Consider the following 144,179-nt stretch of genomic DNA (forward strand, 5'->3'; position numbering starts at 1 on the left):
TATTTTCTAATGGTCCGATTGAAAAAAAATTGTATAATGGTTCTCAAAAATTTGGTTGTTTACTCATCTCATCACTTGATAAAATTAATGGAAGAGCTTTTCGTTGATAGTTTTGAAGATTTTACAAAGACAAGTTTCAAAACTCAGCAGATACCACGATTGTTTGAGCTAGAGCCTTCATTACTTCGCAAATTCTACATTTTGAAAAGTCACTGTCGTCCGCTTTCCTATGTTTTAGGATAGAGCTTAGTAGGTTTTCGAGGACACCAGTAAAAGCAACGGAAACTAGTTCAAATTTGTTCACATTGTCACAAATGTAGTCACATGGAATTTGTCACAAATGTCCACGATTGTGGATTTTGATGGCGCGCGAGAAAAAGGACAGATTTTTGTTACTATTACCCCAAAAAATGTCACTAATATCTGTCCCAAAGTATCTGCTTTCCGCGGTTTAATCGTCACTAATTTCCGCAGTTTTTGATGTTTTGTCATTATTATACGTTTCGCTATTATCCGCAACTTTAAATTCACTATTATTCGCGGTTTATAGTTAGAAATTAGCTTAATAGTTTTAACTGCTTTCAATTGCTTCAATTTTTTTCAGAATGAGGGGAAACTATCATCACTAAAGAGTCGGGAAGATTCCATATGCAAAAACTGATAAATGAGTGAACACTAACAGAGGAATAACTACAAACAACTGATTAACAGAGAAAAAACTACTACAAATGACTGATGAACAAGGTCTGAAGAAAAATGACTGATGAACTATATGACAGATTATCATATAAATTCCCTCAAAATATTTTTTGTTGAAACACTACCAACTGTAATTTATAATATCAACATGTTTCAATTTCTGTCAGCTGGATCTGAGAAAAGCCATCTGAGAAATCAGACTACATAAAGAAACATGTTAGTCATGGTGAATTTTTTTATCTACAGGTTTTAATCATATTAATCAATTTAGATGCTTCGTCAATGTAGAGAAAACTTCGGAAACCTATTTTATCTATAAAATGAAAGAGTACTGAGGGATTTTTATCAAAATAATCATAAGACCAATTTTATTCATAAAGAAAAACAAAACACAGCGGGGTTTTGTTAACATAATCAAAAAACCATTTTAATAACGATAAAGCATTGAATGATCCGTATTAAAATATTCTGACGCTAACTATATAAAGTCTTGTTTTGCTTCAATTAGTGTTTGACGCCATTAAAATGATTGACACTATGTCCAATTCACTGTCATATTATCTAGAATAAATGGCGGTGTGTTAATTGCAGCTTATTTTTTGTACTCTTTAATCTTAGTTGTGGACAAAGCTGACAAATTTCCGTCATTGAAATGGTAATTTGCAAATTAATTGCAGCATAATTACTTTATAAAATAGAGCTAAGCATAAAATTGAAATTAAATAAATAATCATGCTCAATATTGCGGATATGGATGACGATTTCCCCACTCACACATTGCAGACATGTGACATAACAACGTGAACTTTCAAGATCAGTGATGGAAATTTGTAACAATTGTCCGCAGTTTTTCTTGTCATCATTGCCTAGATTATAACTAATTTTATACCAGGTGAAAGGGAATGACAAGAAATACCACTCGTGTTCGCAAACGTGGACTCCACTGGATTTGCCGGATTGGCGGCGTAATGGTCGGTAATAAAATTTAGAGGCAAACGAACGTATCCAATGAGAAATAAAATGAGAATAACAGCTCAATGTATCAATCGGATTGGTTAAACAATCTGACGGATTCAAAAAAACTAATAGCTGGTTAGATAACTTGATCATCGCTCTATTTTCTATGATGCGGGGTCGGGTTGAGATCTTCTCGGCCTCTCTATGGCTGCATCCCAGTAGCAACTAAGGGGGGAGGGGCAGTTGACAGCGCGGACAGCCCTCTCTTTTGTAGCTCATAAAAATTTCAGTTAAAACTCTGAATTATTTTAAATTCCATGAACTGATACACAAATCATACTAAACTTTAATTAAATTTTTTGAAGTTACAATCACCCGATGAGACATTGTCGAGATATAAAGGAATAAATATAAAATAAAATATGGATTAAAATTCGTAGTGTAAACTTGAGCCTTCATTTTTAATACTCAAGGGAGGATTTGCTGAGTTTTAAAAGTGCACTAGCATCAAAGAAAAAAGTAATAATCTAACTATTGACAAGGGTTTGAGGGCCTCTGCTTGAGAAGAGCTATATGCTTTGCTCCGATGTACTGAGTGAACTGCTCAACTGCTATTAAAGAGGCATTTGAGAAACAAAAACGATTATCCGTAAATAAAGTGATTGTTTTAAAAAAGTGGTTTAAAAATTATAATCAAGAGGTTGATGCCGAGGTGCTCCACAGAATGATGGAAGAGTCTATGCCACCCGTAGAGACCAGGTTCTTCCCGTCTGGAGGCAGGAAGCGAACTCTGGACACGTGGGATCCATGTCCGAAGCCACATCTGAATTGAGCCTGAATGGAAAAGTATGATATACATGATTAATTCCTCCTGTACAATCAATGAAAACCTGAAAAATCTCGGCCTGGACTCCATCCGAGGAGTGGAAATAATACGGAAGCAACGTAGAGAGACTCGCAGACCACAAATAGTTTTCAATCAAATTTTGCTCGGACCGGGAATTAGCGTGGAATTAACTCATCTAAAAATGCTCTCTTCATTTAAATAGGAAATGCTGTACGCCTGGGCAATACAACGAGAATAAACTACATTACTTCTCTTCCGATGCAAAAAAAATCGGGGAGGGTTTTTTGGTGCATGGAATTTTTTAAAGGACTTGTTTTAATTACAATTAGTTGAAAGGAATATATATTTTAAGTTTATGAGGAATACTTTATCTTAAAGAAGTGAGGCTAACTTAAGGATATCAATGAAGTGTACCTAAAGCTTATTAAAATTCGAAGACATCTGCCCAGCTATTTATTGCTCATAATCAGTTCAATTCATTTCGATCAACAAAAAGTTTCATCACTCAATTGAGCAAAAAAACATTAGAGAACAAAAACAGATTGTTCCGTCTAAACCCAACCTACAAAGTCTAATGAAATTAACGCCAATTTGTAAGTGTTTTTTTGAATTAAATATTAATTTCAACAGCGAAAAACTCTGCTTTCTTAGAAAATAAAAATCCATACCCAGAGTGTAAGGAATTCTCATTGTTTTAGAAGCCATCGACTATATTATTGTCTATTCTACTGCTTTGAGCAAGGAATCAAAGACGCCGAAGAATGATAAACTGAAAACCAATTTTTCAAAACAGAGATCAAAATAATAGTTTGCCGGACTACTTATTGCAATTAAATTAATTGTACAAAAAGGCTAGAACAAATTTTAAAAAGAGCATGAAATCTAAAGTAGAAAGTGAAATAAATCAAAAGAGAACGCAAACATTAGCATTTAGCCTCCATTTTGTCAGTCAAGCACTAGTTGATTGACTCGAGAGAAAAACAAATATGTAAATTCAGTTATGAATTATTTATATAACAAGCATGCGGTGTTAATTAGCTTTGAGTCTACTTAAACAAATTAATATACAACCAAAGATTAAAGTCCTGACTTACGTTGCCGCTATATTCAAGGTTTTTTCCCTTTTTTGAAAGATTATTTTCCACCAGTACGTTCACTACAGTTTCCCCGCACAACGAACTTGATGCCGTATCTGACCTTCGTGCAGGCGAATTCAATGGTGACAGCCACGCCCTGTCTGTTGTTTGTGACTGCCGAATTGGCGGCAAATTATTTTTGTGATCTTCCTGTTCCAGTCCGTTGAGAAGGCGGAAGATTGAATAGTAGACGTTGATTAAAGAGGTTGCCTCGGTGCTCGCAGGGGTTTCAAGATTTCCAGAACTGGAGTTTAATGACGGTAAACTATAAGCGTTTCGAGGCGCCGTCGTCAAAAAAAATACGTCAGTTGAAAATTAGATCAGCACCAAAGAAATGAGATTGTTGATAATGTTGGTCGGGAAAAAAGAGAGCTGCAAAGCAGAGCGAAAGCAGCATGGAACAACATAGCCCAACTGTTTTAAATGAAATACCAGTTTTCTACCAGTCATGTAAAGAAAAACATATGCAATGTCATTAATTTGCTGTAATCATGGGGGTATGTGGTTCCGGACAAACTTCAACTGCATCAACAAAACACGAAAAGATTCTGGAGAGAGGGCAGGTAATTGGAACTTCATGCTCCGTGCGGTACGTGCAACAAACGAAAACAAGCAAGGTTCCAATTTCAGTTCCTTTGATTGGCTAAAATTAAGGCACACAGAGAAGTAGGATAAAATGAGTACTCTGAATAATTCAATATTACAATTTGTGTATTTTCTCTGCGGATGGCAACCCATTGCTGAAGAAAGAAGGAACCCAGTAAAATCTGCTAGCTGCACTTCTTCTTTTCTCTAAGAGTATCGATAGCTGAAATGAGGTTGCCCGCTTGCAACAGAGATATCAGGGAGCACGATAAAAGAGTCTAGGAGCAATTCAGAGGCCTGACAGGAATCGGATTCATTTTCGGGATGGTGTTTCAGCACGGAATAAGCCATTTTTATATAGTAAAAAGAATATGTGCCAAATTTTTTGTTGAGAAATTCGTACGTATGGTTTTCTTTGAGCTCAACTCGTTTTCGAGCTTTTTATCTCAAGTTTTTTCTTAAGCTTCTGAAAACATTGCCAGAATATAACTGTAAAATTTAAAAATTCAAAAATTGAATTGGGCATTATAAAAAATTATGATTATTTTTCTGAAAAAGCAGCCAATTTGTAACAGAGTTTATTCAACAAAGAATAATGCAGTTTCAGGAATAATTTTTTTTCTTTTAAAACCTCAAATGATTAGTGCAATATGTTTCAAGAGCCTCAATAGTACTGAAAAAATAATCACCTTGCTTTGCTTCGTTATTCTAGGATGGTGACACAATTTGGGACAAGTGAATTTAAATGTAAGGAAAAACAAAATTATTCATTAGATTTATGTTTATTACTGATTTGGCAGAGTGCAACTGACCATATTTTAGATATTGTAATTTTATTTTTCTAGAGAGATTAGTTGTTTGTTTTTCAACCTCTGATTCTACGAAATTTTTCATCTCTTCTTAATATAAAATCTTGTGCGCATGATTTGCTAAGTTTTGGAGATCAACTTCTTATTGTCTCAATTGTGGATTTTGGCTAGCCATAAATGTAGACTTAAGTCGCCATATAATTTGTGATAAATAAAATTTGATTTCAGAATCGCTCATATGTTCGCCGTCTTAGTTTACTAAATAAAATTTTTTTAATTTTACCAATGGTAACGTCTTCTCAACAAATAGACAAATTTAAAAAAAATTGCTTTGTTTTTTTTTCGGCTTAATGAGTGTATTTTGAGTGTTTTTTTATATCAACAGCCACATCTGACAGAATAGATAGACCTTTACGCTGCGTTTTTCAATTATGATTGGCCAGCAAAAAGTTTTCATTATTTGGGTAACCATCCATTTTAATAGGTCATTTGGCAATGTTTGATGCATTTGGTTTTAGTTATTAACAGACTTCGGTTTCCAATTTTCACTCATTTCGTATTCTCTAAAATTATGTAGAAAAAACAGATGCCACACAGTTCTTCACAGGCGAATAATTGGGCGGAGTTGAACTTGTCGCTAAATGAGTGTACACAAAAAAACCAATTGAACTCCAATAAAGATGTAGCAAAAAAACTACATATTAAAGTAGATCAGCTCTACACACAATGCAATAATGCATGTTGTCATATGACGTAAATAGTTGCAATAGCAAGCTGTACTTACTTTTGGGAGGAAAGAGGGGTAGTTGAATATCTTGACAAGGTGTGAGTCATCCCCTGTTGCCACCAGGTTCTGGTCACATGACACATCTGTACTGTTGATCTCGCTACCCTCGTATCCCTCTGGCCAAATTCCTGGAATTTGAAATTCCATATCAAATATCACTGCTCACAATCTTAAAAACATTCTGATCATATGTTTTTACAAAACAAGGACTATTATACAAGGAATGAGGTGAGATGAACACGTTTGGCTGGAAAAGTAAGTTATGTTTGCCTGTAATTCTTTTCTGCTTTTGACTGCAAATCCAGATTATAAATTTTTGCACTGAATTTTTTTTTACAAAAACAAATTTCAGAGGGAACTAGAAACTGAAGCGTATACTAATTGCGCAAAAGATTAAGTTCATGAGACAAAGATTGAACAGATGACCAAATTGAGCAGAAATTGTTTACATGATTTCTCTCTGCTTAAAATTTCACTTTGAAAATGCAATATTATGTAGGGTTGTAAATAAAAACAAACAAAGAGTCACTACAGAGAGCAGAATCTGCCCAGCTAAACAACACATTGTCGTAAAGACTCAAACCCGGCACGAGATTGTCATCCAAAAATAACAGGGTGAGTGGGCGAAAGAGTTTAAAAAACGCCATTTAATTTTACGCCATCTAAAAGTAAACTCGAAACTGCAACTTTAAAAAATTACCGTCAGTGTTTAAACACTTCGAAGTGGCACATCCGAATTTATCAAATCTTTTCAGAGCTCCGATTTTTGAATTTGAAACAAAAGACTAAGAAAGGACTTTAAAATGAGTGAATGACTGACCTATTGTGGTGAAATCGAGAGTACATGTGGATGATGCCCACTCTGTGTTGGCTGTCACATCACTGTTCACCAGCTGCTTACAATAGTTCACACTCCCTAAAGCAATACTTGGGTGCAGGATTCAGATGGAAGAAACATGTGCCGAGATAAATTTGCGTTTTTCCCAATATAGCCCCCCTGATGGGGGAGCTATAATTTCGTGGTGGGGGCTATATTGGTAAAAACACAAAGTATTACAGCAAAAGGAGGAGAGCTTTTGGTAGCAATTGCGAAATTGTTATTAGCCGCATTCAACGCAATTTATTAATGTTGCGTTTTTTTCTTTTTCTGGTAATTATATAGCCATAGAGAACGTGAATAGGGTATAGGGCATTTAGCCAAATAAGGAGAAAGATGGGTGGCTAAATCAGCTCCACAAACAAAAAAATCGGGTTACGAGGGTAATATAAAGCGAGCGCTGCATTTAAATAGTATCATAGAATGTGATATAACGGTGATGCAATGTGGTGTGTCGTCTTTAGATACTAACAGTAGAGTAGCTCGTGGTTGCCAGAGTTTGATCTCAACACCTGACTATCCACACTCCAGTCCAAGTGAGTGACGTAAGAGGTGTGACCCTAAGCAAAAATAGAAACCCCACGTTATACGCTCTTCGTCTACTTATGAAATGACCATTATTGACCGAAAAGACTTCGCTGGACCCATGAGAAGAGTTTTTGCTCGATTTAGAAGATGCTCGTCCCTCTATTGCAGTCAATATTGCCCCCAATAGACTTTCAAAGTCTCTTCATAAGTCAAGTCTAATCGTGGGTCAAATTATTTGTAGTTCTCATTGGCCACAAAATCACAGCCATAGCCTATTTTGGCAACCATATCAAAGACGGACTTTCGTGGATCCACCGATGTCATGATTACGCAAGGAACTCGGGTATCTCTTATAAAGAACGTAAAGAACGCAATATGCATATTGGATATGGTTGATAGGCAGCTGACGTCATAACTCACAATGCATTTGCCCATTTTGGAAAAGCGAATGGCTCCGTTGTCTTGCTCATCTAGTCTGTAGATGTAGATACCACTGTCTTGTGCGCCGATTGCCAATCTCTTTCCGTCTAAAGCATCAACATGCAAAACAAAACGTCTGTTGCACTTTGAAATTGTTAAACTGTGTTGCCTTACTGTCAAATTGAGACAACTCAATACTCAAATTCTGCAGAAACCTAGAGAATTAAATTTTCCGCTCTGAGAACCATTAAGAGCGTCTACCGGTACAACAGAAACTAGTTACAAAGAATGTGGCTGGCACTTCCACAAGGCCATTAAAAATACCAAAATGGAAAATGCTTCCAAAGAAATATGATTACAGTTACGTTTGATGGCAAGGGCGTTTCACAAAATTTTAATCCTTTAACGATTTAACCCTTTAAGATTATTAGAATGAGGGATTTACTGCAATTAACCTGCTGCACAATTTATGTTTCTCTTGTTTGTGGAATGCACTGAAGCAAAAATTATTTTGTGGCGGAAAGTATATTCAACTTTTCAACTTCCAGTGACTGAAATTTGCATATAGCGCACCGCTTTTTTATCCTAACACTTTGTAAGTACGTTTCACACGTACAATGTATTAAGATAGGAAAAGTTAAATGTGGTTACAAAGCGAGTAAATACACTCGCAAAATTTGGTACCGTATCGCAATGACCACGTGACAGCATTCAAATTTGTGAGGTAACGCTGAACCCTCAATGAAAGGTGTATCTTACAGTTTTCAACCTACAGTTTTGACCTACAGTCAGGATACGCAAAGTTCATCAACAAAAACAAGAATTATCCGTAAATTATTAAATAAAACATACTGAACTTACTTAAAAGCATTGAACAAAAAATGGCGAATGTTTTGAATATCTGGTGTTGCGGTAAACAACCTTTTGACCTTCATATTTCGAGAGCTTCAAAACTTCAATTCTAGGTGACTTCTTCAACAAATGCATCAATAAATTACCACGTGATTTGAACTAAGAAATCATAATTTCATCTGATTTTATCACAAACACTTGTTTCCTTTTGAGCTTGAGTTCTTCTTAAGCATGAAGCATTTAAGTCGTTAAAGCGTTTAAAGCAAGTCTAATTAACAAAAATAAGTGTTGCGACGCAACATCTGGGTTCAAAGCAAAAGAAAGACTCAAATTAAAATTCTTGTGTAGCCGCAATTCATTTTATAATTTACCATCCAGATCAAAATGATCACAAGTTGAGAAGCTTTACGACAAACCTCGTAACTTGAGAATCAGGAAAGACGAATCATAATTTTTCTATATTAAATTTTTTCGCCAATTAAAGCATTCATCACAACGCGGTTACTTAAAACAACTAATAACATTTTTTTTAACAAGCGCTAAATGTCGAAATGTGTTTTCGAAAATTGAATTTCTCATTTTCATCTCGAGGCAATTTAATGTTTTTGGGAGGATTCAAAAAATGAATGCAACAGAAATTTATTGTCTATTCCGTTGCATTGTCGCATTGATAATCTGATATTAAGGCGAGAAAATTTTAGTTCCAGCAAAATTTTAACTATTATTTTTCCATCTCCATGAACGCAAAAATGAAATACCGATGAGAATGAGATAAAAATTTAGGTAACCAAAATAAACAGGTGTCTGACAAAGAGTATTTGTTAATGAAATCAAATTGTTAGAAACAACTTAGAACAGTTCATGCCGAGTTCGAATCTTACTCTAATCATTTTGAAACTATATTGCCAATAAATATAAAAAGCATTGTTAAATGAATAAATGAAAGCTTATATTTCTATAAAAATGCAATTTATACAAAAGCAATTTATACAAAAGTTTTTGAATTTTATGATCTTTAAAATTTTTTAATTATTATGTAGTTAGAATTAAAAGATTTGACGAAACTTTAAGACCATTGGGAAAAAATTTGAATTTTATCCGCGATTTTTGAAAATATACCAATACCAAAGCATCCATGGTCAATTGAAATTATAGCACGGTCAAGAGAAGGCTTAATTTTATCCAGAAGTTGCCAAATGTCATGCTTTCATCATTTTCTAAGCATAATTAAGAATAAAGGAGCTGATAGCGCATTTGAAATAAATATGCTGAATAAATTTAGATGCGCCCAATGAGCTGAAATCTTGAAAAACGAACTTTCGCGTTTTCTTGAAATAAATCAGGGGTCACAGATAAAGATTTTAGCCGAACATTTGAAGTGCCCATCCTTTTGAGGTGCTTTTTGTTTGTTATTGTACTAATTGCCGATCTCTTTATATTACGCACTACACATAAGACCCTTTTTGTCACAAATTTTTTATCTAAGAATTGTTGGGAAAAAGAGATTAACAATTATTACTTTCTGAAACGGACCTGAAATAATTTTTAATGGTTGTTCCAACACTGAAAAAAATATAAAGTTCAAGGGCTGAGTACTAAAGCTGCTATATTCCCCTAAAAAACAGCGAGAGGTAGATTAATGCAAACTTGACAAAAAACAATCACCTCTATTTAATTGCGACCCTGCTTGTACACTTAAATTTAAATTTCAACACTTCCGATTATCGAAGGAAAATAGCAACACTAATTGAAGTAAGTTGATTGTGAGTTAAATGTGAATAAATTTACATATAAACAAACTGAGTTGTCTTTTTTCGGTTGACAGTGATTTTTCACAATCGCTAAATTTAAAATTTAATATCATTGCATTTCCTATTCTTTTTCAATAGATTAAAAAAATCATTATAATATATTCAAAAAATCCTTGTTCAAACAGAATAATGAAAACCAAAGTTTTTTTTCAAAGAGTAAAAAAAGAACGAACAATAGGGAGATAGGGAAAGAAAACACACATATACACCCACAAACCCACAAACACACACGTAAACACACACAAACACATACGCACACATACGGCTTACGAATAAAGATTTCAGCTGATCATTACATTTTGCAGTGCTTTTCTAGCGTAACTGTACTAATTGCCGATAGCGGTAGGTTAAAGGCCAAATAGTCGTGATTTGAATAATTTTAAATCAGAAATCTCTGCATAACGCAATACGCGCTTGACCCCTTGTTCTTTGGCGCCAATTTTTAATCTAATGATCATTGAGAAAAACCACTACTTTCTGAGAGGGACCAAAAAAATTGAAGACGGTTCCAACATTAAAAAACTTAAGTTTCAAAAGGCTGAATAAGAAATCTGTTATATTTCATTGAAAACTCAAAAAGAGGGAATTTATTGCAAACTTGACATAAATAAGTAATCAATTGCACCTGTAATTGCACTGAGACCCTCGTTGTACATTTTTTTAAAAATTTCAACAGTTTTGTTTATTGAAGTAAATAGCAGCAAAAATTGAAGTAAAATGATTGTGAATTATATGTTAATTAATTTGCATATAAATAGACTGAGTTGTTTTTTTTTCAGTTGAGAGTGAAATTGAATGTCATTGCATTGGCTGATATTTTTCAAATAGGTTATTCACATCATAAAGATATTTTGCAGCATCATTGTTGAGAAAGAATATTGAATAGAAAAACTTTTCTTTTATGCAAGAGGTAAAAGGAGAGGAAACGATAGAGGCAGAGAGAAACAGAATTACACACACACATAGAGAGAGAGAGAGAGAAAAACACACACACATACACACAAAAAAACACCCACAAACCAATACACACACTTTCTCGAGAGAGAGAGAGAGAGAGAGAGAGAGAGAGAGAGAGAGAGAGAAGCCAAGGAGAAGAGAGAGAGAGAGAGAGAGAGAGAGAGAGAGAGAAGCCAGAGAGAAGAGAGATGAGAGAGAGAGAAGAGAGAGACGGAGAGAGAGAGAGAGAGAGAGAGATAGAGAGAGAGAGAGAGAGAGAGAGAGACTCAATTACAAATTAACAATAATTGTAAAATGCAAAGCTGTTCATTTTACAATTAGTAAGATTATTTAAAAAATTATTATCGAATGAAAAAGATGGGGCAAGAAGAAAAGTCGGGTGATTGAGGTACAGTTTCAAAAAAATTAACAGTCAAACTGGTGATCACGCCATTTTTGATGTTAATGTTATCTGAATTTACATATCATTATATTGATTTCATGTTTTTTGAAAGAAATAGGAGCGAGTTCCACTTTTTTTTAATGATGATTACAATTAGAGCAAAAAACAAAAGTAAACGGAATGAACACAATATTTTTGTTAGATCTATTGTTTAACCTAAAATTTGTTGATGAAAGGTCGTATAACGTTGACAGAAAACTCAAAATTTTTCCCGATATACTTACTGATGAGAATAAGCGTTTAAATTCAATTAACTGTTTAATTTCTACGCAGTGTGTTTTAGCCCGTCTCTCATTTGATCGAAAATGATTCAGGAGGAAGAAAATTGTCGTTGATTGCCACGCTGATCATTTACAAACCACTTTATCATAAAAATTTTAAAGATACAAAACGCTCGAATATTATAAAATAATTAATGATTAAAACTCTAAAGTCTCAACTGACTTGGTGAGAAAGTCATGCAGTTGAACTGGTCCTTGCTGTCTGCGTGCATGGTGATGATGTCTCTGGTTGAGGTGTTGAGGGCAAACCACCTGCCTGCATCTGTGCCCACTGCCAGCAAAGAGTAGATTGGGTGGAAAGCTGCACTCACGCACCCATAATCAACCTAGCCAGCAAAAAGAATGGATCGACAAATAACAAAACTGAACTGAGGGTCTAAGGCATCACAAATTTTTAAGGTACCAACTATTATGGAGAACAACGATGGCAGAAAAATTAACTTTTTGTATTTGTTCAAAATCGGTTATCAGTTGAAATCCAACATTACAAACAAAGCGAATAATTAATAAAGTGCATTATTTCTTCCACTACAAATTGACAACAATCTGTTTACGACTTCCAGAATATAATTTTTGGTGACAAAAAACTTGGTTAGAGAACTCATGGTTGAAATTAGTTCTAAGTTTAGTTGATTTTCAGAAAGTTTTATTACGATCGGGTTTGTACCCACAAATCACCATGGTACCCACGCGATTGATTCTTTGCTTTTTGTTTGTTCCCATGAACCCACACAATCGGGTCTTCAAAATATCGTCCTCACCAACCCACAGAATCAATGCTGCTACATTTTTAGAGCAATATAATGTTGAGCTCTTTTGTTATTTTTCATATACTAATATGCCCATTTTCTGTTTTGCAATAGGGGTGGGTGGGACACATTATTGCACTCCATTGTCAAAAATATGAAGACCACTATTAATATATAAACATTTAATTGAGAAGATGAACGAGTTCCTTGAATTGCCATGCGAGCCAAAAAACGAGGAAACATGAAAATGCCATTAATATAAAAACTTGGGCTGTGTGCCTCATTTTTGTTGTAATTTTTTATTTTGTGGACACTATTTTCTGAAAAAAAAAAAAATGGTTTTCATCCTTCAAAATCCACATTCTACCAAAGTCCAAATAACCCAACGTATACGTAATATAGTAAAAGGAGACTCTGACCTCTTTGTACCATTCTGCTTGTCTTTTGTTCCAATAGATGAGAAGCCTGTCACTGCCACACGTGAGGAACTTTTCCCTCTCCCCATCCACACACAAACCCCACAGCTCACGGGAGTGACCCTAGAACACACACAATCAAGTGTACTTACCCCAATGGTAACATTTTGAAATAATATTGAATGACTTTTTGTTCCGACCCCTCTTGAGGGGGGGAGGAACTATATACTCAAATGGGTTTTTTTTGTTCAGTCAATTTTGGCCGATCGATATATTCATCGTAGAGAGTTGAAACTGGTATCATTAGAAAGCTTGTCCAGCGTAGAATATGGAATTAAAAAATTTTTTTAATTTTCGTTTTTGACAGGGAGATATCGAGGTTTAAACTTTCGAGAAAATAGAGTGAATTCCGTTGATTTCATTCATATTTTATCGGAATTTTTGACTAAAATTTCGCCAATTTTGATAAAATTAAAAAAAAATTTTCAAGAAAATGTTGTTGACTTTACGTTTAAAGACAAAATAAACTGTCCGCTATTTTCATTGAATTTTTTGCGTCACAAATTCCGGCTAAATATTTCACAAAATTCAGAATTTTTCATCAAAAACAGCAAGAAATAAGTTTCTTTAGTCTACTCTGATTAAATTTGAAGAAAATGCACACCCAAACACCACTAACACAATCTTTAGAGACTGAAACGTGGTCTAATTCCACTTCAACTGCCGTTGCGAGTGCTCAGTAAATAAAATTTGCCGTTTTTTGCTAACTTTATTCGTTGATTATCAAAAACGCAGCATTTATTTTTGATTTTTTAACTAACAAAATATCTATATCAATGACATTCAAATAATTAAATATGCCTAATGGACAATAAGCATTAGTGGGACTAGTTCTGTACCAATCTTGGACCGTTACAATCCAAAAACAATTCGGATTGTCGTCAGTCGTTTTTCTATAAAAAAAATCGATCTTTTTTATATTAATTAAATAACAGAACATTTCAATTCAAAGCTCACTAGTGATAGGTCCTTTTGGCTTCCTAATTACCTCGAAACTAATTTATCTAGTTGATTGCTTGAAAGCTTATGGTCGTTTTGACTTTTAAAATATTTGATTTTTAAAAAAAATGGCTTATTGAACTTTGCCTCCATTTTTCTCTTAATTTGGTCAACTTGTAGCTTAGTGTCAGCAATCAAAGAGTGCTCCTTCTTTCTGCTGAATTCAAATTTAGTATATATTGCGGTGTTACGCTTTAAGTTATGGTGTTCTGGCGTTGATATTACTAGACTTCACAATTTTTTTTTACTTTTTAGGTATTTGCCCCTTTTTCATGTTTTCTAGTTTTGTCAAAGTATCACGTTATTGTCAGTTCATATACCCCATTTTTCGTGTTCAAAATAACGCACAACACAATTGATAATAAATGAATTCTTAAAGATATAGATTGTCGTTCATTATCGCTTCGACAGTACTTTCTCGAAGAATTTAATTGAATTTTTTAATTTTGTATTTAACTGTCGTATTTACTTTGCTTTTAGTCGTATTTAATTTCCTGTACATTGACCCCGTTTGATTGGCTTTCCCTGGAAGAGTAGATGAGCCGATGTTCTGATATTAGACGATAGGTAATGGCTTTCATGACTTCGAAAACAATTGTTTTCCAAAATGAAAAAAAAAATATTTCAACTTCGCAATTTTGTTTCTTTTATTGTCTGTTTGTTACCTGATCTCGTTAATTAAAGGTTAAAGATGACATTATTTTTGTCAAGGGAAGGTGTCAAAAGGGATTGGTGTCACAAAATCTAATGTTTTTAAAGAATTCGTTGTGACTTTACTGGCTTCGACACGAGTTTTTCACAAAAAAAGTAAATTAATTTATAATTTTTGTCATATTTGACGTTCTTTTTGTAGACGTAAGACTTGCACGCCTCGAGGGCTTCCTTTGCAAGAATAAGCGAACCTATTCAATATTTTCATTTTGTAATTAATGGCTTTCATGTCTTTGGAAATAAATTTTTTTCGATGAAAACAAGTATTATATTATCTTGCTTTTTTCTTTATAGTCTAATTGTTACCTAGTTTCATTAATGAGAGATCACATAATACATTTTAAGGGAAAGTGTCAAAAGGGGATTGGTGTCACAAAATCTAATGTTTTAAGAGAATTCGTTATGACTTTACTGGCTTCCACACGGGTTTTTCACAAAAAAAAGTAAATGAATTTTTGATTTTTGTCATACTTGACGTTCTTTTTGTAGACGTAAGACATATTCTGGATAATTGCAGTTCTCAAGGGCTTCCTTTGGATGAATGGATGAACCTATTCAAATTTTTCATTTTGTAATTAATGGCTTTTATGTCTTTGGAAATAAATTTTTTTCGAAAAAAAACAGGTATTACATAATTTTGCATTTTTTTCTTTTTTGTCGAATTGTTGCTTATTGTCAATAATGAGCAGTCACGTAATACATTGATGCTTATTTTCAATAATGAGCGGCCACGTAACACGTTAATTCCTTACCATAGAAGCATTGGTAATTGTAAACCTATGGGATATTTTAGTTGATTCCTAATGGTTTTCATTAATTTGAAAACCATTAGGAATCAACTGAAGTTTTTCTTCAGCGAAATTTCTAACTTTAAAGTTTCTGTTCATTTTTGTCTAATTATTATCAAGTTTCATTATGAACTGGTGAATAACCTTTTTTTCCTGGTGAATTACAAGTTATTTTATTTGTTTTCAGTTTTATCTGACACTATTTTGACTTTGTTATTAAGTTTTGTTTTTCAAAACGGACAAAAATTTTTTCATGTAATTAATGTTTGTTGTTGTTTGATTTTAACGTTCGTCTTTGCTCGCTCTCTTAATATCGGCATATCTCATCAATCTAATGCATCATTTTTTACTCCACTGAGTTATTTGCTTTGGAGGCTATCTTTTCGTTCATACACCAGTTTTTTTTTTCGAAAAATACTTGAATTTTTGGTGTTGTTCCATTTTGTTCCTGATTTGGTAGACAATTATGCCAAAATTGTGGATGAGCGGGGTCGGAACCTTATGTGCGATGGCACATTACCGAGCCGCCTTGTCTAATCTAGACTGATAGATTAAAATTTGTGAAATTTTCTTCCCAAACAGTTTCAATTTCCGAGTAGAAGTAACGTTGTTGCTTCAGGGAGGAAACTCATGTCATGAGTATGGCTGCCAGAGGAGATATTGGATCGTCATTGCGACAAAAACTTAGTCTTATTCCAAAAGGTCATTTTAAAAAATTGTCAGAATCACCGATAAAACTTTGGGAGTCAAAGAATTAACAAACAAGACGTAAGAAAACTTTTTGAAACACAGCTAGAGCTATTTTTGTACATCTTTAACATTCTATTAGGTAAAAAAAATGATTTGCTAATCAACTAATCAAACTTCAAATGGCCAAAACTTTTCGGAACGTAGTGAATATACAGATACAAAAGCTCAATCAAGTTTCTCAAAAATGTTCCAACTATACTAAAATCATGGAAAAAAGAAAATTCCAATCTTAAAATGTTGTTGACGCTAAGATATAATTTAAGCCAGCGTGGGTTCTCTCAAATTCCGTTTCAATGCCCTACAGGCCTTTAAAGAAGAAGAAACTGCTGCAAACAAAGAAAACTTTTTTGAAACAAAAACCAACTCACTTGTAGGAAATCAAAAACGCAAATAATTGCAAGAAAGAAATCTTTGCAAAAAAAGTATCACCTTCATTCAGATCAGTCAAATTTATAGTCACCATATGAATATATTAATTAACTTTAGATTCCAAGTTTTCACTAATGAATTATAATGGACTGCCAAGAGGCAGTGCTGAATATTTACCATAGAAGCGAACGTGAAGTTGGTATGATCCTTCTCGCTAGTTAGGATACAGTTCTTGGTGGTGCCAATGTAGATATTGCCAGCAGGGTCAAAAGCCATCGTTCGAATACCACCAACCACGTCTACTATCTGAACAATACAAAAATAGCCGACTAACATCACAATGGCTGCCCTCCAGAACAGCTCATTAGTGAATTGCCGCCAATTGAGTTCAACTACTCAAAATAGTCTAGATCAGTATATATCGTAACAATTCAGGAAATTCCAAAATTCGCTGAATATCGGTCATTTTTAAAATCGGTCATAAGAAAAATCTTCAGTCTATAATATACTGTCAGCAGTACTATAATATAATAAACATCAAAAATAAATTTAGCGCAATCTATAGTTTTATGGAATAAAAATTCAATGCTCAACAAAAATACAACCCTTTTAGTCAAAAAGCTTGTAAAAACTTTTTATAAACCGCTGCTCTTTGTGTATTTTTGACATAAAACGCAACGCTAACTTGCCTGATACTCTAATCTTAAAGGGACGACGAAATCAATGGAATCTTAATTATAAAAAGAAAGTTGTTACAGAATATGAGAGCGTAGCTGTGGTAAACGTAGCAATGGTAGCAGTTGGAGTTTCTAAAAACGCTTCTAAAATTTGGTGTAATTTTCTTTATCGGGTATAGAACTTTTACTTCGTAAACTATAGAGGGTGCTAATTTACTTTTGATGTTCAGTGTAATTGCAACAAACTTCTCTGAGAGCAGTTATTTGAGACAATGAGAGCATGAGGCGTTTTGTGATCTGACAAAACATATCTATAATGAAAGCACATAAGAAAGATGTTTTTTGATAGGCACTGTATTGAGTAACACTAAAATAGTTATGTTCTTCAAACCAGCAGTTCCTGAAATATCAATTTTGGAATAAATATAGTCCGAAAAACTTGCACCAGTCCACTTTCGAACCTCTAACTATCTCTAGTTTACACAAGACAGCAATCTAAACGATAATCACGGCTGCTTTTTTTAAAAAAAAAAGTTCTTTTATATACCATGCACACAAAGAAGGCATTCCATTATTTGGCTTTCTGCTCTTCAATTATTCTTCAAATGTCGTGATGTCTTACAGATTAACTGACTCTAATTAGATCACTGCAAGTTCACTCTAATTAAGTCACTCTACTTAAGTTACCTGACTCTAACTAAGCCCAGCATTCATCGAGAATCGGGTAGCGGTTCAAGGTGTTGGCCAGATTTTCGAAGTGACATCTGCAGAATCACGTAACCATTTGAAAACATGCAATGGCACGCGGTAAATACATCTCTTAATTGGGTAATATATTTTGGTACTAACCCCGTTGTTGCTGCTGACTCGTGTGAAAGTGTTAGGGTCCATTTGGAGGAGGAGGGGAGAGTGGACTCCTCCTATGAAGAGAGTGTCTGTGAGTGTGTTGTACACTATGGAACTCACTGGTCCATCAAGGGCAGCCTTGCACACTCTCAATATACGGCAGCTATCTTCAAACAAAACACACCACTTTATCAAAAAATATATCCATTACGACGCAGAGGTATACCCAAATCGTCACGGGCAGATATGCCCGATGCGTGTATCTCGTGTTCGTTTTTACTATGTTAATACATTGAAAGTGGAACAATATTGCGGAAAATAGCTACTTTAGCAGAAACCAGCATAATGGAAGGGAAATTAGAATCCCGTGTCCGCAAAAGTGTCCTAATCCTAGCCGCTAAATACAAGTACAAACTTTATAACCTATATTTCGCACGGCTTGTATCACGCATCTGCTCCATTTATGTATATATTTTTCGCAATGTAGCTCGATTTCGCATATAATCCGCAATTAGGCTTCACATTAATTACTACTTATTTAATTAAGCCTAACTTATTACTACTAGTAGTACTTTATTACTACTTTATTACTACTTATAGTGCTTTATTACTACTTATTACTATTTATTAGTTCTATTTATAAACACTCATAAAAATTGGCCAGTCCCACATTGATATACAAAGTTTTTGATGTGTGAGGGATTTTTTTAAAAAAAATCAGTTTTAGTGGTTGCACGTATTTAAAGCACTTTAAAGCTTTGAAAGCTTCAATTAAATCTTTATTAAAGTGCTTATTGCATGCTTAAAATGCGCGCGAATAATAGATACCTAATATGAGCTGAAACGTGCTACAAGATTTGTTACCTATTCTTCGCACCGAATGTTCTTTTATTTCGCAAAATTGGTGGAACACCTTTTGCGTAAAGTAAGATACAAAGGATCTCTCCTAATTTCGTTCATTGTATGTATCTAATTTTTGAGATAATTTTACTCAGCTGGAAATTTTGGGGTATACCTCTGCGTCGTAATGTCCACCTTTTTGTTTTTTGAGCATTTCATTTTTTTGGTTTTGAACAGTGAATTTCAAAAAAAATGAAAAAGTTATTTTATCAGTGTAAGGAAAATTTTTGCATTGATATTCTTAAAGGCTTATATTTCGCTAAAAGAAATCAGTATATGACCATAACAACGAACACAATGAATTTTATCCCTTGCTTTATTTTCGGTCAATTAAAATCTTCCTTACTTCATGCAAGTAATTCACACATAACTAAGACAAAAAAATTTTAAGAAGAAATTTCGAGGAAAAAATGTATCCTCGTCAAATTGGATATGAAAATCTGCTAAAAAACACATATTGCAAAGTCAACAATCAAGTAAATATTCTGCTTTAGAATTACATCAAACTTTTTTAACGTTCTATCATTCATATTTGTAATATTTGCGGTTTGATAGCCGTGATAAAAAGACCGAGCTAAAAAAATTTCTTCGAAGAGACTTAATTTCAAATTATGATAATTGCATCGTAACATTTACCAAAGAAATATTATTCATTCTCATTCAATCACTACAAGTTTAACGGTCTACAAGTTGTTGCAACAACACGATCAATAAAATGTTCTCCGGCCAGAAAAAAATAAAAAAGAAAAACATATTGCATAACCGTAAATTTCCGCCTTGGTAAAAATCGCGCAAAAAATAGATACATAAAACGAACGAAATTAAGAGACAATCTTATTTTAAAGGGGTTACTCCGGTTTTGCGAAACCGAGATACTTTAAATTTGTAAAATAGGTGACAAGTCTTGTAGCACGTTTCCGCTCATTTTAGTTATCTATTTTTCACAATATGTTTGTCTCTAGTTCGCAATAGTACAGAATTAAAAAAGCGCTTATGAGCATGCATAAACCTGTAAAAAGGCGCATAAAACAGCAAATTTTCAGAAAAAAATGGACATCCAGAACAGAAGCAGAATTGAGGAATTTTTCAGAAAAATTGCTAGACACCTTTAAATCAGTGAACAGACACAATAATAATGAACAAATTCAACAAACAATTTATTTGCTGAACTCAAATGCAAATCACCCTTTAAATCAAAGTTTGCAAAAAAAAGGAATCAATTCACATAAGGATTTTAACCGAAAATTCTCTCTGTCCAGTCTTATCTTGTTTTGGACAAATAAGAGGAGTTAATTAATGGTACAGGACAAACCATTGTTTTACAGATAGAAAAATTTACCTTCAGGCTAGTTTCTTGATGACATAACTAACTTAGCCATAGAGCATTAAAAATGAAGCATTTGAAACTGAAAAATTTTCAGAAATTAATTTATTTGTCAAATTTTCTGAAAAATCTCTCAGAAAGGCTTTGGATATAAGCCAATTCCATTTCCTTACCTACAGATCTCTTCAAAGAAAAACATTGTGATAAATTTGAGCCCTATATGCTATTTTAATAACCTGTAAACCACATTTAATCACTTATGTCCTGTCAATTAACAAACGCGCAATAAATTCTGTTTAGTTTCGGATTAGAGATACATTGAGTGCAAAATTGATTTGCCTTGCGTGCGAAAAAGAGTTACATAAATCCAACAGAGTTTTCATACGTAGCTCACGAAAAATAGAATACACTGCTTGTATCTCAAATTTGCGTTTAAAAATTGTACACTTTTGCGAACACGGGTTGGGCAAATCCCTTAATTTTTGCCTGTTTTTTCTAAAGTATCTATTTTTTGCCAGGTTGTTGCATTTCCAATGTATTAACATAAGAAAAACGAACAAAATATACGCAGATTTGGCAAGTTTACCTGTGACCGTTTGGGTATACTTATGCGCTGTAATATGGTACAATAGAGTGTATTAACAAAAAAAACTCGGAAAATTGAAAAATTTTCAAATTTGATATGCTTTTTCTTGAAAAGCAAGAAACCATCACAGATTCACAATACCATTTGGCTGATTTTCTAGGAAAATTTTAAATTGCCAATTTTGGAGTTATCGAAATCTTTACTGAATAAACTTTGTACTTTATAACTTCTGATTATTAGAAATTTTTTTACTATTTTTCACCACAAATTAACATAAAAAATTGTCTCCGATTTTTTAGTATCATTGTAAAATGAGAGAGGAAACGCGACTATTCTTAAAAACGACTTGCATTTGGCAAAATAAATTTCTAGTATTTAATTGGTCTTAAGGCGTGAAAAGCAAGTGGGAAAAATTAAAAGAATTTTGGGCTGCGCTTTCTCTGGAAATCAAAAGTGAAACTATGATGGGTCAAGAATTGATAGATTTCATTACACCGCAGAGGTATACCCAATTTGTCACGGGCAAATATGCCCGATGTGTGTATCTCGAGTTCGTTTTTGCAATGTTAATACATTGAAAATGCAACAATGATGCGGAAAAAACCTACTTTAGCAGAAACCGGCAAAATGGAAGGTAAAATAGCAACCCGTGTTCGCAAAACTGTCCTAATTGTAGCCACAACATCAAAGTACAAGCTATGTAACCTATTTTACAATGACTTTGTATTACACAACTGCTCTATTTATATATCGCTTTTTCGCACGCAACGTAATTCTTTTTCGCACTATAATCCGCAATTAAGGTTAATTTAATGCGCGTTTCTGAGCACAAAGGTGATTATTAAAGCTTTATTACCACTACTAGTATTATTACTACTTTATTACTACCTATCAAAGGTTTGCTAGCCAGTTCATTGAGTCTACACCAGTCTCACATTGACAAACAAGGCTTTTTTTGAGCAAGGGATTTTTCGACAACAATCAGTTTTTGAGGCACTGGGACGTACCTCATTTATTTCACAAAATAGATTCAAACAGTGAAAATATATTGGGCCAAAAAAATTAGATTTGGCCAGTGAAAATAGATTCGGCCAGTCCCACATTGACAGACAAAGCCATTTTTGAGCGAGGGATTTTTCGGAAAAAAAAATCAGTTTTTGTTGCACTGGGACGTACATCATATAATGTACCAAGTATTGACTCCAAGGCAAAAATTTTGGTTTAAAGCAATTCATTAAGGGGATACTACAAATAAAGTTAGAGCAACACTATACAACTCCTTGACCCACAGAGTCACATAATTTTTTTCAAATAAGAGACGAATTTTTAGAAACATTGGAAGAATTTGCAAAACTTGGTTCTATATAACACTCAGCTTAAATTTCTTTACATCATAGACAAATTTCGCCTGACACACGTTTCGCTAATCACTTTGAACTGCCTAGACCCGTTAGTTGAGAATTAAGAAGGCATTTTACTTAAAAAAAGAACAGACGAATTTTTTGCGTTTCCAAATTTACTTTTCTAATGTAACAATTTGTTAAGTATTGATCCCAAAGCAAAATTTTTTGGTTTAATACATTTCATATCAATAGTAGATACTACGGAAATTGTATGAGCAACATTCAAAAACTCTTTGTCCCATGGGGTTACATCATAATTTTGAAATACGAAACGACATAAGAGAAAACTTTGACAAAATTGCAAAACTTGACTTTAAATAACACATATCATAAATTTCTTTACATCATAGCCACAAAATTGGTTTGACACACGTTTCTCATATCACTTTGAGCCCCCTAGACCAAATAGTCGAGAAATAGGAAGGCATTTTACATAAAAACCAAACGATTTTTTTGCGTTTCCGAACATCTGCTCTATTCGAGAAATACTTAGTCGAGAAATAGGAAGGCATTTTACATAAAAACCAAACGATTTTTTTGCGTTTCCGAACATCTGCTCTATTTATCGCTTTTTCGCACGCAACGTAATTCTATTTCGCACTATAATCCGCAATCAAGGCTAAATTAATGCGCGTTTCTGAGCACAAAGGTGATTATTAAAGCTTTATTATCACTACTAGTACTTATTACTACTTTATTACTACCTATCAAAGGTTTGCTAGCCGGTTCATTGAGTTTACACCAGTCTCACATTGACAAACAAAGCTTTTTTTGAGCAAGGGATTTTTCGACAACAATCAGTTTTTGTGGCAATGGGACGTACCTCATATATTTCACAAAATAGATTCAAACATTGAAAATATATTTGGCCGAAAAATTAGATTTGGCCAGTGAAAATAGATTCGGCCAGTCCCACATTGCCGGACAAAGCCATTTTTGAGCAAGGGATTTTTTGAAAAAAAAAATCAGTTTTGGTTGCACTGGGACGTACATCATATAAGGTACCAAGAATTTACCCCAAGGCAAAATTTTTTGGTTTAAAACAATTCATTTGATAAGGGGACACTACAAATAAATTAGAGCAACATTCTACAACTCCTTGACCCCTAGAGTCACATCATTTTTTTTTCAAATAGACGAATTTTGAGAGACATTGGAAGAAATTGCAAAACCTGGTTTTATATAACACTCAGCTTAAATTTCCTTACATCATAGCCAAATTTCGCCTGACACATGTTTCGCTAATCACTTTGAACTACCTAGACCCGTTAGTTGAGAAATAAGAAGGAATTTTACTTAAATAAAGAACCGACGATTTTTTTGCGTTTCCAAATTTACTTTTCTAATGTAACAATTTGTTAAGTATTGATCCCAAAGCAAAATTTTTTGGTTTACTACAATTCATATCAATAGTAGATACTACGGAAGTTGTATGAGCAATATTCAAAACCTCTTTGACCCATGGGGTTACATCATAATTTTGAAAGACGAAACGACATACGAGAAACAATTGACGAAATTGCAAAACTTGACTTTATATAACACTTAACATAAATTTCTTGACATCATAGCCAAAGTTTGACACACGTTTCTCTTATCACTTTGGACCCCCTAGACCAAACAGTCGAGAAATAGGAAGGCATTTTACATAAAAACCAAACGATTTTTCGCGTTTCCGAACTTTAATTTTTTAATGTACCAATTTTTCAAGTCTTGACCCCGAAGCAAAATTTTTGGTTGAAAAACTATCCATATCAATAGCACACATTACGAAAACCGTTTGAGCCAAATTCAACAACTCTTTGACCCATAGGGTTACATCATGTTTTTGAAATACGAAACGAGTTTAGAGAAACATTTGACGAAATTGCAAAAAATGACTCTATATAACACTTAACTTATATTTCTTCATATCATAGCCAAATTTAGCCAAAAAAACTTTCTCTTATCTTTTTGAACCACCTACACCCAAATATCGAGAAATAGAAAAGCATTTTACATTAAAAAATCAGATGAATTTTTGGCGTTTACAAATTTTACTTTTCTGATGTACCAATTTTTTAAGTATAGACCTCAAAAGCACAAAATTTTGGCTTAATGCAGCTCATATGAAACGGAGATACTACAAAAGTAGTATGAGCAACATTCAACAACTCTTTGACCGATGGGAAAACATCATTATTTTGAAATACGAAACGCCTTTAGAGAAACATTTGACGAAATTGCAAAACTTGACTATATAAAACACTAATGCTAAAACTCTTTACATCATAGCCAATGTAGGCCTGACACACGTTATTCTTATCACTGCGAAAGATTTTGGTTTAAAGCAATTCATTAAGGGGATACAACAAATAAAGTTAGAGCAACACTATACAACTCCTTGACCCACAGAGTCACATAAATTTTTTCAAATAAGAGACGAATTTTGAGAAACATTGGAAGAATTTGCAAAACTTGGTTTTATATAAAACTCAGCTTAAATTTCTTTACATCATAGACAAATTTCGCCTGACACACGTTTCGCTAATCACTTTGAACTGCCTAGACCCGTTAGTTGAGAATTAAGAAGGCATTTTACTTAAAAAAAGAACAGACGAATTTTTTGCGTTTCCAAATTTACTTTTCTAATGTAACAATTTGTTAAGTATTGATCCCAAAGCAAAATTTTTTGGTTTAATACATTTCATATCAATAGTAGATACTACGGAAATTGTATGAGCAACATTCAAAAACTCTTTGTCCCATGGGGTTACATCATAATTTTGAAATACGAAACGACATAAGAGAAAACTTTGACAAAATTGCAAAACTTGACTTTAAATAACACATATCATAAATTTCTTTACATCATAGCCACAAAATTGGTTTGACACACGTTTCTCATATCACTTTGAGCCCCCTAGACCCAATAATCGAGAAACAAGAAGGCATTTTACATAATAAAAATCAGACGATTTATTTTTTGTTTCCCAACTTTATTTTCTAATGTACCAATTACAAAGTATTGACCCCAAAGAAAATGTTTTTGGATTAAAAAATCCATTTAAAGAGGAGATACTACGTAAACAGTATGAGCAACATTCTGCAACTCCTTGACCCAAAGAGTTACATCATATTTTTCAAAAAAGAGACGAATTTTGAGAAACATTGGAAGAATTTGCAAAACTTGGTTCTATATAACACTCAGCTTAAATTTCTTCACATCATAGCCAAATTTCGCCTGACGCACTTTTCCCTTATCAATTTGAACTACTTAGACCCTTTATTTGAGAAATAAGAAGGCATTTTGCTTAAAAAGAACAGACGAATTTTTTGCGTTTCCAAATTTAATTTTCTAATGTAACAATTTGTTAAGTATTGATACCAAAGCAAAAATTTTTGGTTTAATACAATTTATATCAATAGCAGATACTACGGAAATTGTATGAGCAACATTCAAAAACTCTTTGACCCATGGTTTAAGAAATACGAAACGAGTTTAGAGAAACGTCTGACGAAATTGCAAAACATGACTTTATATAACACGTAACTAATGTTTCTTTACATCGTAGCCAAATTTATTTCCCGAAAAGTAGCCAAAAAACGTTTCTCTTATCACTTTGAAACACCTAGACCCAAAATTCGGGAAATAAAAAAGCAATATACATAAAAAAAATCAGATGAGTTTTTGGCGTTTACGAATTTCACATTTCTAATTACCAAATTTTCAAGTATAGACCCCAAAAGCACAACTTTTTGGTTTAAAAAAACTCATAAGAAACAAAAATACTACAAAAGTAGCATGAGCAACATTCAACAACTCTTTGACCGATGGGAAAACATCATAATTTTGAAATACGAAACGACATAAGAGAAAACTTTGACAAAATTGCAAAACTTGACTTTAAATAACACATATCATAAATTTCTTTACATCATAGCCACAAAATTGGTTTGACACACGTTTCTCATATCACTTTGAGCCCCCTAGACCCAATAATCGAGAAACAAGAAGGCATTTTACATAATAAAAATCAGACGATTTATTTTTTGTTTCCCAACTTTATTTTCTAATGTACCAATTACAAAGTATTGACCCCAAAGAAAATGTTTTTGGATTAAAAAATCCATTTAAAGAGGAGATACTACGTAAACAGTATGAGCAACATTCTGCAACTCCTTGACCCAAAGAGTTACATCATATTTTTCAAAAAAGAGACGAATTTTGAGAAACATTGGAAGAATTTGCAAAACTTGGTTCTATATAACACTCAGCTTAAATTTCTTCACATCATAGCCAAATTTCGCCTGACGCACTTTTCCCTTATCAATTTGAACTACTTAGACCCTTTATTTGAGAAATAAGAAGGCATTTTGCTTAAAAAGAACAGACGAATTTTTTGCGTTTCCAAATTTAATTTTCTAATGTAACAATTTGTTAAGTATTGATACCAAAGCAAAAATTTTTGGTTTAATACAATTTATATCAATAGCAGATACTACGGAAATTGTATGAGCAACATTCAAAAACTCTTTGACCCATGGTTTAAGAAATACGAAACGAGTTTAGAGAAACGTCTGACGAAATTGCAAAACATGACTTTATATAACACGTAACTAATGTTTCTTTACATCGTAGCCAAATTTATTTCCCGAAAAGTAGCCAAAAAACGTTTCTCTTATCACTTTGAAACACCTAGACCCAAAATTCGGGAAATAAAAAAGCAATATACATAAAAAAAAATCAGATGAGTTTTTGGCGTTTACGAATTTCACATTTCTAATTACCAAATTTTCAAGTATAGACCCCAAAAGCACAACTTTTTGGTTTAAAAAAACTCATAAGAAACAAAAATACTACAAAAGTAGCATGAGCAACATTCAACAACTCTTTGACCGATGGGAAAACATCATAATTTTGAAATACGAAACGACATAAGAGAAAACTTTGACAAAATTGCAAAACTTGACTTTAAATAACACATATCATAAATTTCTTTACATCATAGCCACAAAATTGGTTTGACACACGTTTCTCATATCACTTTGAGCCCCCTAGACCCAATAATCGAGAAACAAGAAGGCATTTTACATAATAAAAATCAGACGATTTATTTTTTGTTTCCCAACTTTATTTTCTAATGTACCAATTACAAAGTATTGACCCCAAAGAAAATGTTTTTGGATTAAAAAATCCATTTAAAGAGGAGATACTACGTAAACAGTATGAGCAACATTCTGCAACTCCTTGACCCAAAGAGTTACATCATATTTTTCAAAAAAGAGACGAATTTTGAGAAACATTGGAAGAATTTGCAAAACTTGGTTCTATATAACACTCAGCTTAAATTTCTTCACATCATAGCCAAATTTCGCCTGACGCACTTTTCCCTTATCAATTTGAACTACTTAGACCCTTTATTTGAGAAATAAGAAGGCATTTTGCTTAAAAAGAACAGACGAATTTTTTGCGTTTCCAAATTTAATTTTCTAATGTAACAATTTGTTAAGTATTGATACCAAAGCAAAAATTTTTGGTTTAATACAATTTATATCAATAGCAGATACTACGGAAATTGTATGAGCAACATTCAAAAACTCTTTGACCCATGGTTTAAGAAATACGAAACGAGTTTAGAGAAACGTCTGACGAAATTGCAAAACATGACTTTATATAACACGTAACTAATGTTTCTTTACATCGTAGCCAAATTTATTTCCCGAAAAGTAGCCAAAAAACGTTTCTCTTATCACTTTGAAACACCTAGACCCAAAATTCGGGAAATAAAAAAGCAATATACATAAAAAAAATCAGATGAGTTTTTGGCGTTTACGAATTTCACATTTCTAATTACCAAATTTTCAAGTATAGACCCCAAAAGCACAACTTTTTGGTTTAAAAAAACTCATAAGAAACAAAAATACTACAAAAGTAGCATGAGCAACATTCAACAACTCTTTGACCGATGGGAAAACATCATAATTTTGAAATACGAAACGACATAAGAGAAAACTTTGACAAAATTGCAAAACTTGACTTTAAATAACACATATCATAAATTTCTTTACATCATAGCCACAAAATTGGTTTGACACACGTTTCTCATATCACTTTGAGCCCCCTAGACCCAATAATCGAGAAACAAGAAGGCATTTTACATAATAAAAATCAGACGATTTATTTTTTGTTTCCCAACTTTATTTTCTAATGTACCAATTACAAAGTATTGACCCCAAAGAAAATGTTTTTGGATTAAAAAATCCATTTAAAGAGGAGATACTACGTAAACAGTATGAGCAACATTCTGCAACTCCTTGACCCAAAGAGTTACATCATATTTTTCAAAAAAGAGACGAATTTTGAGAAACATTGGAAGAATTTGCAAAACTTGGTTCTATATAACACTCAGCTTAAATTTCTTCACATCATAGCCAAATTTCGCCTGACGCACTTTTCCCTTATCAATTTGAACTACTTAGACCCTTTATTTGAGAAATAAGAAGGCATTTTGCTTAAAAAGAACAGACGAATTTTTTGCGTTTCCAAATTTAATTTTCTAATGTAACAATTTGTTAAGTATTGATACCAAAGCAAAAATTTTTGGTTTAATACAATTTATATCAATAGCAGATACTACGGAAATTGTATGAGCAACATTCAAAAACTCTTTGACCCATGGTTTAAGAAATACGAAACGAGTTTAGAGAAACGTCTGACGAAATTGCAAAACATGACTTTATATAACACGTAACTAATGTTTCTTTACATCGTAGCCAAATTTATTTCCCGAAAAGTAGCCAAAAAACGTTTCTCTTATCACTTTGAAACACCTAGACCCAAAATTCGGGAAATAAAAAAGCAATATACATAAAAAAAATCAGATGAGTTTTTGGCGTTTACGAATTTCACATTTCTAATTACCAAATTTTCAAGTATAGACCCCAAAAGCACAACTTTTTGGTTTAAAAAAACTCATAAGAAACAAAAATACTACAAAAGTAGCATGAGCAACATTCAACAACTCTTTGACCGATGGGAAAACATCATAATTTTGAAATACGAAACGACATAAGAGAAAACTTTGACAAAATTGCAAAACTTGACTTTAAATAACACATATCATAAATTTCTTTACATCATAGCCACAAAATTGGTTTGACACACGTTTCTCATATCACTTTGAGCCCCCTAGACCCAATAATCGAGAAACAAGAAGGCATTTTACATAATAAAAATCAGACGATTTATTTTTTGTTTCCCAACTTTATTTTCTAATGTACCAATTACAAAGTATTGACCCCAAAGAAAATGTTTTTGGATTAAAAAATCCATTTAAAGAGGAGATACTACGTAAACAGTATGAGCAACATTCTGCAACTCCTTGACCCAAAGAGTTACATCATATTTTTCAAAAAAGAGACGAATTTTGAGAAACATTGGAAGAATTTGCAAAACTTGGTTCTATATAACACTCAGCTTAAATTTCTTCACATCATAGCCAAATTTCGCCTGACGCACTTTTCCCTTATCAATTTGAACTACTTAGACCCTTTATTTGAGAAATAAGAAGGCATTTTGCTTAAAAAGAACAGACGAATTTTTTGCGTTTCCAAATTTAATTTTCTAATGTAACAATTTGTTAAGTATTGATACCAAAGCAAAAATTTTTGGTTTAATACAATTTATATCAATAGCAGATACTACGGAAATTGTATGAGCAACATTCAAAAACTCTTTGACCCATGGTTTAAGAAATACGAAACGAGTTTAGAGAAACGTCTGACGAAATTGCAAAACATGACTTTATATAACACGTAACTAATGTTTCTTTACATCGTAGCCAAATTTATTTCCCGAAAAGTAGCCAAAAAACGTTTCTCTTATCACTTTGAAACACCTAGACCCAAAATTCGGGAAATAAAAAAGCAATATACATAAAAAAAATCAGATGAGTTTTTGGCGTTTACGAATTTCACATTTCTAATTACCAAATTTTCAAGTATAGACCCCAAAAGCACAAATTTTGGTTTAAAAAAACTCATAAGAAACAAAAATACTACAAAAGTAGCATGAGCAACATTCAACAACTCTTTGACCCATGGGAATACATCATTATTTTGAAATACGAAACGCCTTTAGAGAAACATTTGACGAAATTGCAAAACTTGACTTCATGAAACACTAATGCTAAAATTCTTCACAGCATAATCAATGTTAGCCTGACACACGTTTCTCTTATCACTGCGAACCACCTAGACCCAATAGTCGAGAAATAAGAAGGCATTTTACATAAAAAACAGACGAATTTTTTTGTTTCCCTACTTTAATTTCTAATGTACCAATTTCTTAAGTACTGACCCCAAAGCAAAAGTTTTTGGATTCAAAAATCCATTTGAATAGGAGATACTATGAAAACAGTATGAGCAACATTCTTCAACTCCTTGACCCATAGAGTCACATCATTTTTTCAAATAAGAGACGAATATTGAGAAACATGTGAGGAATTTGCAAAACTTGGTTCTATATAACACTCAGCTTAAATTTCTTCACATCATAGCCAAATTTCGCCTGACGCACGTTTCCCTTATCAATTTGAACTACTTAGACCCTTTATTTGAGAAATAAGAAGGCATTTTGCTTAAAAAAAACAGACGAATTTTTTGGGTTTCCAAAATTACTTTTCTAATGTAACAATTGGTTAAGTAATGATCCCGACGCAAAAATTTTAATACAATCTCTATTAATAGTAGGTTATACGAAAATAGTATGAGCAATATTCTACGATTCCTTGAACCATAGGGTCACATCAAATTTTATAAACAAAGAGAAGAATTTTGAGAAGCATTGGACGAAATTGCAAAACTTGACTTTGTATAACACTAATGCTAAAATCATAGCCAACGTTAGCCTGACACAGGTTTCTTTTATCACTACGGACCACCTAGATCCAATAGTCGAGAAATAAGAAGGCATTTTACATAAAAAACAGACGAATTTTTTGCGTTTCCAAATTTACTTTTCTAATGTAACAATCTGTTAAATATTGATCCCGAAGCAAAAATTTTTGGTTCAATACATTTCATATTCATACCAGATACTATGTAAATTGTATGAGCAACATTCAAAAACTCTTTGACCCATGGGGTTACATCAAATTTTTGAAATACGAAAGGAGTTTAGAGAAACATCTGACGAAATTGCAAAACATGACTTTATATAACACGTAACTAATGTTTCTTTACATCATAGCCACATTTAGCCAAAAAAAACGTTTCTATTATCTTTTTGAACCACCTACATCCAAATATCGGGAAAAAGAAATGCATTTTACATTAAAAAAAAACAGATGAATTTTTGGCGTTTACCAATTTTACATTTCTAATGTACCAATTTTTCAAGTATAAACCCCAAAAGCAACAATTTTTGGTTTAAAACTATCCATGTGAATAGGATATAGTACAAAAAAGTATGAGCCAAATTCAACAACTTTTTGAATCATAGGGTTACATCATGTTTTTGAAATACGAAACCAGTTTAGAGAAACATTTGACGAAATTGCAAAACATGACTTTATACAACACTTAACTAATGTTGCTTTATATCATAGCCAAATTTTGCCAAAAAACGTTTCTTATCACTTTGAACCACCTAGACCCAAAAATTGGGAAAAAAGGCATTATACATAAAAAAACTGATGAATTTTTGGCGTTTACAAATTTTACATTTCTAATGTACCAATTTTTCAAGTATAGACCACAAAAGCACAACTTTTTGGTTTAAAACAACTCAAAAGAAACAAAAATACTACAAAAGTAGCAAGAGCAACATTCAACAACTCTTTGACCCATGGGAATACATCATTATTTTGAAATACGAAACGCCTTTAGAGAAACATTTGACGAAATTGCAAAACTTGACTTCATGAAACACTAATGCTAAAATTCTTTACATCATAGCCAATGTTAGCCTGACACAGGTTTCCTTTATCACTAGGAACCACCTAGACCCAATAGTCGAGAAATAAGAAGCCATTTTACATAAAAAACAGACGAATTTTTTTGTTTCCCAACTTTATTTTCTAAAGCACCAATTTCTCAAATATTGACCCTAAAGCAAAAGTTTTCGAAATAAAAAATCCATTTGAATAGGAGATACTACGAAAAAAGTATGAGCAACATTCTACAACTCCTTGACCCATAGAGTCACATCATTTTTTTCAAATAAGAGACGAATTTTGAGAAACATTGGACGAAATCGCAAAACTTGACTTTATAAAATACTAATGCTAAAATTCTCTAGATCATAGCCTATGTAAGCCTGACACAGGTTTCTTTTTTTGCTACGAACCACTTAGACCCAATAGTCGAGAAATAAGAAGGCGTTTTACATAAAAAACAGACGAATTTTTTTTTCCCAACTTTATTTTCTAATGTACCAATTTCTCAAGTATTGACCCCAAAGCAAAAGTTTTTGGATTACAAAATCCATTTCAATAGGAGATACTACGAAAACAGTACGAGCAACATTCAACAAATCCTTGACCCTTAGAGTCACATCATTTTTTTCAAATAAGAGACGAATTTTGAGAAACATTGGACGAAATTGCAAAACTTGACTTTAAACAACACTAAACTCAAATTTCTTTACACCAGAGCCAAAGTTAGCCTATGACACATTTTTCTTATCACTTTGGACCCCTAGACTAATTAGTCGAGAAATAGTAAGGCATTTTACATAAAAACCAAACGCCTTTTTTGCGTTTGCGAACTTTGCTTTTCTAATGTACCAATTTTTCAAGTCTTGACCCCGAAGCAAAAATTTTGGTTTAAAACTATCCATATGAATAGGACATTTTACGAAAAAAAGTATGAGCCATATTCAACAACTCTTTGACCCATAGGATTACATCATGTTTTTGAAATACGAAACGAGTTTAGAGAAGCATTTGACGAAATTGCAAAACATGACTTTATATAACACTTAACTAATGTTTCTTTATATCATAGCCAAATTTAGCCAAAAAACCTTTCTCTTATCTTTTTGAACAACCTAAACCCAAATATCGGGAAATAGAAAGGAATTTTACATTTAAAAAAAGATGAATTTTTGGCGTTTACGAATTTTACATTTCTAATGTCCCAATTTTTCAAGTAAAGACCCCAAAAGCAAAAAATTTGGGTTTAATACAACTCATATGAAACGAAGATACTACAAAAGTAGTATGAGCAACAGTCAAAAACTCATTTTTTTGAAATACGAAACGCATTTAGAGAAACATCTGACGAAATTGCAAAACTTAACTTTATGAAACACTAATGCTAAAATTCTTTACATCATAGCCAATGTTAGCCTGACACAGGTTTCTTTTATCACTAGGAACCACCTAGACCCAATAGTCGAGAAATAAGAAGGCATTTTACATAAAAAACAGACGAATTTTTTTTGTTTCCCAACTTTATTTTCTAATGCACCAATTTCTCAAATATTGACCCTAAAGCAAAAGTTTTCGAAATAAAAAATCCATTTGAATAGGAGATACTACGAAAAAAGTATGAGCAACATTCTACAACTCCTTGACCCATAGAGTCACATCATTTTTTTCAAATAAGAGACGAATTTTGAGAAACATTGGACGAAATTGCAAAACTTGACTTTGTATAACACTAATGCTAAAATTCTTTACATCATAGCCAACGTTAGCCTGACACAGGTTTATTTTATCACTACGAACCAACTAGACCCAATAGTCGAGAAAAAAGAAGGCATTTTACATTAAAAAACAGACGAATTCTTTGCGTTTCCGAGCTCTACTTTTCTAATGCAACAATTGGTTAAGTAATGATCCCGACGCAAAAATTTTAATACAATCTCTATTAATAGTAGATTATACACAAACAGATTGAGCAATATTCTACGATTCCTTGAACCATAGGGTCACATCTTATTTTTTAACAAAGAGAAGAATTTTGAGAAGCATTGGACGAAATTGCGAAAATTGACTTTGGTTTTCCGAATTAAAGACATGTAATTCGCTCACTTAATTGTCACCGTACAAATTTTGTAATTAGACTGCAACATTATTTTCTTTGTTCAGTGAATTATGAACAGAAAAAAAATTGACCTTTTTCTGAAAAACCCCACAACAGTATTTGATGATAATTGTCTAATTTTTGAGTAGATTTTCCCTTCTTGGTTAACAAAAACCACTTGGTTTCTACATCAGTGCCCCTACTTATAGTGCCCCTGAGTTTACCATTCCAACATTGATTTACACGCGCTATTTCGAGCGAGGGATTTTTCGGAAAAAAACCAATTACAAGGCTTTTTGACATTGTCTTTAAAGTTGTTTATATTTAAATCTCTTTAAAGCTTTACAAAGTTCATTTAAATCTGTAATAAGGTGCTTATTACAAAGTATTGAATCACTTTGCATGCTCAAAAACCGCGCTTTTAATTAGGCTCAATTGCGGATTAGCGATACCTTTAAGGCGAATAATAGATACCTAAAATGAGCGGAAACGTGTTACAAGAGTTGTAACCTATTTTACGATTTGAAAGTTCTTTAATTTATCAAAATTGGCAAAACCCCTTTTCTGAAAAGTAAGATACAAAAGATGTCTCCTAAATTCGTTCATTTTATGTATCTAATTTTTGAGCGAATTTTACTAAAGCCGAAATATTGGGGTATACTTCTGCTGTGTGCATAGGTATACATCTTCTGTCTGCTGCAGCATATGAAGACACCAAGGAAAAAACTTCCCTTTTTTAAAATTTATTTTGAATTTTCTTCAGCATTTGTTTCTTCAACCTTCAACTTTTTTAAAGGCTTTTACACGTTATTAAATAAATACCAAATTGGTCCTGCTTAACTTGGACTTTATCATAGAGTGATAGTTTGACTTACATGGTGTTTTTATAGTGTTGTTCTATAGTTCATCTGTTACATCTGTTTATCAGTTGGCTTTTAGCTTAAAAAAACATTTTTTTTCATTATATAATTTTCTAATTAAAATAATTTGAAAATGAGTTCGGGTAGAATTTCTATAATATTTGGATAATTTTATAAACCAAATTTCCTGAGTACTGTAACAAGATTTTGCGGCTGTATATGTTTTTTGTCTGCAAATTTTTTTGCCAGAAAAGTAGAATTTTCTAACAAACAAAGTTGATTGTTTTCTTTAAGTTTTTGGCACATTTTTTTCCTCAAACTTTTTGAATTTTATATCTCAAATTATATGCATTTCTTGATGTTTGGGCAATTTTTAAACCATTTCATTACACTTAATCTCGATTAAACATAAAGCATTCTAAATATTTAAAGTATCAAAGCAAGTTTTTATTGTATTTGAATGATGTAAGGCATGTAGAGTGAAAAATTGTAAACCAAGTTAATTCTCCGGAAAACCAAAACATTTTTTAAAATGTCTCATCAACATTTGATTCAATTTTTAAGGCTTTTACAATTTTTGTATCTCTTCACAAAAGATTGGCTGAACAAAAAAAATACGGCTGGTATAAAGTTCCCATCTCCCAAATAAATTCAGATAGCTCGAACAATTACTTTTCTATATCTGAGCGGGTAATCGAATTGCGACGACCTCGCCGCAAATGTTTGATTGACGGAATACGTGAGCAAATATAGAGAATGCGGTGTGAACTAACAGAGGTCCCACATTATTAGGTTTCCATTTGAGTCTCCACTGACAAGAGACGAGTCAGGCAGGAACACCACACTTGTCACCTGTTTCGGCTTCTCCACCAGCTGAACATAATTTACATTAAATAGTGCGGTTTGGAAGAGATCAAAAAGTATGCTTGGCTGCGGAAAACACACGGCTATTCCACTTTGAAAACATTTTCTTACAAATTTCACATTTGATTAAGAAGTTTTTCTTAATTTCACAAAAATTATCAATACACGCACAAAAACATGAAACTCAACTTTGAATTCGGAAAACGACACAAAGGATGCATTTACAATTGTCATTTAGGCGCTTGGAAATGAATCAGATATGTTCATCAGCTTCCTGGTCTGATGTATTTGTACTTTGTAGACCTCTAAAAAGTACTGTTTCTCGACTCTACGAGCAATTTAATATTATTATATATTTTCATGGTTGCTCAAAAAACATATTAATGCTTGCCCCGTTTCATTATTCATTGAATTCTTCGAAGAAAGCGTTCAAACGCATCATACTTTTTTCTCGAAGCATAATTAGGAACTTAATTTTGGTACTTAACATACATCAAAAGTAGCAGATCTTTTAAAGAGTCGTAATTTGTGGAAAGTGCTGCCTTCTTGGTTCATCAGTTTCACACCATCATCATAGCTGTCAGATGGGTTGCGTCTGCTGTTGTGTTCGGATGTCTGTTCCTCGATGTTCCAGAAGGTGAGGTTCTCTTTACTGCATGTGACCACCATGTTTGCACTTGGGTGGTATTCCAGGGCCACTACAGACTCCAGATACGTCTGTAATCACTTGATCATAACATACCTGAGTCTTTCTGGATCATTGCAATCAGTCTGGGTTTATTTGATTATTCTGTCATTTTATTAAGATAGATGAAATGCTTTCTGAGTAGTTCTGATACCGCAATTCATCTTGTACTGAATAAGATGTTTGTGATTGGGCAACTACTGTCAGCTGCCCAAATAATTGCCTGTGAGGCGCTGATATAATTTAATTCAAATGAACGTTTCAACTCCGAGGATTAAACTAAGCTCTCAGTTTAATAGATCATTGATCAATGTCGCTATCGTTTAAAGACCAGGTTTAAATATTTTATAATGAGAAACATAAATTAAAACAACGTTAGGTTTTTGAAAACATACGTGTTGTTGTGCAAGTGGGATGATGGGATCCTGTTTCCAGTCCCAAATTGTGATAAGATGCTCTGCTGATTCGTCAATTGCACACAGATGATAACCACCGTCCTGAATAAATTGAGGATATTGAGCTTTGTCATAATTAGTTGCAGCAACTTTATTCATTGTCTGTGGCTACCGAAGAACAAAATAAAAACATACCAAAAAACAAAATGCAAAATTCCCAGCGTGCCTCCTCTAGTTGGGACCCAAAAGTTGTCCTGCAAGTTTCTTCCAAATAGAGTATCGTGCAGCATCGTTTATTAAAAATAGAAATTCATCTCGCAAGGTTTTGAAAGGGATTTGAAAACAAGATTTTGCCAGAAGCTTGCATAAATCTGGCAATTTTTGGCTCGATGATTAAAAAAATAATTGAAAATCGTACGTATCTGCTGTATGACGCATGCTATAATTTTTATTAATTTTTGGGGTCTTTCCCATTATAGCCCACCTCCATGAAATTATAGCCCCCCCCCCCATATTTACCATGATTGGGGCGTATAGGTTATCTGTCCACTAGGCTGGTGAGCTATAATGGAAAAACACAATTTTTGTTTATTGATGTGTAGTTATAGGCCTTGCTTATTTTTTAATCATCTCAAATTCAATCAACATTTCAATTGAGTACCATTTTTGAGAAGCAGACGTTGTTGATGCTTTTGGTGAAGAGATCCTCCCCAATGACAGCGAGAGTCTCCAGATTGATACTGTTCCACACTCTTATATGGGGCTAAAAATTCACAACACCATTATTGTCAAAGTAGAAAAAATCTCAAAGGGAACCATTCTTAAGCTGAGACATTAGCAATAAAGCACGCTGAGTATATCCCGATTTTGTTCAAGTCTTTAATCAATCATCTGCTACACCTAGCCACTCTTACAAGTTGAACGTTTCACCACCAATTTTTGTTCAAAATGAAGAGCGATTGACGACGCACAATGCCGCTAATTGTAAATTATTTTTCACATATTCCATGCGCTCAATCGAAATCAATCCAACTCCTGAAAAAAAACTCAAAATAACCAACCCCCCTTTTTGTTCACTTTGTTCAACTTAAGATTCAATATGTGCTACCTTAATTCCAACCAAACTTGAACTAAAACCATGCTTGCCAATATCATGAACCAAATGAAAACAAAGTCTGCATATAAATTTTTCCTGATAACTTTATGCCTCGAAGTACCAATCTTAAACAAAAACTTAATTTAAGTTGAGAGATGATAACAAAACAAATAGATTAAATTTAAATTTCAAGACTTAGCAGAAATGCAGAACTGACGGCTGCATTAGAGAGAAATCAATTTTAACGGAAAGAAAATCTTAGCAAAGCTCTCAGTATGAGCAAACTCTGTTATTTTCTGTCTAAAATTTTATTTTCTCTGTAAAAATGTCTGTTGTTTCAAAATAATCGCAAAAGTTCAATTTAAAATAAAACAATTTAAAAAATCTTTATGTAAAATTTATTTTTTTAACCAATCAGTTTCTAACTTCTGATCACGCATAGTAAAAAATGAGTGACTTCGTTTAGAGCAGCCCAGACTGCTGCTGTCTTCCATATGCAAAATATCTACCAAAGTTGAAAATTTTAAAGAGAAAGGGAGCCGTCGTGTGTGTGTGCTTATGTGTGTTTATGTGTGCCTTTGTCACTGTTTTTCTGTGTTTCTTTGTAAGTTTTCAGTGTCTGGGTAAGTTTGTAGAAGAGGAAGCTAGATTAGAAGCCACTATGAGCTGTTTTTGGCTCTTTTTAATTGCGATGGCCAAATCTTTTGATATCAATTGCTAAAAATAAAATCATTAAAAAAGTTTGGCAGTTTCAAAAGAAAATCTATACAGAAACCATGGCCGAAAAGAAAAAATACATCAATAACGCTTATATATACCGCAGTTCAATTGACACGCTTTCAAGCTAAAGCATGTTTGCATGGAAGTTTTTAGTTTCTTGTGGTTACCATTCAAAAATTTCAAACAACAGTAACAAGGAGGTTCAGTAATGTGTAATCAATTGTTACCCAAACTACTAAACGAGTTTTATAAATTTTATAATAACATGCCGCATTAGAGATCCCATGATATCTGCCAATAACAAAACTACCAGACAATACAAATGGCAAATTATACAAAAACAACAACACATTTATGGGAGAACTCAATAGCTACTCTTAAAAGCATATAGTGACAAAAATGAAATACGATCAGATAAAACCTCAACTATACAAATTCACTCGTCGTCAACTACAAAGGAGATGAGATTAGATAAAAAATCTTTAAAACCAAGAAAAAAGGCGAACTTTAAAAAACCATCGAATATTTTTGAAACCAAATAAAATGAAAAGTAACAAAAACTATTTGTATTTGACTGAAAATTCTCAAGAGTTTTACTTACATTTCCTCAAAGGATATGTCTTTGGTAAGTCTAAGTCATAGGATGGGAATAAAAAATAAATACCAAGTAAGGCATTCAGCAAAAATTTTTAGATGATTAATTCAGTTTCGTTTCAACACTATTGAATTTCTCAGTATTGCGATAGAAAGAATGAAAAAAACAGAAAAATTGATCTGATTTAATAGGATCTCTAAATTTTAAGGACAAAACGTAGAGTCAGAGCTATTAAAACCAATGTATTTCGACGGCAATCACTAAGACGTTAATTTATACCTGGAAACCAATTGTTGGAAGCGAATTAGATCATTTTTTAATTATAGAGAATCTAGTGACTACAGAAAGGACAATATATTAGGTAGAATTCAAAATTTCAACAGAAAACTTTTAAAGGAAATTGTCGAAGCCTTCAAAATAATAAGCTGTTCTCTTTAGTCTTTTCAATGCCAAGGAGAACTTTCAATGCTCTTGTAAGTCGGCAGGACTAAAAAAGGACAACAATTATAAACATATGTCAATAAATCACAAAATGTTAAAAAAACTCTCAGGATCAAAGCCGTAAATTTAGAAGATAATAAAGCTAACTAGACTACCTTTTGCTCCACATTCAGCAAAATGGGCCTGTGATTAGTGAGACAGACCTAAAATTTCACAGAATTGAGCTTAAAAACGCTTAACGCTTAAAAGAAAAATTTTTCAAAGTCTAAGCAACGATTGGGTATGCCTTCGATGCATTAGGTAGGTTCACTTAATCCCATTTGGAAAATTAATAACGTTTTCAATTAACGAGGCCAAAAAAGATGTATAAAAAATGCAGGCGCGATAAAAAAAATCATTAAAAATTACGAAAACACAGTGTCGAAATCAGAACAACCATTATTTGCACTATTATTTAATATAGAACTGCAAAAAAATTATTTTTGTCATGAGTGTGCAGTAACTTACAAGGTAGTTGTCCATAAGAGAATTGTCCATGATACCCATGCCCTGGCCAGTTGCTAAGGTGATTTTGTCAGGATGCAGAGCCATGCTGAAATTTCAACTCCATTAACGCTATTTTATGACTGCTTAAAAATCGAGGAGATCCACCATTAAAAAAATGCGAGAAGAAGAGACGGCACTCAAGTCAAAATCGCTTATAACAATGAGTTAACGTTGATGAATATCAAAAAACATCGGAAACATTATCAGAAACAATATCAGTAACAATAGTATTCCCGGGTTCACAATTTCACTGGAGACGGCCCTGGTTTGCACATGGAGCATTAGTTTGACCCAAATTATGTGGTTTGTATAAAGCATACTTTCGCAAAAAACACAAAATTCTGGATAGTTATCGCAATATGGTATAATCAGTGATCCTTTTGGTCTGGCACGGTTATATCAGAGGCCAAATTCTGCAGAAACTCACCTTGTGTTCGATTCCCAATTTGGTAGAATCAACTTACCTTTTAATTTCTGCTGAATGCTCGACATAATGTCTCTGTGTGAGTTCTGTGGTATTGTATAAAACAGCAATGGCGGCCGTGAAGTAACACACCTCTCCTGTGCTGACAACGTGCAGATTATTGCGACAATCTTTGCCCCGGTAGCCGAACACCCACTCGACCGATAGTTCCTCCTCGGGCAGCTCTCCTATCTGGTGGATTCGACCTTTTATGAACTCATTAGGGCCCTGAAGGTTTATTGAACGTCCGCGAAGATATAACCGAGCCAAGTTTTCACCTGAAAACGTTTTGAAATGATCCATACTCTTAATTCTTTAGATTTGATGGAAATCTTTGGGACAATAAATACCTCACTGATCAAATTGTGAATTGATCAGAAAAAAAAGACTTTTTTCTCAAGATTTTGCAACCTCAAAAATGCCATGAAAACATTTAACCAAACTAATCTGCTTTTATACTGACTCCAGATATAAAGGGTAACGCAAACCAAAACGTGAAATGTACCCTATATCAATTTCACGTACCCTATATCAATGTACCCTATACATTTCATGTTTTCATTTGCGTTACCGTTTATTTCTGGAGTCAGTATAAAAGCAGACTAGTTTGGTTAAATGTTTCCATGGCATTTTTGAGGTTGCAAAGTCTTGAGGTCGAAATCAAAGCATCTTGAGCCCTCATGGTCATCAAAAACGTAGAGGAAGATTTTAGCATCCGGATGTTGGTGCAGGTGGAAAACTGTGAGACTTTGCACGCATATACTTATTTCTTAATTCGACCGAGTGTGGCAGCCTAGCAACGTGTAATTCAGGACTCAATTAGTACCCAGTGAAGCAAAAATTGATCTAGATTGATGAGAAACTTTTTAAAATATTACATCAATATTTCTCATGAGAACTTTTTGTAACCACATTTTGCGTCAGCTTACTTATTTAGTTGGGCTCGATAAGCTAACTTTCCACTCCAATCAATGCCTTCATTTCATAATGAAGATATCAAAAAACTGGTTTCTGGATACAGTTTTGTACTTTGCCACTTTTTTCAATAAAAGAGTTTGAGGAAAACTGGGAATATTGATAGCAAGCGGCAGCTAGAAAACAGTGAACAATAAGAACAAATGGCTGAATTATAGTTAAATTAACTCTCTGACTTACCTTTGGCTCCCCTCCACCGTTTGAACAGTCTCTCCCGCGGAGGCTTAGTATAGAACCCTAAACCCATAAACATGCACTCCACTGACACATACACAAATTAACAGAACTGGGGATGAAACATTGGCAGGTACAAATATAAAAAAAAACAAAAGAAGTTCCCCAAAAAGCAGTTTTTCTGCAATATCAAACCTTTTTGGCAAATTAGATTCGTTGGGAGAGAGGGGATGGAGATGGGGGAGGGAGGGGGTGGTTGTCTAAACTTCGCAAAAAAATTCCCCACACCTTAGGATAATGACATGCACTTTGGTCTCCTCAACAAACTCGGTGAACCTTTTACTAAGAGTGTACTAAACGCCAAGAGCTAAACCGGGACTTAGTGCTCTCCGGATTAACAAGAAAAAACGATTTTAAAAATGCAAAAAGAAATTTGACAATTAAGCGATCAAAGAGCTGCAAACAAATGACGAACAAGCCAAAAATATTTGCGGCAAATTATTTTTGAGAGCAATAAAAAATTCTTTTGGATCATTAGAAGTTTAGTTTCAGCATACTCAAGTTGTTCTGAACGTTGAAAAATATATATTTTCTACACAAAATGAGCGCAACGATACTTTCGGATGATTGAGCTGTTAAATGATTTACCAAATTAGTCGAAATGACAACTTTTGGGAAGAATCATTTTTACAGGCATATTCTGTTACTTGCAAGGATCGTAAATTATCAGCAATAGTTTATGGGAAACATTTCCCAATCATTCAAAAAAGTATTAGGGGTCAGAGCAGGGGCAACTAATGCAAAAATGGACCAGCACTGGATTCGAACCATCAATATCTTATTTTCAAGCCTAGTGCGCTAACTATTACACCAATAGGTCTTAAGCTCTCAAAACTGGGCATTTGTATCTCATTCTCATGTTCTGTCTTGCTTCTCATTGTTTCGTTTCTCTAGCTAAATATACGTTGAACCAGTACAACTTCTTGTTAAGCTATGTCAAGCTTACGTTATGCAAAATTTACAATTAGGCTGTTCTCTCTAAACCTTCTAACATCCCCCCTGAAGTGCGCATTATCTCTTTCGGTTGAATTGCATTGTTCTCCTTCAACCATCTAACAACTCAAATCCCCTTGAATTGCACATTATCTCTTTCACAGTTTCTAACTATATTGTCTCTCTTTTGGGGTTAAGCTCGGAGACTAGCGTCTGTGCCCATAACTTGTTGCGGCTATAAGCAGGCGCAACTAATGTGAAAATGAACCAGTACTGATATCGAACCAGCATCTCTTTTTTGGTCTTACCAAGCACTTACCAAATACTCTTGCTTGGCGCACCAACTGGTCGTAAGTTGTCAAACTTGTGCAACTGGTCTTAAGTTGTCAAACTTGGGCAACTGGTCTTAAGTTGTCGAACTTAAGTTGTCGAAAATGTTCGTTCTTGTTCCTCGAGGTTTTCGTTCTCTAACGAAGCATGCGTTGAACAAGTACAGCTTGTTGTCCAGCTATGTCAAGCTTATCCTATGCACAAATTATATTTGGGTGTTCTCTTTCAACCATCTAACAACTCTAATCCCCCTTGAATTACGCCTTATCTCTTTCACAGTTTCTAACTATATTGTCTCTCTTTTGCGGTTAAGCTCGGAGACTAGCGTCTGTGCCCACAACTTGTTGCGGCTATAACTTGCAGAGCTTGTTGTCCAGCTATGTCAAGCTTATCCTATGCAAAAATTATATTTGGTTGTTCTCGTTCAACCATGTAACAACTTTCAAAATTTTCTGGTTAAATTTTATCAGATTTTTTGATAGATTAAGTTTTTCAATTTTCAGTTATACTTGATTTGCAAACGATTTTTGTAAATTTTGTAAATGAATAAAACATTTCTGGAACAAAGCGGAATATACAAAATTGTGTTTATTAGATAAAGTGGTAATGGTAATGGTTGACTTTTTTCTGGAAAGTTTTGTCTACTGTTTGTAAACAATACCTTTGGTTTTACATTGGTTCAGTGGGTCTGGAAAATTTTTCAGTAACGTTGATTTTTTGTAACGAGGCTTTTTCTTTTTCAAAAGTATATAAAGTATACAACTAACACAATCTATAGAATTTGATTATACCAAGTGGGAGAGAAAAAACTTATATAACAAATCGTAACCGACTAATATCGGAATAATTGCTTGCACATAACTGACATGGGGCTTGTTTGTAGATTTATAATGATAGGAAGGCTAGCGTCAGTGAGTTAAAGGGGATGGGGAAAAAGAGGGGGAGGGGAAGCTGGGTAAGGCTAAAAAGGATGCGTGGTTCTAAGCGTAACAAATATGCTTTTTACGAAGCAACTATATGCCTTCTCGACAGCTATGCTTATGCTTTTTCCGGAAAGAGTTCTGACGATGTTCATACTGTTCATATTGAAAACAAATGGAAGTCTTTATGCATGTCGCATATTTTTCATGTTAAACCGTGCTCAGCTTTGTATATTTAAAAGATCTTTGAGTTTGGGTTTATTTTAATACATTTAAATAGCAGACAAGAAAGTGTAAACAGGTGAAAGGTAAGAAAGATGAGGCGAAACATACCAAAGAAACATGCTCAATTAACAGTTAGTTCATGCTGAGAAAATGAACAGAATAAACAAATGTTTGTCGTACTTGGAGAGGTTTTCCATCGCATGGCAGCTGAAACAGGAAAAAAGTGTTATGAACTGATTGAGGTGACTGAGTAACTAACTATGAAAATTAATGTTGGTTAAAACTAAATTGCTTTAAAAAATCGATTCATTAAACAGTTGATCTGTTTTATTGATAACCATAGTTATGTTAACCAAGTTAATTGTCAATTTAAGTTTTAAATAACTTAAAAAATTATAGAAAATAACACCAACGCAATTTCAATTAGCATAGCTCTGTGGTCTGTTTTGAGGAAAATTGGTAATTCTTGGGGCGTTTTCTTGTTGGCAGGGTAAGTTGATGCACCCCTTTTTTAAATTTTCCATTAGTTCGATCACCATTAGTTTTATAAATGATAAATTTTTCTGAAAAAATATTTTTGACTGCTTACCGCTTTCGGCCAATGGGTCTCTTTTTCTGAAACAAAACCCAGCAAAGATAATGGCTAATTAACAGGCTGATTCAAAATGATAGTAGATGACAGCGTAATGTATGTTTCATGAGAGGCGAGTTAAAAGGGTAGCAAATAATTATGAAAATAGCTGAGAGAAACTACATACTCACCCTATTAGTTTTCTTCGGATGGATCCTCGGATCATGTTGCTGAAACATCGAAACAAATCAATATCGTTATTTTTAATTATTAATACAACAACCACTTGAGAGCTCTTTTACACATGATCCCACATACATAAGCCTTCCTCATTTGTTTCATTATATTTCATTAAATTGACAATAAAGTTGCAGTTATCACAGATTGTATTTGCCATTTTGGAACGCAAAATTCATAATAGTTGCATATAATTGTTGTGCCAATCAATTACACGTCAACAAAAATAGTTTAAAAACTTCTAATAGATGAAAACTTTATTGCTTCTTCAACATCTTGATTCTTTTTTCCTTCTCAACCTCTGCATTTTTGTTCTCCACTTTTAATAGAACAATCAAAATTTTATAACCTCAAAAAAACAATTATAAAACGGTTAAAATGATATAAATTTTTCAACAAGCCACAAAAAATTAATAAATTTAGATAACACATTTAAAAACCAAATCATATTCAACGGTTAATTTGTAAGTTTGTAAGATCTTACAAACAATTAGTGCCCTACAAATTTGTATTCAAAAAATTGAAACCTAACCTATTCACGGCAAACTTCTTAACGAGATGTTTGACTCATAAAGGAGAGCAATGCTAATTAGTTATATTTGCCACAAAAAATAATACAAAAAATTAAATTTCAAACAATTGAATTAAAAAATGAGGCTCGGTAATTTACGTTTGCACATAAGGTTCTCATTCCGCTCATTTGACTAGTTGAATTAACTGTCTACCAAATGAAAAAAGATAACTCACTTTAAAAAGTTCAAAACTTCAAAGAAAATTGATCTAAGCAAAAAATTCCATTCAAACTTAAAGCAATAAAAACATTTTACAAATTGCATTAGAGCGCCAATTAAATCTGTATTGAATGAGACTACAAAACAAGATGAGCAAAAGGCAACCAAGAAAAACATCAATTAAAGATACAACTCAAAATCACTTTCAAAAAAACTAAGTCAAAATATCATCAGTTAGCTTGTCCTGCACAAGAACTAAACAAGCTAACTTGTCCTGTACAAGAAAGGAGTGGAAAATTATTTTCAGTGAGATTATATCAAAATTGAAAAGAAAAAACAAAAAGTGGTTAAGTTTAAAATACAATTCGGTTCCTTAAAATCACACAATTTCAAAACCCAAAAAAATCCACTTTGTTTTTACAAAACACGTATATACAATGATCTTTATAGGAAACCACGTGATTTTCAATTATTAAGACTAAGTCATAAAACTAAAACAACTGTAAAAAAGATAGGCCAAACTCAAAAACTCACAAAATTTTAATTTTAAATACACAACGTTAAAATCACTCAAACCAAAAGCTATTTAGTGAACAGATTACAATTGACCACAAGTAACACATTAGAACATCGACTCGACCTAAATTGGAAAAGACTATGTCAAAAACAACAAAAATGCAAAAATTAAGATATTATCTTAAACTGAAGAAAGATTTTATAAAAAAAACATGGTAACAAAAGTAACAAATCACCGGTTAAACTATAAAACGTCTGGAAACATTGATAATGAATTCAAATAAATTGACAAGAACTTGTCACCTGTGAGTTTAAGTTTCAAGTTGACAAAAAAAGAACAGCAACGCAAAGTTAATTTCACAAACGAAGATCCATCTATTAGATAGATTTAATTATACCACCATAGCACGCCAGTCAGACCTGTCTTTGTTCAAAATAGGTCAAACACGAAGAAAAATAACTACAAACAAAAACAAATACCGAAATTCAAAGAGAAATCAGCGTAAAAAATTGCCGAAGCCATCGAAACCATTATATATTAATTGGCAACATTATTTAGGACCGTTTTGGGCTCTATTTAGCAACCATTTGATCTGTCAAAACTGCAATAATGAGATAAGACATCGAAAAAAAAGCAATTATGTGGAATTAATGGAACTCACTTAACAGACTATTTTGATCGCTAAAAAGAAGATGAGATCTGTTTGTAATGGGACGAAGCTATTGCTGACTAAAATCAGATTAAAAGAGGGCCATAGTCCAATCATTCTCTCACACTTTTGAAAATTAAACACATCCAAATTAATAAGAGCCATCATGTATCAACTGAAAGTACTAAAGTACTGGATAGACTCACTTATACATCGTTAAGAAGCCGATTGGACCTTCGATTAATGGGATTAAGTCATGAAGATACACAAAGGAACAGCAAATGCAGGCTAATCGTTAAAAGTTCACCAAAGGACATCGTCAAAGTCATGAAATTTAAGCGCAACTTTCTGAAAAAAAAATTAAGTTCGTTGCATCTGATTTGAACATAAGTGGGATTTGTCATTAACGGAGCCTTGATTTGAAAAGTAATTTGTCAGTACCTGACCTGATAAAAAAAAACAAAAATATGTAGTTTTTTTAAATGAGACCTTCTCAATGCAGTTGATATTTTTTTATTTCAAAAGATCACCATGCAACCAAAACTGGCCTTGCTATTGCTGCATTTCTATTCAAAACAGTTAGCTCTTCCAAATCGTAGCGCAATACATAATTTTGCAAAGTGTCATAAATTGATTTAAAAATTGACGCTAGAACTGAAATAAAGTTGAGTCATATGTCGAATGTTTTCAAGCAATGTAAACACAATAAATGTAACTTCGTCGGACAAATCACAACAGAAAAGACTTTTAAAACCGAAATTTCCACCTTTTACGTCTGCCCTTCGAAATTTCTACCCTTCAATCTTTCTAGTGTACTACTCAAACAAAAACTTTTTATGAGCAATAAATTGATCAGCCTAAATTGACTGAAAAAAACAGTTGAGCATATAATTCCCCCACCCAGTAAAGTGGGGTCGCAACAACTAAATTTTACTTTTGGAAAGAGCTGCTCAATATTGTAGCAGACGTACAGAAACCACAAAAAAGCTATGGAGGTTAAGTCTAACCATACCGCTTTTCAATTGCAATAACATAGGATCATTCAATTTCAATCTTATGCGACTCGAGTCCGTGCAGACTCAAGGCTTCGGCTGACTCAATGCTTTGGTTGACTCAATGCTCACTTAAACAATGCAATATGACAGGTTGGCACATTAATAAAACTTGACCTCTTTTCAAATTTTTGTTAGTTGACTTTTCAAGTTAGGCAGAGCTAAAAGCCAAGCCACATATTTACTTCAAAATTCAAATTATAACTATTACGACAGAATTTCTTAAAAACAATAACAAAAAAGCCTAAAGCTAAAATGCGGCTGTACTTAATTATTTGATAACATTTTCACAATTTTTTTCACAGTTAAAACAGAGGAATTTGCTTTTAGACAACTGTAACTCAGATTTTTTCCGAAGTTGTTAATAGTTGTTTTTCTTCCAACACCACTCAGTGGGTAGAGGAACTACATGCTCAACTAGCTTTTTGTTTGTTCAATCGATTTGGCCGATCGGTACATGTGGTTGAACATGGTTGAAACACATGAGTGGTATCATTAGAAATCCTACTGAGATGAGATTGCAAATTAAACAAAAATTTTCCGTATTTGTTTTTTTCGATGAGTTATTTACGGTTTTGTTATTTAGCAACATTTGGGGTTTATTGTACTTTCTATTACCTGGAGCAAGATTTTCGACCAATTTTTGCACTTTTTAGATATTTTTGCCCAACTATATTAGTATTAGCGAATATTTTGTGTTCATATACCCAAAATCCAGGCAGCACAGTAGCCACGCTGTTACTAATCTCATTTTGTTCTTATAAGGGAATGCATTCGGATTATTTATGGGAAACCACCTTTTCAGAAAATCTTTAATCTTTTTGACTTTTTACCTCAATGAGAAATCAAACTGCAGTCCATAACGCTATTATAGTAACGGACACAAAAAAAATAGCTTCCAAGCTTAAAACTGTCTCAAAATGCTTTTAAAGTAGACATCAAAATTTTTGTTAGAACAGCATTTTGGTTTTTAGAGATATTTTGTTCACCCTGGTCCTTCTGATTCTCAGCAAATCCATTTAAATGTGATACATGTGATCTAATGGTGCGTATATGGTATTGTTTGAATGAATTATTAGACAGAGACCATTTTCCTCGAGCTTTAAATTCATATGTCTAAACAAAACAAGTGTAATCATCTTTCACATTTTTCTTTTATTTGCTAAGGAAAACTGTAAACATCACTTAGCTTTATTAAGGAAAGGATCCAATGGCCATTGCAGCTCTAATTAGTAAACTCATATAATCATTTTCTCTGGAAAAATTTGTTCCTTTTTAGGATTTTGGCTTTAATTTTAATTTTCGGTAAAACCGTCTACTGGTTTTAGCCTTTATCGAAACAGATAAGATATTGTTTTCTTTTTAAAAATATTTTTGGCATTTGAGTTTTGATTTTTATCTTTATTTGTTTTTTGTCTTATCTCCCATCGTCAAGTGTTTCTTTTGCTTAGTGATTTCTTTTTGTTGGTGTCGATTTTACTGTAGACAGCAGTTAATTTGGAGAACTTTAAATTATTTTTAAATCTCGTCTACACTTGTTGGTTTTTAGTTATCTCGATGTTATTATTGTCACTTTATCGCTAAAAGCAATTATGAAAGATTGTTGCAATTTTCAATTACGGAATGCTGAAAATTGTTACTGATTTTAAATTTTTGTTACTGTTTTGATTTCCGTATAGGTGTTATGTAACAATGAAGCAAGCCGTTTTCCAAAAAAATCGAAATGTCGTTTTGGTTAACAAAGCTGGGTAAAAAAATTAGTTTCGTTTCTTGCAGAGAGAACTTTTTGTTTGAAGTTTTGTTTCAAAAATGGATGGCAGTTGAATTCAGAATCTGATTTCAGTTGTTTGATAAAATTAAGCTTTTACTTCACCAATTCTTCGTTCGTTTCTCTGCGCCAGAAACTTTTAAAATTATGTTACTCGGTTCAAATTTCGTTCATTCTAGTGAACGAAGAAATAATCAGATTAGTAATATTCTTTCAGCTATATTAGACATCTTAATTCGATAACTAATCAAGTTTTAAACAGCAAAGCAGGATCTACTCTTCATTATTTTTTACTTTTCACTATATCTACTTGAATTGGTAGATATAAGCCAAGAATATGGATGAGTGGTACCAGAGCATTATGTGCGAACGCACATTACCGAGCCTGCTTGTTTTTTCTGTAATAGGTTTTTGTAATCAAATTGTTGGAGCAATAATACAGTAAGAAAAAAAGTAATACAGTAAGTTAAATTTCACTGACAGGCAGTTAAGAAATTATACGGTTAAATTTGTAACAGTTTAAATTTAACAGTTAATGTTATAATTGCTCTGCGTGACATTTTTTGTCACGATTGACTAATGTTGTGAATCGCGCATATTCTCCTAACTTAGAATTTAACATCTAAATGTGTCCTTATATGCTACTCACTATATTTACTATATAGACTAGGACAGTAAAAAAGACAATTGTTAGGTCAGAAACAAGAAATTTATTGCATAATAGCTCTTTACCAAATATAGATGTAGTTTTTGGGTACTTATTAGATGAAAAGTAAAACTTTTATAAGTAAAGCAATCTGAATATTTTCTAGTTGAATTACGGACAAACGAAGCAAGTTTTTATTCTAGTTAAAGGTTTATACTAAAAATAAAAAACACAAATAAGTCATAAGAAAACGATCAAGACTCTTTTTTCTTTACCGGCATGATCGTGTTTTTAAACGTCAGAAAGGCTGTTTTTAGCGTTCTTTCAGACGCCCCAAATCGGGCTTTTTGACCGGTACTTATTAAAAAAAACTGTCAAAATCCTTATGTTAAGTTTTACATTTCGAAGTGATGACCTTTATTGATCGTTTTTCAGCGACCAAAATGACCGTTTCTGACATGCATTTTCAGGAAAACATTTTTATAGTTACCTTAGAATTATATACCATTATATAAACCATTATATATCTGTAAATTACTCTATGATCTAAAAAAGATACATACTTCGTGAGTCCTAGGTTGTCGAGGGATTTGTTGCTGGATGCTCTGGACAGTGATATGTTCTGGGTGGATTTGCTCTGCTGCATTTGAGAGACAAGATTGCTATTGTTGTGCACTGCTTTAGAACTCTGTTGCTGCTGCGCCACTTTCACGTACTTTCTACCTGTTTGCGTGCGGATGCTCTCTGACCTCAGGGTCTCCAGCTCTGGAACCCAAAACTATTCAATATTTTGTTACGAAAACCGTCGCAAAAACACCTCTTTTACACATGGTTTCCAATGGTCCAAAACTTTGAGTAAAATAATACGAGATATCAATTGATTGAACACACAACTGAGCGTGTTTTCCAACACTACGCAAAATGTGAGAAAGTTTGAGCAAATAAAGGTAATGGGGGTAACAATTTTTCAAAATTTGAGAGGAGTCAACATAATTAATCATAATTGTTAATTAAAAACTAGTATAACTCACAACTCGGATGTGTAACTGTTTACAGTGTTTGTTATATTTAGCACAACTTTCAAAAAATTTAGATAAACTGTTGAAGTTAAAATCAAACCATGATGAATAAGTAGCAAGGATTTGCTTGAAATACTACGCAGAAACAACTTTTTAAATGTCAACACTCTTGTTGGTCTTCTTCTTCTTTGAATTTTTTTGTGAAGAATTTTGTATTTTGCTTAGGCTCACTAGCTGGGGACGGAATACCGCCAAAACTCTAACAAAATGAAAGGTGACTTCATGGCTCTCTGTTGGAGGGCTTTTTGTCCTCATTTTTGCTCTTGCTAGCAATTGCAATTGGAAATTCAAGTTAAAATGAAGAACTGATTCAAGTTTTCAAATAACACTTAATGAGTAAAGAAGAAACCTAAGCGATTAACAAAAGAATCCGAAATTCAACAAGGTTTTTATCATGAATAATCGTTCTCACTCCCATATTTTTAATAAAAACCACTCAACTGACAGTTGCCGTTCTCAACCACTCAAACTCTCAAAAAAAAGTACTTCAAGTAACTCTGAAATAGGCCCCTTGATCTAATCGCGGTTCTCAAGTGTTCTGGTGTTGATACGTTGGTCAAACACTCTCAATAAAGTTTTCGTTTTCAGAGCCTCTTTAAATGTCAACTCCTGAGATAGGGTCTTAGGGTCTGTTATTTTACTGCCATGGTAAGGTTATGCTTCTACTCCTTGGCAACTTATCTAGCAACAGCGTACAAAAATTGCCGAACAAGACAATTTGTTCACATCGCAACGATGGACTACTTTAAACCTTGCTCACATATACTTTGTTCCGACTTCAAATGAGCAGTCAAATGACCCAAACGCAATCTTTTTACATTGATGACTTCCAATAAACTTACTCAAACTAAACAAAAGCTGAATCAAACTTCTGCCACTACCAATCAATCGGAAAAACTCTCAACTCAAAAAAATAAATTTTGGAAATTTAGTTTCTCCTAATTGCATTTTTGAAACATTATACTAAACGTGAAAACAAGGAAACTTGCCCAACGGTATGTACTATAACGCAATCAAGTTTGATCATGCCGATGTAAGTACTTGAAATTAGCTTCTCTTTATTAAATTTTGTCCCCCCTCAGATAATCGAAACTGCATCCGTTCAATTTCCACGTCCACCCGTTTTGTTTATATATATCCGATTCGTCAAATGACCTCAAAATGCAAGCCATCGGTTTTACTAACTTTTTTAAGGTTTTTCCAAATTTACATTTTATCGTTTTCAATTGCGACACTTTGTGATAAAATGTGAGGTTTTCCGAATTCTACAGTTCGGCATATTATTCAAGTCTTTGATTGCTAATCTTGAAAATAAATTTTGCAACTTGGAAGACCTAAAATTATACTGCCAGAATGAAGTTCTTTTGCTTTAGAGCCATTACTTTTTCGTTTTTTTCCGACGGAAATTTAGTCTTTGGTTTTAAGAAACAAACTAATGGGAAGTATAATTACATTAATTTCAGGTCATAAACTGAAGCAGGCGGTCAAAAAGGGGGGAGTCTTAACGTCGAAACCTCAGAATGCTATCTCCTAGAAAGTTTTGAATAGTAGATGACAACTCTAGATGATCTAATGCTAACGCCAGACTTTCAATGAAAAATTTCATTGCTTTCTAACTAAAAAGCCGGAGGCAACAAAGAACAATAAAACATTCCTGTTATTATAAATTAGTTAATAAATCAACAAAGGTTGTTTTCTGTGCTGTTTGTTGCAGTTCACTGCGCTGAGTATATTCACCCCCGAAGTTCACAAATTTTAATGCCAAGGGTTCAGAGATGACAAGATCTGGTGAAAAAATACCAATAATTTCTCGATATGGTCTCAAAGCTTTAGGTTCCGATTCTCGATTTTTTTCACAAAATTTTGAAGCATGGAATTTCGATAATAAATTTAACCATAGTGAAGCATTTGATTTAATTAACAAATAGTTTTCCCACACTCATAGGAATAATATTGCTTCCTCTGCATATTATTTCAATAGTTTTTCATGTTTTCCTATAGTTTTCCTAAAGTTTTTGGAATGCTTCTGATAAACTTTATACTATTTTTACATTAATCGTGTTCTTTAATGTTCGTTTCAATGCTCTGTTTTTTCTCCGCTTCTCCAGACGTTTTAAAATTATAATTTCATTTAATTCTGCTGATTCATGTTTTCGATTTTTTTCAACAGGTTTGGAAAACAGTTTGTACAATCATTTTACAATTTTTTCCCAATCAACGCATTTTTTTTAAAAAAAACCTTTGGCTCAGAAACTGTTTTATTGGGGAATAAGTTGTTCAAAAAATGTGATTTTTGTAATTCAACATTGAAATGCAACTTACACATGTGTGTTTTAGATCAAAATTGCAGTGGGCTTTGCACCTTGAAATTCAAGTGGAAAGACAACGGGACTAGAGCATTATTAGATTTGATGCGTTCAAAATTTTAACTGACCGCTTTTTGTTAAAAACTAGGTCTCTCTAGATTTCCAGTCAGCCATCAAACAGCCTTTGAAAGTTGTATACATTTGAAGGGACGAAAATTAGAACGAAAACGAACAGAATTTTAATGTGATTTGAGAGATCTCTTTTTTATGTATTGGTGCCAGTGAACTCAAAATTTACCCAATTGTCTATCTTTGCTACTATGCCCCGCCCCTGTTCCACCTGCCCCCACTGTGTTATTCAGGCTGTCAACTGACCGCCCTCTATGCATTGGACTAGACAGTCTCTTGAACACATCCGGTAGGTCATCTTTGTCATCATCTGGGGTACTTCTGAAAGAACCTCCCCCTCCTCCTCCTCCTCCTGCTCCACCTCCACTGCTGCCCAAAGTGGCTGATCGGGGTTTAGTGCCTCTGCTGCGGGGTGAAGCATGTTGTGAGTCATCGCCGTTCTTCGCGTCTTAAAACATTAAAGAATTAGGTTCCAATTTGCACGCAATAATTTGAAAAAAGGAGTCATGGTGTGCTTTTAAGACAAACACTTTGGGACCGAAATGGAAAATCAAGAGGTGCATGAAGCTCTACCAACACGAAACAGTTTTATTGGTGTATATAAAATTTTAGGTTTTCGCTTCGAAATATGTCGGTTTCAGTCAGATCCTTAAAAAAATATTTCCAGAGACTTCAACCATCGTCTAGGTAAAACTCTGAAGCGCATAAACATGAAATTTGTTTTAGTCAGATTAATTGAGATCCCCTCCTGTTGCAGCGGTGCATGTAAACCTTGAAGTGTCAACTGGTTAATCTTCTGTTGGATCTGTGAGCCCATCTGTGGCTTTGTGGCCTGTAAACCTGCCGGATTTTTATTCAACACGTCCTCCAGGCAAGTCTGGGTGGCCACGGACTGCTGTTGATTCTCAAAGCAACTTATTACCTTTCCCACTATTATTTACCATTATGACCTCCAAATTAATAAATAATCCATTTTTCAACTTTTATGTTCGCAGTAAGAAAAAAATCTATTTTAAGCCATCGGGTGAAATTTTGGCGAGAAAGCAAGAATAAGTAATGACAATAATTTGGCTAGGCATGAAATTTTGAGAATCGACGTTTGATTCCGTTAAGACTTTTTTCCTCTTTGCAATAAAGTTTTTGGACAATTGTCACATAATGTTTTTTAGAACTGAGCGAATACATGTTCTGGGTTGTCTTTCTCGTCAGCAAAACTCACAATAATTTTATAGAATTTTTGGACGACAAGAAACGCAGTAAATTGTAGCTCGAAGAGTAGAGTTTGAAAATGTATATTGAACATCCGGACCCAACACAACCCACCCAACCTATTTAGTTTCTTGATTTTTGAGGCATTTCTGTCCAGTTCTGATAAGCATCATATTCTTGGGCTATTTTTCAAACTCTGACGATTTTACTTTCATTCAAAAGTGAAAATTACGCAAATAACTTTTCGGAACAATTGCCCAAAAATTTTGATAGATTTTATGCTACTTTAGTAAGAAGTTAGATACTTTGGCCTACAGTCTTTAGGTATTTTTTAGGTATACGTTAGCTATACTTTAGGTAATTCTTTAGCTATTAGTCATCGTTTTTCACACATTTCCCTCATATAAGTTTCACTAACTTTTTTGTTCTTCTGTTGTTTTGTTCTAGCTGGAGGGAAAAATGATTTTGAATGTGTACGATCATAACGATTGCTTTCGTTTAGAGCCATTGCAGGCATACGCAATTTTGGTCAGACAAAATTATTCCATAATTTTCTAAACAAGAAAAATACAATTTTCTGAACGATTTTCTCCTGCTATTCATTTGTCCTAAAGATGATGCATTAGAGCTTTTTTTAAATACGCTAATCAAAGCTAATAAAGAAATTTTTCACCAGGGATTTAATTAAAAAAAAACAAAACAAGCACTGAGTACTTTTAGCTATATGGCTTGTTTTATCAACTTTGAGTCTTTTCCAAAACCTATGTGCTCGTCAGTTGCATAGTGCTAAATAGAGCAAAACAAATTTAAATGGGTAGTCCTGACATGTTTTCTTTACAGCCATGTCAGACAAAGTATTTTCATTCGCCGCACAGGTATACCCAAGTCGTCAACGGCAGATTTTCCCGATATGCGTATCTCTTGTTCGTTTTTCCTATGTTAAAACGATGAAAATGCAACAAAATTGCAAAATATAGATACTGTAGAAAAAACAGTCAATATCGAAGGGAATTGCGCAATCCAAAATTGCAAAATTTTCTAAATTTCAACCGCAAAATTGAGATACAAGCAGTGTATCCTGTTTTTCGCGCGCTACATTTCACGAATCTGTTCGATTTATGTATTTTTTTGTACGCAAGGTAACTCTATTTCGCCCTGAATGTATCTATTGTCCTCAATTAAGCTTAATTTAATGCGCGTTTTTTAATTGATAGGAATTAAGTGATTAGAAGTGGTTTACAGATTAATAATATGTCATGAAGATCTCAAATATATCACAATGTTTTATTTGATGTGAGTTATAGGTCGTTAAATGGAATTAGCATCACTCAAAGCCTTTCTTAGAAGTTTTTCTGAAAATTTGACAAAAATATTAGTTTCTGAAAAATACTTAATCGAATTCAGGGCGATGAAAATTGAAAACAGCATCAGGTGATATTCTTGATCGTCTTCTCACTATTTCTTCATGCATGGTTTTTCAGGCTTTTAGTTGTATTCAAGCTTCCTTGTTTTGAAAAAGCTTTTCATTGTTGAAAGGGCTATATCATCGAAAAAAAACCTAGCTTTTAGGTAATTTTTTCTATCGTTTAAACGAAGGATTGTCCTGTACCGACTTATTAACTCCTCTTATTTGCCAATAACAACAAAAGATTGGACAGAGGAAAATTTCGGTTAAAAATCACATGTGAATTGATTAATTTTTTCGCTAAGTTTGACTTAATGAGTGATTTGCAGTTTAATTCAGGAAATGAACTGTTAAAATGGGTTTGTTCAAAATTTTTGCTTTTTTGAGGGTTTGCAGGTGGGTAGCATTTTCCCCTAAAAATCCCTCACTTCTGCGTCTGTTTCGGATGTCTATTTTTTTGGAAAAATTCTTCCATTGCTCAACCGCTTTTGCAGGTTTACAGTGATCTATTACTTTTTGAGCCAACAATCTTTGTGCCTATTTAGAGGTTTATAGCCGCCTATTTAATTTATTTCGTCTATTAACTTTAAAAATTCTGTCCTGGTGGTTTATCTGCTGCAATGGTACTAGAAAGGAAAAGGGTGAATATCACATATGAAAACACTTCCACTAAAAAAAACAAACAACCAAAGTTCTCAACAAATATGTTTTGTCGCATCATTAATTCTATCTTTTAATCACTTTAAAAGCTTCAATTAATTTTTGCATGCTCAACTAAAAGCTTTAAGTTACTTTTGCATGCTCAAAAGTGCGCTTTTAATTAGGCTCTATTGCGAATTAGAAACAAATTTATTGCAGAAAATAGATACCTAAAATGAGCGGAAACGTGCTACAAGACTTGTCACCTAATTTGCAACTTGATGTCAATTTTGCAAAAATGGCGTAACCCCTTTTGCGAAAAATAAGATACAAAGATTGTCTTTTAATTTTGTTCATTTTAAGTATCTACTTTTGGCGCGGTTTTTAAAAAGTCCTAAATTTTGGGGTTTACCTTTGCGTCATAATGACACAATCTTTTCTGCTTAATTTTCGGGGAAAAGAACATTTTTGCAACACTTTTCTGTTTATTGGAGATGATAGATTAGAACTATTTCTCGCGTTTCCTTTCTCGGACTATAACTTAAGCCCTTTTTAAAAAATCACCAAAATCCTTATAAAATGTCTCTGACGATTCCAGGAAATATACCATTGCAACCATCTATTTAGTTTTCACATCAGCACGATAATCATTAATAATTGTTTCGATCACTGAGGGGGAAGGAACTACATACTCAACTGATTTTTTTGTTCAGACAATTTTGACCGATCGATATTTTCATCGTAGAGAGTTGTGATTAGCATCAATCAAAAGCCCGTCCAGTGTAGAATATGGAAAAAAAAATTTTTTTGCATTTTTTTCTCCAGAGCGAGTTGTCCTGGTTTAAAATTTTGTGAATAATAGACCAAATTGCGTAACTTTCACTCACATTTTTCGGATTTTTTGCACAATTTTTGTCAATTTTGATAAAATATGTAAAAACTGTTAACAATAGTACTGTTGATTTTGTCTATAAAGGCGAAAAAGTTTACTTGACTATTTTCATTTAATTTTTCTGGCCAAAACATTGGTTAAATTTTTCACAAATTTCAGCTCAAAATTTTTTCATCAAAAGATGCCCAAAATAAGCTTCCTTAGTCAACTTTCATTAAAATTGCAGAAATTACTTACCCCAAACCAACTAACACAATCTGTTTAAACTACAAAGGGAGCGAGTACTAATTTCATTTCCATTGAGAGTCTTCTGGAACCAAAATTTTGCCGTTTTTGCTAACTTTACTCTATGGTTATCAAAAACGCAGTTTCAATTTTGATCTTTTAGCTAACAAATTATTAGATCTTTAACATTCGAAGCAATTGAGCGTTGTCAATGGAGAAAAAACAATAGCAAGGCTGTTTTTTGCCAAATCTTGGACAGTTACGATCCAAAAATAATTTAGAGTGTAATCAGTCCTTCTTTCTTTACAAAAATTTTAATCTTTTTTATGTTAATTAAAGAAAGAACAATTCAATTCAAAGCTCAGTGTTGATAGATCCAATTGGCTTCATAAACAGTTCAAAAACATCGTACCTAGACGCTTTAATCGAAAGATTTTTGTCGTTTGGGATCTTTAAAAGATTTGATTTTTAAATATACAATGGTTTATTGAACTTTGCCAATATTTTTCTCTTAATTTATCAACTTGTTGCTTAGTATCAGCAAATAAAGAAAGCTTCTTCTTCCTGCTTTGTTGCGAGTTAAGTTATGGCTTTCTGTCTTTGATATTCTATTCTGTACATTTTTTATAGTTTTTAGGCATTGGCCCATTTTTCACGGTTTTTATCTCATTTTGTCACATTATCACATTATTGAAAGTGGAAACATTACACTATTGTGGATCAAAGTAAAGTTCAATTGAACATATGAAAATGAACGCTCATTTAAACAAGGCTCATTTGAAAGTAAAAAAGGCATGGATTATGGTTTGAACGGCTTCGACACCCCATTCTCAAAGAGTTTAGTTGGTTTTTATACATTTGTCTTCAACTGCCGTTTTTACTTTGTCTTTTTAGTCATGTGAAAATTCTTCGATAAAGAAAGGTCTCATTGGTTCTTATGTAAGACTATTTGCGCCTATATTCTAATTTGAACATAAAGCTGATGGCTTTCAAGACATTGAAAACAACTATTTTCAAAGAGAAAAAAGCAATTTTTAACTTTTGTTCCTTTTTGACCATTTGTTTACTAGTCTCGTTTTTTACAGGTCACATATGTAAAAATCTTTGTCAAGACAAAGTGCAGGAGAAGAAAATCTAAAGTTTTCGAAGATTTCGTTATGAATTTACTGGCTTCGACACACGTTTAAAAGTTAACTAATTTTTTTTATTTTTGTCTAAATTTGACGCCCTTTTTTAGACGTGACATATTCTGAAAAATTACCGTTCCCAAGCGCTTTTTTTGGACGAACAAACGAAACTGCTTCAGCATTTTATTGTGTAGTTAATGGCTTCATGACTTTGAAAATGATTGCTTTCGAAAAGTACAAATGTACTGCTTAATTTTGCCCTGTTTTCTTCTTTTTTGTCTACTTATTACCTATTCCTATTCAAAAAACTCGCTTAGCAAATTACTGGCGTTCCGAGAAAGCTGAATGGAACATATTTTGAAGGGCAACAAAATGAAGGGTTTCGACAGGGTTTTCTCGCAAGTTTTAATTGACTTTTTTTGTTTTCTCTATTTGTTGTTTTATTTGTAACCGCATAAATAATTGAATCAAGACAGTTCTTAACGCCTTCCTATGAAGGCGTATGTGATCATAAACATGTCGGATGTCTTCAATTGCTATCTAATTGTCTTCATTACTTTGAAACTATTTGTTCATAAAAATTTAAGCCAATTTTTTAGCCTTGCTGTTTTTTGTTCTTTTTTGTCTAGTTGTTACCGAGCCTTGTTTTGGAGTGGGCCCCATATCTTTTCTTTTGGCGTACAGTTGCTGTGTTTAGTGTCAGTTTTATCTGACGCTATTTTGACTTTGCTAAAAAGTTTTTTTCCAAAAGGACATAAAGTTTTGGATGTAATTAATGTTTGCTTTTATTGTTGTTTGATTTTGTAGTTCGTCTTGACTTGTTTTCCTAATAATGGCTGGTCTAATCAATGTAATGCGATATTTGTTACTCCATTGAGTTATCTACGTTGGAGGCGTTCTTTTTCTGCATACTCACTTTTTTGAAAAATACTTGAATTCTTGGGGGTTTTCTATCTGTTCCTCACTTGGAAGACATTTTCGCCGAAAATCCGGATGAGCGGGTTCGGAACTTTATGCGCAAACGCACATTACCGAGCTTCCTTGTTCTTTTTGCTCGTCAAAGCACTAGGTTTGTGAAACGTAAAACTAGCTCGCAGATTTTCCCCGATGTGGTGAACTGACAGTTATTCATCGCAAGTGCAATCGAAATATATTTATCTTTAGCTCTTTTTTATTCCGAGGTCGGTCAATCAAAGCGATAAGATGACACATGATATGATAACGAAAAATATTTCACAAAAAAAACACTTTTTTAAATAAGTAGCAGCATTATTGAAAACAGTTTTTAAGATACTTTGAAGTTATTTTTAAGATACTTTGAAGTTAATACTATTATTTTTGCTACTCTTGAAAACAAAACTATTCAAAAAAATGCTATATTCATCAGCTAAACAAAATATTTTGGATGCTCAACAGTTGGGGCTAAAACTTTAGGTCAGTTCCTCGGCTTATCAATGGTTTCTGACTACTATCATCATCGAAAGCAAAAGAAAAGTAGGATCTTTTCCGCTGGTGCCCCCTTCCCCAGCTTAGTGGGTGCATATTATTTGCAGACTCATGAGCCATATTTTTACATAAATATTTACTAAGTAATGGCACGTGCTGTGTAACTGGAGGAGCAAAATGTACTGGGGGCACAAACGGAAAAAAATCCAACATTACTTAAAAATTTCTATAATCCTCTTGGCAAGCATGCTGAAAAATTTTTGTTCTTCAAACTTAGTTATTTCTCCCGATTCCATTGTAATTGCGTCACCTATATTTTTTTTAAAATCATTACTTCGAAGCCTTAAAATATTAACTGTAGACTCCTGATGATCGAAGTGCCAAACGGATATCGGTTTTCTCAATTTTTCATTCTTACACGGACTGAATATTTTTCCCCATATGAATGCGCGATTTTGAGTTCTAAATTTCAAATACTAGCCTGCATTTGTTCCAAAGAAATTCCGAGAAAGACGCAAGGTTGGAATGTTTAACATATTTTTTGGATAGGTTCTGTTTTGGTCCCCCGCTTAGTGGGCTTATATCTTTTACGCCCTCCAGTCGCACGTCCTATTTTTTTACATAGTGACGTGCTATATAACATATAATTTGTAACTGAGGGCGCAATAACACTGGAAAAACAGAATAGATCCCACTTTTTTACATTTCTCTCGAACTTCACAACAAAAATAAAATATTCTTTTGTGTTACTATTTTCTATGCCCCATCTCCAGAAGTGAACTTTTACTTTGCTTCGAAGAAGTATGTATAGCAAATCTGTGCTCTTTAAACAAATTTTTTGCTGAATGAACATGACTTTGGGTAGGTCAAAAGTCAGTCTTTTGGCCTACTTTGGGTAGGTCAAAAATACGTCAAAAGTCAGTCTTTTGGCAGCAGTTTCTTGTTTGACCTTGTGATCTCCGATACATGACATGCGCACAATTTTTTCCACGCACAGGCTGCACACTTGTTAACTTCAACACTAATTGGAAGCCCAATCCCACAGATAATTAAAGTTTCAATGAAACCAGCTAGTTTAAGTGTATTGGTCCTAGTCCCATTAGCCATTACAAATTTTCGGCGTTTTTTAGTTTGTTTTCCCCTCCAAAATTATCAAATATCTTTTTTAACAAAATGTAGGTTTTTGAGGGATTAGTTGTTCTTCTGAATCGCAAAAAATCATGGAGCATACACGCTGACTACGTTACATGCAATATTGCACGAACAATTTTAATGGCAAAAAAACAGACTTATGAAAAGACCAATGACGGACCCATGAAAAGACTTTAACTCGACTTTCATTGCAAACATTTTGTCGAGCTTAAGTCCAGCCCAAATATTGGGTCGAGCTAAAGTCTTTTGCGAAAAATCTGAGTCAAGCTAAAGTCCAGAAAGTCTTAAAATCCAGCTGAAATCTTTTCATAGCTCAAATGAGTCTAGTATGGTATTTTCATAGTACATTTGGGTCGAGCATTGTCTTTTCATAAGTCTGTACCTAGACCTGGGTATTACACAGTCCGGAACAATTCTGAGAATGGGAAGCTTTACATGGGGCTTAAACGTTTCTCTTGTTTCTAAGTGGGTGGGAAAAGAAACAGTTGCCCTTTTCATTGCAGTGGTACCGCTACCGTTGTTTCCACTGTTTTGTCTTGCGGGTGATGGCTTTTTGTGAAAGAGGTAGTAATCACAGGCTACACACTTGTACGCCCTACACTTACAACTGCTGCTAGAATGTCCAAGGCCACATGCACCCTCTGCTGGAGTACCTTTTGGGGACTGGTAGTGTTTAGCTGGACCACAAAATCGTCGATTTAATTATAGTGGATTTCTGTACACCAACTGCGATAGTCCATCAAGTGCAAATAAAAATGGTTATTATTATCCTTTTTCTACGGGTTCAGAAATTTGAACGCTGTTCCCGAAAATTATAATGAGAGTACGAATGCCAAAACACGTACACAGATCCGATAAATTAACCTGAATTTTTTAGGTAAATTTCTCAACATTATGTAGTGTGCTGCTTGAGGTTTTCTGTGAAAATGTCATCTCTGGAAATTGTTTCCCGCTGGATAGTTGTGTTCAAGCTTTATTTGCTTTATTTCCTATACCTATTTTGTATGCAGAATTTTAGCAATTTGGAGCTGAGGCAAAAAAAAATATAAAGCAGTCAACAAAAAAATCCGAAAACAATAGATCATCTAGGTTCAATCAATTTTGTAATGGCTGCGCAGATGAAAAGTGAAAACTTGAACTTCATTGCGTCATTTTATGTGTCATTAGAACAGGTTTAAAAAACTAATTACAGCTACTGTTTATCAAAAATTTTAGCCCAAGTTAAGCTTAGCCACGGCACAAACAAAATAAATTAAATAGCCTTTTCTCTTTATTAAAAAAAATGAATCAGCTTACTCCGTTCATTCAGATGATTATGATGCCCTTTGTCTTTGCCAGTGTTACCGCCTCCAGCTTCACCTGCGTTGTCACGGGTCTCTAATTCTTTAGATGCAATCACACCCTTCAAGTGGTCCACTTCTGCATTCAGACGGCCCACCTGTTATGTCAAAAAATGTCATCAGTTGTATGACATCGTAGTTTTTATTACAGTAAAATGGAAATAATATAAAGAGTCAAGCTCTACACAAGACCATATAGATTTCTATAGCTCAGCACGATGAATAACAATTAGCCTAGTCTAGACCTGGAAATATGAAAAGACCTATTAACTCCATGTGGGGGGGGGGGGGGGGTATATATTGAATTAAACTACGCGGTCGAGGGCCCTAGTTAAAGTCGAGTCTAATTCTTTTCATAAGTCCAGCCAAGTTCTTTTCATATACAAAATTGATTCAAACTAAAAAGTTGTGCCAAGATCTGGGTGCGATCTCGTGACCTTCTATAAATTTACCCAAAGGTTAACAATTGCGCTACATGTCCTTTACTTTAAAGGAAACTAAAAACAAGACATTGCTTCGGTTTCGAACGTAATTCAAGGACATTTTTTCTTGTCTAGCCAAATTCAATTCCAAGATACGTTTTATTGTCCAGCCAAATTTCAGGACACGTTTCATTGTCTAGTCAAATTCGGGACGGTTGTTTTAGTTCCAGCCAAAGTTGAGAATATCACTTAAAGTCCAGACAAATTCTGTTGATACCAAAAATCTATCCATGAGACTCTTTTTATGCCTTATATCGGCTGAGGATGGTCTTTTAATAATTCCAGGTCCATACGAGGGTATAACTCCCTCGAAATGATTTATGTCAAAATTAAATTAAAAGTTTCTGCATTTGCTAACTATTAAAACTGATGCTGAGAATTTTTGGTATTAATTGCAGTAAAGCCGTCCGTGTTTATGGTGGCTTCCAAAAGTTACAAATCACCGATATTTTTGACGAACAAACACGCGAAATCGTCGATGTCGTTTTTTTAGTTTACGAGAAAACTATATTTTTCCAAGCACTGAAGTATGTGACAAAAATAAGTTAAAGCATTGGCTTTCATCAATAAGACGTTGAATTGTTTTCTTTAAAAAATGTAACAAGATCAGTCAATACGTACAGCTTTCTGAGCTACAAAAACTTATCTATCAAAGTTTCCGTTATTAAAACTGTGCAAATACAGTAGCTACTGTTAGTGCCCATTTTTCAATAACTATTTAACACTTTAATGATAATAAATTCCTGATCATTACAGTTTCTTTGCTTTCAAGAAGTAGCACTTCGGGAGGCAAATAAAAGAAATATGAACCCATTGATGCAAAATTTCTCCACAGCTCATAATGAGATTAATGAGATCAAATTTTTTGTCGGGCATTTGCAAATCTAAAACTGACAGCATTGTTGAGCTCAGGTCTCATAAAATTTGAACAAGAGTGCAAAGAAATTTGAGAAAATTAGCCCAAAGGCACAATACTAAAATAGCTGGGACATGAAAATCAAACAGGACAGAAATGCAAACCATGAAAGACGAAAATGTAATTGAGAACCACCGATATCACAAAGGTTTTAAAAAAAACTGATGGGCAAAATGAGAAGTTAGACAATCTGGCCAAAATAGCCGTATCATTTGGGGAAAATCTTGTAATTTTTGAAACAATTATGCAACATAATTTTTCATCTGCATCATCCTTTAGCTTTTGACTATGTTTCGCAATGAAAAAAGTTCCCCTATATATCAAAATTGCTGTAAAATAACATCGCGGCGAGAAATCAAATTCTAAGCCCTAATAGAAACATGAAGAAATTATTCTTGACATATCTGTTCCGAGAAGTTGTAAAGTTGTAATAAATTATAAATTACCCTAATTTCAATTACGAGAATTTCATTAAGCGAGCAAGAAAAATGAGACAACTTTGTTTTCAGACACTGCAAAATCTTGGCCTCTGAAAAGAATTTGACCGAGCGAATTCACACATGAAACGGCAAGCAAAAACCCATGGAAAACCCTTTGCTTGTCTTGACATCAGTACTCAGCTGTGCAATTTTGGTTGATAATGTTATCTTGATCTTTCAAATATTTTGACAAATTCTATTAATCAGTCGCCGCAATAAAAAATTGTTATTCTTTTCAGAAGTGACTTGGATCAAGTATAATCTTTGAATTTAGTTAACCTCCTCCTCCAAATCAGCCACTCTCTGTTCAAGCTGTCTGTTTTTCTCCAGCAACTCGTCACTGCTTTCATTGGGAGACAGAAGTGAAGAGGGAGATGACAGATGTCCATTCTGCTGCAGAAGAGGAGGGTTTCTCTTATTATGATTGCCATCTGCCCTCTCGTGTCCCTTTCCATTACTTCTATCTCCTCTTTTGTTGCGAGTGTTCGACTCCTCTTTCTCATTGTCACGGAATCCATTCGGAGCGTGATCTAAAATCAATGAAGGGTTGATTAAGGCAATTAAGGCTCTTATACACAATAAAAAACGTCTAAGGTAAATTAACCCGAGGAAGCATCATAGCTTATCTGAAAACTTAAAATAATTTGCCTTACCTTTAAAATTCGAGGTAAAGTTAATTAACTTACCTCGAATTTTATCTCAAAAATTGCATATTGTTTACCTTAAACTAGCTAAAAAATTAGGGTAAAATTACAAGATAAAAATTACTGAGGTGCAAAATTAAGGCAAAAATTATCTCAACAGTAAAGGTAAAAATGAAGAAATTTTTATACAAATTACAGAAAAATGAAAATTCACGATTCTGGTTTTCTTCCTCAAAACTATTGTTCACTTAGCGAACTGGCAGCCTGTGTAGAAGATTTGAGGCAAAACTTATTCTAATGTTGTTGCTGTGAATTAGGAATTCTGGTCAAGTTTAGAGCGTTTGACCTCTAACAGCAGACAGTAACTCGCGCGGAATCACAGATGGCCTATTCCGACGTCAATTCAATTGAAACTTATTTTATCACTATTTTTAATATTGAGTAAGGCTGAAACGAATGAACGAAAAATGAATAACTGGCGCAGGGAGGGGGGTTATCCTTCGATTTAATAAATTGGTAAAGAGGTGAGCAGACGGGAACGGAATAAAGAGATTATCAGATTACGGCTTCCTGAATAGCCAGCAGATTAGCCCAGCCTAACCAAATATCCTAGGCTTCTTTAGTATTCAAATAAGTAAGGTGCAGATTAAAAGTCTACATTTGTAGCAATCGATTTGAAAAACGAGCAGAAATTTAAAAGAAAATCAGATGAGGAAGAACGGCTGGGCTGTGAGTTTTGCAATTTTCCTCCAAAATGGTTGATTCCGACGACCCGTATTCGTATAAGCCTTGACTAATTTTAATTCTGCATATAATTTCAAAGAAAATAGAATGCTCTATATTACGCCCTCCCGTCCCACCCCCTAACCTCGAAAATCCTGAGAAGTAAACAACACTGAATTATAGTTTTCCTCAAAGAAACCATTTATGGGTTTAACTAAGTGCATGGAACAATGTTTGAGAACCCAGCAGCTTTCAAAAGAGCCAAAACTTATTTTGGAATTACCTACGGGATAACTTTCGGGCATTTCTGTTATGATATTCTCATGTACATCTAGGCTGACAAAGTCTTATTAATCAATTCTGATATCTCAAGTAAAAGTTTGACGTCAAGGAACCAAATGTTCTCAATGCAAATTCTCAGCATTTTTTAAATCAGCTAAACAGCCGATGTTGCATCGCTAGTCTTGTTGACAATATTCATTGTTCCTCTCTATATTTGTAAAATTTCAGAGAATTTTTCCGAGGAGGCTCTTTTAATAATTGTTCCCACCCCTCTTGAGGGGGAAGGAACTATATACTCAAATGGGTTTTTTTGTTCAGTCAATTTTGGCCGGTCGATATATTCATCGTAAAGAGTTGAGACTGGTATTATTAGAAAGCTTGTCCAGGGTAGAATATGGAATTAAAAAGATTTTTTTACAGGGAGTTATTGAGGTTTAAATTTTGAGAAACGATTGAATTCCGGTGAGATCCCCCTTAATTCATCTTTTTCCGAAAACAGTCTGTCAAATAAAATCCGAAAACTCTTAAACGTTTTTCTCAAACTGGATTCTAATTTTGTAACAAAAGTGAAAAATTTGAGCGGCGCACAGTTAAATAATTTTGCTCACGAAAAGCTAGAAAACTATTTTTTACTGAATGAACAACTCACTAGGTTGATTTATGGCTTAAATTAGAAAATTTATTCATCAAAAAGTATGACAAAATTGAAATCATTTTAACACTAACCTTCCTTGTTTTTTTTTTATCGCTATCACTTTAATTCTGATTTCCACTGATTAACTTTGAAATAAATAACATGAAATTTCTCTTCCGACTATGAGACGCCTGAAAACGGACCTTATGGTCTAATGGCGATCTTTCTGGTGCTCTTTTTTTGTATCGATCAACTGTGTAAGTGCTCTATTTATTCTGCTGCAAAGACACCAGTAAACAATTTATTATTATTATTATTCCGGTGAGATTTTATTCACATTTTCCGGAATTTTTTACTAAAACTTTGCCAATTTTGCTAAAATTTGTTAATTTTTTTAGAAAGTGTTGTTAATCTTTGTTTGTAAAGACAGAAAACTTTATTGTAGGCTATTTCTGTTAATTTTTTTGTCAAAAATTCTAGCTAAATTTTTCAAAATTAAGACTTATTCATCAAAAACAGCACGAAATAAATTCCTTTAGGCCAGTTTGCTTAAATTTACAGGAATTACAGACCCAAACACCACTAACACAATCTTTTTAGACTCAAAAGGGGGCTTTTATACTTCAAATTCCGTTGAGATTGCTCTGTAATTAAAACTTTGCCGTTTTTTGCTAAATTTTTTCATTGATTATCAAAAACGCAGCATCTAATTTTGGGTTTTTAACTAACAAAATATCAATATCTAGAACATTCAAATAAATATCTATTCCTAATGGACAAACCGCATTAGCAGGACTAATTTTGGACCAATCTTGGACTGGTATAATCTAGAATTATTTTGGATTGTAATCAGTCGTTCTTTTTTATAAAAAAAAATCGATCTTTTCTACATTAATTAAACAACAGAACATTTCAAACCAAATTTCACTATTGACAGGTTCAACTGGATTTGTAAAGAGCTCCACATTGTTGTATTCAGTTGGTTACTTGAAAGCTTATGGTCGTTTTGACTTTTAAAAGTTTTTGATTTTTAAATAAATAATGACATTGAACTTTGCCTCCATTTTTCTCTTAATTTGGTCAACTTGTAGATTAATGTCAGCAAAGAAACATGATGCTTCTTCTTTCTAATGAATTCAAATTTAATCTTTATTGCGTTCTTACACTTTAAATTATGCTTTTCTGGCTTTGATACTACTAGATTTCACAATTTCTTTTATTTTCATGTATTTGCCTATTTTTCACTTCTTCTAGTATTGTCACTTTATCGCGTTATTGAAAGTCCATATATCACACTATTGGCAGTCAGAATAAGGCACAATCGATAATATTAAAACCCTTGAAGATATAGATTATGATTTTAACGGCTTCGACACTACTTTCTCGAAGAATTTATTTGAATTTTTTAAGTTTTGTTTTAACTGTCCTTTTTACTTTGTCTTTTTAGTCGTATGAAAATTCCAGTACAATGACACGGTTTTATTGAATCTTCACGGAAGAATGGATGATCCGATATTTTGATATTAGGAGATAGCTTGATATTAGAGATGGCTTTCACGACTCTGAAAACAGTTGTTTTATAAATAAAAAAAACACTTTGTAACTGCGCAATTTTGCTCCTTTTATTGTCTGTTATTATCTAGTCTCGTTTGTTACAAGCCCAATAAGATATTATTGTTGTCAAGGGAACGTTTCAAGAGGAATTGGTGTTACAAAATCTAATGGTTTTAAAGATTTCGTTGACTTTATTGGCTTCGACAAGGAAAAAAAATAAACTAATTTTTGATTTTTGTCATGTTTGACGTTATTTTTGTAGACGTAAGATATATTCTGGATAATTTCAATTCTCAAGGGCTTGCTTTATAAGACTAAATGAACCTATTTAATTAATTCATTCTGTAATTAATGGCATTAAAGTCTTTGGAAATATTATTTTCGAAAAAAATTAAAAAGCTCCTTTATTTTGCGTTTTTTTTTTTCATTTTTATCTACTTGATACCTAGCTTCTTTAATGAGAGGCTACATAATAAATTATCGATGCTCGCAGAATGTGTAACTGAAAATTTTTTGATGGCCGTAGTATGGCTTTACGCTTTCGAAAGCGTTTTCCGCCAAGTTTTAGATGATTTTTAGTTTGTCGTCTACTTGTTGTTCTTTTTGTAACCGCATAAAAAAAGAATACCGGCAACTTCTAATTCCTTCTATAGAAGTTTTATTAATTGCACACCTATGGGATATTTTAGTTGATTTCTAAGGGTTTTCATTACTTTGAAATTAATTGTTTTAAAAAAATAAGCGAATTATACCACTTTACTGTTTTGTTCTTTATTGTCTAATTGTTACCAGGCCTTTTTATTGAGGAATCCCAAATCTTTTCTGCTGAATTAAAAGTTATTTTGTTAATATCACTTTTATCTGACGCTGCTTTGACTCTGTTATTAAGTTTTGTTTTTTAAAACGGACATGAAGTTTTTGATGTAATTAATATTTGTTATTGTTGTTTGTTTTTGCTGTTCGTCTTGACTCGCTTTCTTAATATTTGCACATTTCATCAATCTATTGCACTATCATTCACTTCACCACTGAGTTATTTGCTTTGGAGGCTATCTTTTTGTCTTTTCGTTCATACACCACTTTTTAAAAGAAAATACTTGAATTTTTGTGTTTTTCTATGTTCCTCATTTGGTAGACAATCATGCCAAAATTGTGGATGAGCGGGGTCGGAACCTTATATGTAATTGTAAATTACCGATCCGCCTTGTTTAAGAAAAAAAATCAAAAATGTTGCTGAAGAAAATGAGTAATTTAGCAAGAACAACTTCATATCCCTTCTTCTATGATTTGAAGAGAAAACGTTTTTTGCACAGCAATGAAAAATTGAACATAAGCCAGTTCTATATAGATCAATTACATTTTCGTAGACTTTGGCGGAGCTGAATGATGTCTGCTTCTTCAGAAAAATACTTCTAGAGCGAATTGAAGGAGTAAAATTGGGGAAGGCTCAGAATAATTAGCAAGAATATGGTTGATATGGATTACAGCAAGAACTTTTATTTTTCTCGTGTCAAAAAACCGAAAACCGTCTCCGGCAAAATAATACCCAAACATTATTAGTCTCAGATTGTATTATTTTCAGAAATAACGACTAAGACAAATTAGTCCCAAATAAGTATCGAAACAATTGCAAATGTAATCTACAAACATTTAAGGAACGAACTCTAGTAGTTAGGAGTTAGGTATCCAAATTTATTCTTTTCATTTGATATAAAAAATGATTAAACCAAAAAATTTCCTCAAAATACACAATGTTGCAAAAAAGTATTAGTGTTCCAATCAGTTTAAAGTTAGTTTTAGAGGGATGCATTTAATAACTCAAGGAACGCGTTTGTCGATTGGTCCGCGTCAGATTAATCCAATGGTTAGTTATGACTATTTCTTCTACAATTGTTTTGCCTGCTTTCTCTGGACTCTTTTGCCTGTTCTACAAAAATTTTGTATGTCAAAAGTACAGAGCCTGTTACAAAAGCATGCTACTAGAAATGGGCTGAATTAGCATTCCTTTGTGTCATATATTGTTTTCTATGACTTTATCTTGGAACGCATCAGACAAACATTATTGATTTTGCGTCAAATCACCTATTTTCCCTCTGTAAAGAAGCTGCACCCGTTAGTACCCACCCAAATCCTGTCACTCCAGAAATCAATTATAGACCGAACTTAGGATGATTTATTGCATGAACAATGACTTTTTCAAATACGCCGCAAATTGAAGTTGTGGAACCAAACAAAAATTAACAGATAACTTTGCGATCCCAGTAGTTATGTTATGAAAAGATACTTCGACAGATGTGATCTATTAACATTTGTTTGGTTTCCATATCTTGTGTTGCGGTGCAACATTAATTGAATCACTTGCTTAGAAATGCTTTATTATAACGCTTTATGCTTAAGAATCTCAAGCTCGAAAAGACCAAGTGAATGTGATAATATCGTTTGAAACTATGAATATTTGGTTTCAGCACGTGGTTCATTATCATTGTTTTCCTCATCTTGCTCGGATTGCATTGAAGGTCATTGTATCAAAGACTAATCGTATGTAAATCGTAACATTGTATGTAAATCGTAACATACCGGCCTCCTTGAACTGGTTCAACTTTACTAATATATCATTGAAATTGGCTTTCTGGTTAAGCGGTCAATTGCCGTAAATAGTTTTTCTCAGCAACCCATCACAAGTTTATTGATACTTTCTTAAATTCAATCAGGTCTTGTTTGTCAGTTTTGTACAGTTGTAATTTACATTTCCTTGCTGTCATTCCTCGTCTGCATCCTCTGTTGTTCATTCTTCATCTGTGTCATCTTCCTTGTCAGATCTTAATGGCGGCATGTCATTGTCGTTTTTCATTAACAAGACAAGCTTGTTGACTGGCCGTATAAATAGTCCAGATGATGTTTTTAATTCAACAACTCGAACTATTGTCTCATTTCCATCAAAGACCTTTGTTATTCGTCCCATTGGCCACAGAGTGGGTGGTGTGTTCTCTTCCTTGATTAACACTACATCATTGATGTCAATATTTGTTTGTCCCGTTTGCCATTTTTTCCGTTGTTGTAAATTTGACAAATATTCTGTTGACCACTTCTTCCAAAAGTCCAAATGAAAATTGCAACGTATGTTTTCAAAAGCGTTCGAGTTCCATTTTTTTGTAGAACGGTCCACAATAGTCGAGTCCGCAGTGATTGAACGCAAATGACGGCACTAATCGTTTTCGAGGTAGATCTCCCATCTGAGGTTGTAACAATTTGGCATCAAATCGGATACATGGCTTGCATCTGTATAAGACACCCTTCACTACAGAAAGCCCTCCAGGTATCCAAATAGTTCGTCGAAGCGTGTATAACGTCAATTTTGGTCCTCCGTAGAGATTTTTCTCGTGTGCTTCTCGAATAAGCATTTCAGTGATTGGTGATTTTCTTGGTATAAGAACTGGAAATTTTCGGTCTATTGTGTAAGGTGAATTGGCTAGGCGTTCCCCAACTCGAATCACCTTATTTTCTTCATCAAAAAATGGTGAAAGGCTGTTGAGACTGCTGCTTCTAGGAAATTTTCGTCTTCTGTGTCTCCCCTTAGTGGCTGCTCCATAGGCGTTGTACTGTTTCGCTAGAATTGTCTGTATTCCCGGTAGACACGATGTACAGCTGATGCCCAGGGCCCCCGGCCCAACCTATACCATGGCTGACATCATCCTTTGAGACCCCGACGCCATCTACGATGACAAGACATCCTGGGCAGCCTGCCCTACCTATACCTAAGGAGTTCGTAGAAACTGAGCTCGCATTTTCACATGCGGCCCCGGCGCTGACATGACTACCTGGACCCCCAGCCCTACCTGTACCTAAGGAATTGGCAGTAGAAACTGAACTCGCATTTTCACCTGCGCCCCCGGTGCTGACAAGACTACCTGGGCCCCTGGCCCTACCTGTACCTAAGGAGTTGGTAGAAGAAACTGAGCTCGCATTTTCACCTGCGCCCCGGTGCTGACAAGACTACCTGGACCCCCGGCCCTACCTGTACCTAAGGATTTGGCAGTAAAATTGAGCTCGCATTTTCACCTGCGCCCCCGGCGCTGACATGACTACCTGGGGCCCCGGCCATACCTATACCACCAAACCCCTCTGGTCCAGTGAATTTGTTACGTTGCTGAATGTCTTGTTGTGTCGCATCTCTGCTGCTGTTGCTTGCATCTTCAGTGGGCTGATTCCTGATGGTCTTGAATTCATGAAGAAAATTTCGCTGTATGAAGCTGTACAGTTGAAGTCGTCCTTCGTATAAATCTTTCCCTTTTAAGGAGACTAAATTATAAGTCCGGTTCATTGGTTGAGACGTAGACTCATTACTATCAGTCCTTTCGTTTGGCGTTGAGGAGCATGCATTTATGCTTTTCGACAATTTTGTTGTCCGTTGTTTTGCTTTTGAATATTGAATTCTTCTCTTGATACTGCTGATGAACCTTTGGATATAGGTAAATATCCTTGTAACTTTATGTATTGACGAAAGCCGATTTATCATCAATAAAACTGCGTTATCTTCTTTTGATTAAATCATTGTCAGGTTTTCAGATTGCACCTTTATTTCCTTTTCCGTCTCTTCTCCTGTAGGAGACAAAATGTCTAGTGAAGGCCAGGCGTTTTCAGGTTGCCGCAACCACTCTGGTCCATTCCACCAAAGCTTATAGTTCAACAGATCAGCTGCTGCTAATCCTCTTTTGGAACATATTTCCAACTACTGGATGGAATAATTTCTTGTATTTTGGCTACTCGGTTTGCGACAAATGTTTTCCATTTCCTCGGATAATCTTGTAGCCAGGCAATGTTAAGCGTAGAATCTGACCACGCAAAAACCTTTGGATTTGGAAACCGTTCATCGCTAAAAGCATTTGTCACTGCTTCGACAAGCTTAGCTCCTAGCAGGGCAGCACAAAGTTCCAACCTTGGCACACAAACTGATTTAATTGGTGCTACTCTTGTCTTTGCTGTAAGCATTTTTGTTTCAATGAAACTGTCTGTCTCCTGTCTGATGAAAACGACAGCAGCATATGCTCTAGTAGAAGCGTCGCAAAAGACGTGCAACTGCAAATCTGATTTCCTGGCTGGCTTGAGAACCTTCCGTTGAAGACTAATTTTTTCAAGATCCTTCAGTTGTGCTCGAAGTCGCAGGTACTGCTGTAGAATTGGGTCTGATAAAGGTTGATCCCAGCTAAGTTTGTCCATCCACAACAGTTGAACAAAGGATTTATGTTGAATAGTTGTTGGTGATAGCCATCCGAGTGGGTCAAATAAACGTGAAACTTCTGAGAGGATTTGCCGTTTAGTAAACGGAGCTCCCTTGTCAAGTTTAACTGTGAAACCAAATTGATCCGGATTTGGATTCCACCTTATCCCAAGCGTCTTAATGGCATAGTCTTCGCTTTCAATTATCTTCTCGTCTTCCCTTTCTCTGAAAGTGGCAGCTAGTCTTGATACAAGTTTTGAGTCGCTAGATACCCATTTCCGTATATCAAAACCTGCTGAAGCAAGAAGCGTAATAATGGCGTCCCGGAGCTTCTCTGCGGCTTTTGAATCTTCGCATCCTGTAAGTAGACCATCCACATACATATCAGTTGTTAGTGACAAACGAAGTTTATTGTTTGTTGTTTCTTCGGCAAGAACTTGCAGTGGTCGAATTGAATGAAAAGACGAAGAAGCAATGCCGTATGTTACTCGAGTCATACGAAAGGTTTCAATCGCCTCTGAATTTGGTTCTTTCCACAATAATTGGTGATAATCTTTGTCTTCTTTGTTCAATTCCACTTGCCTGTACATTTTTGCAATATCAGCAGAAAGTGCTACTTGGTGTAGTCGAAATCGAACAAAAATGCTGAAAAGGTATTTCTGAATTGGTCCAAGCATGAGTCTGTCGTTAAGAGATACTCCTGTTGTCGTCTTTGCGGATCCGTCGAAAACGACCCTCAGCTTGGTGGTAGTGCTTGACTCCTTGAACACACAATGATGACAAAGATATTAGCAGTTTTCGACAGGCTTGACAAGTTCTGATGTTGGAACTTTCTCCATGTGTCCGAGATGAAAGAACTCTCCAATGATTTCTGCGTATCTCTTATAAAGACCGGGTTGTCTTTCCAATCTGAATAGTAGACTGCGGAGTCGTTTTTTGGCTTGTTGAAGTGAATCTCCCAATGCTTTTGTCTCGTTCTTGAAGGGAAGTTTCACTATGAAGCGACCTTCAGGGCTTCTTCTAGTTGTTTCCTTGAAATGATCATCGCAGCGTTTTTCTTCGGCTTTCCAAAGCTGCTTTGCTGGAACTTCTTCTATTTCCCAAAAACGCTGCAAATTTTCTGGCTCTGAAGAAACAAAGAAAATCTGCAGATCGTTTGTATAGGTTTTGTCTGTCTGTTCCCTTCCAATAACGACCCAACCGAACATTGATAGCCTATATGTTATTCCACAGTTAGGTTCTTTTAGTCGATTGTTGTCAATCATTATATCTTCATAATGAGATGCTCCGATCAAGAGGTCAATTGATGACGGCTTGTTGAAGTCTGGGTCAGCAAGCTCCAACTCCTTTACTGTTTCCTATTGGCTGGTGTCAACGAACCGTGATGGCAGATTATCAGTCATTTTTGTCAAAATTGACGCACTAATATTGACAGCGGACGATCTGTTCCTTGATGAGATAAGAAGGTCCACGCGACCTTTGTTGTCTTGAACCGTCCCACCTATTCCAAAAACTTTTGTGTTGCTGCTTTTCTTCTTCAATTTTAACCTTAGTACTGCTGATTCAGTTATAAGGTTGTTTTGTGAAGCTGAGTCTAAAAGCGCCCTAAGTAAATTTGTCTCGCCGTGAACATTAACGGAAACAATTGCGGTTTGAAGAAAGACTTCTTCTGAAGTGCGTTGAGTCATAGCTTCTGTGAACTTGCTTTCATCCTTGGATTTTGCAATTGCTGTTGTTGTTATAGCGTTGTTCTTCTGTTTGTCATTTGTTTGAGTGCTGGTTGTTCCGCTAGTTGTTTGCTGATCGGTGTTTCTGTTGTGGATGTTTTCACGATGAAGAAGAGTATGATGCTTTCTACCACATGGCTTGCATTTCGATCCATCACAATCTTCTGATCTGTGTCCCGGTCGCAGACAATTGAAACAGAGTTTTCTAACCTTTATCAGCTCTGCACGTTTCCTTACTGAAAGTTTCTTGAAGTTTCCGCATTTGAAAATTTTGTTCGTTTCTTCACAACATTCGCATTGTTGCTCGGAAGTCGCCAAATGTGTGTGCAAATGTCGTTGGTTCCCGTTCATTTGAGTTTTTGTCGCTCCTACTCCATTTGACGCTGTTGCCTCGAGTGCTTGTGCGCGTTCCTCTAAGAAAAATCTGAGCTCTGCATATCTTTGAGGTTCCTTGCCTTTTGAAGACAGCTCCCATTGTTTTCTTGTCTCTGTAGGCAGCTTCTCACTGATCAAGTAAACAAAAAAGATGTCTTGACTATTGACTGGTTCTCCCAAATTCTGCCAGGCAAGTCGATGTTTGTCCATTGCTTCAATTAAATTTCTTAAGTCTCTGGCATTATCGGTTGTCAGTGATCGATACGAAACAATTGAATGCAGGTGTGTGCGAATGATGATCCTCTTGTTCTCGTATCTGTTTATCAGAGTATTCATAGCAATGTCGAAATTGTGATCGGTAACTGGTATCGAGGCAAGCAGTTTGGCAGCATCACCTTTTACAGATGCTTTCAGATACTGCAACTTCTGACTTCTTTGAAGAGAACTGTTGTCGATGACTGCTCCTTTGAACAAATCAAAGAACGAAGTCCATTCCATATAATTTCCCGAAAAAACTGGCAGATTGATTTTTGGTAACTTGATGTTGGCTGAGTTCCTCATAGCATCGGACAGCGTTGAGGTAGATGGCGTTGAAGTATCTGCTGCTGTTGAAGGTCCCTCAAAACGTTTCGTGAAGCGTTTGATTGCATCAATGTTCTGTGTCAACTTGTCATCAACTTCCTCGGACTCCAGAATGTCATTGTCCAGTGCTTCCGCCTCCGTCAAGTTCTGTTGAAGTTCTTGGTTCAAAGTTACCAGAAAATTCTGCTTTCGGGTGAGAAGTGTCGCTACCTGATTTAGCCTGTTGATTTCTGCTTCTGAAATGGTGTCTAGATCTTTTGACATGATATTTTCAGCCTCATTGTTAAACCTTGTAGCAACGCTGCGGTGTGATCCCCGCGACTGTTTCTGCATTTCAAGATTGGACATTTTGACTTGCTGTTGCTTTTGAGGGCGTTTTTTCGTGTCTTTGATGCTGGTCTTTATTCGTATTAGTTTCGTTTGTCTTTTTCGTGGATTTTGCTGTGCTGAAAGCTAAAAACACACTAAAAGAACGCAAAAGATGGGAAATCGGGTTTTGAGAACATCATCTTGGATACAATTCTCGGTCCTAAATGTTAGAATTGCACCTGGAGCCTATATACAAAGAAACGATCGTCGTATCTTCAGCACAATCAGAACGGGAACGCAACGCCCGGAACGCACAACATAAGATGAACTGGCAAAACAAATGCCAAAGACTCATCGAAGTAGGAAAATTGTAATTGTGCGGAGATAAACCATGGCCACTCGCTGATCGAAAGACAGTCTTTCTACTGTAGCTCAGTATTGGTGTGGAGGGACGTAGAATTCTCAATATTAAAAACACACACATAACGATAGACACTCTCACAACTGCCGATTTAAGGAAGATTGTAGAAGACGCATTCATCAGACCCAGAAATATAACATTTGACAGGCACGTTTTCCTCATCACATAACAGCTCCTGGGAGAAACAGGCAAGCATTTCTACGGAAAATTTAAACAACTAGCTGGAAATTGTTGCTTAGAAAACAAAGAAGGAACTCTATTTAGAGATGTCTTCATCACTAATTTAATCAACCTGGAAAAACAGTAGGAGCTCTTGAAAGAAACAATTGAGCCCAGGAAAGTTCTTGAGGTAGCTATAAACATAGAACTCGAGATGCAAAATCTTCATCAAATTCAAGCACACCTCATCTCGGCCAAGGTTGAAGCAATTCAATACCCGCCCCGTTTTCGCTGTCAAATTGGTTTTTCTCAAACAACTTCCATAGGATACGCAATCAAATACCTCCACTATATTGCTCAAATTGTGGGGTACCATAGCTTCCGGGGCACCAAGATAAATGGATCGCTCAATATAAAACTTGCAACAAATGTGGTCTGTCAAATCATTCCGCAAAAGTATGTAGAAAACAAATACACAGAAAGCTCAAAATCCAAAGAAAAAATTGGTCAACAGAGTAGAAGAAGAACTTCACCCAAGGATTCCGTGAATTTTCTAGTATCATCGTCCAGATTATACAAATCCGACTACAGGAGCAGCGATGACAACATAGTCGCCATGATACACAATGATCTCGAGAAAATTGAATTCCTCAGCAGCCCATCAAAATCAAAAATATCTCAACTAATCTACTTGTTGACTCAGGAAGTGCCTGCAGCAATTTAAATAAGTCACTCACAGCGCAAGTATTCAATAGTAACCATATGCAATATGGGTACGCAAATTAATAATCCACAAATGCGGACATTTTCGAACGAACTAATCCACATTGAGGATAAGATTCGAACACCAGTATATAGCAACGGCCAGTATATAGCATACATCAGCTGCCATTTTCACAGTCGTTGCTGATGGTCTCAAACTGACCATCGGCTGCTATCTCTTTGATCAACTAGGACTTGCAGTCACAGAATCTTTATCGGAACAGGGCAATCAAGTAAAAATTTCTCACCACAATACGCATTCAAAGTAAAAAATACAATTACAATTTCCTGACTTAGTAACGCGGATTGGAAGATTAAATAAAAGTCAATTAGCAAAATCAAAATTTTACAAAAGGTTCCAACCACAACACCAAAAAGGGAGACGTATGACCAGATAAATATAGTGTTTCACCAATTGTAGTCAATGTTAAAAAGACCATAAAAGACAAGTTCTATAAAACTTGCACTTGACTCAAAAACCCTCAAAAAAGCAATCCACAAAAATAATACCAAATACCTAACATTGATACGCTAATCAAATCCTTATCACCACAAGTTAGTGATCCCAGGTCGCAAAGCACCACATATTTTTCAACATTGGACTTCAAAAATGCTTAGAGTAATTTAAATCTAGACCCCGACAGAGCTAATCACAGTAACTTCAATATGTGGCGCTGTTGCCTCGAGTGCTTGTGCGCGTTCCTCTAAGAAAAATCTGAGCTCTGCATATCTTTGAGGTTCCTTGCCTTTTGAAGACAGCTCCCATTGTTTTCTTGTCTCTGTAGGCAGCTTCTCACTGATCAAGTAAACAAAAAAGATGTCTTGACTATTGACTGGTTCTCCCAAATTCTGCAAGGCAAGTCGATGTTCGTCCATTGCTTCAATTAAATTTCTTAAGTCTCTGGCATTATCGGTTGTCAGTGATCGATACGAAACAATTGAATGCAGGTGTGTGCGAATGATGATCCACTTGTTCTCGTATCTGTTTATCAGAGTATTCATAGCAATGTCGAAATTGTGATCGGTAACTGGTATCGAGGCAAGCAGTTTGGCAGCATCACCTTTTACAGATGCTTTCAGATACTGCAACTTCTGACTTCTTTGAAGAGAACTGTTGTCGATGACTGCTCCTTTGAACAAATCAAAGAACGAAGTCCATTCCATATAATTTCCCGAAAAAACTGGCAGATTGATTTTTGGTAACTTGATGTTGGCTGAGTTCCTCATAGCATCGGACAGCGTTGAAGTAGATGGCGTTGAAGTATCTGCTGCTGTTGAAGGTCCCTCAAAACGTTTCGTGAAGCGTTTGATTGCATCAATGTTCTGTGTCAACTTGTCATCAACTTCCTCGGACTCCAGAATGTCATTGTCCAGTGCTTCCGCCTCCGTCAAGTTCTGTTGAAGTTCTTGGTTCAAAGTTACCAGAAAATTCTGCTTTCGGGTGAGAAGTGTCGCTACCTGATTTAGCCTGTTGATTTCTGCTTCTGAAATGGTGTCTAGATCTTTTGACATGATATTTTCAGCCTCATTGTTAAACCTTGTAGCAACGCTGCGGTGTGATCCCCGCGACTGTTTCTGCATTTCAAGATTGGACATTTTGACTTGCTGTTGCTTTTGAGGGCGTTTTTTCGTGTCTTTGATGCTGGTCTTTATTCGTATTAGTTTCGTTTGTCTTTTTCGTGGATTTTGCTGTGCTGAAAGCTAAAAACACACTAAAAGAACGCAAAAGATGGGAAATCGGGTTTCACTTAATTCCCCCTTCAAAAAATGCGGCCAATTTTTGCGCGCGAACTTAGTGCTATTAGTTCGGGGGAGCAAAACTAAACTAAAAATTTCGAGTTCTCCGCGAGAACTGAGAAAGAGATTGTTTTCCCCGAAGTTTCAAAAAAAAGTTTTTGTAACCCTTGAGATATAGTTCTCCCACTAGATAACTTTACCGGGTCTCAGAATTAGGTTAATCAAACTTGTTATACAAGTTAATCAACTTGTATAACATTAGGGGGGATGTGTTATCTAGTGGGGGGTCCGCTTTTAACATCCCCTTTAGGTTTCCCCTTTTAGATTTTTTGCTAAATGTTTTTTGAGAGTTAATGCTTTTGGTGCCTAATGCTTTGACAATTTTATCCTTAACCTATTTGTCAGCGGACCAAATGTTGCGGTGCAACATTAATTGAATCACTTGCTTAGAAATGCTTTATTATAACGCTTTATGCCTAAGAATCTCGAGCTCGAAAAGATCAAGTGAATGTGATAATATAGTTTGAAATTATGAATATTTGGTTTCAGCAATTGGTTAATTATCATTGTTTTCCTCATCTTGCTTGGATTGCATTGAAGGTCATTGTATCAAAGGCTCCTGTAAATCGTAACATCTTGGTTTTTTACGCAACTTTTCTCCTGCAATATATCGGCAAACGTCATAGTTTTTGTGGCAAGTCATCCTAAAATTTATTTCTGGAAGTAGCATTGGCAACATTGAGCAATATGATCCCGGTTCATAGTTCGGGTTACCGATCATACAGCTATCTTTGATTTCGTTGCGATCATTTTCGATTCTCTATAATAGTTTATATAAGATTTCGTGGAAACTCAATGAAAACACGAAAAAAATTCGTGGAAATTATACAAGATTATATGGGACACATAAGACATAGACTCTTGTCAGAAAATTCCATATAATGTAGTCGTAGGAACTTTAAGCTTATTATTTTGTATGTGCAGTCCACGTTTGACTATTTGTGTGTGTGATACCTGTACAATTCTTGTTAATCCTCATTTCAATTAGTGCAGTAAATTTTATACGATGTCATAATTTTGTTCTTAATTTTATGTTGCTATTCAACTTTCATTTAACTCCAGACATTTTTTCATGTTTCCCTCTTTTAATTTGTTATTCATTCATATGATTGTAACTTCCCGCAGCGCGATCAGGTACGTCTGTTAACTTTTATCCATTTTGTTGATATCCACTTCAGTTCATTCTTCTTATCCTGTCAATTCAATATCAGTCGCCTTAATATCTTTGATTCCGCTCCGCAAATCAAGCTCAGAAATATGCAAGCATTTCGCCTGACGAAATCCAATCTCAAGTTGAATGTGTGTCTTGGCGCGGCGAAGTATTTTAATAAAGTATGACGTGACGCAGTCAGCAACCAAAGGAATTCACCTGGAAATCGACGCTTTTTGGGATAAACCTAAACCCGACCCACCTCTCCTATGGGAAAAGTGAAGGGTACAGAACAAACTAGCCTTGCTTGTCAAGGAGAACATCATCTTGGATACACTTCTCGGTCCTAAATGTTAGAATTGCACCTGGAGCCTATATACAAAGAAACGATCGTCGTATCTTCAGCACAATCAGAACAGGAACGCAACGCCCGGAACGCACAACATAAGATGAACTGGCAAAACAAATGCCAAAGACTCATCGAAGTAGGAAAATTGTAATTGTGCGGAGATAAACCATGGCCACTCGCTGATCGAAAGACAGTCTTTCTACTGTAGCTCAGTATTGGTGTGGAGGGACGTAGAATTCTCAATATTAAAAACACACACATAACGATAGACACTCTCACAACTGCCGATTTAAGGAAGATTGTAGAAGACGCATTCATCAGACCCAGAAATATAACATTTGACAGGCACGTTTTCCTCATCACATAACAGCTCCTGGGAGAAACAGGCAAGCATTTCTACGGAAAATTTAAACAACTAGCTGGAAATTGTTGCTTAGAAAACAAAGAAGGAACTCTATTTAGAGATGTCTTCATCACTAATTTAATCAACCTGGAAAAACAGTAGGAGCTCTTGAAAGAAACAATTGAGCCCAGGAAAGTTCTTGAGGTAGCTATAAACATAGAACTCGAGATGCAAAATCTTCATCAAATTCAAGCACACCTCATCTCGGCCAAGGTTGAAGCAATTCAATACCCGCCCCGTTTTCGCTGTCAAATTGGTTTTTCTCAAACAACTTCCATAGGATACGCAATCAAATACCTCCACTATATTGCTCAAATTGTGGGGTACCATAGCTTCCGGGGCACCAAGATAAATGGATCGCTCAATATAAAACTTGCAACAAATGTGGTCTGTCAAATCATTCCGCAAAAGTATGTAGAAAACAAATACACAGAAAGCTCAAAATCCAAAGAAAAAATTGGTCAACAGAGTAGAAGAAGAACTTCACCCAAGGATTCCGTGAATTTTCTAGTATCATCGTCCAGATTATACAAATCCGACTACAGGAGCAGCGATGACAACATAGTCGCCATGATACACAATGATCTCGAGAAAATTGAATTCCTCAGCAGCCCATCAAAATCAAAAATATCTCAACTAATCTACTTGTTGACTCAGGAAGTGCCTGCAGCAATTTAAATAAGTCACTCACAGCGCAAGTATTCACTAGTAACCATATGCAATATAGGTACGCAAATTAATAATCCACAAATGCGGACATTTTCGAACGAACTAATCCACATTGAGGATAAGATTCGAACACCAGTATATAGCAACGGCCAGTATATAGCATACATCAGCTGCCATTTTCACAGTCGTTGCTGATGGTCTCAAACTGACCATCGGCTGCTATCTCTTTGATCAACTAGGACTTGCAGTCACAGAATCTTTATCGGAACAGGGCAATCAAGTAAAAATTTCTCACCACAATACGCATTCAAAGTAAAAAATACAATTACAATTTCCTGACTTAGTAACGCGGATTGGAAGATTAAATAAAAGTCAATTAGCAAAATCAAAATTTTACAAAAGGTTCCAACCACAACACCAAAAAGGGAGACGTATGACCAGATAAATATAGTGTTTCACCAATTGTAGTCAATGTTAAAAAGACCATAAAAGACAAGTTCTATAAAACTTGCACTTGACTCAAAAACCCTCAAAAAAGCAATCCACAAAAATAATACCAAATACCTAACATTGATACGCTAATCAAATCCTTATCACCACAAGTTAGTGATCCCAGGTCGCAAAGCACCACATATTTTTCAACATTGGACTTCAAAAATGCTTAGAGTAATTTAAATCTAGACCCCGACAGAGCTAATCACAGTAACTTCAATATAATAAGCTGTGATATGACAGGCACATACCGATTTCAAACTGGATTTTATGACCTCATCGATATAACCACGGAATTTCAAAGTCCAAAAATCACACTAGAATAGGGTTGAAAAGTACATATTGCTTCCTTGATGATATTCTAGTTAGTAGCAAAGGATCAGAAGAAGATCATAAACAACAGGTAATCAAATCTCTTAATAGACTTGATGAAGAAAATCTTAGAATTAATCTTCCTAATAGCCACTTTGCAAAATTAGAAATTGATTGGCTTGGATATCATATTTCACAATCGGGAATATCACAAATCGAAAAAAAAACATCAGCAATATTATCTCATGAAGCACCAAAAACATTATACAAACTTCGTTCTTTTCTTGGTTCAGTGCATTACACAAATAAATTCATCCAAAATTTTGCACAAATTAGCAACTCATTACGTCCCTTTTTAGGAAAATCTGCTAAATTTAAATGGACCAATAATGGACCGATTTAAATGGACGAAAGACGTTTTCTTGAAAAAAAAACAATTGCATCGCAAATGCAGCTGAAAATTGTCATAACAATCCGCATCTCAAAACGCAAGTTAAATGTGATGCTTCATTTGCCGGGCTCAGTGCTGCCCTTGAATAACTAAAAGTAGACGGGTGGTTACCCTTTACTTTTACTTCCAGGTTTTTAATCTCTTGTGAGGAGAGATACAGTGTCAATGAATTAGAATTAATCGGTGTAATTTTAGTCTATTGAATATTTTAAAAAACATTTGTATGGAAAACAATTTAAAGTTATTAAAGATCACAGAGCACTCCTGTCGATATTATAAGAAAACCGTTCATTTAAATCATACAATAGCCGTCTAAATAGTTGAGCAGATAGACTACAACCTTTTAAATTCACAATTGAATACCTGCCAGGTGCTAAAATGGGCCGCGTTGAATACATATCTCAACATCCTAATCGCTTAAAAAGTCTCCGCTTATGATGAGCAATTCATTGTTGCAAAACGAATTAATTTCCGCCTGTGCAAACTCTTTAAAATTAAACTCAATTCAATCTGCACCTCATTTACACACTTTGCATAAAACACATGATCCGCACTGCAAATCACTACACACAGTAAACCTGTCAAAAACTAAATGAATACTATTAGCACAATTCAAATTCATTTACACGCGCATGCATTTAACATGTCACTCGCAAATCGAAGTCCATTAGTAAATACCAGCTACAATGCAAACTATTCTAAAATGCATACCAAATACCAATTAACACTGCACTCGCTAAGCGAAATCCACCCCATTTTAAGCATGCTTTCCTAATTCAGAATGTAAAGCCTACCACAGGGTGAGAAAAAAAATTTTGTAAGACTAATTTCCCGGTAATTAGTGGACATTGCAATCATAGTTGTAACAGTCAGCTGCTGAAAAAATGAGAGCTTTTTGTCCAATCAAAATCAGTTGACTAAAATCATCTCTAAATTACACTTAGTTTGTCGCCAAAATCTCAATTCAAGTGAGACAACTTCAATAAACAAAATCAATATGCCCCACAGAAAGCGCATCACCATAGCTAGATTCGGCAACTCTTCCCTCATAACGGAATCACCAACAGCACCTTTCCCACCAACACTCCCAGTTGCATCATCTAACAATAGTACACCCCTCACACCCAGCCCACAATAACTCACATTTGACAATATCATAGAAAAGGTTTTGAGCAAATCCTTGATAGCTTCGCTCACAAGCAAAGACCCAGTCCTTAAAGAAGTGCGTGATCGTATACTCAACAACAATGAGGAGATGGAGAAAGAGATCAATCCGAAATTTTATTCTTACTGGCGGGCTCTCCATGTGCGAACTGGTTGCGTCTGTATAGACGAAAAAGTTGCTATGCCTAACGTTTTGCTGGATACATTAATTGACAACTTGCACGCTAGTCACCCAGGTACTTCAGGCATGATATGTATGAGTACACATTGCTGGTGTCCATACATGAATAGGGAATTCATCGTCAGATAAACCGAGTGTAATTCCTGCACAGCATTTGGTAGGAATCTTAAATCAGTAATTCACGTCAAGCATTTCCACCCCTATATATCTTGTGCTGAACCGAACCAGGAAATATATATTGATTTCAGTGGACCAATTTACAATGAAAAGGGCCATGAAACATACCTTCTCGCTGCAATAGTTCGCTTCTCTAAATTTCCTACTGCCAGTATAATTGACAAAGCGAATGGCCCTAACGTAACACAATTTTTGGACAGTTATATTGAAAACCATAGAACATCTGGTTCTATTCGTTTGGATTAAAAAAATGCCTTGTGGGACATCAAGTAGAGACTTTCTGAAATGAGAATAACATAGACATAGCATAGAATAACATAGCCCCCGTCAACAACTTTTGAGCTATTGGACACACAGAAAGATGAATACAGACAATTACGAATAGACGCATGTATTAAAGAAGAAAAATCGGCTACTAAATCGTTCCACATAAAGCATGCACTAAAAACCATTATCCACCAACTGCGAATATGTAAACAAAAAAACAACAAAGGTTCCGCACTCCGAAGCACACTTTAGTAGAAAACCTAACATCACACATGAGTTGTCTAATCTCTCATACGAGCAAATTAAATACTTCTATTTAGATGAAGACACAGGTACCCCTGAGGCCATCCTTCCCCAGGAAAAATGGGAAAACGGCTACCGGAGCGACATAGAAGTTGAAAAGGGAATGACACGGGCCACTAAAGATGCTAATGACCGCGAGAAAAAGAGCACCGACGGAGAGTCCCGATTCCTTCGTTCAACACTATGCCGACCAATTCCACCATCAGAACGTGCGATGCATTTCAAACTGGCGCGCAAATTTCAGGGCAAACGCCTATCAAAGAAGAATCGTGAGGGCCTATATGAGGTAATGGCGCCCGGATTCAACATCATCAAAGTCAGTCCACACAACTCGACGATCAAGGAACTGGGAAAGACAATCATTACAGTTCGCAATAGTGACATTGCGAAAACTGGTACCCAGCAGGAACGTCAAACACCTTTAAAAGCATTTGCAGAGCATCGTGGACCTCGTACAAGCAAAAATTTGTTGGAAGAAAAAGTACAAAGCCACTTCAAGGAGATCACTCGGAAATTAAAAGGCGATAAAAAGATCAAACACAATCGACGCGATCAGGGTAGTGGTGTGTCATCATCTAAATTTAACATCACACGCGCGATGCGGGGTCGTATCCTCAAAGTCCCTAACTTCTCGTCGGCAATGAGGGGACGAAAATGAAACGAGGAATGTCGATTCGCCGAGCGAATTAAATATTCCTCCGCCAAACGCACTTCCTCGACCTCAGCACTTCCTCCCTCCACGTCTACGACAAACACGGATAATAGATCAACAGGAGGCAATCAACGAAGCCCAACGTAATATAGTTTCAAAGATATGTCAGCTGATTCTGTGACATCTGCTCCACCAAACTGGCGACATTGAATGTTTTCAACCACCAATTGTCTCTACTATACAAGCTGTTCAGTCTACAGCAGAACAACATCCAGAAGAGAAAAACATTTTGCGTCTGATCGGAAAAGTTTCGCCTCCTGATCCGATGGTGCGATATCTAGCGCATAACAGAAACCCGGCCCCCAGGAGATGTCGTTTCAATGACAGTCTATGAAGCGGAACAAGATGAGAATTCTGAATAAGCGTACTTAAACTCAAAAAACTCACATTATATTTTACTAAAAATCACTAGTTATGATAACCAGCAAATATATTGTTACTACATAATTATCCGGGGACCAATTAAAAATTTTGTAAAAACGTTACCATTATTAAAAAAATGTCCTAATTGTACGATTTTGTTATCGTTCAGAGGGGTATGTGATACCTGTACAATTCTTGTTATTTATCATTTTTTTGTGCAGTAAGATTTGTACTATGTCATAAATTTGGTCCAAATTTTATGTTGCCCTTCAATTTTCATTTACCTCCAGACATTATTTCATGTTTCCAACTTTTAATTTGTTATTCGTTCATGTGATTGTGATTTCCCGCTGCGTGATCAGACACGCCTGTTCACCTTTAATAATTTTATTGATATCCTCATTAGGTCATTCTTCTTATCTTGTCAATTCAAAATCATTTGCCTTAATCTCTTTGATTCCACTCTGCAAATCAAGCTCAGAAATAAGTCGAAATCCAATCTCAAATTGAAAGTGTGTCTTCGTCCGGCAAAATCAACGGTATTTTGATAAAGTACGACAGGGTTTGCCAAAACAGAAACTTTGAATTTTATACATTTTAGAAATTGACTTAAAAGTTAATTGCAAAATTTTTTTTTGGATGTTTCTAATAAATGTACATTTATTGGCATAAAATAGCTTCAGAGAAAATGAAAACTTTTGCCATATAGATTGATTTTTCTTTCAATTAGCGCCCAATTTCGCATTAAATTTGCATCGCTAATTTTTTGGCTGATCACTATTTGATGCCGGGGAATGACATATATCATACTTTATCGATAAAACTGAAACGTAAATTGAAAGAAGAACGATACATGATTCTTGGAAACCATACAGGATCAAATATAATTTCTTTGATGTCATACTAGGGTCGTACGTAATCAAGTATGGACAAATTTTAACCCGGGCGATGGTGTGCCACGTATTTGCCGTAATCCATATATAGAACTTTTAGTCACAGTCTCTAATAGTGATTTTTCGCTGTCTTAAAATGAGGTAGGGAAGCAAATTATCTAAGTTATATATATTACGTTTTGTTCCTGACTTTTCTATCATGTTTCTCCTAAAAATCGATACTATAATAATTGAAGATAAGAATGTCTTTGTTTTCTGTGCCACTTGAATAAGCCTACCGAACATGGCATCCAGATTGCCTTCGGTGTATCTGGAACTCCTCAAACCATCTGGCCTCTTAACTGGCTCATCAACTGAGTCGGTGAACAGAGGCCTCCTGTTTTTAGGGGTTGACTTCACCTCACCTCCCCCTCTCTCGCTGTTTCCCTTGGGTGACCTGTCAGTTGCTTTTTTGGATTGGCGAGCCTTAGTGCCATCCTGTGGATAAGGCGGAGGCAGGTGTCGGAGAGTGGCCTGGTGGTCAGTGAAGTCTGAAAGGTCATCGTCGGAGGAGAAGTAGTGAAAGTCTACAGAACAGTCGGATTCAAAGCCCTTCAGAACTGCAATGGCCGTCAGTCTACTTTGCTTCACCATTTGGTATATACCAGATCAGGTAATTAGAACTCGTATTTAGAACGAATTTAGTATAAACAATATAATTGAACTGAGTGATACTAAAGCTGTGAGAAGCTAAAATTGTGAACTAATTGCAAACTGATGATTCTTGCAAACGGAGGACATTGGTTTTAGTAAATTACATCACAGTAAATTTTCTCTCTTCGCAAGATAAGCAGTAATGAAAATAAAATAGGGCAGAATTTGTGTTAACTATTTGGTTAATGTTCAAATTATCTCAGAGTAATAGCGTCGTTTTAAACGTCGTTTTAAAAACTACAGAAAACAATTGAATCATTATATTTAAATAAATATTCGAAATCAATTGTTTGTTTTTTGATTTGGTGACATAGTTGGCTGCTCAATTTTTCCTTTTAAATGGTCCTTAACCAACTATACGTAAATTATTATTATTACACAAATGTCTTCAAAAGCAATGCAAGTTTTTGCATACGCACAGTTATCAACAACATCTTACCATCTGTTGCGCCGATTCACAAAAAACAGTTATTTTCCATAGCTTTCAAGCTAAAGTTTACATTAAAAATAACCATTTTGTCCACAAAACAACACGATATTAGAAAAAGAACACACATGAAAGTATTTGTAAGTATAGTATTTGTATAAAGTGACATACCATGGTATGCAAACTGCATTAGTAATGGAAGCGTCACAGATTTTCATCTAAGCCGCCATCATATCGAATTGTTGCATTTAGTCAAACGATCAAACCATCAATGCTTGCAGGATTATTTAAAAGTTTAACTTCTCTGTTTCATTCTAGAGATCACTATTATGAATTGTATGCATTAATCAAGCTGCGCTGCCCAATATTTACTCTTCAACTGAAAATCAAATATGCTAGCCAATAGATAAATGGATAATTTCAAATCAATTTTTTTCGGGGAAAAGAACACAGAAAAAGTGGACCATACATTTAAAAAAACTGTAAATTGAGCAGCCAAAATCCCAACTCAAAAAGCCGACTTTTGCGTCAAACTGGACAGCTCTCATTGTTTCCTTTGTACAATACTCATTTATCCGTAAAATTTAATGGAAATAGAGAAACAGCAATAAAAATACTACAATTGCTGTAAAAATTCTTTATTTCAATTTGCAATTTCTTAAGGATCAAACTCGAAAGCTTTTTCGGAGCAACAATGAGCGAAAGGCTATCATTAAAAGAGATTTGAAGCAAAATGGATCTACAAAACGCTTCATGAAGAGAGTGAACAAAATTATATGGAATTGATTGTCTAGAGCCATATGGAAAAATAGCAACACAAAAGCAAATACCTTGAGACAATATAAAATTTCTTAATCTCTTTTATTGAATGTAATGGAATTCATTCTTCCATTTTGATTTACGGGAGCTGCTCGGTCAAAAATCTCAAAGAATGAGAAACGAAACATACCTCTGGCTTGCAGCCACAAATGGCTGTTATTATAGCTTAACAGCAGAGCTGCGCTATAGGCATTACAAACTGGATAAACAACCTCACCCTTTTACGATAATGTTGAACTAAAATGAACTCACAGTAAAAAGACGAAAAACAGAAATCTAATTTCCTGCAAATGAAAACATTTTAACAATGAATAACGAAAAGTTTGCGTGGATATATTGATACAAAACGCTCATTTCCCTTCAATTCGTGCCTATATTCGACCCGTAAGAAACCTTATGTTCTGAAAATACATTTCTTTGTTTTAGATTGGCCGACCGATATGTCTCAAGTCCGAAAATTTTGAGTTCTTCTGCGAACAACGAGTAACCTGTGTTGATGTATAAATGTGCCGAAGTACAACTGTGCCGGTTAAAAGAGTGAGGAAAAATTATTCAATTTTTCATTCGATAAAATTCTCAACGAATCATATAATTTTATTGGAACCCATTAACTTTCCTGACCCCGATTAATTCAACGCCTTGATCAATTGATTAAAAAAAACCTCTATATTTCTTACACCGAATAAAGTCAGATCTTAAACTGGGATAACTGATAAAAATAATAAGGTGTGAAAGTTAAAACCATATTCTAATTTGTTCACAACTCATTCATTTCAACCCAAATTCAATTTTAAAATAAGGAGTCTCTGTATTGTGCGTAGGCACATAATGTCCGACCCCGCTGATACACATCCTTGTCTTAATTGGCTTCCAAATGATGAAGAGAGACAAAACTTTCAAAAGATACATAATCTTCCATAGATCAAAAAAGGAATGTAATTTTGCCATGCTAGACGGCCGATAAAACTTGCTGTTAACAGGACTACTGGAAAAAAACAAAAATAGAAATTAAATAACAAACATTAATTACGACCAAAACACGATTTCTTTATTTAAAAAAATTGAAATAAAATCAATTTCGCATCACAGAAAAAAAACAAAACAAATTAAGCTATACTATATTAGAAAAGATCTGTAATCTGTCCTCAATGCGACTGGGTAACACGTCAACAAAAAAGAGGAAAGAGATGCGAAAAAATTAATTGCAAAGTGATTAATGTCATTAGATAATAACTGAAATCACTGAAATTTTCAATTATATCTCCACAGGAAGCCATTGAGACCTATCAATATCCAATGTACGTCATACAGCCACAAAAAGAAGAACAAATAACGGCAAAAGTAAAAAAATTAATTGAACTTTTCGCGCAGATGGCAGTGAAGCTATTAAAACCGTAAACTTGTCACTAAGAGCATTAAAAAAGTTCAATATCGCAAAGTTTCAAAGCAAATGGGACCTACAATTTATGTTATTTAAAAAGAAAACAAAAAAGTACGAGTAAATATAAAAGAATTGACTAAGCTGCAAAACCACCACAAAACGATTTGAAAAAAGGGCGGAAATAAAAAATTGAAATATGTTTTTTGAAAATAAAAATTCTCAAAAGTCATAAGAGACATAAGTTTTCAATGGTAAAAATTGATTAAGTTGGAACAACTCAGGAAGCCGGTTGAGCCTGTTATTAATGGGACTAAGTCACGAGACTACAAAAATAAACAAAAAAACACAGGCAGAAGCCAAAACTTCAAAAACTATTTCACAACTCGAAAGTGTACAAGGCACTATAAATAGAAGATGTTTTCTGGAAAAACTGTAAATCACCACTTGCTTCTCATCTGAACGTCAACGAGTGTTCCTTATAAAAAGGACTACGTAGAATTGACAACAAAAGAAACCCAAAAATTGAGCAGAGTAGAATTCTCGAATTATTCTACAAAACTAAATGGCCGGAGCCATCAGTGAAAGCATATAACCAATCGAGAAGATACACTTTGAACTAGGAAAAGTAGTTGAGACTCTTTATTAGTGCGATTGAATTAGGTTTTGACAACAATTAAAGCAAAATGAGACAGTTGAAAAAAAAGTTTAAATTGAATTTGAAAGCCACTAAAACGAAAAGCTAGAAACTGAAACCCTTAAATAGGTCAAATTACAAGTCCTGAAGAAACTACTGAGACTTGTCAATTTCTCATTATCAGGTATATCTCGTACAACAACACAAAGAAAGACCAACACAAGGCAAAAAATCATACAAAATTTTGCGAGAGACGTATGTCTGAGCCCGAAGCAGAAACTATTCAACAAAAACACTTAACATATTCAGATACGACTTTTTCAACGCTGCAAGTTTTCTCGATTCTGCTTTCTTCCATTTCAACTTGTCAGTAATGTGATTATTTGAAAATGAAACAAAATGAACTGATAAAATGTTTAATTAGGATCAAACTTTAAAATAATGTAATTGCGAACCAGTGGTATCAAAAACAAGAAATCATTCGTTAAAACAAAACCGTTGCAGCAAAAAAAATATATAACTCACAGTAAAAATTGGTTTTGCTCCTGTTTTTACTAAGACTACGCGAGAAATTGAGACAAATAGGATAAATTCGGGGCAAAGTCCGAAATTTCACGCAACTTTCCTTAAAACAATTATATTCAAAGTCATAAGAGACAGTAAATAAGAACGGAAAGCATTGTTTAGATTCACTTATACCTCCTAAAGGAGCCAATTGTGCCTTTGATTGGGGAGACTATGTCATTGTACTACAAAAATTATAACAAAAGGAAGCAAAACATAAATTCGAAAATTTTTACAAAAAGAATTGGTCAGAGCCATAAAAACCATGAGTTTAACTCTGAAACCACAATATATAGTCATTGAGCCTCATTTTTTTGTAATTATTTTTCTGAATAATTGAGCTCTGATTTCAAATTTTTGTCAGTACTTTACATAAAAAACTACAAATGCGGAAGAACTTTGAAAAAAGGCCGCGCCCTATTAAAATCTAACTTTTTTACCGTAACAATCCACGGTGAGATTAACATCATGCCCTATATTGCTGCAGGTTAATAAAAAAGACCCACCTGTTCAAATCGTTGCTAAATAGCGCCAGTTTTAAAGAAAATTTTCTCAATTAAGGAAAAACAACCCATACATTTTGTATAATTATCTAAAACAAATTTGCAAATAAATGCAAATTTTGTACACTTTTTACTTCCAGAAGACTCTTGAAGCCTGCGGAGTAAAAGTAGCTCTTTTTTAAGCTAACCAAGAATATGACCACAGTTCAAAGCTTTCTACTTTCAGCAAAATTAAAGAAATTGGGCTAAAAAAGCATATTTGGTCCAATTTTTGACAGAAAAGTCTGAGTTTTGAAAAATTATCATAAATTCTGATAAAAAAAACTCAAATCGAACAATCCAGCAACCCTTTTCAATCTTTTAAGATAAAATCAATAACTCTATCGTTAACAATTTTCACCTATCTTTAGCAAAATTGACAAAAATATGGTCAAAAATACGGAAAATGTGAACAAAAAGAACGGAATATCGTCTACTATTAACAAATTTTTAAACCTCGATTACTCCCTGTAAAAACAAAAATCGAAAAACTGATTTTAATTCCATATTCTACGCTAGATTGGTTTTCTAATGATACCACTCACAACTCTCTACACTGATTATATCGATCGGCCAAAATAAGACCCATTTGAATATATAGTTCCTCCCCCAACTAAAGTGGATCGGAACAATTAATATTCCATGAAGTTAAATTGAAGGGTCATATAAAACCCTTTAAGATAAGGCCAAATTTTATGCTAGCTTTGTGCCAATTAACTGATTAGGAATCTAAAAAAGTCACTTACAGGGTTATTCTATCCGAAAGGATCAATTTAGTGTGACAGCTTCAGACAGGTTCAAATTAAAAAAAACACTGTTGACTAAATTTCCTCTTGAGCTCAGCATTACATTAGTTAACCTTAACAGCCTAAAGTTAATATTTCTTCAAAAACAAAGATCTTTTACTCAGTTGCTGATGGCTTTCAGTTCTACGTTAAACGCGTGAACAAATTCACTGTAGTAAGGAATTGTTCAAAATACCAAAGTTACAAATCCCGACACCATTTACCTAAATTGGTGGATTCAAATGAGTCAGTGGTGATCATAATCATTGACTTACATCGCATGAAGATTCACCCCATATTTACAAAGCATTAATTACGCTGTAGCGAATTCATCCAAGAGAATAAAAAAGTCAAGCAATATTTGATATGCAGGACTTCCACAGGACAGAAGAAGCAATCGCGGGGGTTTTTCTACCAGAGTCCTCAGATCCAAATCGCGATATGTTAAAGTTATTTTTACAATATGACAGAGGAAACGATGATCACGTACGCATTTTATTATTTGCAGATCTATACAAAGCTTTTGAAAATGCCAAATTCCGGCTCAACGATTAGACATCTACAAAAACCACATATTTTTCCATAACAAAATTTTGTGTAATAAAACATATATTCTAGACTTTTAGTTGCTCTTATTTGGTTGCGACTTCTTGTCAGATGTTTTCGGGAAAGAGTAACTCTCAGGTTTTCTGGCGGTAGTTTAATCATCGGCAAATTTCATGCATTTCTTGAGTTCTCAAGGTCATTGGGAACATGCTCCAAGAAGGAGAGCAGGGAGTTGAAGATCATCTTGATTGTAGTTTCATCCGAATATTTGCACCTATATATAGGAAATTAAAGTACTGGAAGGGTAATAAAATCAAAGTGGACGGATGTAGCTCATGTTGCGAAAATTAGAATTAAAAAACTACGGAATAAAAACCCGTGCGAGGCCGGGAACCGGACGCACGAACGAGCCGTAAGCCGTTTTTACCTCTGCAACCCCTACTTCACAGTCTCATCCAGGGTATGTTTCCACAACTTTTCCAGGGGGCCAAATTCCTCTCGGCCTCAAGTCTTTGAGTACCCACCCAACATCTCCAACTTTCAGAGGAGGTTGTTTGTTGTCTGTTCATTTACGTCTCTTGATTAATGTCGGCAGTTACTCCTTAATCAAATGCCGCCATACGTGGTTCACCAACTACTGAACAAACTTCTTGAAACTAGCTGGCTGTTGATCTTCAGAGATTCCGGGTGACAGGAAATTGTACGGGCGTTGAATGAGAGAATGGTTAGGAGTGAGTGGTTGTTCGTTGTCAGGCTGATCGGCAACGTATGTGAAGGGTCCGGAATTCAGAATTGCTTCAATTTCAACCATTATTGTCTCAAAATGTCGGAGGAGAGACGCTTAGATCCTAGAATGATCAAGAAAGTCCTCTTGGCGCTCTGAATTAATTGCTCCCACTCGCCACCGATATGAGGGCCGTACGGTGGGTTAATATTCCATGTGGTTTTGACTTCAGCTAGGGCTTTATAAATCTTGTCTTTGTCTAAAGCCTTAACCGGCTTCTTCAGCTCTTCGGAGGCGCCGACAAATGTTTTTCCTTTATCGCTGTACAACAAAATAGGTTGGCATCTGCGGCCTGTGAACCGTCGATATGCATTGAGGAATGTGTCTGTATTTAAATCTGGACAAGTTTCCAAATGAACTGCTCGCGTAACGTGGCATGTGAAAATAATTGCATAATGTTTCTCGATTTTATTTTGCGTGTCTTCAATATAAAACGGGCCAAAAAGTCCAGTCCTTTGTTGGAGAATGGAAACTTAGTTTCTTCTGTGGTGGAAGCGGAATGCAGGAAGCGGGGCCATTATTGGTTGTATATTCTAAGTGTCAAAATGGCAACACAGAAAACAACGATATTTTATTGATAGTAATATTTTTCGCAGTCCGATGACTAGCAACGTTGTTGTACGAATGCTCTGACCCGTTCCGTTGCTTGATAAGCACAAATTCTGTGAGCATGTTCAATGTATAGTCTCACGATCTTTTCCTTGGCGTCCCAGATAATTGGACATTTTTCTATCTCCAATTGCGTTAGAGCAAATAGTAGACGGCCATTCGATCGTAGGAGTCCGTTTTGGTCAATTATTGGACTCAAGTTTCTCAATTGGCTCTTGGCGTCCAAATTTTGTCTTCTTTTTAATGCGTTGATTGTTGAAGAGAAAACATTCTTTTGAGACAACTTCAGCAGAAAAATTTGGGATAAACAAATATCATCTTTAGTGTTTTGACATTTGTCAGAACGATTCTTCTTAGCTCTGTAAAATAAATGTTAGACAGTTGCGAAGGTTAAAAGTAGCTTATTCCATGTTCGGGTCTAAGCGGTTCGGGTCTAGAACAGGTTTGATTGATTTTTTTTTTCATTCCTGGTTACGACACCCACTGTTGAAAACTTTTTCATATCTTTCCAAGAACTTTCAGTGTGTTGCAAAAGTGTGGTGCTGTAGGCCATTTCAAGGAGATTTCTGATCGCTTAAGGCCACGCTTTCCGTGGTCGGCTGGATTAATATTAGTTTTGACATGATTCTACTCATTCGTTTTAGTTGCTTTGTCAATTTCATCCAGTCGATTCGACGCAAAAACGTTTTGTTTCTTAGTTCAGCTGATCCAATCTACGACAACTTGATGATCGGTCCACAAGTAGACTTTTTCAAATTTTAATGTCGTTTTGGTTTCTATCAAGGTGCTGAGGCGTGTACCTAAAACAGCAGCTTCGAGTTCTAATTTTGGCCCACTAATTTGTTTAATTGGTGCAACTTTGCATTTTCCAGGCATGAAAGACGTTTGAAATCTTTCGTCCTCCTTTTGGGTGCCAATGTAAGCAACTGCTACCAATACAAAAGTTGAGGCATCAAAAAAGACATGAAACTGGTGATTATTATCTTGATTCGTTGAGGAGTTCAACCATCTGGGAATTTCGATATCAGGCATTGCAAACTAACTATCGAGCACTTTTTGTAAGTTGGTATGTAGTTCTGCGGGAAGTGGTTCATCCCAGTTGTTTCCTAACTTCCAGACTTGTTGTAAATGCATTTTGATTCTAAATGTGAGCGGCGACATTATTCCTAAGGGATCGAAAATGGTTTGAACTAAGCTGAACATTTTCCGTTGTGTATACTCACTCACATTTCGGAGAAATTGTTCTAATGTCTTCATTACAAAAGAGTCAGTTCTAGTATTCAATTTCTGACCGAGGACTCTATTGATCTCTTTCAGTTCATTCGATCTTCTTGCTCAATGAACTTTAGAGCTTCATGTTTGTTTGACACAAATTTTGTCCAGCGAAAGCCACTTTTTTGAAAACTATTTTTAGTCTGGTTAATGGTTTCAATTGTTTCTTATTTAGACGGCAAAGAATGGATATAGTCATCTATTTTAAAAATGATTTTTTATTGCATTACCTGCTTTTGGAAATTCAGTTGACTTATTTTCTGCGAAACGTTGCAACACAAAAATTGCACAAAAGGGGGGGAGCAGGTTGCTCCAGAAAAACTGGTGAACTGGTATTGGTTAACCATCTCTTCCTTTGGCCAAAGAAAACGTAGTGCAGATTGGTCCTCATGCCTTATTGCTATCTGCATGAACATGCCTTCAATATCAGAGAGAATGGCAACTGGGTTTTCACGAAATCTCAGAAGAATTTCTACCCAGTTGTTCAGCAAATCTGGCCCTTTGATCAAATTGGAGTTCAAAGATTGGCCTCTAAACTTGGCCGCAACATTTGCTACTCTGCGCACTCTTCCGTGCTTGTTTGGATTAACCACCGGTTGATGAGGCACATACCAAATTTTCTCGGGTTCCGGCTGCTGCGTTTCAAATGGCTTGACAAAAAGCTCTTGAAGATCTGTTGTGAGAGTTTGCTCATACAACTCTTTTAGTTGGTTGTCATTACTGAGTCGCTTATGAAGACTCTTCAGCTGGCTGAGAGTTGCAAAATAATTATTTTCAATTCTCAACAGTTTTTTCCAAATTACTTCAGTTTTGTACCTCTTACCATTGTAGCACACTCTCTTGTTCAATATATCAAGGGCTTCCTTGTCAACAGGATTGGTAGATTCACTCCCGGGTAGAGCTCCTTCGACTTTAAATTTCCAGTATTGCTCAAGCAACTCTTCGAGGGGCTGATCATCTGAGCTTTATCGTGAAACGTGGTACACGTGCTTTTCTGCTGGTGGTATTGCTGTTTGGGTTGCTTTTGTACTCTTTCATACTCTCCAGCTAAGGTCTATCCAAGCCTCGTCTTTACGCCGAATGGCTGGTTTTCAGTTGTCGGGAATACTTCAATTGGATATTTGAAAGAAAAAGTGTTTATGCCCAAAAGGGCACCGATTTTGTCTTCACCTATTTCTGGTAAGTGAATGTGACGCAATTCTTTGAATGTATCGCAAAGCTGCTTGAGTTAAATGTATTAGCTGGTGCTACATTTAAACCGGGAGTGCTATACGTGGTTGTTATTCGGAATTTTGATCCAAAATTTAACAGGGTGCAACTGTCACTGGTTCAGAGATTTTTGACAGTGACATATCATGCTCTGTGTTAAGATACTGAATCGTGGAGGCTTCTTGATGTTCGCATGGAGGAGCAAACAACTCTGTGATTTTGTCAAGTCTGAAAGTAAATTGGCTTCCTGGATCGATCATAGCGTACGTGTCGAAAGCTTTCTTGCCGTTTAGAAATGATACTGGGATAAGTTGAAGTTGTTCGAACCATTCTTTTGGTCTAGACTGTAGATGACTCACGCTAAAATTTTGGTTGGAATCGTTCAAATTAGCGCGCTGATTTTGATTTTAATTTTTGTCTGCAAAAGAATGTCCGCAGCGGCTCTTTTGTTATTTTGATGAGACGCTTGCGTTGCTGTTACTTCCTAGTTCACAATGCTGTTTGACAAGCTGATTTGCTTGGTTGGTAACATTTGTACCTGTGGAATTGCTGGTGGCAAAAGCAGCTGGCGGACGCTTGATAATTTTACCGGAATCATGCATTGTTGTGTGGTGGTATCCGCTGCATGTGTTCCAACGTTTTGTTGAGAGGCAGTTTTGCTTCTTGTGTTTACTGCTCAAGCAGTTCGAGCAAATATTGCTCTTGCTAACAATGTCAATTCGCTGGCTTGGGCTGCATTTTTGATAATCGGGACAGATCGCTAGCATATGGTTTCCTCGACATTTTTCACAAGAACGCTTTGTTGATTGATTTGCGTTCTTTAGGGGTGGAAAAATTGGAGCGCTTGGTGGTTTCACAGAACCGCTACTGCTTAATGTTGTTGACTGATTTCGGTTTGTCGGCTTTTCGCTGTTGTTCAAGTTCCCAGAATTATTAATATTGTGTTTCTACGAAAGTTTTTTTGTTGGAAGTTTTCGCGATGTATCTTATCGTACACATGTGATTGAAATTCTAACCATTTATGAAATTTAATTAAAGTAGCTTTTGTTTTGATTGATGTAGCGATGAGCTCTGTCCATTCGAGGAGGATGTTATTCAGGACTTCTTCCTTAGCTTTCTTCATAAGTTTTGAGCTCTGTAGGTCCGCTGTGTTTCCCAGATATTAGAAAACTTGCACTAAACGTTTCACGAACGAAGCAAAAGCTAAAAAATTTTTCTTTATAGTCGTTGCTAGGATGACATCTTTCGCTCTGCCACTAACTGCAATTTGGAAGTAGGTGATACGATGTGTGTCAGTAATACTGGTATTGTTATGAACGAGGCAAAAAAAGTTATTTATCCATTCGTGGTAGTTTAATGGTTTGTCATTAAAGTTTTGAATCGTAAGAGGTGGTTACTTGATTGAGTGATTACTTGTTGAATTTTGCCAAAATGGAGCTGTATTTGAGGTCCACGGTAAGGAAATGATTTCAAATGAAGGGTTTTGAACGTTTCAATTGATATTGGATGAAATACGCTAGAAATTTGATGTGAATGTGGAAATTATTGCTCGGTTTTTCGCTCTACTGAAGGCAGTGCTTGTGGGGGAAGCTTTGAGATTGAAGGAGCAATGGAGACACTATCAGTTAGTGTTTTTGAACAGGCGGTTTGTTGAACATCGAATGGATTGAGTGGCTCAATGGCAACGGTTTTCACTTGTGATGCTGGATGGAATTGAGTAAAGCTTCCAGGTAAAAAATTATTCTATGTGTCTTTCAATATCTGTCTACTGTGCAATGGTAAAGAAGCTATGCTAGACGTTTGAAAAATCTTTGCGTTTTGGCAGGAATTTTCAGAGAACTGATTAAAGTTTTTCATTGTGTTACTCAGTTCAAATGGTTGTTTTGTCTGGGGCAGATCGAAATCTAGATTTTTTGGGTTTTCTTGAAGGTAATATTTGACAGAACTGGGATCAACTCAGCGGGGATTATGTGTTCCTTGCTATTTGGAATATCCCATGATCATTGGTTGAAACGTTTGCGTCTGAAACCGTTCCTCGACGATATCTCGAGAAAATTCAGGTAGCATGTTTTTTGACTTAAATTGATTATTAAGGTTTTCCCGAGGAAAAAGATTTTGAGAACTATTTGGAGTGCTCATAAAATTAACCGACTGGATTGAATCATTGTCTGCTTTAAGCTGCTGGTGGTTGTCTGTAAAATGATCAACAGCAGACAACGTTGTATCACAGAGCAAAACTATTGGGAGTTTTTGCGACGATCGTCTCAGGTTTTGCACGTTTTTTATCAGAGTGTTTTGCTTCTGTTTCGGATTCAACTGTGTTATCGATGTTAATTGGCCTGATTAAATTTGCTGTACTCATTCCAATAGTAAGGGAATTCTCGTTTTTGCCATTTAAAAACTTTAACAACATTGGTTTGGTCCTGTGGCATTCAGACAAAAACTGAGATGTTTTCGCCGGTCTTGGTGGGAGAGGTTGTGTTTTGTTGGAGAAGGATAAACGTTCAGGGTTGCTTGCTTCTGGAATCTCGTTCATAGATGGTGAGCATCTCCGTGAGGTTGGACATCTGGCAGTCGTATGAGCTGTTGCACTGACATTATCGCGTATCCTAGTTGAAGATAGGCTGAGTAGTCCATCGTTATCTAAACTGTCAATTTCGTGTTCAATTTCCTCTAGACGTGAGAGAAGGTTTGAATGTCGTTCCATGACAGATGAAGTGCTGCTGGACTTTCTTTTAACACGGCATCAAGTGTTGTTTTCAGCTCGCCAACGTTTGCTTTTGCTTTATTGATGAACAGAGTGAATGGTCTAAAGCTCTTTCGCTGATCAATTGCAAATTGTAAGAGGTTTAGCTTGCTTTTCAAACTGAGCTCTGCAATTTTCGATTTGTTTAACGCGTACTGACAACTTTGACTGTTCTTCTTTGTCATCTTGCTCTTATTGTTTTTTTCGTACTAACAGGAAAAAACGACTTCGAAGCTGGAGCGAGACAAATTTCAAAATTGAAAATTTCAAAATTGAAAATTGAGAATTTATGACACTGTGAGGCTAATCAGCCCCAGGTTTTTGTTGTTGAAAAATAGGACGCAACTTTTCTGAAAAAATGGAATCCTAGTGTTTTTTCTTGTGCTAAGTCTGGCTAATTTTATCTCTTAAAAAATACCCGTTTGCGCGTTCTTTTTTCGTTATATCAATGAACACAACCAAATAATTGCTAAACTTGGGGAAATCAAAATGTTCTATTTAGTAGATTATATATATGGCTTTTGAATGGTTTTTGTTAAAAACTTTTACAAGGACAAACGCTTTTTTTGGAACAGGGACTAAAAAATTGCTTAGAGATTGCTACTGCTTAGATCTTTTGATGAAACATTTGAATGTTTTTTTAATAAATGCAATGCGACTAGGCAACGTGAGCTAAAGATAAGCAGACAAAACAAATCGATTTGTGCTGAAGTTGAATTTCTTTGAAAATTTTCGAAATCTTTACCTTGAATTTTCCTTCCGCTCCTGTAATTGCTGACACTAATATTGAAGTTCATCTACTATGGTAACTACTGACAAAAATGCTCTCTTCTTCTGTCTGGTGACAACAGAGACCGAAAATGGGCAAGGGGACTTCTTTCGGCAACTTCGGACCGCGGACAGAAAGGAAGAGACGTTTGAGTTTCGCAACTCAAAGTGATTATTTGAGTAAGCAAAATTAAGTGGAGAATTATTTCAAGCTTTTAATTTTCTTCTTTTTGAGCTACAGAAAAGAGTGTCCTCAATTTTCCTCTCTTTTTTGTTTTTTTTGAGAAGTTGTTTTCAGTGCATACTACCCCATTAACTAGGCGCGCGGCTAGTAGCAGGCAAAAATTGATAACAAAACAAGTGTGATTGTCTGGTTTTCTTAAAAACGCATATTACCCCATTAACTATGCTCGCGGCTTGTAGTATGCGATTAAGTTCAAAGAAAACACAAATTCACTTATAGATTTTTTTTGAGGAAACGTTTCACGAATTTTTCTGACCGTTCTTCACGGTTTTGAAGAATTGTTTAATACTTTTTAGCTTGTTTTGTAATGAACTGAGGAGGCTAATTCATTAGGTTTTTTTAAAACTCAATTGATATTTTAAATAAACATTAGAAAAAAATGTATTTTGATTTCCATCAGAGAAGCAAATTTGCCACTTTTCCATTGCTTCTTTGCAGTTTTGCCAAATTGATAAATTTATTTATCTGCTTGTTTTCAAATAACTGAAGGGCCCTGTTCAATGGGTTCCCTTGGGGCTTTTAAAAGTATTAACTAAAACATTAGAAAAACGTTTTTGAATTTTTTGAGCCAAAGAAGCGATATTGCCAATTTAAGTTGCCTCTTTACTAAAGTTTGAAGCCGATAAACTAATTATGACGCTTATTTTCCAACAAACTGAGGATGCGATCAATCGATCAATAGGTTTTCTTGGATCTAATAAATGTTATAACCAAAACGTTGGGAAAACGTTTTTGATTTTGTTTTTGAGTCAAAGAAGCAACTTTGCCAATTTTAAGTTGCTTCTTTACTCAAATGCAAAAACGATCAAGTAACGTTAAAGCCTGTTTTATAACAATTTAAGGGGGCTCAGTGAATAGGTTTTTTTTGGATCTACTAACTGTTTTTATCAAAACGTCAAGAAAACGTTTTTTTTAGTCAAAGATGCAATTTTGCTAAATTCAAATCGTTCCTTTACTTAAATGCAAAATCGATAAACTAACTGGAAAGCTTGTTTTATAACAAACTAAGGGGGCTCAATCAATAGGTTTTCTCGGACCTACTAATTGTTTTTATCAGAACGTCAAGAAAACTTTTTTTGAATTTTTAAAGTCAAAGATGCAATTTTGCTAAATTCAAGCTGCTTCTTTACTAAAATGCAAAATCGATAAAAACTTTGAAGCTGGTTTTATAACAGAAGAAAGGGGCTTTAAAACTTGTACTAAAGCAAAAGCAAACTGAGAGGGCCAAATCAATAGGTTTTTCGGATTTATTAAAAAATTTTCATTGAAACGTTAGAAAAATGTTTTTTGATTTTTATCTCTCTAGAAAGCACTTTTTCGTTTTTATTATTTTCGAGCAAAAAATTTACATGAACATTTCGACTAAAAACAAACCAATTTAAGGTCCAACTAAAGTGTTCTATTCAACTAGTAATCATACTTTCATGTAGATTTTTTGCGACAAATCCAAAAAAATTGTTTTTGAAAATTTTCCGATGCAAAAATTGCTATATTGTTTTTTTCGTGCAGTTTGTGTGTTTTTCTTTGCCAAGTGCTGACAAATAGTTTCCCCATGGCTATTTCTCTCATAAACTATCCACAAAAGCTCGCTGGGGGACAATTTTCTTGTTTTTGAGGTTTTTGCCGCAAAAAAATTTAAGATTTTTGGACACGACTAACCGGGGAAGGGACTTCTGAGGTGACGTCTGGAACCTCGGGGGATCATCTCTTGGTGACAACTGGAACCAAAAAAAGTCAGGCCTTCTTGCTCGGTTGATGTCTGAAAACCTTGAAAAAAATTCTTCCTCTGGTGACGTCTGCAAGCAACCAAAAAAATTCGCCTTGGGGGGAGGGTCTTTTGTTGATGATCTCAATCTCCCGCTGCTGTTCACTTCAAATCCTCTTCTCTTCACCGTCAGCGGCCTGAATCCCTTTTGTGCGGGGTTTGGTAACTTGTTGCTGTTTGCTTTGTCTTTGGGGGGGGGTGATGTCACTCACTTTTTTTAAGACAATGTTTCTTAATCACGGAGGTAGGCCTCCAATTTATGTAATGAAACATATATTCTAGACTTTTGGTCGCTCCTATTTGTTTGCGACTCTTTGTCAGATGTTTTTGTGGAAGAGTAACTCTCAGATTTTTTGGAGGTAGTTTAATCATCGGCAGATTTTATGCTTTTCTTGAGCTCTCAATGTCATTGGGAACATTTTGATTTAAGATAGGTTTTACTAAAAGTTTGTGTTTATATTTTGGGCACAGCTCTAGCATATTACTAAACGATGCTAGCAACCATTACGGGAAAAATGTGTATACTCGGATACTCTTTTTGAAGTAGTTTTAATTATGCCTTTATGTTTAAGGTCCAAAGGACCTGTTATAGCTGAGTTTAGCAATTAGAATTGTAATAGTGTTGCGAATACACTATCTTAGAATTATAAGGGAATTGCGAAGCGAATCCGTAATTAAACGAAATTTGTTAAATTTACTTAGTGAAAACGCAGAAATCCAAACTGGAATTTGTCTCTGTTAAATGAAGAGCGTTAACAATGACAACTTGAATTCAGATTGTTAATCGAGATTATGATTACTTATAACAAAATACGGTGAACAAAATATGAAATAATTTAGTAGACTAGCGGGAACATATTTATACGTGAATAATAAAAAGTCATTATAACCTTAGTTGTAATATGCATGATATGAATAATAAAATAGAGGGTAATTTATAATTTAGTACACATAGAGATTTAGGGATTTCGATATATATATATATATATATATATATATACATACATATATATATATATATATATATATATATATATATATATATTCATATGTATCACTTTTCCCCCATGAAAAGAAAAACATCAAATGTATTTTCAATTTTAAAATCAACACAAAGGAGTGGATAAAATGGATGAACACAACAGAAACTGTGTCTGGAAAGGTGCCACGAATGCTAAATTTAAAGAACAAAAAGAACTTGAAGGGCAATTGTAGCACCTGAAAGAAGAGAACCCAACTAAACTTTGGATTCGCAGAGCGAATACTTTATAGAACTATGAACTCGTAAACGAATCAAATTTGAGTGAATAAATTAAATGCACACACACAATAAAGTGGATGCGCGGGGCGAATGCATTGACAGATTGTGAATTATAAACTGTACAATTGAAATAAATTAAATTTATCAGACATACAATGAAAATTGGATTCGCAGAGCGAATACATGAAATGAATAAAATAATGTAGTTTATGAGAGTTTGCGGAGTTTTACCAGTCTATACTAGATTTCATTCTCTGCATCCCAAACTGACAATTCTCGTTCTTGTTCATACTCAGAGTACCTGATTCGGGAATCAGGTGGTGAAGTTTGCCCTAACTGAATATCGGGCCTTGGTGGGGATGGGATTCGTGACTGTTCAGCATACTGAATTAGTACCACTACTGAATATTCAGTCGCTGAACTTTTCTTCTCCTTTTTTGTTTTTCTCTTCTTTGGTTTTGCGGAGCTAGTTGAGGCCAAAGCACTAGTTGGGGAGATGTCTGCGTCTGTGAAACCGTAAAATTGAAGCCGTTTTCGTTTGCGACCTGCATTTTGTTCATGTTGATAGGAAGGCACAGACGATTCCTGCCGCTCTTATGATGTAGGCATTGGCGGATTGGGTACAATCGAAATTATCGGTTGCTCAACTATCAGTTGTTGCATTATCACCTGGTTCGTCTAAGGAAGCTGTGTTGCGACGACGTTTAGGTTGGGGCTTTGGAGGTTTGCGGACTGTCAGGGCGCGTGAAACATTTGAGTTGACCGAAGAGACGACAGAAGTGGTATCGCGATGACGGTCACGAATTTTGATCTCTCCCCTCTTTTGTTTCTTCAAATCGTTGCTATGTTTTGCTATCTTCGTTTCCGTAGTCTGTTCATATGGTGCAGGACGCCGTTGCGCATACGTCCATAAATTTGTTGACCTTTCCGCTTTGGTACCGAACTTTGCTAAGTCGCTATCACAAACTTTCACGGGAAATCGCCCTGGTTCTTTAGAGATTGTCGTTGTAGAGGATGATTTTGTCACAGAAGATCCGGGTTGTAAAACTTCGTATCAGCCAGCTAGTTGTCGTTTCGCCCTCTTTTTGTTAGGAAGTTTCCGAGCCAGTTTGATATTTAGTGATTTTTCTGTTCGGGGAATGGGGTCCGTGAGTTTCGGATGAATGATGAACCGCGATTCCTTGTTGTCTGAATCGCGATAGCGGCGGCCCGCGTCCTGCTGTGCCCGACACATGGTTTTTTCAATTTCCAGATAATTTCCTTTGGGGTTGACCCATCCGGCTTTGTCCAAGAAATCATCTGCAGGAACTGCATCGGCATCTAAATAGTGATTAACGATTTTTTCATAAGTTAAATTTAGACTTGATGGAGTAGTGCTAATATTCCGTAAAGGAGTATTTGCAGGACGACCGAAGTGAGCTTCAAACGGTGTTTTCTTTGTAGTTTTCTGTTTTACTAAACGTAAAGCTGAGATTATTTGTTTAATTGCTTTGGACGTTGCTAATGTATCTTTATTTTCAGCTTTCATACAAGATAAACGTCGTTTTATTGTTTGAATCATTCGCTCGACCAATCCAATAGCTCTATGATCGCCGACCGGGGCGTCGATAAAGTTAATATTATTTTCATTACAGTAAATTGTAACTTGTTTACCTACTAGACAATTTGCTTGATCTAGACGTATTGTTCGTGGAATTCCGTGAGTACATGCATAGTCTCGAAGAAATTTTACTACGTTTTCCCCATTCGCTTTTTCAAAAATTCTAACTGTCGGATACTTTGAATAACGATCGATACACGTTAGGAAATAGAAATCTTTATCTTGGTCGTTTATTATCGGACCCCCAAGGTCAATTTTAATTTCTTCATTAGGTTCTTGACAAGCCTTATGTGGATGCCACTTAGATTTTGGTACAATAGGTTTTAGATTCTTACCAATATCTGTACACGGGACACAACCAGAGGTTTTGGCCAAAATTTCCCTGTGCATGTATGGCCACCATGCATATTGGGAAAGAGAAATCATTCCCCAACTACCGGGGTGTGTCATGTGTATCGATTCCAATACAGCCTCCTTAATTGAATTAGGTATGGCGACGCGTTAGTCGACACACAAGCAGCCAGACTTTACGTGGAGATCTTTCCAGAATGAGTGGACATATGGGCTGACCTCCTTGCATCGAGCCTCGTCGTCTTTAATAACGCAATCTCTTATTTCCTTCAACACTGCATCCTTGCTGGTGAGGACTGCGAGGAAGGACTTGGTGAATAGTTGATTGAGATTGTTCTCAAAAATCTCTTCCCGAGAAACTCCAATGTCACGATTTTCGGGCGACGATGAGACCTGAGTGTTGTTGTTGCTCGTACTTGTAGTCAATATAGGGGTTGAGTGGGTACGAAACGTTACTCGTGGAGTTTACGGAGAAGCTGCGGGACTGTTTTGTGATGACTCGTTTGTAGACATTGTTTTATGATGCACTTTTTGTTCTGGATTTGCGGTGGAATTACAATTGAAATTTCGCGAGTGAATTTGCGATGCGAGTGCTGTATTAGTTTTAATCAAGTGATTTGCGTGGCAATTGAAGGCAGAAAAGAATTTTGAATTGTAAGTGTTTACTTTTGCTCGAGTAGTGAATGAATTATTTGAGGCATTTGAATTATGCGTGCTACTTTTAGCAAGTTTGCAAGAATGGACGCGCGTCTTGTTTACTTGTAATTTATATTTGCTGGTAGTGTGCCGCTTATGGAAAAGAATTTTATTTGAGTGACGGAAGAAAGATGTAATCGCGTCGCGAATGCGGGAAATTGTTGCTACCATGAATTCCTCATCATATTGAGTGATGCTTTTTGCTTTTTGATTCGGTTGGCGCGAAATGTAATCAACTGAACCCATTCTAGTGCCGGGAATGTGTTCTATATTAAAATCAAAAGGTAACAAACGATCAATCCATCGTGTTAATCGGCTATTGTAAGATTTATTTGAACGATGAGATTTTAAAACTGAAAGAAGTGCTCTATGATCTGTCAACACTGTAAAATTTTTTCCAAAAGGTCATATTTAAAATATTCGATGGCCCAAACCACACCAAGAAATTCGAGTTCATTTATACTGTAACGTTCTTCATTATTATTAAGAAAGCTTGACCCAAAAGCCACCGTTTTCCACCCTTCACAATCCAATTGCTCAAGCGCAGCGCCTAAGCCTTGGCGAGATGCGTCGCATTTGATTCGCGTTTCCAGTGTTGGGTTAAAATGAGTGTTTTCTGTAGCATTTGCAATTACGGTTTTAATATGCTCAAAATGTTTTTGGTGATTATCAGTCCAAATAAATTTTTCACTTTTCTTTAGTAAGGGCCGGAGGGGGTGACATATTTTAGCAAGATTGGGAATGAATTTGCTTAAATGATGAACGCTACCTAGCAATGATCGTAATTGTTTCAATGTTTTGGGTGCTTTAATTTCTGCAATTGCTGCTGTCTTTGATTCTATAGGTTTAAAACCATTTTGCGAAAATGTGAAACCAAGCCAATTTATCTGGTGTTTTGCGAAGTGACATTTACTTATATTAATTCTGAGGTTATCATTCTCAAGTTTCTGTAGGCATTTGTAGACGTATTTGAGGTGCGATTCCTTGGAACCTTTGCTAACTACAATTATGTCATCGAGGAAACATTATGTGTTAGACAAGCCAACTAGTGTGTAATCCATCGCTTTTTGGAATTCCGCCGGCATATCCGTACGGCCATAAAATCCCGTTTTAAAACGATACGTACCTGTTGCGTCGCCACAAATGATATTGAAATTACAGTGGCGTGCGGTATCCAGATGCAAGTTTAGTTGGCTATATGTATATTTTAACTTAATCGTCGAAATAAACGTTATCACCATGATTAGAATCGTTAATATGTTGTGAAATCGAATCGATAAGTCTATCTATGTTTGGCATTTGATACTTATTTTTATGAATTGCTGTGTTCAGCACTTTAGAATCAAGGGCTAGCTTTTTTGATTTGTCCTCCTTCACCGTGATTACAATTGGAGAAATAAAGTTCTTATTAGAGCATTCCTGTAATTTTTCAATATGTCCTTGTTCTGAAAGGTTCTTCAATTCATCAGATACTTTGTCTAATAAATTTAAAGGGACATGACGACCTTTTTGGTGTGATGGGGTATAATTTCTATGAAATTTTGAACGAACTGTATGTACTTTGGGCTTACCGATTCTGGAGATTAGGTCAGGAAAATCGGTTGCTATTTGTTTTTTGATTGGACAGTATACTTGATCTACCTGATTAACTGTCTTTTGACTATTAGATTGTTGAATTGAAAGTCCGAGAGCAGGAAAAAAATCTCTACCCAATAGAGAACGATTACCATGTGTCACTACTTGGATTTCTATTGGATTCGCGTACCAATTGTTGCTTTGAATTGACGTTTGGAGTGTGCCTAGCGTTTCAATGGGCTCGTTAGAGAAAGTTATCAATTGTTTGTGATTCGCTTCGCGTATCCACTTCGAATTTGGGTCTTGAGAATTGACTGAATCTGCCAATGACTCGTATATTATTGTACATACGCTACCCGAATCCACCAGAACATTTGTTGCTGTGTTCCCGAGCACTACAGGGAGATTGAATGCTTCTACAGAACTTGTAAAATCTGCCAAAGATACTGAGGCTACACAATTATCTTCATCCGATGAGTAGTTTGATTCCAAATCGGGGTCAAAATCAGCCGAAATTTGGTTAACATCCTCAGCTTGGCCATCTTTTTCAACATTATTGACCCCTGGCTTAGGTTTTGGATAGGAGTTAGAATCTTTAGGTTTTCGATAAACCTTTGCGAAGTGGTTTTCAATACCACAGTTACTGCATTTCTTTCCACGTGCAGGGCATCTATTGCGGTGTTCTGGAGTCCAACTCATTCCACAGAAGTGACAAGTTGTGGGCTTTTTCAATGCAGTGGTATTCATAGTAGAAAAAGGAATAGCATTCAGGATGCGCATCCGTTGTACTTGATTAACAGTTGAATGGAGTTCAGTTTTGCTTGCGTTCATTTTAAGTGGATTGAGGTTACCCATTTCAATGTTTATTGCTATTGCTAAGGCTTTATCAGGTTCCACCGTTTCTTCGAGAAGTTCTGTTTGGATGTCTTCATTTTGCATGTTAGCGATGAAAACGTCTCTGATAATAGTATCCCCCTTTTCTCCCAGATCACAATTCTCGGGGAGTTCTTTGAGGTGACCGTAGAATTTCTAATTCGGTTCCCATTTTTGCTGTTTTCGTGTAAGAAAGAGATATCGGTCGAAACATTGTAACATTGAAAACAGTGATACATTTTTAAGTACTTTCACGAACTCACAATTAAATGCGACTATTGTGGGACACTTGCCATCTTTAATGGGTCAAGTGAACTTTGAAGAACCCCTATGTGTTTTAGTTGCTATTTGCCACAAATTTTTGTCACAAATTTTTTGTCCAGGGTTTTTACCTAATAGCTACAAAAATTTTGTTTGTGTAATCGAGTTTCCGCCTAATATTCGATCCCCTTTAATTACTTACCACCACAGCGTAAAGAAACAACTCAAAAACCTCAAGACTTGAATCTTAACAACGATTTTTGAATGAAAAACTTTTTTTAAACTAGGTCGCTAGTTTGCTGTGTTCGGTATTCAAAAGTTTCATGCAATCTTAACAGTCGTTATTACTTTCAACAATTTTTTGAGATCGTTAATCACGTTGAATGATTATAATAAAGCTGGCCTTTAGATCTTTATTTTTGTAAGCGAGTGATTACTGAACTTGAAATTTTGATTCTATTAAAAAAAAGTTCAAATCAATTTTTGTATTGATTATTTATCTCTTTTAAGGCAAAAAAATTGAATTGCTTGGGGCTAAATCTTACGAGAACAGTTATGTTAAATTCTCGTTTTCGTTTAACGATATTTGGCAAAAATTTATCCAAATGCCCCTTTTTGCAAGCCAATCATTTGGAAGCACTTGTCCGGCGGTAAAACTTGTTCTAGGAAAAATGAATTGTCCAATTCAAAGACATCAAAAAACCCAAGAAAGAAATTCAAATGCACCGTTTTCCGATGCTTCTGGCCATTTAAAAGGTGCCATCGGAACATTTTTTATTCAAGATTTTTTCCTGATGACTATTGTTTTTCAGCACTTTTGCTAGATATCTAACGATGAGAAATACAAAACTTTGAAGCTCTCTATGCAGTCTTTAGTGACTTAATTGAAATTATTTTTTGTATTGTTTGAGGTTTTCCACGTTATAAGTACTTTTTATTTGCTTTCAACGCTTTCCTTCAAAAATTATACGATTAATTGTACGTTTAAAAATTCAAGTGAAAGTTTAATAAGCTGTAATCTTTCAAAGTATAACTGGCTCGGAAAATAAGATTACCGTTCGTCCTCCGAGATGTACATCTGACGTCCTAACCATAGCTATAACCTGTTTACCATTTAGTCGCATAGAATCCCTTTCAAATAAAAAACAAAAGTCAAGGAGCGAAAAATGTTCAACCAAATGATCATTCGATGCTCTTTCCACAAGAGCAATCATTCAATGCTCTTTCCACAAGAGCAATCATTCAATGCTCTTTCCACTTCGTTATAACTCCCACTAAGTGATCCGAGTGCTGCCAGACAGAGGAATCAGTTTCAACTAATTCAAACTCAAAATTTTCCACCATTTACGTAATTTTTAACCAGAGAACAGATCTCTCTCACTAGCCTATTGCTATGCTTTGGATAATAGACTCCTTGTTTTATTTGGCTCCAGAATTGGGTTGCCAGACAACCATTGGGACCACAATACATAATAATCTTAAATGGCCTCTTCATGCTTTCAGAATCTAAAAAAAAACACGCCCTGCGAATTGCTCTCAAACGACTGGCGAGCGATTGTCAGTCAGTAGATAGCTACGGCTTAGTGAGGCTAGCTTAAGCTTAATTGAAGGGGCGTGAGGTGAGTGCAACGGAGAGGGGGGTTGCACCGGTGGGGGCTGATGGGGAACAGAGGGGGGAGCAACGGTGAGGGGAGTCTGTAGCTGCACGGGGCCCTTGCGGCCTGAATGATGTGCAGGGGCAGGAATGGAGAGGGAACGTGAAGTGAGGGGGAGGGTTTGTGGGGGTGGTGGGTCAACCTCCCTAAGATGCGCCCTGCACAACATAAGTATAAGTCTCCAAAGCAGTTTCTGTAAATCGCATACTTGGAGACTAGTGAGCTGAAAGGCTCTAAGAGAACTTAATGCCCTCTGGTTGCTACCTTTTTATCACGTTTTTGAGGAAGAGTAGTCAATTGGGTCAGACAACTCGGTCAAGCGAAAAATCGCTTAAAAATAGCCGGTAGAACACCCGAAACGATTCGAAGAGTCGTGCAATAATAAACTATTTTCTATCTCAACCTATTTCCAAAATATGATATAGGTTAGGGTAGGTTAGATAGGTTGGAGGGACTTATATGGGGTCAAAAATTCTCAACGACCATTTCACCTTGAATATTACCATCAGTTCTTAATTACGCTACATTAAAAACTAAGCTATTTTTAAACTCCATTATTCGAAAACAGTCAACGTTCTAAAAACAGAAGTCAATGTTTGATAACTACAGTCAAATTTCAAGTCATGACATCAGCTTTTAAAAAGCATGTAGAAGACCAATACTCCTCTTCGAATCGTCAAAAGACCAACCGGACTATAATTGCTACAAATTTCGATTGAGAGCAATTAATTACGGCCATAGGGAAAACGAACGTTGAATTAAGCTGAATTAAACTCAACAGTACTTTACTCAATTTTTCATTTGGCATATTTATTTACAATTTACAATGCACATGGCAATGAAATAGAAGAGAATATGAAGAAGCAGAAACAAACTAAATTCATATAAATACAAGATGTAGTATTCTGAAACATCATAAATAACCAAATCTCATCGTTGAGTTGATTCAACGCCAATTCAAATTTACTAACTTCCGAACTATAATCGGCATCCTATCCTATTTTCTCCTATTGCTTCTCTTTTTAAATTGATAGGTAAGAACAACTGAAGTCTAATGCCACTCCGTATCAAAAACTCAGAGAAAATAGACAATGCTATTAACTACGTGGCTACTGAAAGCAACCTTTACAAACGTCCTCGACTAAAATACTCTACGCTATTCCAATCCTGTCTATTCATTAAGACAAATCTCATTAGGGCAAACTCATTAGGAACAAATGTTTCAGCAAATGCACAGCAAAAAATTAGTTAAGTCAATTAAGAGCAATTAATATTGAGCTTGGATGAGATGACAGTTAAAAGATGACGCAGGTCTTCATGAGTTACATTGTCAAGTAGTAGCTCGATGGCCTGGACGGTGTTACTCCTTGCATCTCTGAAGGCACTCGTTCGATCTCTGTTGCTTATCTCTTCAACCTCCTCCTCCTCTTTCAACTGATTAATTGGCGAGAGCTCTGACTGTTGATGCGAAGAGTCCTCGTTTTCATCAGGGGCGAACATCATTCCACTTACAGGGGCAGAATACAACTAAAAAAGAAAGCAAATAATGCTGTCAGATAGCCCGAGTATCATCATCACTCCATATTGTTACGCAAAAATTGACAAATGCAGAGAGGTCATAATATGAGCACAGAAAAGTTTGAAGCAAAATAGTGTTTTAAAAACCCAAGACACTAACATAATGAATTAACAAACGAAAATTTGCTCGCAAACTACTGGTGTGGCGCTGACTTTGGTTGTAGCCACCTTAAGCTAAGGGCAGAAAAATGGTCCAAATTCTTAGAATGAAAATAAAAGCTGCCAAAGAAATAATGATCAAGCAGAAAATCGCATGAAAAGACAAACATACCCGGCAGATTGCCGGAAAATAGCCGCCGTTGATTCCAATAATCATGATTGGGATTGAACGAATAGAATATATTGAAAAAAAAAAGATTTCTGTACAAAAATATTTTTTAAGTCCGATTTATTTTGATGGCATTTCGTAGTTGAACATACTTCTGTTTCTTAGAGAGCGGCTACAGTGGCTACTATCAACACCAATAAGCATTAGAGGTGGTAACTAAGACTTATAGGAACGACGTTCAAATAGCGGGCATCTAAAATTGGGCTTTATGGGTTTATCCCGTTTCTATTTCTGACTTCAATTTTTTATACCGACTCTGTTCATTTTGAATTGCTTTGCTTAGCAACTGATGTTCAAATTCACTTTTAGCAGAATGAGAGAAGAGAGAAACTAGCCTAGAGAAGTCAAAAAGATTTCACGCAAAATGTCGAAAAAGCGGCAAAATGGTAAAGCGAAAAAAAGTTTGACGAAGTAAAAAAACATAGCAGGACAAGTCCTGACGTACAATTCAAAGAATTTTCATTGACTAAACAGAAAACTAGACCTAGAACGGACTATGAATAGATTGGAAAAATCATTTAGAAAAAAATCCTATCCAAAAAATCGAAAAAACAGTAAAAATCAAAGTGAAATTGCCGCATGTGAACAAAAAATCACTACCGATAAAGCGAATTTTTGTTCAAACACCATATTCTCTCTACTTTAAAATTAGAGCGAAAAAATTTCACGCCGCAAAACCACTCGCGTTTTCGCTCCATTTCCTGTTTCGGCGTGACCAAAATCACAACTCCAATTTGACTTCAAAAATCATGAAAATGTGTGAACAGATCTTAAAAAAAAAACATAGCAGGACAAGTCCTGACGTACAATTCAAAGAATTTTAATCGACTTAACAAACAACTAGTCCTAGAACGGACAATGCGTGAATTGGGAAAACCATTTCTAAAAAAAATCAGATGAAAAAAAAAACAAAAAAACAGAAAATCAATGTCAAAATGCTGCTAGGGAGAACAAAAAACCACTAGTGAGATATGTAATTTTGATTCTAACAAAAAACTAGGTGCAGAATGAGCTGTGAATGGATTGGGAAAATTATTTAGAAAAAAATCCGATCCAAAACATCGAAAAAACAGTAAAAATCAGAGTGAAATTGCCGCATGTGAACAAAAAACCACTACCGAGAAACCGAATTTTTGTTCAAACACCATTTTCGCACTCTACTTTAAAATTAGAGCGAAAAAAATTCACGCCGCAAAACCACTCGCTTTTTCGCTCCATTTCCTGTTTCGGCGTGACCAAAATCACCACTCCAATTTGACTTCAAAAATCATGAAAATGTGTGAACAGATCTTAAAAAAAAAACATAGCCGGAAGAATTCCGGAAACGACTCGAAGGAAAAACGAACGCCCCTAACAAACATAAAACTTATTCTACTGATTGACCACAATAAATAACATAATGCTTATCCTACTGAATAACACTTGTCACTTTAAAACAAAAAAAAAGAAAAAGAACAAGGAAAAAATAACTGACCAGAAAAGTCGATAAAGCACGTGATAAAAATTTTACATTGAGTTGCAAGTTTAAAAACAACTTTTGGCAAAAACCCGTGAAATAGGTTTACTTTAATTTTGTTGAATCACTGCTATTTGAGACAAAAACCAAACACAAATTTCAAGTAGAATAAACGAAGGTAAAAGAAAGGAAATGAAAAACAAAACCAAAAATATTTTCTGTAAAAAAAAACAAAAAAATTGGCCACAAATAATGAATCAAATACCATTATGCTGAAATCAAATCATTATTTCAAAAAACTTTTAATACTACATCTGGTCAAGTGTCCGCCAATCCAAATCATTGTTTATTTATATGAGTAAAAACGAAGAACGAAAAAAATAGAAAAAAAGTTAGTGTTTAGGAAAAGTTAGTGATATTTGTCATTGAAAAGTGCACTAAATATATATCAACAAAACCTCTAGAAAAGCTCCTATCAAAAGCTAGAGCACTAAAAACTAGCAAAAAGCAGACAATCAGAAGAACTCAGCAAAAATTCCAAAAAAAAACACGAAAAATTGCGGAACTCTTCATAAAAGTTACTCAATTATCTTTAACAAAATGATTCAAAACTGAAATCAAAAACGTCAACACGCATCAAGGAAAACTAATTTGGACAATAGGCATCCCCAAATGCTATAAAAAATTGAAGAACAAAGGGCATTTATAAAAAAATGAAAAAATCATAGAAAAAATTGAGCTTTTTTTTAATTTCACGGGAGCACATAGACCCAAAAAACGTTAATTGGAGCGAATTAGTACTGGAAGACTTCGAAAACAATAGGAAAGTCGAATAGGCTGAAAAAATTTTCTAAGTTTAGAAAAAACTACGAAAAACAGCAAAAAATTAAGAAAAATAATTCAAAATTTTTCAATTTATTGTCATTTTTCTAAACAAAAAAATCGTTTCCAACCTAAGAGAATGTAATCACTTGGTATCTAAAAACTCAGTTACTAATATGCGTCTATTCAAAGCCATTACAAAGCATTATAACAAAACAAAACGCAAAAAAAATGCTAAAATTCGCCTAAAATTCAGCAAAATAGCTGAAAAACCAGCAAAATGGTATAAAAATCTTATTAATGACCAAAAACTTGCGAACCACTATTAAAACAACCCTAAGCATCACACAATGTCATAATCAGACCTCTAAACCAAAAAAATAACAAAAAAAAACGGTTTTAAAAGCCGCATGTGAACAAAAAAATTTCGCTCGCTTAGAGAAAATTTTTTCACACATCAATTTATCGCTCTCTCAAAAACAGCGGTATGAAGAAAAACCACTCTCTTTTCGCTCCACTCTTCAATTTTGTTCAGCACAAAAACCACTCCAAATTTTTTCACGCGTTTCATTTCCCGCTTCAAAATTCACTCCAATAAAATTGGTTAAAAAAAAGGACTTCTCCAATACTCCTCTTCGAGTCGTAAAAAAGACAGCGCCCCAATACAATTCAAATTCTTTGAATTGTAAAAAAAAGACAGCGCCCCAATACAATTCAAATTCTTTGAATTGTAAAAAATACGAGCGCAATAATAGCCGGCTGAGAAGATGAGGGCGGCTATTAAACAAACCCAAAAAATTGCTATCATCTTTTAGATCAATTAGAACGGTTAATAAATATTTTTCTTCAATGTCAACACTTTCATTTAGTTGAACTGTACTTCTAGTTTTTTTTTCATTTCTGCGCTTTCACTTTGACCTTTCAACACTTTGACAAGATTGTGAAATGTACGATGATCTTGAATAGGTTACGCGCCTCTGATGAGGTCACTGAAATAATCTGGCATTAATAGAGAAACACGTAGAGGTCCGAGATACAAGCCAGAAGCTAAAGTGACTTTAGCTAGAGTCACGTAATCTTGCTTGAAACACACCCTTTGTAAGCTTGAAACCTGGTACTGTATAAAGGAAAATATGGCATTTTTAAACTTCATTGTTTCAAACGATTTCAAGAGCAACTTTACAGTAATGTCTAGATACAGTACACTACTTTACACGGTTAACTCAGTTGACCTTTAAAGTTTACTTTGTGCCCCTATGAACAAATTCCACCTTAAGAAAACACCGTATCATAACTTACCTTTGGTCCCATAATTTTCACTTCCTGGGAAGCAGCCATGGTACTCGTCTGGGCCAACTCTTGACCACAGTCAGCCACTAAACAATTCAAGGGAACATCACGGTCAATTTTAGTTTCCTCTTGGTTTATTTGCTCACTCGCTCTATTCGAACTGGACCCACTACTATCCTGGACACACGTGTCAGATGCAGCTACTGGCTCATTATCTCTCACAATTTCGACACTAGGTACAACAGGTTTTTGCTCCAATGAATCGATCTTCTCCGCTTCCTCATTCTGCTTATCAGTGCTTTCGCGTGATGGCTCCTTCACTTCCGTCAGTGTGTCATCGGAAGGTTGTGATTTGGCTTCTTTTATTTCGTCGGTTTTTGGTTGTTGTGGGGGACATTTATCACCATCATCACCCTCGTCAAATTTGTGAGGACACGATTCAGTGACATCTCCAGCACTTCCCTCAACAGCTTGCCTCCTCTCTTTGTCAGTTATTACTAAAAAAGACACCAACATAGATCGATTACTGTTTTCAATATCAAGGATCAATTGCAAAATATCGCCTCTTCCTCACAAAGTACATCATATAAAATTCAATCGAAGGATCTTGAGCCCCCGTCCCTTGAGCTCCTTTTAGTTGATAATGATAATATTGTTCTGAAGAAATTTTGCTCTGAAATAGAAAACTCTGATTACTGCATTCACCGCGTTCAATGATGTTTAAATTGAATCAGTTTGGTTTGGTTAGACCGGCAACTGCAGTTACGCGAGAGCATCGGCCAGTACTATTTTGAAATCCAGCGAAATTTTTGTTTCCTCTTTGCGACCTTGTTGAATACAAGCCACAAACACTTCGAAACCCAACCGAGAAACCTACATAAAGACATGGAACATTTTGAGGAACATTTTGCAATTTCTAGAACGCAACTACAAAACGGAACTATCGAGGGTCAAGGAAAACCTGCCGTCTGAGAGCAAACAAACAGACCAAATAACCAGGTTCATTCTCCAGCAACTGATGAGATAAAACGATTTACATCAACCTCGGAGAGAAATAGGGCCGTTACAGGCAGAAAGTGAACCTAGCCGACAGATTGCTGGAAAATAGCCGCTACTTGACCATCATTGAAATTGAAAAAAAGTGTAGCAGCACAAGTCCTGAAACAATTTAAAGAATTTTCATTGACTAAAAAAACATAGCCGGCAAATTGCCGGAAAACAGCCACCGTTGACCCACTCGACGCACATTGGGATTAAAACAGAAAAAGAGAGAAATTGATAGAATTTTTCTATGTGTCAGTGCAGTGTTTTTATTTGGTGTGCAAATTCTGCGTATTCGGTCAGATTCTGAAATTACACTTAATTCAAGTTCTAAATTGAAGGCCAATACGCATAATAAAATGCCAGATAGCAATAGCTTTAATGAACTTTGAAAACCTAATGCACTATGACGTAATGACCGGGCTTTATATGTTTCTCCCGTTTCTTTTGATTTTGCTCTTTTGACTTTGACCGTATTCACTACATGACGTAATTCAATACGCGAATAAATTTAAAATCGATTCAGCTGAACAGTGAGTGAGATATGTCAGATATTAACTAGACCTAGATTGGACCAGGAATAGATTGGAAAAACTATTTAGAAAAATCCGATCAAACAATCGAAAAATCGATGTCAAAATGCAGCAAATAAACAAATATAGCCGGCACATTGCCGGAAGATAGCCGCTGTAGACGCATATTGGGATTGAAACAGAAAAACAATGAAGAAAAATTATTTCAGTTTTTTTTTCAGGGTCAAAAACTGTTCTAATTTGGCGTGCAGTTTCAGTTAGATTCTAAAACTATACTTAATTCTGGCTTCCAAACTGAAAGCTAATAAGCTTAATACCAAACACTCAATCAACTAGCAAACGCTGTAATGAACTTTGATAACCTAACACACTTACTTAATGACCGGGCTTTTTCGGTTTATCCCTTCTCTTCTGATTTTGATCTTTTGAAATTGACCGTATCCATAACATTGCCTAATTCAATGCGTGAAAGAATTTAAAATCCGTTCAGTTGAAACAATGGGTGAAATAAGTCAGTAGTCAAACGTTAAAATTGTGACTTATGTAAAAATGAAAAACGTGATCAAAAGGTAAAGTGAATTAAAAAAAGGAGAGCGCCAAAATAAAAGCCGTTGAGAGGCTGACGGCGGCTATTAAAAACCACTAGCTAGAGAGCAACTTTTTTGTTCAAACACCCTTTCTTCACTCTGCCTTGATAAGAGTGAAAAATTTCACGCCACAAAACCACTTGATTTTTCACTTTACTTCCTTTTTCGGTGTGACCAAAATCATCACTTCAATTTGACTTAAAACATGAAATTGTGTGAACAGATCTTAAAAAAGACAGTAACCCAATACAATTCAAATTCTTCCAATTGCAATCAAATTCTTTGGATTGTAAGAAAGGAGCGCTATAATAGCCGGCTGAGAAGCTGAGGCGGCTATTAATAACTCCTACAGTATGAACTTACTTCGATTTGATAGCATGATACCCTCTAAAATTTAACGTGTTAGAGTTGTAGTGTAATTTTTAAGGGGAAAATCTTGGTCAAAATTAAGATACAACAGATTAAGAGACTTAGAGCATTTAGGATCGGGGCTCATTATAGGTGCACTCACTCTATTGGCCTTCATTAGTGCATGTAGCTAAAACTTAAATTCATCAAATTTTCAAAAGTCAAATTTTTGAGTGAGTTAAGTTGACGTGCACGCAATTTCAATAACTCAGGTAGAGGTCAAAAAACAAAAGTCGAATAGTAGCAAGAATCATGGACGGAGACATAGCAGAATATACAAAGCGGAAGTCGTGAACTACAATCCAAAGAATTTTGATTTCGACTAAACAGAAAATTAGACCTAGAAATGACTTAAAATTGATTCGCAAAAGCATTTTGAAGAAATAAACGAATAATAAAAACATAGCTGGCAGATTGCCAGAAAATAGCCGCAATAGATTCGTAGATCGGCAGTCTAAAAAAAACAGTAAAGAAGACAGACCAAAAAAATAGTCTTTTCATTGAAGGCTGAAGAAAGTTATATTTTGATTAAGAATCTGTATAAATTATTGCTGCCTCCATTAGCTGATCTCAAATAACCTTCATTTAGAGTGACACACACCCATTTGACCTTATCTCTTTGAATTAAAGTAAATAAAAGTCAATTTCAAATTGAGAAGTCATTTTTGAGAGTGAGGTAACTCAAGTGTGACCAAAAATTTAATCACGCGCATGAACAAAAAAACTCGCTCCACTAAGAGCGAAAAATGACGTCACACATGCAATTCAGTTGAAATTGCATGAACGAATGAACAAAAAGTGGCTGTGACGTCATATGGTCGAAACAAAAATCATAGACGTGTCGTAGTCCTGACGTACAATTCAAAGAATTTTCATTGACTAAACCGAAAACTAGACCTAGAAAGGACTATGAATGGATTGGGAAAACCATTTAGAAAAAAATCCGATCCAAAAAACGAAAAAACAGAAAAAATCAAAGCGAAATTGCCGCATGTGAACAAAAAACCACAAGCGAGAAAGCGAATTTTTGCAGAAGGCCAATAAACAAGCGAGAAAGAGAAGGCCAATAATAGCCCCAACTATCGCTGTGCGGCTATTAAAAAACAGAAAAACAGAAGTTCAATTGCCACACCCGAACAAAGAACAACAATTGAGAAAGCAAAATTTTGTTCAAGCACCGTTGTTCTGGCTCCCATAACATCGAATGGGATTGAAGGAACATAAAACAATGAAAAAATTGGTTGTTGAACAAAAATTTTAAAGAGCGAACGCTTTTTAATTGGATTTCGTAATTAGACAATCGCATGATTCTTAATGAGAAGATACCGGGGGTAGTATCAATGCCAAAAAGCATTAGAGATGTTAACTAAGACTTATAAAAACAAAGTTCAAATAGAGCGCATCTAAAACTGGGCTTTATGGGTTTATCCCGTTTTCATTTTGGACTTCGTTTTTCGATAATTAATCTGTTCAATTTTGATTGTTTTGCCAAGCACTGCTGTTTAAAAGCACATTTAGCAGAATGAGCAAACTATTCGACTAGCCTAGAGAAGTCAAAAAGATTTCATGCAAAATGTCGAAAAGGCGGTAAAATGAGGTAAAGCAAAAGAAATTCTTCAACGAAAAATAGCAAGACCAGACTTTAATCACAATTCAAAGAATTCAAAAAACAGAAGACAACAATATTAGCCTCTCTATTAGAGTTGTCATCGACAATGAAAAAAGTCAAACCAATACGACCATGAAAGGAAACATAACCGACTGACATCGGGCGAATTGATCTCAAACAACCGGCGAGCGGTTGATTTCGTCAGTTTAGTGAGGCCAGCTTCAGCTTGATTGAAGTGGCGTAAGGTGAGCGCAGCGGAGAGGGGGTGCACCGGTGGGGGCTGATGGGGGCAACCGTGGGGGGGGGGGCAACAGCGGGGGGAGGGCGGTTTTTGGCTGCACGGGGCCCTTACGGCCTGAACGATGTGCAGGGGTGCGGATTAGGGTGAAGTGAGCGCGGGGCTGACGTGGGCGTGGGGAGGTTGTGAGGGGGTTCAACCTCAAAGAACCGCCCTTAACACCATAAGCATAAGTCTCCAAAACCTTTCTCTGAATCGCATACTTGCAGACTAGTGAGCTGAAAGGTTCTAAGAGCACTTAATGCCCGCTGGGCGCAACCTCTTTATCCCGCTTTTGGAAACAGAAAGTCAAATGGGTCAAACAAGACTAATATAATTGTTACAAATTTTGTTTGAGAGCAATTAAACAGAACACTACAAAAATCTAAAAAAAAACCTATTCGACATCATTTTTGGAAAAACAGGGATACCAAAGATAACAATTGCAACAACGCCAACTTCAAAAGACTTTTACGCAAGGAGAGTATAGACAGCAAACACCAATCTTGTAGAAAACCACTAACACACTAAGTAAAAGGACAACAAACATTTGGCAAAAACCTCTTTTTACAATTTCATAGCAAATAAGTGGCATACAAGTCATTGAAAAATACGAAGGATACCAGGACTCTTCAACTTCTTTCCTACTATCTATAGATAGAAATCAGTATCAACGTCAATTAAAACAAATAAAAACTGGCGGACCACGCAAAAAAAAAGTAGCAACAAGAGCAGACAACGATTAAAAATTCAAACATTTTTGAAAAAAAAAGTTTACGAAGTCAAAAAAGCTGTAAGCAATAAACTGAACTTACTTAAACGGATTCAATTTTTTCTAATGAGAGAAAAAACGAGATTTATTTTGAATGACTATTCAACAGGACAAGACTGGCAAATTCACGCAATGATAAATATTTTTTTAAAACAGTCTTTTTGAAGTCGTTAAAATAGTTAGCTGTGAAAAAAAGACTAAATATACTCAAAAATGTCTCATTAACAAACCTAAAGACAAATCATTAGTGACACTAAATGACGGAACAAAGAAAACAACTACAAGAACTCGCAAAGAGTAAACAGCGGAAACAGAAGCCTAATTGCCCTACGTTTTAAAGAATTCGCTATCAAAATCCAAAAATCTGTTTAAATGCCTTTTTCTCAGTTGACTTTTAAGCAGTTTGAAAAATGTCATGCCCGATTACTACTTGATTTTCGCTCCTATTACTACTCCAGGGTGATTAAAATCACTACTCCAATTTGACTTCTCATTGACAAGAAAAGGTAAAAAAAAAGTGTGAACAGATCTTAAAAAGACCAGATCTTAAAGCACACCATTACAATATTCAAATTCTTTGAACTGTAATATAATAGGAGCGCTATAATAGCCAAAATAAAAGATCAGTCTGGCTATTAAAAAATAATGTCACAACGCAAAACCGAAGAATTTTTCTCTCCGCTTCATGTTTTCTGACCAAAACGGACAGAAAAAAATTACCAGGACAAAAATTGCATAAACATAGCTTAAAAAATAGCCACAATAGCTTCGTAGATCTGCAGTCTCAAAAAGATAGTAAAAGAAACCGACCAAAAAATTTAAGAATATGTTTAACTTATTGCTGCTTCTATTAGCTGCCCTCAAATACAAATACCCTTCAATTAGAGTGAAACGCACTCACTTGACCTTATCTCCTGAATTAAAGTAAAGAAAAGTCAATTTCAGAGGCAGAATGAGGAAGTCATTTTGAGAGTAAGGCAAGTCACGTGTGACCAAAAACTCGATCACGCGAATAAACAAAGATCTCTCTCCACTAAGAGTGAAAAATGACGTCCCGTACGCAATTAAGTTGAAATGGCATGAACAAATGAACAAAAGAGCAGATTTTAAGTGATTATGGCCTCTTATGGCTGTAACAAAAATCTTGACGAAATTCCTAGAGAAGGTCAATCATAGCCTCAGCTATCGCTTTGCAGCTATTACAATCATCCAGTAGAATGACGAAAATTACCCGCAGAGTCGTGAGATATAATCCTATACTAACCTTAACAAAATCGCAAATAATAAAGATATAAACAGAAATTATGTACCTAACAAAACTATACAAAGTGTTTTCAACAGAATGCAAAAACAATTTGTAGAAGGTGCGGGGGTAGTTAGGTGGGAGAATCTGTGGGTGGGGTAGGTATGGGGTTTACAGTCGCGATACGCAGAAGCCCTTTCAGCAGTATCAAAACGGAATATCTATTAGCAAACGTGCAAAATTATTAATTTTACCGATAATAAAAATTTATTGCCATCTGCGTGGTCTCCATTATTAAATAATCTTGGTTTATCTTGATCTAAAATTCAAATGTTTGCTGATTATTTCTTGTTGCCAATCTTAATGTTTTCTCCGATCTTTTATGTTTCTTCCTCTCTCACTAAGCCTTTTAACTTTCTTTTTTTAATTTCCTCGCATTATTGAATTTGAAATGAGCATAAGTCCCCTCCTGTTGGATGACATGCTTGAGAAAAGGCTCCCCTCTCATTGGGTGAGTTCAATAATGATTCTGGGGGTGTTTCTAATTCAAGAGATTGATTCAGCTCAACACAAGCGTCTGGGAATAGTTATCTTCACATTGCGCCCCACGTAATCGGGTCGCTAATTATCAGACAAGTTCAACTAATTGCTGCTTTCAACTACGGAGCTCGTGACAACAGCGAAATCTATCAATTAATTTTCAAAAAATTGCGTCATCCTAAAATGATCACGAGAGCTCTAAAGGGCAAAATTCTTGCACTTTCAAGGAGCCTAATTGCCAAGCATGGTTAATTGGACGCATCAAGTGAGGTCAGGGACCAAAAATGCGCAGAAAGGGTCGAATCGAACCCGGGTCAAAAAGATGCTGATCGTGAGCAGTTACTACTCCACTATATGGGCTTGATCACTTCTTTTTTGGGCTACCGGAATTGGTATCGTGGAAAGCGTTTGGGTGTTTATATATTTGTTTGGTGTGAATGTGACAATTTGTGGCGTGTGTGAGTGTTCTATTTCTCTCTGTAGGTGTGTTTCTTATTGCGTGCGCATTTATGTATGTTTGTGTTTGGACTTGTTGTTGTTGTTGGTGATTTACAGCTGTGCTGAAGGGTCTAAAGTCCCAGTCATCAAATTAAAATAATGTCCAATAGTTTCTACAGTTTTGACAATCGCAGAACAATTGCCAAGTGCAAATATTTCGCTCAGAAAATTTCTTCTCGAAAAAATTCCACATTGTACGTAATATTCGGTTTTTCAGTCCAGATGGTTCCCTTAAGTTTATTAAATTTTCTAGGCGGTTTGCAATTCGACAGGTCTTAAAGCTGAATTCGCTGCGCGCTTTCTCTGTTCGAGTTTTCGTCATTTTGAAAATTTCGTTGTTCCTTGTTTCTTTCGTATGTACTTCTGGTAGCTCGATTCCGCTATTCTCTTCATTCAAAGCTTTTGAAACCAGCAATAGATCGCTAACCTTGATAAACATTGGTAATGGCAATATGTTTAATAGTCGATGCTGGCTTTTGTATTCTGTATCTTTATTTCCCGTTATCCATTTGACATTTTTTTGAAACTTTTCCAGAATTTGAATTTCAGTTCTTCCTGCAGTCAAGCACGTGAAACCATACAGCAATACCGGCAAAATTCAGGACTTATATAATCCCAATTTCACAAACGAGTTTACTTTAGTTGCAACATTTCTCTTAAGCATGTACAGAACTTTATTTGCTTTCTTCATTCTTTCTTCAATATGTTGTTTCCACGATACATCAGCCGCCACGTGAATACCAAGATCTTCGACAGTCGTGGATTTCGCCAAATCTTTTCCCATCAATTTGTACTGTTGGTCTCTACCTCTGAAATTGAGATACGAACACTTGTCTATTGCCAGCTCCATTTTATTTTGGATTATCCAGTTCTCAATCCCATGTAGATCATCTTGGACTTCCCAGTAGCTTCTTTGTACAGCCAAAATTTTACGATCATCAGCGAAGATAAAGGGCTCAGAAAACATCAGAACATCTGGAAGACCGTTAATAAATATACCGAACAGTATAGGGCCTAGGAGTGACCCCTGTGGTACCCCGCTAGTTATATCGAGTATCTTCGAACTGGTATTGTCCATAAGCACATATTGTCGTCAAACACTCCTCAAGTAGTCGATTAAAATTTCGAGCAAACATCCTCCAACTCCAATGTCAATCAATTTTTGAATTAACTCATAATGTGGTACTTAGTAAAAAGCTTTTGTGAAGTCAGTGTAGAAAGCAATAATCTCTGATTGAGGGTCGTGATCAAGAGCTTCATATATTCTTTTGATAAACAGCATATTTGTTTGCACAGATCTTCTCCTTACAAAACCATGTTGACTCTTAGTTAGGAACTTTTGAAAATGATTATACAAGGCAATGTATATACATTTTTCCAGAATATTGCTATCAATGTTCAATAGTGACAGGCCGGTAGTTTTCAACTTTTCTTCTGTCTCCTTTTTTGAAAATAGGCGTTAAGGCAGCAACTTTCCAGTTGTCAGGTATTTTCCGCAGCCTTTTTATATTCCGAAGGACAGAATGCATGATGTTGCAGAGATTCTCGCTCGTCTTTACGTAAAAAACCCGAGGTATACCGTTCGGTCCTCTGGATTTTGTGGCATCAATATCATCCATTATATTTCTGATTGTATTCTTCGAGATGTCAAAATTTGTAAGAGAGGGTTTCTGTACTTTGAAATCTTTCAAACTGAAATTAGTTTTTGGGGAGAACACCGAGTGAAAAAATTGATTTAACATATTTACTTGTTCGCATCGAAGTGAACTTCTCTTGGTATCATTCATCAAAACTTTGGGCAGGCAAGCAGATTTGTTTAGGCTTTTCAGATGTTTAAAAATTCTGTCTGTATTTCTCGATCCCAGTAAATTTTCTTGGTACACAACTCTATCTTCTTCAGCTGAATCAGTGACTTAGTTTTCCAGTTTTAGAACCAACTGTTTTCTGTAAGATGTTGGTTTATTCTCCAATAAACGTTTCTGCGTCTTCAGCTTATTAATCAAATTTGAAGAACCACAGGAAATCCAGGGTGGCAGTGATTGTCTATGCCTTGACAGTGATTCTTTTCGGAACATACAAATCAAAAATTCCGTCAAGATACCTTGTGAATTCTTCGCTCATTCTGTTGATGTTGGTGTAACAAATTGACTGGAACGGTTTTTCAACAAGTTGCTCGTTTATAGCGTCATAGTCAGCATTCCCAAAACTTCTAAAGTTCTGTATTAATCGTTTTGTTTCAGTAACTGGGTTTTCTAAGGATAGACGAATGGATTCATGGTCAGTGAGATTATAGATAGATGGAAAAGTTTTGTCTAATTGAGCGGATAGATGACAGTTTTGATAGAAGGCAGTATCCAAGATGTTGTTTCCACATGTCGGGAAGTCGATAATTTGCCGAAACAATTTCTCTTCAAACATTTCGATGACTTTGTCTTCAGTCTCGTTGGGACTATACAGTGTCTTCCAGTTTGCTTCTGGAAAATTAAGGTCTCCACAGATGACAATTGGTTTGTTTTTAGGAATGTTTCTCAGGAGCAGTTGGAAGTCCTCTATCGTGTATCGATATGAGCTTGATATGGGTGGATTGCAGAGCGCATATAGAAATACTTGAGTGTCATTCAGAGTAATTTTACACGCTACACATGAGTTGGGTAGAGTGGAATTTATTTTTTCCGATATCAGAGTATTTTTCACAGCAATGAGGGTACCTCCATGCGCATTTCTATCTCCAATCGTGGCCCGATCACTTCTATAAACATTGTAATCGTTAAGAAAGAGTTCGGAGTCGTGAATGTTATCGTTCAACCAGGTTTCGCAAAGACATAGAACATTATAATCTGAGTTAATTACTGCATTTATGAATTTTGATCTTCTTTCGATATTTACTAAGCTTCTTGTATTTAGTTGGAGGATATGGCGAAAGCCTCCTAGTCAGTGGGCATTCTGTACATCCAACTGCACTTTGACCCATTCATTGTAAAGTTCAAGATTTCGAATTTTCAATTTCTCCTTAGGTACACCTCCGTCAAGCAGCTCCCTTCACTTTTTTAACATTTGATTTTCTTTCAGTGCGTCATCCCTCGTCAACGCTGGCAGCATGCAAATGTTTCTTTCGACCAAATTATTTCTGAATTCTCGACTTTTTGCAAGAGTGATTCTTGTTTCGTGTTCAGTTGCCAAGGCTACTAATACCGCCCTTGGCTTTTTCTATCATTCCGAAATTTTCCAAGTCTTTGTATTTCCGTGACATGTGCATTCGCACCTATCGAATTGAGCAGATCGTTAACTTCATCGTTTGTTGGGACAAGATATTCCCCTTTCGTTTTTTTAGGATCCTCAGGTATCCCTTGTATTCTTATACATTTATTGATATTGTGACTTTTCGAGTTTTCACTCCTTTAGGTTTTCCTGAAGTAGTTTCAACAGCAACGACAGCAGCATATGTTTTTTCAACTTTGTCAAACGTCATTTTCGTAGCATTCCCAATTTTCTCATCCACTAAGTCCGTTAGTCGCCTTTCCATATTCTTCAGTTTTTCTCCAACATTCAAGCTATCGATTTTTTCAGCAACTTTTGCCAGGGTTCGAAAACGAATAAAGTTATCCCTTTCATTTTGTTCAACTCAATTATTGCAGAGTAGCATGGCATTCATACCAAGCTCTTTAATGCCAGTAATTGCAGCTGGAGAAAGCTGTACATTCAGGAGTCAGATGCATGTTACAATTACATGCCACACAAGTATAACTCTTTTCGTTTGCGTTAACGGCCTTCTTGCAAGTTTTACAATTTTTCCCCATTTCGTGTTATATTATTTTCTGAGCAAAACCAAGGAACTTAATCGCTAGGAATTTCTCAAAAAATAATCTTAACGACTGGGACTTTAGGTTAAAAGTTCTGATCCGGACCAAGGAACTTAATAGTTAGGAACTTCACAGAACTTAAACTAACCTCAAATTTGATTATTTGTTGGCCGAGTTTTTCTTTCGTTGTTTTTGGGGTTTGCTATTTTTCTTTTTGCAAATTTGCTTCAAATCACCGTTGTTTCGTACGATTGAGAAGAGCGTTTTCTATTCGAGAAATGGCTCCAAGTGAAGCTTGCTGTACTTTTTCAACACTCTTATCCTTTTGCTTTCGGCGAGATAAAAGATTCTTGACTATATGCAACACTGGTATCTCAGTTTCTTTCAATTTGTTGTAGACGTCAGGAGCGCCTTCTCTGACACAATAAACAATTCCAACTATATCAACCTTTCGTTGTAGACGTTCGATTTCAACTTTTAATTGATCACCGTTGAGGGGTGTTCTATTATCGCTTTTCGGGCTTGTTACTGTGTTATTGATAATATCGTGCCACAATATAATTTTGGTGTTATTTTCAACGTATCGCAATCGATTTTGAACTATCTTGTACTTATCTTTAGCGTTTGGATGTAGATTGTATCCTGGTTTCGAGATGACCTTCCCTTCGAGTCGTTTTCGAATGTTATCCCACTTCTCCAGAGAATGATGTAATGAGCTAGCTCCAACAATCAACATTACAAAAGGGGGACCACGGCTACCCTGACATTCAATTATATCTGAAACTATTTAATTCTGAAAGTATTTAATTTGTGGCTAGTGGTTTTTTGTTTTTGATTGTTTATGTGCAAGCTCGCTCGCGTGTGTGGGTGTGCTTGAGTGTATATGTGAGGTGCCTACAATAGATTGTCGCATTCGTTGTTCACAGCGATTATTAGACGTCCGCATTGATTATTTATACTCGGGCTATAACCAAATTTCATCATTTTCTTGAGTGAGTGTTAAGGCAGATTGCGTGGACACCTGAGACAATTTATGCCAGGGAAAAGACTACTTGGTGAAACTTAAGATAAACTCGATTAAACCACGGATATAACGAAAGATCAAATGTTTTCCTTGATCCGACAAAGAAAGTGAAATCTAAGCTTAATCGGAGCACATTCTTTAATTATTTCTGAACTATTGGAAGAATGCACCCGAGGATCGAATTATCTGGGCCGAATTAATCTTATACGTGCTTACTAACACTGTCTATCTAATTTGTTCAGCTGTGGCAACAGTTGTATGACTTTTTGTCTATAGTTGGGTTGATCAGCTACTGGGTTGTCCATCAACCACAATGTCCTCAAACAATCCAGTTGTTGCAGATGCTCCAACTGCTTCATATCCGAGACATTGTTCTTTCTCAAAGTTAGTTGTGTTAAGCCTTTACAGTTTGCGAATGGTGACAGATCTTCCACAGCGTTCGAGCTGAAAGAACAATCCATGTATGATTCATATTTCTGTATCTTAAAAAAGCAGATACCGGAAACTTAGCTGTCAGAAATCGTCTGAAACGTTACCTGATATTTCGTTTCTGCTTGAGACTATATATCTGGCAGGACATAAGTCTTTGGGATTGATGGTCAAGCTAATTTAGAAAAGAAAAAGTCTCAATATTGAGCTGCTTTTCTTATTGAGCCGATGTGAGTTTCGTAGTGCGAGAGGTCGACAAAGTTACAGTAGAGAAACTTGGAAAAGCGCACGGTAGGAGCATATTTTCATTGTGTGTGTATCTTCCACATGCGTTCTTTAACTTAAATGCAAAGTACTTCTCCAATTTTGAGCCTCCTAATAGTTTTAGTGAGTTACTATTTTTATCTTTAATTCCCTACCGTAATTAACCATCAATCACAACAATCACAGCAGCATGGCATCCAAAGATATCATAACCAGCGGTTTAGAGAAAATTGGCAAACAAAAGTGGAAAAACTTCGGATCATATACTCCAATGGAACTATTCAGAATGACATAGCTTAGATGAATCAACAAGTGTGAGCTCAAAGTGATAGCTTTCCGTTTCAAGAAAAAAAACGTTTTTGCCGTCCATGAAAGTATCAGAGTACATTTAGTTCAAAATATGAACAACCCATTTTCGAAACTCGCTAGTCAATTGAATGCCTCATCAGCTTTTCGCTAGACGGCCGTCAATCCAGTAAGGCCGCTAACATTCAGAACGAGAGAGCAACTTAGATCACGCAAAAACCAAGTCATCATTGCAAAAATTACTCGAAAAATCAAATTGGTCATACCAAAAAACGATAAAATGAAGAAGACTAAATAAAAGACCCAGATAAATGATAAAAACTTTGTTTGAGAGCAATTAATCACATCCTGTTGCCTTCGCATTTAGAACACCTCATTTTGATAGTACTAACCTCAAAGTGACCACCTCCAAGTCAGGCATCTGCGCAATAATGGAGATATCGTCAATTTCTGATCCCCTAAACAAAACTTTATTACAACCTTATTAGACCATACCATCTTCGTCGCGCTCTTCAATTTTAAACAGCATTTTTTAACACGACAGTAAAATAATCTGTGGTACCAAGTGAGCTGGAAGTTAAGGCATTGCGTAGATGGAAGCTTCATTTGCAACTTTTACAGCTGTCCTGCAAAACAATTAATTGGAAAGTAAACCCAATTAATTTAATTGGAAAGAGTGTCGAGGGAGTCGGACGAGGGGGGGGGGGGGGGGGGTTGACTGAGGGGGGCCAAACTCTCAAGATCAAGAACCGCCCTTCACACCAAGAAATTGTCTGGGTGAAGCGCACACTTAGGAGACTAGTAAGGCTTAAAGATAGCTGCTCAGCCACTTATTGCCCTCTGGGTTTTACCTGTTTATCCCTTTTAGAGGAAGATAAGTTAGAAGGTTAAAAGGTCAGAGGAAAATCTGTCAGGCGGAAAATCGCATAAAAAAGACGACAGGACTAATAAAATTGCTACAAACTTTGTCTGAGAGCAATTAAAAAAATAATGAAGTAGAAAGAAACTTGATCAAATGGATTCATGATTTTCCCCGATTTTTTAATAATCTGTCAGACGGCAACAAATAACTAAAGTTTTGCAGGTACTGATATCTGAACTGACCTTTAGTTTTTGATCGCGAAAATTAGAAAGCAAATAATTTTTTCTTGAAAAACTAACAGGACGAAAATAAAGGAAATAACGTATATTTAGCTGCAATATGTCTTCCACATACTCCTTCATGTCTCAAATTTCTGTAATCAAATTGTTACCAGACCATTCAATTAAGAGAGAGATCAACCCTGTGAAAGATCCCGGAAAAAAAGTTCGAGAAAAATAATGTAAAGCATGAAGGTTTACAAGAGGTGGTCAAAACGACATCAAACTGATCAGAATTAAATGAGCTAGACATGTGGAAAATGAGATAGAAAAACTGCGACCACCTTATTTCAAATGCATTAAAAGAACGCCTGCAGGATTGAACTTAAAAAGATGGCTGATACAAAAAATTACAGAATATTAAACCTATCAAATCAAATCTATAGAAAATCCTACAAGCCTAAACCTAAAAAATTAATTTGATCTTGGGAACGCTCGAATAAATTAATATAGACAATAAAATCTACTGGGACAGGGAAATCGACCAAGCAAAAAAACGCCAGAGCAGTCAAAACAGAGCAATTTCATAAATATTTTGCCTTTTATTTCCACAAATAAGAGTCACAACTAAAGCTAATGAACTCAATTCAAATTCTAGGTCTATTTAAAAAGAAGAAAACTGGATTGCCACGATGAAAACACAATGAAAAACTACTCAAAATTTTTTCAAAACCATACTTTAAAGACATAAATAAAGCCGGCAGATTGCCGAAATAGCTACGAAAGAAATAGAATTGCGAGCCGTATAATAGAGATAGAAACGGATACAGATATAAGTCCAAAAAGCTATCGACGCCGCTCAAAAAAGATATATCAGCGTTAGATTAATAAAACTTGTTAAAATTCACTCCGCAGAAGCCTTTTCATTGGTGACCTTTATTACAGATGACTTCCTTTGACCTTAAACTAATTCAAATTAAACTTACGCTTGAAAGCTGCAAAAGTCGTTTTATTGAGTCAGGTGATTCACTTACGATCAAAATCTAATCACGCAAATGACTTAAATACTCTGGCAAAAAACAAAGAAATTACGTCGCGCGCCGAAAGGCCGTGCGCCGAAAGGCCGTTAGTAAGAGGAAGAAGTCATTCAGAAAATATGCTGTCATTCATAACCTTTGCTGTGTGAACAAATGTAGAACGAAAAAAGAGCGTCAGACTAACAAGAAAACATAGACGGAAGAATTCCGGAACCAACTCGAAGCGAATTTCGGAACATGAACATTAAAAAAAACCATACTTTCAGCCGAAACCAAAAACTTTTCTTTTAGAACAGTAACTTTTGACTTCAAAACAATTATTCAAAAAAAATTGCTAAAACTTACACCACTGTCGTAACGAGAGAGATTTGAGCATTGACATCATTGGAAAAACCAGAAATTAAATCACGATATCATTCAGTAAAAGACAAAAAAAACCGCAGATTTGAATCATCACGCAGGATTTTGACCAAAAAATGAAAACCTTGATATCGCAAAATTTCATCTTACAGATTTGGTAACATTAAAGAACGGCCAAAACTCTTAGGATAGCCAAATACTGATAGACTGAAAATACTGCCCGGCTTAAATACTGTGAAAAAACAGGACACTAGTATCAAAAACTAGCACTCCACAATCAACTCTTCGCGCCAAAAGACACTTTGTGAAATCATAAGGCAGATGATAATCATATAAACTAAACTAATATCAAAAAAGATACAAGATTTTTGGAGTCAGCAATTAAGAGAAAAACTAGTTATTATTCTCTTGTTGGAAACATCTTAGGCAAAATGAGTTCAAATTATTGCAAAAATTAAATTAATGAACAAGACAAATCAAGCGGAATAATACAAAGACAAGAAATAGTTTTATACTAAAACTGAGTTCCCCAAGTGTTTCGCAGAAAGTAAAAATCAGCGAATACATTTAAACCGAATTCCATCAGAATCTCAATGCTTAAATATATAAAAAGAAATTGCAAACAAAATTCAGAAAAAATCCAAGAAATAGGCTAAAATGATTCATTTTTTAAACAAACGATAAAGCCACAGTAAATAAAACTATAGGTCTTAGGAAAATGGTAGAAGGCTAAAAGCAAGAATATAGAGAATATGGACACAGTGTAAAACTATAGAAACAAAAAAAAACTTTGATTTTTTGAGTTAAAATTAAATTGAAAAAATTGAAGCAATAAAACAAAATAAGTTTCATTATTTAGCATTCAACGCTTAGAAAAATACATTGGCATCCTCCTGCACGGATAATGGAAGTGAAAACAAATCACATATTTGAAAGATTATTTATCAAAATTCTTGCACTTATGAAAATACTTTGAACTTTAAACCTGAACGCCAAAAAATGACAATTATTATATTAATCAAACAAAATAAAAATCCCTGAGGGTGCAGAAAACACATTCTAGTAATTAAAACCAAAATACAAACAAAACGGAGAAATTGACAAAAACAGGCAAAATCGGATTATCACGTATAAAATTTTATAGAGAAAAAGATATCGTACTTTAGCAAGAGGCGATCAATGCATGATAAACAATAAGCAAGTTGCAATATTCTCTGATTTTTCAAAATAAGTCTTGGATCAAAAAATTCAAAAATAAAAGAAAAATCAACTCAAAATTGAAACATTTGTGCTCATTTTACACGCATTGTTAGGCTCTCAAAGAAACTGCGATACGAATTTCAAGAGGGTTTCATATTAAATCAGCATCGACTGAAAGGTATTTCCACAAAAACCCAAACTACAAACAAAAATGGGTGATAATTGGGCAAATAACGGCTAAAAACGGCTATCTATATGCTCCATTCTGTCAAAATACTCTTCAAAGTCGAAAAGTCATTCACTGAACGCTGCGCGTGATCAAAAAACTTCTCTAGCTCGGCAGAAACCTTTTGATCTGGAAAGTTTCTGGAAAAAACAGCATAAAAGAAACTACTTCCAGTTAAAAAAAAAAGGCCGATAGAACACCAATACTCTTCGAGTCGTAAAAATCAAGAGCAACACAATATAGCTCCTCTCAGCTTACAGCTTCGCAGCTATAAACAAAGACCCGCTGAATCTGAATATAAGTTAAAGAAAATTTTTTAACTCGACTACTTCAACGACTCCATGGAACCTTTGCTCAAATGGAAAAAGGAACAACTGTTGATATTAAAAACAGAGAGGGCAGAAAAAAGATATAGAAAACACATAAAAATTATTTTGGTCATAGCTTCGTTGTTCTGCCTGCAATCCATTGAGATACGCTAAGAAGGGACGTAAAAACTACTGATACAAGGAAAATGGCAAGAGACAAAGATTTTAAAAATCCTAAATTAAAAATGGAAAAATGAATCAAACATGTCTCCATTGAATCGGTCTTATGAATTTGACAATAAAAACTTGCGCGCCTACAGATTTAAAAATACTAGCGAAAACCTCGAAAACAGGCCAAATCTGAAATGATTCCAATTCAATAAACCTTAAAATGGATATCATTCAGCAAATGGATACATATCAACAAATCAAAATGTCACCAAAAAGATGAAAAGTTAGTAAAGATCTACAATCTGTCCGTTATGTGCAAAAACTGGAAGATTACAGAAGCTGTAAAAAAGCATCTAAAACGTAGACAAAAAATACAGGAGTCGATTCAAAGTTCAAAATGGTCAATGTGCTCCCAAACGCAAACATAAAACTTAAAAACTGCTTTTAAAATGCCACACGTGAACAAAAATTTGCTCGCTCAGCGAAAATGTTTTTATGCCTAGTTTTCGCGCTCTAACTCAGAATAATTCATGAATAACCACTCTTAATTTTTTTTTTAATTTTTTCTCATGACTTTTGAAAAACAGATTGACCTAAACCCTCGTTTACACAGGAGGCATTCGCTTTTTCATTAACATTACTAACACTTCACCAATTAATTAACAGAAGATCAACAAACTACCCTTGGGCTGGTAGACTCATCTTGGTTCGTAAAGAGCTAAAAATGCTTCAAATTTTGCTCCAGGGTAATTAAAGAAGACATAGTTCCTATTTACATATGAGATGAGTAACTTTTAAACCTGTGATCGGTATAGGTGTTAATTAGTTTGAGGGTGACAATTTCATAACTTATAGCATTATATGTTGAAATATGGGAGGATAAACAAGTCGAGGTGATATAATGGGACTATCTATATAATCCTCTAAGTGCACTCAGAGAATCTCCAAGTCCGCAGTAGTTATCACTAACCAGCAATTTATTCTACGATAGGAAGACACAGCTGTTTGTTCACGAGAACAGAAATTGGACAGTGTGTTTGTCTCTGCCGTAGACGAGATGGAAGGGCAATTAGATGACTCGGAGATACTAATGCTGCTTTCACTGCTGCTCTGCATCAGCAGCAAGTCCTCTGTTAACTTCACCATACCGTGGCTGATATTATCGAATAGTTACATTAATTTACACTATGGACATGTTATTTTATTCATCTACAGGACAAATCCGCTATGATATTGTCATCGCTATATGAAAATCACAACAATTTGGGTGTTTCCCATTATAGCCCACATTGTGGTATAATAATCATGATTGGGGGAGGAGGGCTATAGGCCATATGAGCACAAAGCTGTTGGGGAAGGGTATATTTTAAAATGACAAATATTTGAATTTTTAATAGTGGAGATAAAACAGATATAAATGCATCTTTCCATCCAAAAGAAAGCGAAAAGCATTCATTTTATTTTCCCGCATTTTTTTCCATGTGAGCCAGTAGCAGAACGTCAGTTCTTTTTTCTTCCGAACCAAATCCTGGATCTTTTCCGTTTCTGCTCCCAGCTTTGTGGGTGCATATTATTTGCACACCCCAGACGCACGTGTCATAGTTTTACATAGTAATTTACTGTGTAGTGGCACGTGCTTTGTAACTAACTTGCATAACGTACCGGGGGCACAAACGGAAAAGATCTCAAATCCTTTAACGTCCCCCCAGTAGGCCATGAACCCCCAGTTACAGAGAACGTGCCATTGCATAGTAATCATTATGTAAAAATATGGCACGTGCTTCTGTGGGATGCAAATAATAAGCACCCACAAATGGGGGACAAGCGGAAAAGCTTATGCAACCGCACTTACTATGGCGAGGAACTATATGCTCAACTGGATTTTTCCGCAGTCAATTTTGGTTATATAAGTTATGAGTAGTACTACTAGAAAGCCCATCGAGCTGAGAATTGTAAATTTAAAAAATGGATCTACTGTTTCTCATCCTCAGTCTTTTTTATTAAATAGTTTCATAAACCGTATGATATGGCCCCAATAAGTCAAAGGACAAACTCTGTGTCATCTTCGAAGTGTCCCGGATGTATCTTTGAAACAATTGCTACCAAAAATCTTATCCGATGCTCTACCAACTGCCTTGACTGAAAATGTTCAAAAGGCGGTTACAGATTCCCTCCCGTCTTACCGCTATGCTCTCCAAAAGGAATCAACCCAGGTAAAACAGTCGGCTGATCTGCAATTTGCTATCACTGTTCCCGAGAATGAAACTTCATACCTTAAACAACTGGAAGCAGATTCAAAAGTTGTCGATGAAGCTGTGCAACAAAATGGTTTGCACCCAAGTGGAAAAATCAGCAGTGTCAGACGCCTTGGAAAGCGTTTGAGCCCGGAATCAAATCAACCCAGGAAATGTCGCCCGTTACTGATTACCTCAAACAACAGTCACTTCATGAACAACTGTTTTGCGAGGAGTCATCATCTTCAGGACTTCCGCTTACCAATCTGCGTGAAAAAGTTATTATCAGCCGACGAACGCAAGCTCGAAAAAGAGATACTATCAACATGGTACAACCTAATCCAAAACAAAGGATTCGATCGTTCCTTATTCAGAATCAGAAAACTTAAATTATTCTACAACAACCAGCAGATTGGTGTTGAAGTGCCGAACAAATGACAAGAACTAAATTGCCTACTGGTAAACGCGCAATCTTTGCTCAGCGTTTCAAAAAGGCATGAACTTGCTAAATTGTGCTCTCTCAACACAATATCTCTTTTATTTATAACAGAAACCTGGTTTTCTGATAACGTCAAAAACAGCTAACTATCTTTGGGAGCAGGATATGATGTAGTCTCAAGAAAGGATCGACGTGCAGGCCAACATAACGGACTTTTAATAGCTGATACCAAATTATCAAATCTTCACGTTACGGATATCTCAATTTCTGACTATCACTTCTCTTGCTTGTGTTCTGCATTCAGATACACAATTGTTTTACTTACTTATCTACAACCCACCAGCATCTTCCTCATATCATGTTCACTTTGAAGATCTCCCTGTGTGTTTAAGAAGTTACTTTCAGCTGTTTGAAGAAATTAGAAATCAATGTGTCTGTCTTATGTTATTTACTTATTTGGAGATTTCAACTCACCCGGTGTCAATTGGCAAACTTACACTGGATCCTTTCGTTATCAGTGCTCTATTCTGGAACTTATCAATGAGTTGGGTGTCATACAATTAGTTGACCGCCCAACAAACAAACAAAACATTATTCTTGATCTAATTCTTACCACTGCTAACGGATCTCATTTGTACAAATTTGCTCTAATTTTTTGTGACTGTTTCCTATTTTTAGCTGTTCCCTTTGGAAACTGAATTCTCTCGCAGGCTTCCCATAAAAAAATTCAAGAAACATGCCTTAAAGCTTTCAAGAACTTTTCCAAGAAGTTTGCTCAGTTGATCGCGCTTGATTGCAATTTTTTAAGAATTGATTAGCTTGATATTAACCAAACAGTGTGGAACAAACCGCAAAACTGATTAAGTTCTATATTTAAAGTGATATCAATCGTGAAATCTTGAAAAAAAGTAGGACGCATAAGAATTACGAAATAATGACTTGATTGAGCAGCTTTCCAAATTAGTGATCCAGCCTGACTCTATTGTTGATTATTAACAGCTAAATTGAGGTCTAACGTGTCAAGTGTGGTTTTGCTGTTGTAAGATGGAGGCTATTCAGGGCAATCAATAATAGACTTAGGAGGGCAACTAACTGGGCAAAAAACTAAAAGAAATGCGGCGTAAAAACATAATTATATTGCGTAAGAATCTTCTAGGTGCGGTTCCGGGACCAAATTGCAAAATAAAATACAAAAGTTAGTTTCCGTGATGTTTTAGGGCTTTCGGGGTTCTCTAAGATCTTTTCTGCTTCATTTTTGTCTGCTTTTTATTTGCACCTCCTCAAAACGTCTCATACTTTAACATGATTTACTACACACTGGCACACAGGGATTTGGAAAAATTATTTGCAATTAGTGGGCTAGAGAAAAAAGGTTACAATCAATTAGTTTAATTGGCAAAACGTAAAAATCAATTATTGCAATAATTGCAGTAATTGATCAATTAAAGTTCACATTCTATTGATAATTTTTTCTCATTTTTTGTTAAATTTTAGTCCTTACTATACCCAAAATTGTACCCATATGGTTATGATCTTGCAGATTTTCATTTTTTTCATCAAGGAAAATATTTCACACCAAGATCTCGAATTACTCTGCGACAAAAATCTGTAGTCTGGAATTTTTTTCTAGTTCCAGGTTTCAGATGTAGCTGTATGCTGTTTCAAGTTTCTCAAATTATTGGGCAATTAATTGGGTCGTTCTAATCAATTATTGCAATCAAATTTGAGTCAGCAATCAATATTTGCAATCAATTAATGCAATTCCAATTAATTTTTCCAAATCCCTGCTGCCACATGGGTTTTTTGGTTCACGCATGTTTTTGGGTTTTCACCTTTAAAGCCAACTAACATATCTGTGCCCCCATTATGAAATGTTTATTATGACGGGGACTGTACATTATGTCGCCAGTAGGTAAGGCACTAGTGCATATGTTTTAACGTTTCTAGATACTCAAGGGGTAAAAAATTAGGCGTTTTTCTCAATATCTGACAAGTATATGTTAGAGTATAGTTATGGGAAACCTACGCATGCGCCCCGGCTGAGCTCGATTTGCCGAATAGTTCCCAGAACTTTACTATAACTTGTTAGAGACCTCAACTTTGATGTTTGAATTTCAAAAAGAGAGAGTTCAATTGAATTTTATAGATACATTGAAATTCTGCATATTTCGAAAGAATACTTTTCCCTCAACTCATTTTTTCCTGGCTTTAATTCCCTTGTTTTGCTAGTTTCAGTTATTAACCTTCTTCCTGTTCGTCAAAAAACCAGTTCCTGTTCCCAATTGCAATAGTCTTCGAATTCGCTATTCGCATCCAATTCGGAATACTCTGATTCGGAATTTTAGGTTTCATCGTCAACAATTTTTCGGTTTTGGAGCAAAGTTATCGCAGAAGTTGTCAACAGGTTCTGTTATGTCACTCTCAATGTTACTCTTCATGGTTTCAAGAAGCCAGCAAACTATGGAAGTAATTCGTTATATTGAATCAATTATAGACCTTAACAAAAATCCTGTTTGTCAAAGCCTTTATTTTTGTGACTGTTTCCTATTTTTAACTATTCCCTTTGGAAATTGAATTCTTCTCTCGCGGGCCTCCCATAAATTTATCCAAGAAACATGCCTTAAGGCTTCAGGAACTTTTCCAAGAAGTTTGCTCAGTTGATTGCGCTCATTTTTTAAGAATTGGTTCGTTTGATATTAACCAGACAGTGTGAAAGAGGTCCGCAAAACTGATTGAGTTCAAAATCTAGTGTGATATCAATCGTGAAATCTTGAAAAAAGTGGGACGCAAAAAAATTATGAAATAATGACTTGCTTGATCAGCTTTCCAAATTAGTGATCAAGCCTAACTCTATTGTTGATTATTATCAGCTAAGTTGAGATCTAAATTTCAAATGAGGTTTTGCTGTTGCATTAGCGAGGCTATGGAGGGCAATCAAAAATAGACTTAGGTGTGAAACTAACTTGGCAAGAAACTAAGACAAATGAGACGTAAAAAGATAATTATATTGCGTTAGAATCTTCCCGGTGCGGTTCCGGGATTCAATTGCAAAATAATAGACAAAAGTGAGTTTCCTTAATGTTTAATGCCTTCGGGGTTCTTTTTTTTGCCTCATTTTAGTCTCCTTCTTATTTGCACCTCCTCATGTCATATTTACTATATACTGGCACACAGGGATTTGGAAAATTTAATTCGGCCGTTCCAATCAATTATTGCAATTAAATCAGAGTCAGCAATCAATAATTGCAATCAATTAATTGTCAATTATTGTAATTCCAATTAATTTTGCCAAATCCCTGCTGGCAATGGGCTCTCTAGAGAGACGAGCGCATGAGGTATACAAAATGTACATTGTGTGTGTGGAGGGAGTGTTAAAACACTCAAGTGCACATATTAAAATGCCGAAAGCCTGCAGTGCCAGAAATTAAAAAACCAGAAGTTGCTACTTAGCCAGAAGTTGAATTTTGTTAACTTTGTCATTTTAAAACGTGTTCGTTTAGTGTTTGAAGCATGGTTAAGTGACTCTGCAGAAGTCACTTCGAAATTCTGACTTAATATTTGAACCGCTTTGGGGTTCTCAATAAACGCCAGATGAAGTTCTCAGTGACTTCACGAAGAGTCACTTAGCCATTACTTAACACATAGAAAGTACCGAAATTATATGATCATGATGTTTAAGCAAAAAAACGAAGTTGTAGTATTACAGAGTGACTTTGGCGAATGAAAACTGCCGATGTGCTTTTCAGTTAAAAAAACCAAAAATATAAAATTTTTATGACAATTTCAACAGAATTGGATTGTTTTAGCGTGAAATGTTTCAATTCTTGTTATAAGTGTTAGCATACTTAGAAGTCATGTAGACAACTGCTCCGAAAGTAAAATGTAAAAGTAGATTGTGGTCGTAGGATTGATTTCGAGTCATGATGTGGAAATTGGAGCCGAAACAACCATTTACTATTTTTTAAGGAAAATAAATCTTTGAATCCTGAAAATATCTTAACAGTCAGAATATTTATATTATGGGCCGTTCCCAAATTTTTTTGCTTCTTCCCATTTCAAGACTCCTTTTCAAAAGCAGTTTTCCTTAGTTATGGTTTTTGCGAGAGCTTCATCATTTTCTTTAGTTATTTTGCTATCATCTGGGTATTGTGCCTTTGTCTAGCTATATTATTGTATTGAACTTTGTTGAAGTAATGTTTCTCGCTAATTTATTTAACACCTTAGTAGCAAAGCTTTTGTCACTTAAACTATTCACTTAACAGATATTATTAAACGGGGCCTGAGCGGTGTCATTTTTGGCTTCGGAGCAGGGCCGACAGCTATAAGTTTCTCTAGTTGAAGAAAAGATTTCACTCTAAAACTGAATTTTTTGATAGCTGAATTGAAGCTTTACAATTTTGGTTGTGTTTTTCTGATAAAAAGTTTTAAGACCCGGGGCCGTATTTACATTTGAGTAGCATAAGACGGATACATCAAGATTAAATTCAAAGATAATTGGAACTTCTGGCGCAAGCTGGTACGTGCCGGACAAATAAAGTGAGCATATAAAAGTGCACAATGTAAACATAAATACCTGCTAGCACTATAACAAATTCCTGCGTTATAACAAATCAAATAACAAAAGATAATTAAGTGGCTTTTATAACAAGTAAACTTGAGATAGTTTACTGGATATTTATAAAGTAAATATACAATTTCTCATCTTAATAAAAAAGAATAGTCAAGTCTATATATGGTCTTGACATTATAGCGAAAATAGCACTATATATGAAGATCAGTAAAAGGAGGAAAAACAGTATCCATTATTATAAAAAAACGTACTTTAGGACGTTACACTACCCGCGTTTAGAGATAAATTTGATAAGGAGCCACCCTTAGGTTTCCGTCCCATTTTCATCCTCTTCAGTGTAATCCGTATTCAGATTCGGTAGGGATGTAAGGTTCGCATGGGAAGAAATTGAACAAGTCGATTTAGACCGATTGAGTGATCGGAATTGTTTTGACGCTTGAGGTATGTCAATTACTGAGTGTCCTGATTCTTGCTTGGTTCTCAAGTTGTTATTTCGGGACGAAATCAAGTTTCTAAGTTATTCGATTTTGTCCTCAAGGTTCAGCAAACGATCGCTCTCTTCGCTATGGATATGAGTCTCTCCGATAAGCGTCATGAAGATTTTCATTTTTTTATCGACGGATTGGATTTTAGGAACTGAAACTATTGGTTTTGGAGGTATTTTTAGAGAGTTTCACAAAATTGTGTGTAACTCGATGGAAGAAATTAATTTTGTGGTGGTACAGAACAAAAACACGGAGGAGAAGGTTTCCAATGAAG

At 35.2% G+C, this 144,179-nt stretch overlaps 2 protein-coding genes across 5 annotated transcripts; both read right to left on the reverse strand.

The window, feature by feature from the left end:
• Positions 1–1,940: 1,940 nt before the first annotated feature.
• On the reverse strand, positions 1,941–90,369 carry LOC142341323 (echinoderm microtubule-associated protein-like 2). 4 transcript variants are annotated; one of them, XM_075392255.1, is made up of 25 exons: positions 90,222–90,369; positions 89,209–89,496; positions 66,137–66,387; positions 63,937–64,078; positions 54,715–54,993; positions 51,595–51,796; positions 45,623–45,661; positions 45,450–45,475; positions 45,041–45,067; positions 42,399–42,455; positions 41,245–41,521; positions 40,742–40,826; positions 38,044–38,145; positions 37,383–37,484; positions 36,795–37,019; positions 36,212–36,311; positions 18,357–18,520; positions 17,008–17,136; positions 13,157–13,276; positions 12,152–12,314; positions 7,646–7,752; positions 7,170–7,257; positions 6,641–6,736; positions 5,818–5,948; positions 1,941–2,490 (listed from the first exon to the last, which is right to left on the reverse strand). In XM_075392255.1, the coding sequence occupies exons 1-25, from the start codon at positions 90,238–90,240 to the stop codon at positions 2,350–2,352; spliced, it is 3,360 nt and encodes a 1,119-aa protein (XP_075248370.1). In that variant the 5' UTR covers positions 90,241–90,369; the 3' UTR covers positions 1,941–2,349. The 4 variants fall into 4 exon arrangements, with proteins under 4 accessions (XP_075248370.1, XP_075248366.1, XP_075248376.1 ...); XM_075392251.1 differs by lacking the exon at positions 90,222–90,369 and having other exon boundaries at positions 89,209–90,169; XM_075392261.1 differs by lacking the exons at positions 42,399–42,455; positions 90,222–90,369 and having other exon boundaries at positions 89,209–90,169.
• A 23,372-nt stretch (positions 90,370–113,741) lies between these two features.
• LOC142350382 (uncharacterized) lies at positions 113,742–137,784 on the reverse strand. Its single transcript, XM_075402232.1, has 5 exons — positions 137,148–137,784; positions 132,188–132,253; positions 131,017–131,240; positions 118,474–118,961; positions 113,742–114,517 (listed from the first exon to the last, which is right to left on the reverse strand). The coding sequence occupies exons 1-5, from the start codon at positions 137,321–137,323 to the stop codon at positions 114,248–114,250; spliced, it is 1,224 nt and encodes a 407-aa protein (XP_075258347.1). The 5' UTR covers positions 137,324–137,784; the 3' UTR covers positions 113,742–114,247.
• Between the last annotated feature and the right edge of the window lie 6,395 nt (positions 137,785–144,179).

Source organism: Convolutriloba macropyga, chromosome 1 (assembly GCF_964194025.1).
Source record: "Convolutriloba macropyga chromosome 1, txConMacr16.3, whole genome shotgun sequence".
Classification (NCBI taxonomy): domain Eukaryota; kingdom Metazoa; phylum Xenacoelomorpha; order Acoela; family Convolutidae; genus Convolutriloba; species Convolutriloba macropyga.

Coding starts and splice junctions, on each gene's coding strand:
- LOC142341323 (XM_075392251.1), bottom strand. CDS start 89,563: ATGGTGAAGCAAAGTAGACTGACGGCCATTGCAGTTCTGAAGGGCTTT. Junction 36,312..36,794: donor AAAGATCTGCTACTTTTGAT/GTATGTTAAGTA, acceptor AATTATGTTCAG/CTGGTGGAGAAGCCGAAACA. Junction 12,315..13,156: donor AAGCAGAATGGTACAAAGAG/GTCAGAGTCTCC, acceptor TTTGCTGGCTAG/GTTGATTATGGGTGCGTGAG.
- LOC142350382 (XM_075402232.1), bottom strand. CDS start 137,323: ATGGTGAAGTTAACAGAGGACTTGCTGCTGATGCAGAGCAGCAGTGAA. Junction 131,241..132,187: donor TTGGAGGTGGTCACTTTGAG/GTTAGTACTATC, acceptor TTGTTCTTTCAG/CTCGAACGCTGTGGAAGATC. Junction 114,518..118,473: donor TGAAAATTATGGGACCAAAG/GTAAGTTATGAT, acceptor TTTCTTTTTTAG/TTGTATTCTGCCCCTGTAAG.